Source organism: Macrotis lagotis, chromosome 1 (genome assembly GCF_037893015.1).
Source record: "Macrotis lagotis isolate mMagLag1 chromosome 1, bilby.v1.9.chrom.fasta, whole genome shotgun sequence".
Taxonomy (NCBI): Eukaryota; Metazoa; Chordata; class Mammalia; order Peramelemorphia; family Peramelidae; genus Macrotis; species Macrotis lagotis.
In genome coordinates, this window is record NC_133658.1 from 218965634 (window position 1) to 219109812 (window position 144179).

Consider the following 144179-nt stretch of genomic DNA (forward strand, 5'->3'; position numbering starts at 1 on the left):
GTCAAGTATATCATATTGATCATCACACAATGTTGCTGTTAATGGTTTTTTTTTTTGCTGCTGACTTCACTCAGCATCAGTACCTTTAAGTCTTACCAGTTATTTCTGAAATTCATCTGCTTACGGTTCCTTAGAGAACAATTGTATTCCATCACATTTATGTACCACAACTTGTTCAGGCTTTCACTAACTGGTAGGCATCACCTCAATTTCTAATTCTTTGCTACCATAAAAAAGAGCTGCCATAAATATATTTTGTACACATCGGTCCTTTCCCCTTTTTTTATCATCTCTTTGGGATACAGACCTAGTAATACTATCACTGTATCAAAGATATACAGTTTTATAACCCTTTAAACATAATTCCAAATTGCTCTCCAGAATGGTACATTAATGTTCCACAGAGTTTCCCCACATCCCCCTAATATTTTTCAGTTTCCTTTTCTGTCATATTAGCCAATTCAATAGGTGAATTGGTACCCATGAGTTGTTTTAATCTAGACTTCTCTAATCAATAGTGATTTAAAGCTTTTTTATAAGAAAAATGACTTATAGTTTTAATTTCTTCATCTGAAAACTGTCTGTTCATATCCTTTGACTATATACAAGTTGGGGAATGACTTATATTCTTATAAACATGACTCAATTCTCTATGTATTTTAGAAATGAAACACTTTTATCAGAAACAGTTGCTGTAAAAATTGTTTCCCATCTTTCTGCTTTCCTTATAATCTTGGTTGCATTGTTTTTGTTTATACAAATCTTTTTAATTTAATGTAATCAAAATTATTTACTTTGCATTTCATAATGTTCTCTATCTTTTGGTCATAAGTTCTTCTCTTCTCCATAGATCTGAGAGATAAACTATTCCTTTTTCTCCTAGTTGGTTTATGGTATCATCCTTTAGGTCTAAATCATCTACCCATTTCTACCTTATCTTAGTATAGGGTGACTGAAACAATTTGTCAGATTTCATGGAGAGTAATTGTCCTGGGCCTGCAACTTTGGTGTCCTCATCATGGTGGTCTAGTCAATCATATGTTACCATGTGGTCTTGGGTCTTATCACCTATTTTGCTGCTGATCCTGGAAAAGAATCTTTTAGGCATTGTTGAGGTCAAAGGGATATATATTCTTGGAAGGAAGTCTAAGGCAACTGCTTACCTTCTTTGTGAGGCTTGATCAATGCCTCAACAATACATGGTGAACTTGATCCACTAGAAAAAAAAGAAAAATGTTAATTTTAGGACTCTCTGCCCATATCTTACTCTCACTTTTGTTGGCTCAAGTCCAAGTAGAAAGTATCTATAGTTTTTCAAATTAATGCAAATCCAACTCCCTCCAAAATATTTTATGTCTCTTTCTATCTTTGTCCTGTACCCCAGGGCAAAAGATACTTTATCATCCTGGTTTCTTCCTGTTCTTCTATATCCTTTTTTTCACCATGGCTAACCTAAAATCAAGGAAAATGCCTGGAGAGAACAAAATAAGGTTGAAATGGCTCCCTTCAAAACTTCCCTGGATGCTCATATATTTCTGTTATTTCAGTAGAAGTAGGAGAGGCCAGTATGTTGAGATATGCCTATTGGTCAGGCCTAGAGACTATTTCTTTACCAACTCCATATGACAAAGTTAAATGGTGCCCAAGCTCAGAGTTGCTCTTCCTATCACTCTTTGTATTTATTGCTCCAACATAATCTTTTGGTTTATTAAGCCTTTGGGAAAAAAATAAAATCCATCTGCCAAGATCTTAAAGCAGTGCTAATGGAAAGCAATATATAAAGGGTGTAATTGGGGAGAGGGGAACTACTGGACTCTGATGTACTGCATGGCACCAGACTTGCTCAATATGTCCACAGAGATAAATTGCCTTGAATTAAGTCAAGAAAAAAAATTACCTTGTTAAAAGAAGACTGGGGCCTGGGTTTTGGAGCTTCCAGGCATTAAGATAAAAGGGAAATGACCTTACCTCACATTTACTCAAGTAGAGTCCTCTTCCATCCCTTGAGAGATTATGAAAAGCCTCTAGATTGTGTGCATGAGTGTGAGAAGAGAGAGAAAATTAAGAAAAGAATGTCAATGAAATGTTTTAAAATTTCACAGCAGAAGAAATTTAGAAGTGTCCCCTTTCTAGATAAGGAAGCAGGGTAGTTTTCTTACTATCATGTTGAATTTAAACAGTTATATGTAATAAAAGTTTACAGCTTAAAATGCAATCTGTCAATCAATACACAAATATTTATTAAATACTCTCTAAGTTCCAGACACTGTCTGAAGGTACAAAAAAAGAGCAAAACCCTCAAGGAGCTTACATTAGACAAGGAGTCTACTTATTCATAAATAGGAATATACAAAATGCAGATGGAGTAACTGCAATCCTCCTTTTCTTTTGTTCTTTGTATATAACAAACATATTCATGTTGGTTAAGTTCATAATTTAAAAAAAATGGGAGGAATGCCTATGGAAAGGAGAAAAATGGGATACTTCATCCAAAGGAAGAAAGGAGGAGAGAAAGGTAAGTAGAAGAAATTTTAGTGTTTTACATGCTATTGCCATCTTACAAATCTTGATCAAGTATTCTTTTGTTCATTCTTCTTACTATTCCTTTGCTCAAATTGTTCCTGCTTAGAAGTCCTCTTTCTACCTATCCTTTCATGTAAATTCATCCCTTTATCCTTCCAAAGCTTAGCCCAGATGCCCCTCCCCTCCAAAGAACTTTTTCTAACCCACACTCATTTCTCTCTTCTCCAGACTCTTTTTGAAGATTGAGTTGGAGTCACAAAAGATAATAATTGTCTTCTGTTATATTTAGCATACTTGCCAAAATAATAAATAATTATTTCACAGCATTAATCTTGTCTCCACAAACACACTATGAGTTCTCTGTAAATTTTAGATTTTTCTCAGATCCTTAAGAAAGTCTAGTTTAGACCTAGGCTTGTTGTAGAAACTTAATCAATATTGGTTAACTGAAGCCAAAATTGTACACCAAAGTTTTTTTCTCAAGCTTCTCAAGCTTCCTTTGCCAGATACTGCTGATCTTATAATCAGAGACATAGAATTAGAGGGAGACGTCAGAGACCATATAATCCACTTCCTCATCTAACAGATAATAAAATTGAAAGCCAAAGAAATTAAATAACTTTCCTAAGTCTGGAGATAGAATGATTGGCATAGCTGGGATTCAAAGAAGACAATATAACAGAAGAACACTCCAGCTCCTTGGGAAGGTCATTTTTCGTCTCTGAACCTATTTTCTCATCTGAAAAATGACAGTGTACTCATGACTAAGAGAAGAACTCAGTGTCTTGGCAACTCCTTCAGACTTGATTTAAAGTCTATAACAATCTCACTCTTAATCCCTCTTTGAGACTGAACATTTAAGGATGGAGGGGGGCAAAGTAGGTAGTTGCCAAGATGGGGAAGAATTCAGGGGCAATGGGAGAAGGACTGATTGCCAATCTCCCACCTCTGATTGCTAAGGTCTGAAGTTATTTTATTCAAGGATTAAATATTTTATTCGTTCCTTAAAAGGAAGAGAGCAATATTGACTTGAATTCATATTATAATGTAAATGATTGATATTGAGACATAGATTAACATTAGGGGATTTTTGAAGGGGATGAGATGGGAGAGGGTAAAATGAAGAAGAAGGAAGAGGTGCTATGTTAGGGGGAAAAGATGTAGAGATACTGCAGTCACCCGTGACAAAGACAATTGCACCCAACTTCAAATCACTTATGTGACCTTTGGAAAGTCTTTTCCTGATTCTGGCACTCAGTTTCCTTATTTGACTATGAGGGGTCAGACTTAGAATCCTAGGCTCCTCCCAGATCTAAAATCAAGTGATCCTCTGAACTTTACCTTTTTTAAAAACCACTTTGCCTAGAATTGGCTTTGTCCCATCAGCCCTATTTGATTAGAAAAGCAGGTCCTGACTGGTTCTACCTCCCTTCCATAATACCAAGAGATGAGGACCCTGGATATCTTAAGGTCAGTGATGATGATCCCTACAATTGTCTTCTGCCTTGTCAAATTCAATGTGAGAGTTTCCCTGAGGTTTAGCCCTTCCTCTTACCATTACTTACTTGACATGGTTTCAAGCCGGATGAGGAAACAGATCATGTCTGCAAAATATATTTTTCCATCTCCATCTCCATACCTAAAGACCATCAGGTCTAACAGTTCCCTGATAATGGAAGTACCTAGGAATAATTCTGATGACAAAAGAGTTTGTTATTGATTCAAGATGAGAATGAGGTGAAGAGGTCAGGTATGATTGACCTTGGTTCTTTTTGCCTTCTAGTAGTTAACCTGCTTAAATGTGGAACTAGAGCATAGTAACCTTTCCTCACTTTTCCCCTCTTTTAAACCTGCTAGGAATCTCCAGTATCCCTTAATTACATCACAAACACTACCTTACCAGAAGATAAAAGTCTAAGTGCTTTGGAGAACTGACTTTTATGACAAAAAGTATATACATTTATAATAAAATATCAAAATAAAAACAATTCCTTATGGTGATACTCTGTGTTATGCCCTAGACAGCTACCTCCCTTGCCTACCCTAGACCAGCTTCAGTTCAAGTTGCCATTTGTATTTCTGGTAAAACCTCAGTAGTAACTAATAAATCTTGCTTTTGAATTTAAAGCTTTTCCTTCCATTTACATGTCCTCTTCTATTTTCTGCCTCCTTCTATGTATCAGACAGATTTCACTCAATTTCATTTAGCTCCAAACCCCTCCTAAAAAGGATCCATCAGTTTTCCAGGGGATATTACACTCTGGCCAGATGCTGAGATGGAAGCATCTTTAATGTGAGTTCCCTTTCCAGGCGCTTATCAATCAGACAGAGCTATTTTCTCACAATTAGAGATGCCTGGGGGAGAAAAGTCAATTAAGAAAAACATGCCAACACATGAGAAAACTGCCTGGTACAAAGAACATCTGAGCCCTGGAAGCCAGTAGAGGTCAGCAGAATGAAGGAACTTAGTGCAATATTATCCTTCCTGAAGCCATCCAGCTTTGCTGGGTTAATCTTGCTGGGAATAGTTGAGTATTTCCAAGAGGACAAGAACAACCCCATCATACATGATGAGAGGGGAAGCAAAGGTTGTAATCTGTACATTTGGAGTATACCCATATCAATAAGATCACAGACCCATCCTCACCTTGGATCATTACAGATGAAAGTAATTTGAGGGATATTTTGTTTCTGATCTAACTTGTTATACAATATATGTTTTAGTAATCCCAAAGAGCTCAGAGAGGCCGTATGGTATAGTGGATGGAGAACTAGCCTTGGATTTGAGATTTGCCATTGACACATAATTGCTATAAATAATAATCATTTTAATAACTGATATTTAAGCAGTTTAAAGTGCTTTAAAATATGCAAATATCACTTAAAAAAAGAAATTGTGCACTTCACCTCAAATGAGTTTCAAAGCAATGCCATGTGAGATAGGCACAGTGAACATTATTATACCCATTTTATAGATGAGGAAACTGATACTCATAGAGGTGAAGTAATTAAACAAAACCATTTTGTACCTGATTTTTGTATCACTTTCCATAGATCTGAATGCATGAGAAATCCAGAGCCATTTTTCTCTACTTTCTGGAAAATGTCCTTATATGAGAAAAGAATTAATTCATTCATTAAACAAAGCAACAGAGAGATACCAACATAAAAAGATCACTGTGCTAATCCCTGGGAGATAAACACAATTTATATAAGACATGGATCTGCATCTCAAGACCTTTCCTCATAAGGTATTTATTTAGGCTGGAGCAAGTATTATTTATCCTCATTTTAAAGACAAAATTGGGGAACATTAAAGAAGCATTCCAGTCCAGAATCATTCAGCAAATGCTAGAACTAAAATTTGAAACTGATTCTGGATCTTGCTAGGCTGCTCTATTGATAGAGCAATGGTGTTCAGGCAGAGCAGAATTCAAATCTAGCCTCAGATATTTGCCATCTATGTCACCCTAGGCAGGTTATTTAATATCTGTCTGCCTCAGCTTCTTCATCTATAAAATGGGCATAATAATATTATCTACTTTTTCAGTGTTGTTTGTGAATATAAATATTTGTAAAATATTTATGTTTTGTATACCATTAAACTGCTATCTCAACATAACAGTAATTATTAATAATAATATGCTACTTCTCTAAGAACTGAAAAGTCAATGAGATTCTAAGTTCCTTATCTTTAAAATTATACTCTAGATAAGAGAAGGCATTGGGTAATCCATTTTACTGATTACAAGATAGAATTTAATTTTTTCAACAGGTTAGCTCCTTGATGTCAAGGATTGTTTTGTTATTTTTGTATACTCAATATTCAGCACAAGAGCTGGCACATAGTAAATGTGTGCACTTAATAAATGCTTGGTGATATCCATGAAGTTTGTTTTTGTCATACTGCAATGAGACCCACCTACTGAAAACAGACAAGGCAGAGCCATGGAATCAAAAAAATGAAGGAGAGTAAACAATCCACTTATACTTGCCATGGCTGAGCTACTATTACATATACAACAGCCTTGGTATTCTCTATTTATTTCCATACCTCTCCTGTTGCTGTTTATTGCCTTCCCCTAATTCTCTCACAATGGTTTGACTTATTTTGGGTCACTAATGTTCTAACTGGATCTGCTTCTTTCCAATCTGTTTATCAAGGATTGAATATCTCTTTCCCTGGAATCCAGAAACACCTATGAAGGATTACTGCTCCTAGGCAAAATACCAAGTAGCCAGGTTGTGGGATTGAATGCATCTGTGGGGAGATGCTGGTTGTAATGATTTATGGGGGACCAAAATAGAAACATGGAAACTTTTCATAGATACATGGAAAAACTGACTTTTGCTCAACTCATGGTATTTGCTTTATCTTAAATAATAAAGGAAAATTTCTCAATTCAACAAACATTTATAATAATAATGATGATGGCATTTATATAGAACTTTAAAGTTAGCAAAGTGTCTTATTTGCCTTATTTGGATCTTTACAACAACCCTGTGAAGTAGGTATTATTACCACCCCATTTTACAAATGAAGAAATGGTGATTTGAATTGCCTGGGGTCACACAGACATTGAATGGCTAAGGCAGGATTTGAACATGTCACCATATATAACCTAACTTTCTAATTTTAGAGAGATTGGGAAATTGAAACTCTTATAGAAGGGATGTAACTTGCCCAAGGTCACATAACTTGATCAATTTAGATCAACAAACATTTCTTAAGCACTTACATTATTCTAGGTTCTAGGGATATAAATACAAACACTATAGGATCCATACCTTTATGGAACTTTTATTAGACCATTTTAGTGACGAGACTGTGACTAAGGCATAGATTTCTTTACTTCTTCATCCAGCTCTTTTTTCTACTGTCCTGAATAGAATTGAACTTAATAAGAAGTTAGGTCCTTACCTGACACCAAATAAGCTTCTTCCACAGCTGCTCAAATTGTTTTAGATCAAGACGTCCATTGACCTTAACCTATGCCAGAAGAGGAGTTAAGGTCAATTCTCTCCAGTTTGCTAATGAGCAGGGAGACTGATCATAGTCTTTCCATCAGTGGGACTATGCTTCAGTCACAAGCCAAATAACTAACAACAATCAAACAATCCAGATCATCATGAATCAGTTAAATTTCAGTTGGACTGAATGTCTACTTCCTAAAATAAACCTGGCGTAGAGAAATATAAGAGAAATACAAGAACTAGGGATTTGGCTGATGGAGAAAGTCCCAGAGTCTTCAGCAGATGAAAAAAGACCAATAGATTGTCTTCCATGATTTGGGAAGTTTTTTTTTTTGATGACTATCAGTAATATTTATTAAACACATTAGAACTGAGATGGAGAAACATTTATCCACTCTGATTTTTTTTGTATTGATAAAGCCTGAGATAGAAAGCATTTTCCAAAAGCCTTGCATAAATATAAGCTACTATCTACTTAATAAACTTTATTTGATGATTTCCTCAGCTACCTTCATACATCCTTCTGAACTATGCCTACAGATGAACACTCATTTTTACAATTTTTTTCACTTTTAAAGGTTTAGTTGCACTTTTACATCCATTTGACTTTCCCAAAATTTCAGGAAATACCACATCTCTTCCTTCAAGGATCTTTTTTACCTGCTAAGCAGCTTGAGCAGTGAAAGAAAAAGGAACCAGTAAATGCTCCAGCTGGGCATGAATGAGACTGAAGTCCCAGATCAGCTTGGATCTGGATAATGAGATCATTATCATCCCTTCCTGTTTCACCAATGCAGCTGCTTCTTAAGACAGCCATGATTCTCTCATGGCAATCCTGGTGGTAAAAAAAAGGTCATGGTCATACATGTTCCACTTGACTAGGCAAAATCGAGTCTTTCTTATGTAGTTAGGGAGGTCATTGAGAGGTCATTTCAGAGTTTCAAAGCAAGAAGTGTTTTTTTCTATGTTTACTCACTCTCTGCTAGTGCCTTTATCAAATAAAACATTTCATATTTGATGATCAGAATGGGTCACATTATCCAATAGTCTGGACAGCAACCTGTGGGTGAAATAAGCCATCTCAGAGAGAAATTTGAGAGATGAGGACTGGTGAAAAAGATTGGCAGTTTTTTGCATATTTCCAGCATTCACAGATTTTTTTCTAAAGCTGCCTGCCTGCCCTCTAGAGGTAGTGGGCTTGCTTCTGGCCATTTTTATTCATTTGTCAGAGATCTGTAATGTCCTAGTCATGTGGCAGAACCATTCCAAGCCACAGCAGAAGTATTGGGAGAGACAGAAGACTGATTTATGTTTTCATCAAAAAGCCCTCTTGTTCTACAATGACCAGCAATGCATTTCCAATGGAGTCTTATTAACAGTTGGAGGGTGGTTCGATCTATCTCACTTGAAAAGGTACAGTCAAATGAACAGGAGCGCACATCCATGCACACACACACACACACACACACACACACACACACACACAAAGGATGAACAGCTTCTAGGGCAGATACCAAGGAAATTTTGCAGAGGAGCTGGTTTCCACTTTGTTTCCCCTCCCCCCCTTCCCCTTCTGTTTCTCTGTCTCTGTCTCTGCCCCTGTTCTCTCTCTCTCTCTCTCTCTCTCTCTGTTGATCTGAAAGGTAGAGGGGATACTGAATAGGAAATTTGTTGAGCAATGATTGAACTTTTCTCAGGATAAAAGGAGTAAAAGAATGCTGGCCAAGGAAGGTTCAGGAAGGCAGCTTCTCTTTTTCACTTATGTAAATATACTTTCAGTAAAGGCCCCAATATACAGTGGAAAAAGTGACTCAGGTCACAGGACCCAAGTTCAAGTCCTACCCCAAACACTTGCTATGTGATTTTGGGAGTCTCTTTACCTCTATGGGTCTTTCTTTTCCTCATCTGTAAACTATAGCTTTAGACTAAGGTCTCTGATGTCCCCTTCTACCTAAAAGTAGACAATTTTTTTGAGTTAATCTAAAAGCTTAGTGTGATGTCAATGTATTATATCCCTCAGGGATCTTTACATTTTAAGCCCTATATGTAGTTATAGAATATAATAATAATTATATATTACATATTATAATTATATAATATTATATATAATATATACTATATAATATTATATATTATAATAATTCCTCATCCACTGTATGACAAATTTCAGACCTTTGTTCTTTTGTTTTCAGCTGACTCCTATACCCACCTATGTAAATCTATATTTCTACTCCTATCTGCTCCAACTGCTGAAGAAGCATCTGCATTATAATGTCCCTCTCCCTTCAGCTCATGGCTATTAGATCTAAAGCTGGAAGGGAATTCAGAGACTGCCTGATTCAAAGATCTCATTTTAAAGGTGAGGAAATTGAGACCCAGGAAAGTCAAATGACTTCTAGAACATGCAGGTGGTATATTGAAAGCAGCATTTGGAACCCAAATTCTCTAAAAGCAGACACAGGGTAATTTTCACTTCATTTATTGTGCTTTCAATTCAGTATGTTTAAAATCAATCATTATTTTTACCTCTACAACTAACTTCAGCTCCTTACTCTCAATAGTTGGGGATAAACTCAACATATTAGGTCCTAGAGAGCCTTGGAGGACTAAATAGTGGCAATTCATTCTTCATATGAGTCCTTAGGCTACTGAATATGGAGATATGGAATTAGCCCTGAATTTCTCACACCCAGCTCCTTTGGGGATCTCAAAATGGTATACTTAGACATATATGATAGAAATAGCTTTAGAGTGAGGTTAAATGATAGAAAAAAAGAGATGGCACAAAGGATACATCCATCAGAGCTAAAATACTCCGGCACTCATCAAAGGTGAACTTTCTCTGTTTATCTGAGGAAAGGAAAAGGACAAAATGGTGAGAAAATAGGAAGGAATGGTAATATTTGCCAGGGTATAGTAGGTGATGTTCCAACCAGGCAAATGTATCTTACTTTTAAGGAATTCTTTGTTGAGCAGATTTTGTAGCTGGGAAGCATTAATATCGGGGTCCTAAGGCAAAAAAAGAGAAAAGAGTTGGAATAATAATATCAATGATTATTAAAAATAGCATCTGTCTTACACCTAGCACCTGACTTGCTATAGAAGAGCCCAGTATTTATTCCAAGGAACTAATTCACATGGAACATAGAATTCTCAAGACCTAAACTAAGCCTCATTTCCATCAAACAGTCTTTTCTAGCCATAGGAATTACAGTTTCCTGCGAACCTTTGTTTTCAAAGTACTTACTAGATCTAGTATTGGTTCGGCACTTAATACTATCTTTTATTATTATACCTCTTTTGACTTTTAGTTCATCATTTAAATTTTAAGCAATAAACATTTTAAAACATCTCTTCTGTGCCAAGTACTTGCTGAATTCTGAAGATTTAAAGACAAATTTAAAAATGTCCCTGACCTCAAAGAATTTGCATTCTTCTGGAGTGGTAAGAAGTGTACAAATGAGTAAAATACATTAATTTTAAGAGGAAAGGAGTTTAAAACAAGAGCTCAGGGAGGGGATACACCATAAAGGAGCCATATCCTATATTGTTTTGTAGTTTCCATAGTATTTAGTGCAGTGCTAGAATACATTAAAAACATCTTGATGATTACTCTAGCTTTTCCATTCTAGAAATTAGAAAATTCAAGGCCTTAAAAAAGGACAAAAGCTAACTCTGAATGTGTCTCTCTCAGACCACTCACTGTTCTATCCCTTAGCAAAGAACAATGATCTATGAAATCATGAAAGCCAGTGTTATCCTGCCCTGACTCACCTAGCAACTAGAAAGGAAAAGGGAACAAACCCAAGAGGAGAATACCAGCACCCAAATCCTGATTAATCTATGGCTATCCCTTTTCAGGGAGACTTGAATTATTATTAAAGGGAACTAGAATTGGTCTCTAGTAAATTTGTGTCAGATTGTTTTCTTGTTGCTTGTCTATCTTGCCTTTGGCATGTTGCTTCTTACTCTTGGGGTACAAAAGTAAAGAATGTCATACAGATCTCTGACACTGTGTGAGTTTAGGCATATCATTTAAGCTCATTGGGACTCAGTTTCTTTGATTGTAAAATGAGGAGGCCATGAACTAGCTGTCCTTGAGGATCCCTCTCTTTGTCTATCTTCCTTTTTTCCTTAAGTGCCAAGCATGCCTGTTAGCTACCTTAGCAACAGAACTAGTAGTATTAAACTTAATTAGTCAGGACCTTGGACAGATAAAATCAAGGTATGGTCTTTTCTGGGCTCCAAAAGCCATGAAATGGAAGACAGGCATGTTGCTGGCTGTTATTAGACAAATTGAAATTGTGGAACCTTTTGGCAGATTCATTTGTTCATTTACATTAATTTAGTCCCAGGTTACCCTCCAGGGCACAGGCCTTTCTCAAATACATTTTGACATCCCTGAGGGACTTCCTTGATATAGGCATCTCTCTGTGTGTTTCTCTTTGTACCCTGGCCCTTGAAAAGGTAATCAGAGAAGCTTAGCATTTTCCTTTCTCTGGACATTTGCATATTATAACTATGCTTGATACCTCCCTAATGGTTGGAAGGGGGATCAGTCTTTTGGTATAGGTGATAAACTTGAGGCATCTAGGCTTTATTTCTGAGAATGTAACTGTCTGCCTCAAAGGGCTTTGTTTCTGAGGTATCGAAATGTGACATACCCTTGTACCCACTCCTTCCACCTTGTCAAAAACAATTTTCAGGAAAGTATCTGAGATTTGTACTTTAGTGTAACCTTTTGTCAGTGTGTTATCTCCCCCAGGAGTCTGTATTCCAACACCTTTAAATATCTAATGAAAGATTTTGTCCTCTTCAAGGAAATTCAGTTATACATTTTCTAGGTTTTAATTATAACCTGTTCCATATGAATCCTTAATCTTTATTTCTAATCATATTGCTTTCTGAGCTTCTGTTTCACATCTCTAACTGATTACTAAGCATTTGTATTTGAACATCCCAATCTCACCTTATATCTAACATGGGTAAAACTAACTTCATTATCTTTCCCCACAAACAAACTGCCCATCCTGATTTCTTTGTGTTGACCAATGCATTGAATACATCTTTTGTGGAGAATATATAAAGATCACAAAAGATGACAATGTTTTTCAATTTTGATCGATGATAGACTCATCCTTACCAGTGAGGGAATGCATTCATTGAAATATTATTATTATTCAGTCATTTTTCAGTCATGTCTGGCTTTTCATGATTGGGTGTTTTATTGGCAAATATACCCTAGGGCTTTGCTATTTCCTTCTCTAGCTCATCAGATGAGGAACTGAGGCAAAAAAAGTTAAATGACTTGCCTATGTTCACACACAGTTAGAAAGTGTCTGAGACCAGATCGGAACTCAGGAAGACAAGTCTTCCTGACTCCAGATCCCTATACTACCCCTGCATCATCTAACTGCCCCAGTTTGAAAGCTTACTATCAGTCTTCTTGGCTAAATGAATTAAAACCATTCTCAATTCATCATTATTTGTATCCTTCAACAAAAATTTAGTCAAAACAACTATGTTTTTTCTTTTTAGTATCTGTCTTACTTTCCTTCCTTTCTATTCCAATTACTCTCTTTTTATCTGAATGCCAGACAACCAAAATCTCACAATCCCTGTTTTCCTCTGCTCCAATTCATCCAACCTATCACAATGAAATCAATGTTCCCAAAATATCACTTTGCATATATTATGGCAAAAATTTTCAATGAATTCTCATTGATTTCAGAATAAAATTCATTTAAAATTTGACATTCAAGGCTCTTCATAATCTGACCATTCTCTACCTACATTTCCAATGTTATCTCCAACTGCCCTTAATTTAATTGGCTCTCTCACGAACTATTTACTCTTCCAAATAGGACTTAGTCATTATTCTCTGAATATGACATCCACATTTCTTCATTCTGGGTAGATTCCCACTGACCATTTTCTATGCTTTTAAAATTCTTAACTGATCTCTATACAGAGTAGGTATCTGACAAATATTTTCCACTTCATATTGTACCCTTGAAGTCCCATCTTCTCTATGAAATGTCTCACTTCCAACAGAAATATTCATTGTGTCTGCCACTCACTGAACAATTAACAGATTTTGTTTTGTTAGCTTTCTTCATATGTCTATCTTATCTTCTCAACCAAATAAACAGGCTCCTTGAGTCAGGAATATTGTGCCTGTTCCCAGCAACCAACATTTAAAAATTATGATGATGAATAAAGGACACCACCACATCTTCTCAATACCACAAATGCTCAATCTTGGTCCAGAAACTGAATTACATTCAAATGAATTCTATAAATAATTTCTATTACTATTTCCAAGGCATCTTCTATAAGATAGGGACTCTGGTAGATTAAGAAGAAAGACAAAGAGACTGGAGTGGTTTGCCATTTCCTTTTTTTGTATATAGAAAGGCAAAAACAAAACAATTCCTGACTTCAAAGAGATTGTAGAAATATATATATATATGCATATATATATACATATAAATATGTAAACAAAAAGTAAAAGCAACTCAATAAAAAGTAATTTTAAGAGGAAGAGAATGTTATTGCATGGAAGGATCCAGAGAGACTTTCTGTAGGAAATGGTGAACTGTGTTTTGATAGAAGCTAGGTGAACCATGAGGCAGATGTGAGGAGGGAGTGATTCTAACCATGATGGACCACTTGTGATAAGGTTAGGGGTAGAGAAGGGATAGGGTATTATAAATGTGAAATTCCTACAAATCAATCTATATGGAATGAAAGGACAAGAAGTGGAGTAGTATGAACCAAAAAGATCAGGTAAGAGTGCTTTCAATGTCTGATTAAGGTAGTTATTTCTTATTTGAGAGGCAATGGGAGATCATGGAGTACACTTAAAAATATTAAGGTGCATTACTTAGGGTACATTACTGTGTGTAGCAGAACCCTAGGGTGCCACAATAAACACTTGATGGGATGACATGAGATATTTAAAATCTTCCATTTAACTACTTAATAAATGGAAACTATTTCTTTAGTCTAGGAGTACTGTGAAAAAAAATCACTGCAACACTAAGGGCACTGTGAACTGAGAAAGTCTCGGAACTTTGTCCTAAGTATTTTAAAGTTCAGACTTTTCATTGGAATTAGTATTCTTTCCCCTTACTTAGACTTAGTAAGTTTCTATTAGACTCTGATTATATGATGGAGCTGTATGAGATTGACACAGTTATTTGGAGTAAGTTAGAGGCTTAGAATAGGCATCTTTTAGGAGGTGGAATTAAAATGTGCTAGGCTGTGCAAAGCAACATAAAAGAAGCCATTTCAGGGAAACCAGGGCAGATAATTCTTCTGCTTAGAAAGTTATTGATTTCAATACCATGTCTGTTGTTTTAGCAAAGGTACAGGAACATTCCCTGAAGGGTAGAGAAAATTAGCTGTCCTGTTCACATGCTTAACTGAATAAAACATACCAGTCTCTTATCAAATGGAAGTTCTACTAGGATATGGGATAGAAGCACCTAAGAAATGAGTGAGATTTAAATACCTTATGATCCCTAAATACTCAGGAATGGGAGGCAGTGTGGAATAGGGGACAAAACCCTGGGGCTTGGAGTAAAACAAACAAACAATCAAATTAGCATACAAAGACCCAGGTTCAAATTGTGTTTGAGAGATTTATTAGTTCAATGACTCTGGACAAGTCACTTAAACTCATTTTTGGTTTCTATACCTGTAAAATAGGGATAAAAGTATTTACCTCACAAGAGTATTGTGAAGGTCAAATGAAATAGTGAGTCTAAAATACTTTATTATATAAATGTAGACTTATCTATAAACAGTGTATTGGCCAGGTATAAGCATGGGCTTTGTGTAATAGGTTAAAAATAAAGGATATCTGGCCTTCATTCAAATATGGTTATTGTTGTTCTCATTCTTAGCCTAATCAACATATACCATTGGATCATAAAGTAAGGAAGAAACATATATACATATATATGTGTATATTATTTTGCTATGATTTTTTGTTCACTTGTGTCCAACTCTTCATGACCCTGTGAACTGTATTGTCTATGGAGTTTTCTTTACAAAGATACTGGAGTGATTTGCCATTTCCTTCTTCAGTGGGTTAAGGAAACAGAAGTTAAATGACTTGCTCAGGATCACACAGCTAGTAAGTGTCTGAGGCCAAATTTGAACTGACAATCTATCCACTGTGCAACCTAGCTGCCTCTATATACATGTACATACCTATACACACACACACACACACACACACACATATATATATATTCAAGAAGAAACATGTGTGTATAAAGTAATTTCAAGAAGGAGAGAATGATAGGGAGTCATCTGGATAGTTAGGGAGAACATTCTATAGTTAAAAGGAATCTCAGAGGTACTTTGCATGTCCATCCCATTTTTAAAGGTCCAGAGAGATTAAGTGATATACCCCCAAATCACAAAGATAAAACTAACTCCAGGAACAAGACACCCTCCAACTGTGATATACTGCAGCCCCAAACTGGTGAATTATATGATCAAATGAGTCATAATAAGCATTTACATTTCTCTAGCATTTTCTATAGCATTATACAAAGCCTTTTCCTTCACAATAACCCTGTGGGTTATGCAAGAATTATTATCTCCATGTTACAGATTAGGAAATCGAGTCTTAGAAAGACTTGTCCAAGGATGCACAACTAGTAAATGACAAAGGTCAGGAGTGAGTACAAGATTTCTGATTTTTAGTTCAATTCTTGCTTTCTAGCCCGCACAACATATTATTTTTTTAAAAGAACAACAGGGAAAGCTATTAACGTGTATGCACAACTACATGAACACATGCTTCAGTTTAAGCCCTTATGTAAATTATGGGCAGTAATTAGAGAAGATTCCCTTAACAGCTGCTAGAGTGGATCTCCCTTGACTCACACCCCACCCCCATCACATAGTGGAAGGGAGAAAGCAGCTTTTCTGTCTGGTTGAACACAGATGTTCTCATCAGTTTCCTGCTGGGGCAAACCCTGCCTTGCAACAGGCCTGTACACCCCATGAAAGTTCCATTATTCACCATAGGGGAGGGTCTGAGAACAGGGAGATAGGGGAAGGTTGTCATGAAAGTTCAGGTGAACCCTTGGGAAGAGAATCTACTTTAAATGAATTTGTTCTCTATGCTCTAATTGTCTAGTGTTAAGTTTGAAAGAAATATATGGCAGCACTGAGGGAGGGGTCATGGGATATTGTGCAATTAAATCAAGAGGTATAAGATTATTCCTGTGGAGGTAGGTGAAAATGACATGTTAGAAAGAAGTTCATCATTAATACTTAGAAGGTATGCATTAGCTCTGTATTAGGTTTTATAAGATATATCATGAAATGGTGTTTAAAGTTACCTGTCCTTTAAAACAAAGGATCATGGTAAACTAGTAGGGTTCTACCTCAACTAATTCAATCAATGAATCAGATGTGATAAAATTTAAATACATAAAGATAATATGTACCCTTTGATCTCTATTTTACTGGATCAAGAAAGGAAGCAATTTGACTGGTTGAGAGAATCAGTCAAAATTATGGGGACCATGTATAAAATAGCAGTCTGGTCACCAAAGAATCAGTCCCAAAAGGGTCCAGTAGAATGATGGAAGATTTCAACTTTGGAACTGAGAATTCCAGTTGAAGACAAACCCTTGAAGGGGAACTCCTCTTTTTGTAGTGAGGCAGGCAGAGTTCCTCCCTATCTATCATTTTTCCTTATCTTTTTCTTTAATAGGAAAGAATGCATTTAGTCTGTAGAAGGAAGAGGCATGTCAAGTACAAATACAGATAAAGAAAGATGCAGAAAAATAGTTGTGGCTACCTGAGGGAGGAAGTAACTTCAAAGCATATGATCCCTTGTTCTGATAAAGATCACTAGCTTTGGACTCAAGAAGGACTTAGAGTAACTAGGCAATTTGAGTTTATTCTCTAGCCATACATATTCTATACATACACACATACATACCTCACTACCATTATACTTTAAGTTTAAGACAGTCTTCCTGTGAATTCTTTTTGTTTTTGTGGGATAGGAGATGAAGTATTTGGGGAAGAAATGCTTTGTAATAGCTGTTTTTACAAGGTGGTAACCTTAGCAATATAAAAGTTTTGGTGGATAATCAATGGAAAGCACACTGGTTGGGGCTCAGGAATGGTGGTACTAGGAAGCTCAACTCCTTAGGATCACAAGGGAAAGTATTAAATAAGCCACCTACTGGGCACTCAGATCACCAATGATAGTAGAGTTGAGGAAATGTTCCTTGGTGGGATACTACAATGGGATGATAACTGGAAGAAATATTTAGAGTTATTCCATTCCAACTTCTTACTATTTATAAGCAAAGAAACCAAGGAGCAGAAATTTAAAATGATTTGTCCAAGGTTCCAAGAAGAATCTTCCTTCAGGAAGCCTTCCTGATTCATACATTCAGATATGATTTCTACTCACAGAGGAGGACCTTGTTTATCCTTTTCTTATGGAACATTTTGCCTTGCATTATGATCATTTGCATACTTGCCATATTATCTTCATACCCTCTTGTTAAACTTGTTAAACTGTGAATTCTTTGAAGACAGTGGCTGCACTTTATTCAATTTCTCATTCTCTCTTATGCACAACCCTGTATGTTTTACATAATTTGTGCCTATAAATAATGATTTAATTGAAGCACACTTCAATAATGACTGTAAAGGAAAGCGGATCATGAGTACTAGTTCTGTTGTTTTCAGTAATTCAAAATCTGACTACAGGGTTCAGCAAACCTAAACCTGATGGGAGTTGAACTTATTGGGAGGAAGAAGAGGGACATTATTGTTCTTGGGAATGCCTAATATCATCTTAGTCATCTGACTTGAATTTCTAACAAACATTAAAAAGCAAGATATACTATTTTATCTACTTACGGAACACTGGATTTTATTTTCACTGTTAATTCTCTTTGCTTTCCTGTGGGATCAGACTCTGAAGACTTGCTCTTAGTTCCTTACTCTTAACCTCCCACCTTTAGAGTCAAGCTCATGTTGGGTTTGAGCACAGTAGAACTTAGTTTCCCCCAGCAGTCTGCTGGCCAATTATCTATGACTGTTTACATCATTTGCACCTTTTCATATTGATATTATTACTAACTGGAAAGGTCTATCACATGGGACCCTTGGCAGTGATTTTTCTCTCAACTAAGTCAAGGAGTGCTTTATAACAGTTTATTAAACCATTAAGAGCATCTCCTCTGAACGAATGCAACTTGGCGAGCAGAGTAGGAATCAATTACTCAAACACTGAGTGATGAAGGTACTTTCCAAAGCCAGCCAGCTTGAACTGGAAATGTTTCCAATCAAGGGGAAAAAGATTTCAAGGGTTACTGTTAATTGCTTGTTTTTTTAAAGTAATTATCCCATCCTATACCAAGTCATCCATTCAATTCCAGGGGAAACCTACTGATGAGATGCCATTTCTCTGCAGCATTTGGCAGCCAGATCAATGTTGGAAAAGAGTCTCTTGAGGGAGGATTATAAAACTATGCTGCCAAAGTTATATTTTTTTCTTTAAGCACTGATAGGAGTCCAAGAGATTTCTTTTCTGTGACGTTCCCCCGGTTGTCATTTAGTGGAACTTTGAATTCAAGATACTATACCTGTTGGGCATATCTGTTGAAAATGTTCTCATGATTCTGGAATTCTGGAAGATTCTCCTAGTTGAATGAATGAAAAAATTTTTTATTATATACTTACTATGTGCTGGGTTAAGTGCTGGTGCTTATGTAAAGGGATACCAACACAAAGAGAGACAGTCCCTACTCTCAAGTAGCTTATATGCTTTAAGAAAAAAAACTGGGGAATTAGGATCATAGATTAAGAGATGGAAGGGATCTTAGAAATAGTTTTGTTTAATCCTCTAATTGTTCAGTTGAGAAAACTGAGGCCTGGAGGTGTTAAATGACTTGTTCAAATAGCACGGGTTGTAAGCAATAGAACCTGAATTGGAAGTCTGGTCCCTTCGACTTTGAGTATGTGCACTTTTCCTACAGTCCCAAATGAACTTTCACTGTGCATAAATAAAAACCCATGCATGGTTCTGAGTCAGAAGTCTTGCCTGGCAGTTTACTTTCTTATCCATTGCTACTGATGTTCCTCAGTATTGTGCATCAATATCATGACAGCATTCTTGCTTGGGTTCTGGTTAGTGGGTGATACTCTTGAGATTTCCCAGTTACCCATGGAGCAAAACAAGGCTGTGTCGTTGCTCCCATGCTTTTTAGTACAATGTTCTTAGCCATATTATCAAAACCTTCAATGAGGTTGACTTCATCATCAAGGTCAGCTATTACACTGTTGGTAAATTCTTCAATTTGAAAAGGCTGCAAACCAAGATCAAAGTGGAGGGAGTATTGGTACATGATTTTCTAACTGCACATGATTGTGCATTCAATGCAGCCTCTGAACCTGAGATGCAACAAGGTATTGATCAATTCTCTGCTGCTTGTGCTAACATTGGCCTAACAATTAACATCAAGAAAACACAGGTACTGTATGACCCAGTACCACACCATTTGTATGTGTTTTGAATACTGTGGAATAAGTTCACTTACCTTGGCAATATACTTTCCAGGTAGGTATACATTGATAATGAGGTTGACACTTACATTACCAAAGCTAACTCAGTGTTTAGAAGGCTCCAAAGAAAGTATGGGAGAGAAGAGGTATGTGACTACCAGACTGAAGGCTGAAGGTCTACAGACCTTCATTGCCTATATGCCTGTGAAACGTGGACAGTCTATCAGCACCATGCTAGGAAACTAAATTGCTTCCATTTAAATTGTCTTAGGAAGATTCTGAAGATCACCTGGTAGGAGAAGATACCAGATATTGAGGTCCTTTTACAAGCTAAACTGCCAAGCATTCAAATATCACTACAGAGAGCACACCTACAAAGGGCTGGTCATATTGTTCAAATGTCAAACATTCTTGCCCCAAACACTATTTTGTAGAGAACAAACAGGGCAAGACTTTAAAGGAAGTCAGAAGAAGTGATACAGGGGCATTTCTCACTTAAGAATTTCAGGATTGATTGTGCAGCAAAGGAGACAATGTCACAGAACTTCCCAGCATGGCATGCCCTCATTAGAGAGGGTGTGCAGAATTGAAGCAGCTCAAAGATGCCTAAATCTAGTGTACCCACCACAGGCCTTCACATGGACTATTTGTGCTCATCCTGTGGTAAAGCATTTTGAGCTCATATTGATCTCATCAGGCACAGTTGGACACACTGTATCTTATCTCTAACATAGTGATTTTACTTTGATCTTCTTTGATAAAGAAGAACAAGAACCATAACCAACCAACCAACCAACCAACCAATCAACTAACCAACCAACCAACAATCTACTGTTACAGATAGGGAAACTGAGATTCAGGGAAGAAAAAGGACTAGTTTTAGGCTATAAAGGTTTATGATTGAATCTCATCCTTGCTCCACTCTTGCCAACCATCTATTCCAAGGTTCTGTCATCCATCTCCTCTTTGTTTTCTTCTTTCCTTTCATACTCTCACTTGTTCTCATGCCCTCACTATCTCTTCTATTAAGATGACTGAATAGTGTATCCAAAATGGAGACTATTATCTTTCCCTCAAACCCACTTATCTTTATTATGTTACTATTTCAAAACCTTGATGTCACTTTTTAACTTTTCTTGATTTCCCACTCCTCACATCTAATGAGTAGCCAAGTTCTATCAATTCTTCTATCATAGGACCTCTCACATTTCTCTTTTCCTTTATTTCTATGACTACATGGGAATGCATGTAGGGTATTCTTCCTCTATTCCTCTGCCTGACAATTATTCTGCAAGCATCAATGTAATCATATTAGTCCTCTGTTCAAAAATATTTCACCTGTTATTACCTTCCAAATAAATTTCAAACTTCTTTGTCTGGCATGCAAAGCCCACTAAATTTTGTGACATCCTAACTTTCCAGCCTTATCTACTGCTATTTTTCTCTAACTACACTTTGCTCCAGCCAATTTGGGCTATTCCTCATACTTGTTCTATGCTTTTCCACCTCCATTCTTTTCCTCATAATATTCCTTCTTTCTCTCTCTATTTCAATTGCTTCCCTTTCCCTACTTTATGAAGTATTAGCTTTCCTTTAAGGCACAGAATAAATGCCACCTTCTGTACAAAGCCTTCTTCCTGCTCCACCTCACCCTACTTAGCTCTTATATAATATTTTATGTTCTTCTCCTTAATGCACTTATTATATTTTTGTGCACAAAACTTATTTTATATACATATCATTTTTAAATTTCCTTTACTACTTTAAACTCCCTGAAGGCAGGAATTATGGTCTTATTTCTACTTTTTAATCTCCCTCAAGATCTTGCACAGTGCTCTGTAGATAGCAGATGTTTAATAAATGGTGGTTGAATTAAACTGAATCAGATGCCATCAGTAGCTCATTGTAGCCTCTCAAATTATCATAGGTAGCAGTAAGGAGATTGAAGGAAAATAAACATAAGCTTCTGGAAATCAAAGTGATGTCCAGTGATCTCTTAACTCTGGCCCCACTGCCTACTTACCTTGAGATTCATGAACTTGAAACTTTCCTGTAGATTACTGGAAAATAAGTAAGAGAATAAGTATTCAATTTATTTTATATTAATGGCACATATCTATTTGTTTATTTTCAGTCAATCATACTTGAACTGAGCTCAAAGAGGCTTGGTACTGTTCTTCTCTAGACAACTACCCATGCCTACATGAGGCCAATCAGACCCATGTTTTTATGCTCTTTTCTTATCATAGAAGTCAAGTCCAATCCCCATTTTGCATTTGAAGAAACGGATAGAAAGACTAAGTGACACTAATAACTGGCATTTATAAGGCACTTTAAGTTTGTAAAACATTTTGTAAATATATTTCATTTGCAAATGCTAATCTCACAACAATCCTAGGAGAAAGGTGCTGTTATTTCCTTCCATTTTATAGATGAGAAAGATAGAGGTTCAGTGACCTGAACATATTCACACAACTAGAAAGTATCTGATGCTGGATTTGAACTCAAGTCTTGCTGTCTCCAAGTTGTCCTATAGTTTCCTCTTACATGTCTATGTTAACACAGCTTATTAATGTTTAGTTGAGATTTGAACCAAGGTCTGTCTGACCATAGCACATATTGAAATGTATGAACTGAAGTATCAAAGGTAAAGCAGTTAAAGGAAAATGATATAGGAAAAGAAGCCTGGTTTCTTATGTGTTTTTTATGCCTTATTTAGTGGTTTCTAATGATAAGGTATCAGGCTCTAGAAGAGCTCCTTCCTTTCTCTAGTCCCCCTAATCCAGGGACATGGAATCATGGGAAATTTCTCGGTCTGTTGGGTAGCATGGTTTGTTGTAAGGAAGACATAAATTCAAATCCCAACTCTATCACTTATTAATGATCTGAACATGGGCAATTCTTTGTGTCCTTAGTTCCCGCCTGGCATATAAAAGAACTTAATAGAACCATAGGACCATCAATTTAAAGATGTAAGGGATTTTTCTAGGTCCCAGTTTCTTCTATAAAATGAAGATATTAGATAGTCTCTGAGTTCTCTTCTAGCTTTAGATATATAATCCTATGTATGACTAGATTTTTGATTCTTACCCCATTCTGCCCTTTATGTTACATCATTTATGTTTTTTGCTATTTGCAGGAGATGCAGTGTGGTATAATTGACAGAGAGTTTGCCTTGAGTTAAAAAGGCTTGATTTTGCCTCAGATACCTACCAGCTGGTGATCCCCAAATAAGTCACTTGACCTCTCTGGGTCTTAGTTCCTTCATCTGTAAGACCAGGGATTGGATTTGATGGCTCCTAAAGTCCCTTCCAATTTGAACTCTCTGGTCGTATGAATATTCAGAATCTACTCCCCCATTGACCCATGATAGAACAAAATAACTTCACCTGTTGGCAGTCTGATGTTTCAGGAAGATTTGAAGGAAGATCTTCAATTGTCTGTGAATTGTGGGAACCACTACATAGGTGCCAGGAACTAGGTGGAAACTTTCTGTGTAATTCCATCTGGACATAACATTCTTGCCCTTGATAGGACTTGTAAATTCAAAATATATGGGATTCAGTGGGTTGTGGAGATCATGGAACTGAAGAAAAAAAGGACAAGAGTGAGAACAGACCATCTTCTCTATTCAGGAGACAGTTTTAAGATGTCCCTAGAAGCACCTATGATTCATCAGGGAAAAATAACCATGTCTGAGCAAGCACTGATGATTGAAACAGCCATGAAGTAAGCCAGCTTAGACAATTATTTACTAAAGATAGAACAAATGAACTTAAAGGAAATGTCACCAGAAAACAACTTTGGAGTTTCAATAAATGAATTTCCCATAGCCACTTCCTTTGTACCATCACATCTGCTTTTCAATTGATTTGCTTTCATTCCATCTGCTAATTTTTTGTAATCTACTTACTATTTCCAATGAATGTATTATGTGGAGATACATAATCTCTTCCACCCCACTGGAATAATCTTAGTTTTTAAAAAAAATTAATTTCATGTTCAACTTAAATACAAACAAATAAAAAGAGCATTTCCATCTACACAACACAAAGTAAAAATATGACCCAGTATAAAACTATAAATTTCTATTTCACACTATTTAATTTCTTTGAAAAACAAAGTAATAAATATTACACATTTTTTCAATGTGCTTTTATCTACTTCCTTTTAAGTTTCATTTTGTTCTCTGTTCAGTACTTTTTTGTTTTTTGCTTTTTGGTAAGGCAATGGGATTAAGTGACATATCCAAAGTCACAGAGATAGTAAATATCAAGTGTCTAAGGCAGCATTTGAATTCAGGTTACATATCTACTGTGCTGCCTAGCTAGCCCATGTTGTGTATTTTTTATTTTCTTCTTTCTCTCTCCCCACCTTGCCCCAGAGGAGGTTATCATTAGATACTCTCTCTCTCTCTCTCTCTCTCTCTCTCTCTCTCTCTATATATATATATATATATATATATATGTATATATATATACATATATAATCATGTGTGTCTATATTTTATATATATATATATATAAATATAAAACTATGCTGCATTTATTTCTATTTATCAGTTCTTTCTCTAGATGTAAAGAGCAACTTCCTTTATAGGTCCTTTATAGTTGATTTGAATATTTACAATACTCATAATTACTTAGCCATTCAAAGTTGTTATTAGAACAATATTGCTGCTATAGTGTACAAGGTTCTGCTAGTTCTGTTCATTTCATTTCACTCTTCATTACTTTCTGAAAATCTTTTCATATTTTTCTAAAATCAGTCAGTTCACCTTTTCTTCTAGCACAGTAATATTCCATAATGTTTTTCCTTATCTTTCATCTCTTTGAATCCTCAATGCCATTCATATTGAAGCCTTTGAGTTCTCCTCCTTCCAGCCTCATTTTGTATCTATTTTTGTCCTTGAGATACAATAGAATGTAGTGAATAGACCAACTGGACTCCAAGTCAGGAAGCCTTTGGTTCAACTCTTCTTTCTGACACAGACACTGGCTGTGTGTCCCTAGGGAAAGTATTTATGTTTCTCAGGCAAATTATTACTATTTCCCTTATACATGCTTTGGATAGACTAGTTATACAGTATTGAAGACTTGAGTTCAAATCCTACTTCTGATATTTACTTGTTATACAATCATCACTTTACCATTCTGATCCTCAGTTTTCTTATCTGCAAAATGGGCATAGGTAATTTATAGCAGTGTCCACATAAAATTGTGAGATTCACATGAAATATTGTCTATAAAGCACTTTGCTAAATTAAAAGTACTAGGTAAGCATCAGAAATTACCATAAAATCATATATTTCACAGTTGAAAAAAATCTTCATCAGCCATCAAGTCAAATATACACCCTAAAAGGGATCTCCATTTTAATATACTAAGTAAGTGATTATTCAACTTTTGCTTAAAAATATCACATGAGTGAGAGTAAGACAGTGTGCTCTATTTTTGAATAGATATAATTTTTCAGAAGTTTTTTCTGGCATCAGGCCTAAATTTTCTCGTTGTAACTCCTTCCCATTACTTTTTTCTTTTTCTTTTTTCTTTTTGCAAGGCAATAGGGTTAAGTGGCTTGCCCAAGGCCACACAGCTAGGTGATTATTAAATGCCTGAGGCCAGATTTGAACTCGGGTACTCCTGACTCCAGGGCTGGTGCTTTATTCACTGTGTCACCTAACTGCCTCCCCCTTCCCATTACTCTTAGTGGATATAGTGTAATTTGTTGTTTCATTTAAGGGAAAGTGTTTAGTATCTGTTGCTCTCAGTTTCTATGATTTTATGAAATTTCATAAATTAAAGACCCGAGTTTCATCTATTTATCTCTCCTGGAGCTTATGGGAGGTAGTGCTCTGTTATCCAGGTCAGGTGAACCCTTTGGAAGACAGGCTTTGACATGGGTTGCTTTAACTTCTCATCATCTAGGACTCTGTATCTCTCCTTCAGCCTCCTAGGGCCATGACAGAATTCCTATGCCTTGAAGAATGAATGGGTCCTGATGGTTCTGCTTTTATTTCAATATTTTCTAAGAGATAAAACAATAAATATAATGCATCAGCTATTATTGGGATGACACACACATATTACAAAATAAAAACCCTTTACTAAACAAATTTCCCCCCAGACAGGCTGGGTACTGAGATTCCATTTAAAATGGTTACACAGCGTGACATAGTTATTTATGAGTTCTGCCTTTGGGAGAAAACAGTGAGAAAGAAACCAGGCACTGTTCAGTGGTCAGGGGTGACAGGGCCAGGCTGCTGGGCTTAGCTCTTAGTTCTGCAACATTGAATTTCCCTCTAAGTCATGCATTTGGGGGGTCCATTGAAGGGCACCCATATATGTATTCAATCAAAGGTGTTCTGGTTGGCATCAGTAGATTCTTGTCTGTTTTGTATCCAGGTTATATTACTTTCTTGGCCACTGCTGGCAAAGTTAATAATGGTAATTGTTATGTTTCAAAGAGCATTGCCTTCTCCCAGTATTGCCTAAATGACTGGAAGGTTAACATTGTTACTCTCTATGTCTCCTCTCTCTCTCTCTCTCTCTCTCTCTCTCTCTCTCTCTCTCCCTCTCTTTCTGATTTAGTCTTTTTTCCTGTGCCTATTTATCTCCTCTCTTTGTCTCTCTGATTCTCTCTGTGTCTCTCCCTAGATGAAGGTGCATTCTAAATTTCTATTAGGAAATTTTTCCTATTTTGGGAAACATACTACCTTGGAGTATTTTCCCTTTTAGGAATTGTTTATTTGTTTGCTCTTTTTTTTTTTGAGATAACTGGGATAGACATCTCCTTATACTGGCATCAACTCCTCCCAGTTCAGAATTTTAATCTCCATATTCAACATTCTATGACCCAGACCTGTGTCTTCACATAGGGTTTCCCATAACTAGAATATACTTTCACTTCTATGTCTTAGAATTCTTAACTTCCCTTCCTTTAAGGTTTAGCCCAGGTTAGCTTTTGTCTCCTTCATCAAATTATATTGTATTCACTCCTCTGTTTAAATGGTCTTCCTAGTTCAATAGAATGGATGCTCTTTTAAAGTGCACTTTAAAAAAAAATTCTGTGGTTGTTACTCAGGAGTCTAACATACCTTGAATCTAGTAATTGCTTATTGTTTGTCCTTTATTCTTGAAGAAGACCTTAACATCAGGGAGGTGTGCCACAACAAGCACATGGATTGGATTTGAGTGAGGGGGTGCTGTGCAAATTCACCAGCCTCACTTTCTGCTCCAGAGCCATCTGGGTCCAGTGGTCAGATATGAATCAGGATGACTGGAGATGGCCCTGGATGTGAGGCAATCAGAGTTAAGTAACTTGCCCAAGGTCACACAGTGGTGAGTGTCTTAGGTTAGATTTGAACTCAGGTCCTTCTGACTTCAGAACCAGTGCTCTATACAATGAATCACCTAGCTTGCCTAGTAAGTATTTGCTGAGGTTGAGGAAACCTTCAACCCATATCCATTTTTTTTTTACTTCAAATCGTAAAATGGGGGTAGAAACCTGGCCTACTTCCATGCTAGCTGATTGCTTTAAGGATAAATGAGACAACAGAGGAAACTATCAACTTTGGGAAGGAAGGTACATATGAGGAGTTTTACGGTGGACCTCATCTAAGAGTTTCAGGCGTTCAGTCAACAAGGGTTTTCGTAAGGTTAACTTGGGTTCTATTTTTAATTATTATAATTATTTTTAGTTCAACCCTGTGATTTCATCAGTGCAATAAACTCTCTGTTAAGGAAAGTTCCCCTATTATTGCAAATCAACCATGAATACAGAACCAGGGCATGGAAAGATTAAATGATTTTTCCCAAAGCCAGAATGTATTAAAGATGGGACATGAACCCATGCCCAGTGTGGCTTATGGTATGCTAGCTCTAGAAACAGAGGTCCTGAATTAAAATCTAATCTCTACTTTTTTTATTTCTGCTGGTCACGGGCAAGTTAATTAACTTTTCTGAAACTCTTATTTCCTCATCTGTAAAATGAAGGGATTGGAGGAACCAGTTGGACTCAATGTCTTTTCAAGTTGTCTAACTACAGTCTACTAACTATACTGGGTTTTTTTGATTTGTTTGTAAAGTCTCTTTATCTTTCCCAGGTTAGTGTACAGTGGCCTAATAGGACTAATCATACTACTGATCAGTATAGGACTTCTGTTTGTGACCTGGGCTGGTTTGTTCAGCCTGGTGGCTCCCTCTTCTTCAGAATTCACCATATTGAGGTTAGACAGTGTGGAAACCAGTCAACTTAGCCTACAGCTCAGAACTCCCAAGGTCAAGCAAGGTGCTAACTTCAGTTTCACTGGGAGCAAGGATTATAGGCATTTATCAAAGTACCCATAGGTTAAGGGTTTATTTGTATAGATTTTTAGAAGGTCTGTGAAACTGGATGAAAAAAAAGTTAGCTATTTATTTTAAAATAATTGACTTCCTTTATAATTCTATTATTTTGTACATGCATGGGCATTGTCACATATGATATGCTTAATAAATTTTTATTGACTAATATTTTGAAGAATCCAAAGATTTTATGGCCCAGATGAGTTCATGACAAAAGGTTAAGGACTCTTACACAAAGTCTAGCTATCTCTTATTTCAATTTTTTCAAGTATTATAATTTCTTCACTGTGAACAAGTGCTTTCTCAAAGCAGATAACACTGCCTCTCTCTTTTAACATATAGATTCCCAGAATTATTATGGGCATAAAATACATTATCCTGCAGTCTTCCTAATGATATTCTCTCAAGTTAAGTTAATTTTCAGCTAACTAGCACCCACATGTGAAGTTTTGTCAGTTTAGTATTTCTCAATTTGGTATACTGGTTTAATCTTGGGGAATCAAGGAATCTTATGAAGGGGGGGGAGCCTAAGGCAAGAAGAAGCTTTTGGCTGATAGACTAGTCAGATTTAACTTTACCCTATTCACAGGGTGAGAGGGCAGCAGGTGAGGCAGAGCTGATAAAGTACTTTCAGTGATCCTTGACTGGTTAGGGTATATAAGGGGAAGTCCCTGGAACTCTTTAATGAGAAATTGCAGACAGAAACCTCATTCAATATGTATATATATATATATATATATATATAATATATATATATATATATGTATATATATGTGTATATGTATATGTATATGTATATGTATATGTATATGTATATGTATATGTATATGTATATGTATATGTATATGTATATGTATATATGTATGTATGTATAAACAATTTTTAGAAGTTCCGGGACTTAATTTTTATGTGCAAATCAACATCAGACTTCATCTTGTTGTCCATATCTATATCTCAAGTGCCCTGTGCATGTAATATCAGATTCTAATCTGGTCCATGGTGAAAAATGCTGGAGGTAGGAAGAGCACCTCTGTATCTTACCTTATGAACTTAGACAAGCAATTTGGTCTTTCTAGGCCTCACTTTTATCATCTGTAAAATGAGAGATGAACTTCCAAGTTCCTTCTGGTTCTAAATCTCTGTTCCTGAAATCCTAGGATAACTTAGGTGCATATTACCCACTAGGTGGCAACATTGTGTTTACAAAAGGGAAAAAAATGATTTATTTTTCTCCTCATGGGGTGTTAGGAGTTCGAAGGTAGACATGGAAACTAAGGGAAAAAAGATTGTAATTATGCAACCAACGATCCTTTAAAACACACACACACACACACACACACACACACACACACACACACCCCTCCCTTACCCTTTTCAGAAATAAAGTTCCAAACCATAGAATGGGAATTGGAAGACCTTTGGACTTCTAAGGTATGACTTGTTAACTCTGATATAGGATAAGATGTCTTATGGCAGAAATTTTTAACCTTTTGGGAGTCATGGTCACTTTAGCAGTTTGGTGAAATCTAGAGACCTTTTTGCAGACAATTTTAAAAAAAATTCATAAAATAAAATTTAGAGACATAAAGGAAATACTGAAATAAAGTTATTTAAATATTTTAAAACAAGTTCAGAGACCCCAAGTTAAGAACTTCTTTTTTATGGGCACCAGAGTCAGAAGAGATGGAATATGTAACTAGTTAGGGCTGAAAAATAGAGAAAAGTCAGTCAAGCTACCAGACCAAGCATTAGATTGGTGATACCATACCATACAGTAGGTCTGTTTCCACACAGAAAAACTGAGAGGTCATACCTGGTGTTCAATCTAAAGAAGAAAAGAAAGAAAAACAGGTTTTAGTTTCAGTGTAGGTTCTTTTGTTTGTAGACTTCAAAGATCAGAGTCCCTAGGTTCTTTCATTTTTTTCCCTGATTTCCCAACCTGCCAATCTTATAGACCTTTGTTTTGAGTACTGAAATGGCAGAATGTCATAGGATTATACAATGTAGATAAGAAAGGATTTTACAGATAATCTCATCTAACCTCCTCAATTTATAGATGAGGAAACTGTAGACTAGGTGCTTCTCACCCTCTAAAATTAATTGCAAATCTTAAGAAACAACCTTCCCTAAAATTTAAATATACTTTCAAGCTCTTTAATTTAAGAGAAGTCATTTGACTAGTCCTCGGTCACAATGTACAATAGGTAGCTTAGGCTAGGATTTGAAATCAGGGCTTCTGATTACCTATGCAGTTTTGTGTTTTTCTAATCTCTTTGAGTATAACCATATATACACGAGTGGACCAATCTCTCTCCTATTCCCAAATCTGTTTGTAGACATCAGAGAATTAGAAAAGCTTGTAGTTTAGACAGAGATTTACAGCCCTATTCTCTCTCTACTCTGCATTCTTATGTTTAGTGATTTTACTTTGAGCATCCTCTAAAATACCCTGGCTTCCCAGGTCATTAGCCACTTCATTTCCCATGACTTGTATTTTCATTCCACCCCAGTCACACACAGAGATGGTTATAACCTTTGGCTTTGCCACTCTCCATGACTGTACAACTCTAACTCTGTGATAGATAACTGAAATTAATTTCTTTGACAATATCCTGTCACTTGACTCAGTCATCACTCATTATTGGGAATGTACTTTCTTCCATTCCTCTTTCCCTCTTCACAATTCCTCTTCACATTCCCAGAGCTGGTCTGGGAAGGCCAGTCAGTAGGAAGGTCCATTATTTTTGAGAGCTCTTTGTCCCTTCAACTTTTACTTTAATTAGAATCACCCAGAAAGCTTTCTGGTTGCTTAATTACTCACATAGCATGCATGAATTGGGTGTCATTATTTACATTTCTTCCATACTTGTCCATTTAGTACTTGTCCAAACTTTCCCTTTTCTCTTCTTAGTTTTTTTTTTTTTTGCAAGGCAAATGGGGTTAAGTGGCTTGCCCAAGGCCACACAGCTAGGTAATTATTAAGTGTCTGAGACTGGATTTGAACTCAGGTACTCCTGACTCCAAGGCCGGTGCTTTAAACACTGTGCCACCTAGCTGCCCCCGAAACTTTCCCTTTTTTCCTCAAGTCTTTAATATCATCCTCAATCTCAGTTTAAGACTGTCTCACATTTTACTTAGAAAATAGAGATTTTTCTGGCATGTTTCCCTCTCTCTTTTTTTCTCTACCTCAAAATGCATTGAACTCATTCCCTATTCTTTTTGTCTAGTCTCTGATGAGGAAAATACTTAGGCTCTTGATTCATCATTGGCTCTTCCACAAGTTTGCCTTCACAGTCATCCTTAATCTCCATCTCAGTTATACCCTTTTCTATTTTTCTGATTCATACTTCAATGTTCCATCCTTTTAAAAAAGCATAAATCTTCATTTGACCATACTATCCTCTAAAGATATCATTTAGGCAACTGGATAGTAGAGTGGATAGGGGTCTGAACATGAAATCATGAAGATGAATTGCCATCTAGTCACTTACTAGCAGTATGGCCCTAGGCAAGTCCCTCAGCTGCTGCCTGCTTCAGTTTCCACAACCATAAAACTGGATGATAACACCTAAAACTTGAAGATATATTATAGCAGATGGCAATGGAAAAATATAGTCAAATGGTGGTGATATTCAAGAGTAAAGAAATTATAAGAATTGAGTTATCTTTGGTTGTTATTGATGTTGGATCATTTCAGTCATTCTTACCCTTTGTGACTCATTTGGTGTTTTGTTTTTGTTTTTTGTTTTGTTTCATTTTGTTTTGTTTTTGGCAGATGCTTGAGTAGTTTGCCACTTCCTTCTCCACTTCATTTTATAGATGAAGAAACTGAGACAAATAAGGTAAGTGATTTGCTCAGGACAGTGTCTGAGGCCACATTTGGACTCAGGAAGATGATTCTTCCTTATGCTACCCGTGTGTCCACATACAATCACTTAAAGAAAAACAAAAGACTACTTTGAAGGACCAGAGTGAAGGCATGAATAGCATACAGGAAACTGAGATCTGTTTTGTATTCTGATGGAAAGAATTGAATGAGATAAAATTCATGTAACATAGCCCTTAATTGGCTATAGAAGTCACCTTCACATGCACAACATGGAGAGTCATGGCTAATTACATAAAAAAGAAAATGGGTATGTAAATGAATTACAAGTTCAATGTATGTCAACAATGTGACAAGTCAGAAAAAAACATAGGCAACTTTTAAGGTCTCCAGAGGCATCATTATCAACAGTGAGCAAGATCCTCATTTCTGTTGTACTCTTCTTTGATCAGAATATATTAAAAGTATTGTGTTTAGTTCTAGACACTACATTTTAGGATGGACATTCATTAACTGGATAGTGAGATATGATAAGAATGATAAGGGGACTTGGGACCATGTTTCTCTTTTTTCAGAGAATAGATAAATAGATTAAATCATAACTCTTCTCTGGGTTTTAATTTTCACTTCTGTAAAAATGAGAGGAGGGGGAGGATAGACTAGATGAATTCTAAGATAAGTTCTAGCTTTAGAGCTAGAATCTTCAAATCCTTTGGTCTGAGGATTGGAAGATTAGAAGACTCAAGAATGACACGATAGCTATCTTTTCTATGGATTTTAGTTTTCTTTGTGACACAAGGGTGTTAGGGATGTGACTTCCTAGAGATTAGAAGCAGAATTCCTGAGCAGTGTATTTTCTGGAGGGAGATCACCTATATGACATCTGCTTATAGACTCATTCAGTCCTTTAGGCCTTTTGTTTTTTCTTTGGGGTGTCTGCTACCCAATATACAGAGAATTTCATTAGAGTCAGAACCTAACTACTATCTGGTCTTTCCATTTACCATGACCTGGACATGAGCCCTCCTCTATGATTCATTTCTCTCATTAGAATTTGAGCTTTTTGACCAGAAGGACTGGCTCTATTTCCTATGTGTCCCTAGTGTTTACTGCAATTTTTAAGCACATCATAAACAACAAATAATACTTTTCCATTTCATTCTACATACTATCTAAGGTCTCTCCCGGCTCTCACATTCTATGATTCTATGAATCTTTGTTCAGGAATTCAGATAATGTTCAGAAAGAAAAATCAGAGCCACAGGATTTGAAGTCTGTTAAGTTACATTTGTTTTTGTGCCTATGCAATGGAACAGTGAAATGCCTGAAAAATATGAGCCATGAATATAACATATCCCCATTTATACCTTGTATACTTCAAAAAGTGGCATCATCTGTCCATTCTGGTGAGGCTGGATGTTGATGGAGATGACTGCATTGATACCTTCCACAGGCTCTGTTACAGAGAAAAAGTACTGAAGTGCATTTCCGAGAGCATCTAGACAGAAGAGAAAAGTGTATACAGTCAGCTCTTGACCTTCCTAACCCCTACTCCTGCTCACTGGACCAGTGAGCTCATTGTGCAGGAGTGTATACTGCAGTAGATTAATCATTTCGTCTACTGTGTCCATGTATGGGTATGTACACATAGGCAGGCAACATTCAGAATCTGGTGAGTAATGAACCTGAAGCAGCTAGTTCCCCCGATAGAGACAATGGGAAATAGGTGTTGTACTTGTGGCTGATATTAGCATTTTACTAAAATGTAATCACAAGAAAATTGAAATGGGCAAAAATTGAGTGAATACTAATGTGAATGCTTGGAATAGTGGGGATAAAGATAAAGAAGTATTTCCAGCAGGAAAGAGATATATTAATTAGAGAGGCAACATGATTCAGCATTAACATTGATGAATTTGAGATCAGAGGACCTTGATCCAAATTCTAGCCCTCTAGAATTGCTAGAGTCACCTTGGGTAAGTTACAAACCTAACTGGATCTCAGTTTTCTAATTGGCAAAAAGAGGGGATTGAGTTAGATGGCCTCAGACATGCCTTCTGCCTATAAATCTGTCCTATAATAGGAATCTGGAAGTCTGTGTTACTACTCAGACCCTAGGAATGAAGTTCCAAGGCAATCCCAGAATAGAATAGCCTCAGGAGAGCCTTCTCACATGTTGCCTTCTATGGCTATGTATTAACTTTTGTTCTTTATTAATTGGTTGGTATTCTAGCTCACCAATCAGGTTCCTGTAAGTTATATTAATGTCATATTCTGACATGTTATTATGATTGGTTTTTGTTTTTTCAGATGACAGGATCCCAAGAACTAGGTGGCATAGTGGATGGAGAACTTGACTTTAAGTCAGGGAGACTTGAATTCAAATTTGGCCTTAGAGATACTACCTCTGTGACTTTGATGATAAAATTTTCCCTTGATGCTAAATTGGGGATAATTACATCTATCTTCAAGGATTATGGTTATGATAATATTTATAAAGACTGGCAAAAAAGCAGGTTCTATCTAAATACTAACATTATAATTATTAGCTAAAATTTTGAAGGTCCAGATTCCAAAATAGAGGGGGAGAGCTTGCTTTGAGAGAGACACTATCTCTGAGTAAAACTTAGGTATTGCTGCCAATATTTTTTGTTTTCAATTGCTGTTTCCCAACTTTTCATGCCAGCAAAGATTTTTGTCATTTTAGTCATTTTTCTTGAAGTCAATAAATAGTCAATTTATATAGCCTCTAACTCTTCCAACTCTCAGTCTAGTCAAATACTTACCAGAGCTATTATCTTGCATAATGTTTCCTTGAACTTTGTATGGAGTTTGGGACCATGTTCCATTGTTCAGGTCTTCCTCATTCATTACCATTGGATATTGATAGCAAACAAACATGATGGTAAATAACTTCTGGAAATCTTTAAAGGACATCCTGTGAAAAAGAAATATATAATATATATATATATATATATATATATATATAATAAGCATCTGAATGATAGTTGATAAATTAGTTATGTCACCTTGGGCAAGTAATTTACCACTTGAAAAATAACAATGGAGCACTGGATATCATTACTGGAAATACCATAAGGCTGGGAAGAGTCTCTGAAAGGATATGGGTTGGCAGTCAGGATGTTGATGATTTAGTTATTCTTAGGTGACCAATAAAATCACTCTAGGGTCCTGGAAATGGAGTGAAGATATTTTCCATAGCCACTGTAAGTGATCTTAGGCTGGACTTTGTCTTCTAGATGTAAATATTTATCCTGGCAGTTTGGACATCTTTTTCATGAATTTTAGTTTTCTCATTTGTGACACAAGGATGTTAGGGATGTGACCTCTTAGAGATAGAAGCAGAATTCCTGAGCAGTGCACTTTCTGGAGGGAGATCACCCCTCCAGACATCTCCTTATAGATTCATTCAATCCTCTGGGCCTTTTGCATTTTCTTGGGGTGTTTGTTATCCAATATGCAGAGAACTTTATTAGAGTCAGAACCTAATTACTATCTGTTCTTTCCATTTACCATGACCTGGACACGAGCCCTTCTCTATGATTCATCTCTCTCATAAGAATTTGAGCTTTTTGACCAGAAGGACTGTCTCTATTTCCTATCTATTATTCCACTGAATGATGGATTTGGAATCAGAAAAAGAAGCCATTCAAATTCTGGCATGGACACTTATTGGCCTCATGAATTTAAGTGATATACTCAACCTCTCTCACTTATCCCATTTTCTATTCTGTAAAATGGGATTAATAATTAGCACTGACTTCATAGTTTTTTATGAACATAAATTAGTTACTTAACTTCTCTCATATTTAGGTTCTTAATATGGAAATGAGTATTATAATATATAGATATATACAATAAATATATATAATATAATAACAGTAGGAAAAAACCCAAGGTTGTTAGGAAGATAAAATGAGATGTCTTTGCAGACCTTGAAGAGTTATATAAACACCAACTCTTATTATTATTGCCCTTCCTTGATAGAATGTAATCAGATGGAAGCAGTCTTCTTGGTTCTGGTGCTCTAAGAAGAGGTGTGCTTCTAGATGTTACAGCTCAGTGTGATCAGCTGAACCCCTGAGGGTCATAAGGAGATTCAGCAGGACAGAGCACTGTTGAGAACTGTCATCATGTTGAAAATCAAATTTTCTGGGGACATTCATAAATTGAAGTGCGTCAAAGAGCAAGTCAATCAGCTCCCTGAGAAGTTCTTGAAATCATGCAAAAGTTGGAGGAAATAAGCATATTTAACCCTGAAGAAGTCTTTGAGTAAAGACAGAAATTTCTGAATATTAAAGGGTTAGTATATGAAAGAAGAATTTGTTTTATGTAATTCCAGGAAAGATTCAAATCAGTGATTGGAAGATACAAGGAGAAAGCAAAAAAGGAGAACTTTTTTTTTTCACAAGTAGAACTCTGCACAATGCAACGTTTTGGGGTTTTTTTTTTTTGCAAGGCAATGGGATTAAGTGGCTTGCCCAAGGCCACACAGCTAGGTAATTATTAAGTATCTGAGGCTGGATTTGAACTCAGGTACTCCTGACTCCAGGGCTGGTGCTCTATCCACTGCATCACCTAGCTGCCCCATAATTTTGTTTTTTGTTTTTAAATGTTATAGATGTGTGGAAGTAGATAGGGCAACTGACTTTAAATCAGGGAGACCAGGATTGAAATCCCTCCTGAGATACTGACAATGTGGCCCTAGTATGTCATTTAAGCTCTTATCTGCCTCAGTTTTTTCATCTGGCTATTGCTATAGATAGAATTTGTAAAGCACTTTTAAAGTTTTCTTATCAACAGAATGAGGGAGTTAGATTAGGTCCTTTTCAGCTCTAAATTAATAATATTTAGAATCTTTTATTTTTGCTTTCTCACTTTTGACACTGTTGATTCACTGTTGTTTGAGTTTAATTTGGCAGCCTTTTTATGGGCTGAATTCATGGGTATGCTGCTTTGGGAAGGTGTTTTGAGTCTTCTTTAGTATCTTAGCAGTTTCATAATGAAGGTAAACAAATATTTGATGAATTCAGTGTTGTAGAACATTCATCAGTCTTTACTATTGCTTGATGAAGTGAGGTTTGCTTAATCCAAAAGTAATTCTGTAAGTTTTTGACCTGTATTCTGATGTCTTTAAACTTTCTTCCTCTTCTTTGGTAAAGAAATGTTAATTTTTCTATAGCTGCCTTAGGTTGATGGGGTCTTGTGTTCTTTTGATATTTGTTATGATAATTTTTAAATTTTATAATTACTTTTCAAAAAATTGCTTCATTTTTAATTTATAGAATATAACAAGAATTTCCATAACATGTTACAATAAAATAGATAATTGCATATGAAAACTTTATCATATATTAAATTTTATAATTCCGAAGTACACATTAAAACTGTGGTCCAGGAATATGTCATTTTTTCATCACTAATTCTTCAGTGTCCAGAATAGTATCTTTTATGCAGTCCAATTTTAATTGATTGCTATTGGATGTCATAAACAGAGTGCCAAGCTCGCTGTGGACATTGGCTGTGTGCCCAATTGGACTGGGAGCCTATTTCTGAACCAACTTGAGAGATATTGAAACTTGACAGAACATATCACTTTCAGATCCCACAGTGGGTGGAACAAAAAACAGAATTAACAAAGCTCATCATTGGTCCTTCACTCAAGCTTAGGAATGGAGGGAAGAGGGTTTAAACTCAAGATAAATTTTCAAAAAGTATTGAGTAAAAGAGAAAAATACCAAAACTCTCCATCTTCTTTCTTCCTATAAAGTCTGATCCTCTCTGACCTTTGGACTTTCTCCCATTCTAAGGATCTGAGAGAGAGAGAGAGAGAGAGAATAAGTGAATTATAGCTCAAATTCATAAAGCACTTTATGGTTTGCAAAACATGTTATACACATATTAGCTCATTTGAACCTTGTAATAATTTTTTTGGAGCTAGGAATATTATTATCACCATTTAATAAATGAGAACTTAGAGAGGTTAAATGACTTTTTCTGGATTACACAGTTAGCAGTGTCACAGGTGGGATTCAAACCAGATCTTCCTGATTCCAAGACCAAATATTCTTTTCATTATACCACATTTACCAGTTGTTCATTTTTACTCAGCATTTTATAGGGCCAGGGAGAAGTATCTTTCTTTAATAGATGAGAAAATCTGGCCACAGAAGGGTGAATTGTCTTGCTTGAGATAAATTGTCTTGGCATACTTCAAATTTGGCAGAGGGCATGCAACCTTAGTCTCTCTTTCCCATTTCCCAATGTTATTCAATTAACCATGTCCAAGTTGAAAAAGCTGAAATAATAACCTCTTGATTTACTAACTGCAACAATAACTTATTGTGAATTGATCAAACCATTCTAGTATACAATTTGAAGTTATGGGAGAAAAGTCGCTAAATGGTTCATATCCTGTGACATAGCAACTCTGCCAATGCATATGTTTTCTATGGAAATCAAGACAGAAAAGAAGTATTCTAGACCAATAGAGTTGTAGGAGATTTTGTGTATGTGTTTGGGCATGTATGTGTGTGTGTGTGTGTGTGTGTGTGTGTGTGTGTGTGTAAAAAACAGAAATAAGGTGATTGGAGAATGGCTAAATAAAGTCTAATAGTTAATATTGGAATATTATTATACTATATGAAATGAGAGAGATGAGAATTTCAAAGACATGTTGGATGAGTTTCACGAGCACACACTGAGTGGAATAAGCTAAACCAGAAGGAAAATGCTCATGATTATGAAAATCTAACTAAAATCATATTGAGAGGCAATTTTACTCAGATGGGTTGCAATGGGTCTTGGCCCTGGAATAAAAGATGATGAAAGCCATTTCCTCCCAATATCAAGGTGGAGTTTATGGGAACAGAAGGATTCCTATATTATCAGAAGTAGTTGTTCTGGTGGCCAGTTTTGTTTTAGTGCTACTGACATTTTTAGACCTGTAATCCCAACCCTGAATCCATTGTTAATGATACTTTCTGTCCCAGGACATAAGAGCCATTCATATATTTCATAACTAAACTTCCAAAGGCAGAGTTAACAAAAACTTGACATTTTGTTCAATATGTCCCATCACAGTATGAACATAATCTTATTAAATCATTTGATTCAAGTGTCTGTTTCCCAAAGACCATTGGAGTTCCATAATGACATGTAGCTTTACTTTTGCCCTTAAGAGTTTAATTGTGAAAATATGAATATTTGAGAGAGAGAGAGAGAGAGAGAGAGAGAGAGAGAGAGAGAGAGAGAATTTATTTATAATCTGGGGATTAGGATTCTAATCCTACTCTTGGAAAACTCAATAGCAAGAAGTCCTTTGTTCGAATTTGATCATGATACTTACTAGTTATCTCACCCTGGGAAAATCATTTAACCTTGTTTGTCTCAGTTTCCTCATATGTAAAATGAACTGGAGAATGGAATAGCAAACCACTCCAGTATCTCTGCCAAGAAAATCACAAATGGGGTCATGAAGAATCAGGTATGATTGAAAAATTGACTGAACAACCAAGTATTGTACTTACAATGTGCCAGGCTAAGTACTTAACAAATATCATTCTCATTATCTTTTGTTCTGCTCCCAAAGCAGTTCTGCACACATTTATGCCATGAACCAATGGTTACAATGAAATTCATTTTCATAGCATACAGAAGAATGAATGAATGAATGATCTCATACCCAACTGCCACTAGTACCCAGTTGAAATAGGGTGTGGGGGCAGAGAAGGATGTCAGTTCCTCCATATTTCCCATAGTAATCTGTTGTTTTTCCCCATCAGTTTGGCCCCAATGAAGAGTAGTCACATTCTATTGCTTGACCCTTTAGTTTTTTAATATAATTTCTAATTAATTTTCAAATGAGAAAAAAGCATTTCTATACTATGGTACAATAAAAATAGATGATTATACATTAAACTGCAAATCTATCATGTACAACTTACTATTCTTTCCAAATATACAATAAAGTTATCATATACATTTCTTTTTTTTATTCAAATTCCCCTTCCTCTGCTATAAAGATAGCTACCATTAGACATAAATATATATGGTACATATATATTTTTTCATATATATATGTAAAATTATTCAACATATTCTTCTATTCATCAGTTCTTTCTCTGGATACAAATGGTTGGAACTGAGTTTGCATGATCCTTTAATTTTAATCTTTCCCTGAGGCTTTGGAGGTGAGGATACTGTTTTCTGTTACAAAACAATTCTCTGTTGTTGCCTGTGTTGCTACCATCAGACAGCACAAATGCTAGCCCTACTCTCTCCTCCTTTTTTAGAATCTTATCTTTTCCTGCACTCTTGGATCCTTTCCTAAAGTCATACAACATTCCTTGGCACAAGAGATGAATGAATATTCCAAATTTCAACCCTCTCCTTCTTTCCCTTCCCCCCAGAGGTATTATAATTCTAATGGAGGGCATGGGTATTGCAAAACAACTGCAGTATATCAAACAAAAAGCATCAATAAACCTTATAAAGAAAATAGCTGTGTGTAATTGGATTAGGGAATGAATTGAGAAAGCCCATTCAGGTATAGATTTGATTATGTGGGCACCAAGGTTCATTCTAAATCTGAAGATCTGTGCTTCTGTAATTCTCTTTACTACCTCTTTCTTTGCTTTGCTCCCCATGCTTGATGACTTTGACATTGTGATTCCTTCAAACCTGCATGGAAGCAGAGGGGTCAGAGGCTAGAGTCATAGAATACCAAAATGCTTTAAATAATCAGTACTTTAGGGCATTGGTCCCATTTTACAGACAGTGAAACAGACACTAGGGAGATGGAAATGATTTGCCTGATGGTCATTCAGAAAGGTGTAGTGATGGGAGCTAAATCTGGTTTCCTAGTTGAATGCTTTTCATGTTTTCTCCAGAACTATATATGTTAGCCCCCTAGTGATCTATAGCAAGGAAATAAAAATCTCCAGAGTCATAAATTTTCTTCTTCGACCAGCTTTAATTTGGTCAAGGAACCTTCTCCTGAAAGGTGAATGGAAGATACAAAGTATTGCACAGGGTTCTAAGTTCTTTATCAGGGTATGACTGGCTTTGGCGCTGGTCACCCACTGAGTCTGAAGAACTTTGTCATTTCTTCACTTGGGGGGGGGGGATGATCATCTCTTGATTTTTCTGCAATATGCTTGATTTTAAAATAGAAATTTTATAATTAAGGGATAATTGCATTTTCTACAGCAAGCAAGGGGGGAAAAAGAGTGTTAAGTCAATAAGGCATTGATTTAAGTAAGCTTATTTCTAAATGGGTGCAACTATGATGTCAATTAGGCCTGAAATTAGAGAACCCAACCCTTTATTTCCCTCCAAATTGAGAGGAAATACAATACCTGAACACCAGCAGAAACTTAAAGATGTTAGGGTCTCCTGCAACTTCTATCCAGCCTTTATTATCAGAGAACTTCTGAAGTCCAATGCTGTAATGTATACTAATAACAGAGGACCAATACACAACTGCCAGGTTAATGTTACTAAAATGTTGATTTGAACACAACACTCCACTTCCTCTCATGCCTGTACATCAAAAACAATTGAATAAACTATCTTGTCATCTCCTACTGCCTCTCGGATAAAGTCTACAATGCTTTGCCTGGCAATTGAAGCCCTCCTGATTTTGGACCCTGATCAGGATTTTGAGTTGGAGGACCTGCTTTCATACTCCAGCTCTGTCACTGCCTTTGTGACACTGGGCTATTACCTTTACCATCCTGAGTCTCAGTTGCCTAATCTTTAAGATGGAGAAGTGGGTTGAAAATGATGATCTCAAAGGTCTCTTCCATTTCTAGATTTATGACCCAATGACAATAACATATAAAATCAGAGGGATGCAGATATTCACCTGTCCTTGTTGACTGTGGACATAGAATAAGAAACATCTGAATTTCACATCAGTACTTAGTCACTTAGCTGTGTGATCTTGACAAATCATTTAATATCTCTGGGTTTCCTTATCTGTAAAATGGGAATAATAATTCTATTTACTTCCTAGAGTTGTTGTGAAGATAAAATGAAATAAGGAATGTAAAAGGTTTTGCAAACCTTCAAGTGCTATATAAATGTTAATTATAAGCTATTTATTATTATTATTATTGTGTTCATTAGTAGTGCCTTATAGTAAAGGCAAAGATGGCTAGGACCACCTCCCCTGCTTGTCAGTCAAATGGTTCCTTCTGAGAATCACATTTCCCCATCACCCTACACACTACTGAGCTTATTTACTCCATCTCTTTCCCTTCCCAAACTTTTAAATTTTTAAAAGAGGTCAGTATAATAAAAATTATAATACTATCTAAAATAGCAAACAGTGTCATATTCATATTTACTTTATAGAGCTAAATAAAATAGAGAAAAACATTATTCTTTGGGAATAAATGAACAAGGATCTCAAGGAGAAAAACATAAATTATTTTTCTGTTTTATCTAGTTCTTTTAATCTGGAAAAATTATTTTTTTTGTAATTTTTTTTGTTCATTTCACTTAGATTGTCAGATTTATTGGCACATAGTTGGACAAAATAGTTCTGAATTATGATTTTAATTTTTTCTTCATTGGTGGTGATTTCACCTTTTTTATTTTTTGATGCTGGCAATTTATCTTTCTTCTTTTTTTTAAATCAAATTAACCAAAGTTTTATCTAATTTATTATCTTTCCCCATAAAACCAGCTCTTAGCTTTGTTTATTAGTTTAATAGTTTTCTAACTTTCAATTTTTATTAATCTCTCCTTTAATTTTCTAATTTGTTATTTAATTAAGGATTTTTATTTTGTTCTTTTACTAGATTTATTAGTTGCATATTTAATTTGTTGATCTCTTTTTCTATTTTATTCATGTAAGCATTTAGAGATAAAAAAATTTCCCCTAAGAAGTGCTTTGGCTGCATTCCATAAATTTTGGCATGTTGTCTCATTATTGTCATTCTCTTTAATAACATTTTGTTTGACCTACTCAATTTTTAGGTTAGATTCTTTAGTTTCCAATTAGTTTTAGTCTTTTCAATATAGTTTTTAGTTCCACAACTCTTTATTATGTGTAATTTTTTTGCATCATGATCTGAAAAGGATGTATTTAATATTTCTGCCTTTCGGCGTCTGATTGTGAGGTTTTTATGCCCTAATACATGGTCAATTTGGGTAGGTTCATGTACCTTTCAAAAAAAAAGGTATATTCCTTTTTCATTTGACTAATTTTTCTTTTAAAGGAGTTGTTTCCTTATGTCAATTTTTGAACTTCCTTTCCAATCTATTGATTCTTTTTTCATAATTCTCCTGCATAACTCTCATTTCTTTTCCCAATTTTTCTTCTACCTTCCTGTTCTGAGTTTGTGTTTTGACCTTATCTGTCACCATAGTACTTTTCTATGGTCCAGACTCTTCTGTTTCTTACTCTTTTTAAAGCCTATTTCATAAGTTGCTTCTGGGCATAGGAAGCATGTTCCCAGACTTCTTGTGCTGGTGGGCTGGGGGATGGTCACTGGTATTCCATACTGGTGCCCTAGGGGCTTGTGGCTTGCCCGTTGTGCCAGGCTGAGTCATGGCTGTTTTGATAGAGTTCCAGGTCTCACATTTTTCCCTTTGTGTTGTGTTATTCCTGTTGTGCCACTAGCCCGAGGAGCCAGGACTGAGGGGCCTTGGTTGCTGACCTGAGATGGACTCAGAGCCCCTTCTGGCTTGCCTGGATATTGTCTGTGCTGAGCTGTGCTTTTTAACTCAAGTGAGACAGACCTTTCCTGAAATCCTTCTATGTTGTCTTAAATTCAAAAATTGTTTCACTCTGTCTTTTTGTGGGTTGTGTCACTCCAGTCTGCATTTAGAGCCTTGAGTTGATGTTGTTTCTGAGAGAAGCTAGAAAGTACTCTGGCAACTTCCTGTCTTCTCGCCATCATTTTGGCTCCCTCAAACTATATTTTAAATAAGTAATCATTAAAACAATTTGGAATTGGTTAAAATAGAAATATTGATAATAGGAACAGATTAAGTAATCAAGACTCCAAAGCAATCAAAGAAGATTCTCAAAGACACAAATTAATAGAGCAAGGACACTGTTCATAGGATCAGAGTTAATAAAAACTTCGGCAATCATATGATATCACAAACTGAAGTTAGGTTCAAGTGGATGTGACTACAATGTTAAAAGTTAAATCATTTTTAAAAATCAGAGGGAAAATACTATATAATAACTCAATATTTAAATAGAACCTACTGATCTTTACAAATATCATTTCATTTGATCCTCACCACAATCATAGGATATAGATGCTATTACTATCCAGATTTTACAGATTTGGAAATTGAGATAGAGGTTAAGTGACTTGTCCAAGGTCACACAACTAAGTGAATATTACATGTCAAGAGGTATGATTTGAACTCAGGTCTTCCTGACTCCAGGGTCAGTGCTCTATCCACCTAATGACTTTTAAACTTTGGTTTTTCTAGCTCCTGGTCCAGCTCTCTATCCACTGCACCACTGAGTTGCATATTACAATATGCCCATAGAAATGTAAGGATCAGACATATTGATTGAGGGGAAATTCTTAAACTAAGGGTAAAACTGATTATAAAACTTTAAAAGAAAATTTTGATTACACCAATTCAAAAGCCTTCTAATTGAGAAAAATGTCATATAGCTATAATATGAAATGGTATTGATTGGGGAAAAACTTTGCATTGATTGACTCTGACAAAGAGTTGATATCCAAGATTTACTGGGGATTTAAGTAAATATAGGAGACTAAGAGTTACTTCCCAAATAGATAAGTAGCCAAAGAACATAAATAGGTAATTTTCAAAAGAGGATTCACTATCAAAAACCAAATAAAAGAATGCTATGAATAGCAGAATAAAAAAGAAATGCAAATAAAACAGCTCTGAGGTTTCACTTCACAAGTTGGAAAAAAATGACAGTTACAAAAACTGGTATATGTTGAATGGGAATACTGATTTACTACTGGTGGAACTGTGAATTGGTCCAACTGTTCTGGAAACCAATGTGGAACTATACTCGGAAAGTCATTAAACTGTAATATGCCCACTGACCCAGTAATATCACTACTGGGCACATTTCAATCCAAAATGAATCAATTCATGAATCAGAATAAAAATACAGAATATACATTTTTGCATATATATATGTATATATACATACATGTATATACCCCTAGTTATGCATATATTTGTATAAATGTGTTTATATTTGTATATATTGTATATATTTGTATATAGCTATGTGTATATATATATATATATATATATATATATATATATATATATATACTCCTTTTTCTCTTTGCATATATATGTATATATCTCTATATATGGGTATATGGGTAGATGACATAGATCGATAAACATATAAATATGTATATTTCTTTTGGCTCTATACTGGGGATAACTGAAATTATTTTCCCCATATAGTTTCTTCTGAACCTCACTTAGTTCTTAATTTATGGGGTTACTCTCTTGTTTGTCCCACAGCACCTCAGGTGAGAGTGAAAGTATAGACCCCCTTCAAGATGCCTTCTTTGATATACACTCAGCCAATGGAAGCTGTGGGCTCATTGTAACATAGAGAGATTACACCTATTCTGTAGAGCCCCCCCAAAATAGAATTAAAACTAATGGGTGGAATTTACATGAAAGATTTTGTAAATGTAAGTATAATCCCTGTCCCAGAGTCCACTAAAGTGGGTCTCTCTCCTCATCTGTGGAGATGAAGGCTTGACCTATATGAGGGGTGGGCCAGAGCTGATGAGAGACAGAGAGCTTCAGTTCTTGGAGTCCACCCTCTGAGACTGTTAAAATTTCAAAGTTTCTTTGGGTATCAAGTTAGCTTCCAGTTTTGAGAAAGAAGATAGATGAGGTCAACCCCACTGTTGGCTCCTAAAGGAAAAGAACATAAAAGGAACTGGTAGTCTCCATCATGTCCCCATTCTTAATTTGCTGCCCTAGAGACTTCAGGAATTTTCCTTTGGGTGAGATCTAGTACCTCTCTCTTGACTGAATTATTTCATCACATTGGGGAGAGCTTCTTCACTCTGTATTGTCTGGTATGTATTCTTTTTTGTTTGTCTTCTCTTATTTCTGCTTTACTATTCATTTGGATAGATGGGTTTCTTTGCTATTCTCTGTCTTCCTTATTGAATTTATATTTGGTGGGAAAGGTGTTAGGCTTTGGAATTTGGAACCTGAGGTCCTTCTCTCCCCTAAAAATGTCAAAGCAATTAGAAGTTAGATGAAATCTAATCATGTGCCCTAGTCTAACAATATTTAAGGGAGCAGAAATATTTCTAGCCTGGCACCCCCTCACTCTGAAGAGAGTAGTATGACTTTCAGTGTCAATCTCCTGCTTCCCCTCCTGGCAGGAATTGAAGTCTGGTTTGGAGAATGATTAAGGGAAAAGTGACTAGAGATGTTTATTCTCTCTCTTTTAACCACACAATAGCAGGTCCATCTTCACATGTGGGGTTTTCTTTCTACGGAATGAAAAACATTCTAACAGACTTGCAGGAAAATAGAATGGAAAACTTCATAAGATGGAGGACTCTTTGAAACTGATGGTGTGGGGTGGCTGGTGGCACAGTGGATAGAGCACTAGCCCGGAGTCAGGAGTACCTGAGTTCAAATCCGGCCTCAGGCACTTAATAATTACCTAGCTGTGTGAACTTGGGCAAGCCACTTAACCCCATTGCCTTGCAAAAAAAATTATTTGAAAATGATAGTGTTTTGAGTAAAGCCTAGATGATCACCTTTCAGTGTATTGTGGAGAACAGTCATCCATTGGGGGTAGATGGCTACTCAACTTTCTTCTGGGTCTTAAAATTTTAGACCTCCTTAGAACTACTCTACCAGGTTGTTGTACTTTCTTATTGCACTTTAATAATTTTATGGCAGTCACCTTCAAAAGAATAAGCTTTTGATGACAAGACCATGATATTCATCTTTGGATCCTCAGAACTTCACATACACATATTGATTCTATCATATATACTCCACAATTACAGTCTCATTATTTTTAGCTGAGTTACAGGAGAATCTTTGAGGAAACACTTTCCCAAAAAGTCTTGGCAATAGACAACTAGTGAAGAAGAAAAGTTTAAATGGGAGATGGACATGTAAGCCACCTTGGAATGCTTGTTAGCTTAGGAAAAAGAAGCCCAAAGTACATTTTGCCAGTCCATTTAAAGAATCACAGAATTTTAAGGATAAATAGAACTTCAGAGGTTATCTAATCCATTTTGTAACTGGAAAAGAGCCCTCCTGCAGTGTAATGAAAGAAGTATCAAGCTTTTGCTTGAAGATCTCCAAGGAGGAGGAAACCACCACCTCCCAAGAAATTCAATTCTACTTTTGGATAACTTTAAAAATTAGGATTTTTCTCTTCAATATCAAGTCTAAATTTGCTTCTTTGGAACTTCCTGCCCATTGGAATTAGATTAATTGCTCTTCCTCATAGTAGCTCTTAAAATATTTAAAGACAGTTGTCATATCTCTTTCTTTTCATTCCCAATTCTAGGATAAGGAATGAACTATTTTATGAATATGGAAACTGAGGGTACAGAGTGGTTAGGTAATGTGCCAAATTCCCAGGTAGATTTTCATAGAACATAAACTCAAGAAATGTGACTATTCTTCACCCTCCTCTGGATACTCTTCACCTTATCAAAGCCCTTCCTAAAAATGTGGTTCCCAGAACTGCAAGTGGTATGCATGCCTGATCAGGGTGGAGTGTAGCAGGAATATAAATGATTCCTAGAAACTTTTCACTTCTTAATATAGCTCAAGAGAGGATTAACTAAATTCAGAAGGGCAGGACTGACTACTCAGTTTCTTTTGGGTCATAAATTCCCTTGATTGTTATCTACAGGGACCCCTAAAGGCACCAGACCTTCTTTTGATTGATAATTACCTATGGAATTCTTGTATTATTTCCTTTCCTATGGGACAATATTCTCATGCCAAAGTGGTAAACAGAAAGAAAAAGGGACACAGGCACACAAACAGAGAAGAGAAAACAAGAAAGAAGACTAGAGGGAAGAGAGGGATAAAAAGAAAAGAGAAAGAAAAGGAGGATAGATGGAAAAGATGAGTGAGAAAGTAGTGAAAATAAAGGAAAGAGAGAAAAATGACAGGATAGATGAAAGGTAAGAAAAAACAGAAAAACCTAAGAGAGAGCATATGTGTGACACATTCACATTTACACACATGAAGCTATATAGCTAGAGGGAAGCTATGACAGTTGTGACCTGGGACATGCTTGAGAAAATTTGAAAGGGTAATCTTTATTTAGAAAGAGAAAAAAGATGTTTTAGAAAAAAAGAATATCTAAAAAACCATGGTTTTATCATCAATGGTAGAAGCAGGGATTTTTTTTAATCTCATACTTATCACTCCAACTTCCTAGCCATTCTTTATAGCCCCAGGGGTTCCACAATCGGATGAGTTCTTCCCGGCCAGTGTCCAAAATAATCTATGAGAAAAGAATAAAGAAGGTAAAAGAGGAATAGTTAGCAGAAAGATGGGGAATATACCTCCAAGGATTAATTTAACTCCTGACTTCATTTGGCTACTGGCAAACCTTTTTTTTTTTTAATGAAGCAAGGTGTGTGTGGGGGAAATCAATATTTCTCTGCTGTGTTGTACTGAAATGAGGCAGAAGAAAAATTGTGCTCTCCCTCATCTCTTTTCTCTGCTTAACTGAATTTACAGGGAGCTCTCCCTTGGCAGGTTTCAACTTTCTGATTTAGTACAATTGGTCTTATGGACCTGAAGAATATAGAGATTTAATAGCATTGGATTGCAGCTATGGATTCAATGGGCTAGAACTTTAAGAAGTCAGAGCCTCACCTAAGCAATTCTATCAGAATCTGCAAACTAAGCATGTCAAATTCTCCCTCTTTCTGAACCAATGATAGATTGGAACTCATTTTCTGTATTCAGATTACTATGGTCAAGATGGGGGAGAGGAGAAGCAGAAGATCTGCTGGAGTCCAGTATTTCCAGATCTCTTCTCAGCCCAACTCCTGATTTCAAAAATGGGAATGTTCATTCTGATCAGGTTCACAGAATCTCAGTTATCTCTGCAGTCAATTAGTACAACTCATATGTGAGTATTTGAATAGCAATTTTCTCTACAGTACATCTGATATGTAATCACCTATTCTTTTCTTGCATAACTCTACTGATGGGGACCTCTAAGAGTACCAGGGATGGTGCAGCCAATAGAAATCAGTCAACTAACAATCAATTATTAGAGGTCTGCTATAGTTCAGGCATTATGACATGCACTAGGGAATATAAATACAAAGAATTAAACAATACCTGCTCTCAGGAAACTTACATTCTAGTAAGATATTTAACTTGAAATCATGGTTCTTCAATTGGACTAGATGACCTGAAAGATCCATTCTAGTTCAACATCTATGATGCTATAGTCTTATTTGATCCCTTGCTTTCAAGACAGGAACTTTCTGTGCTCACTTTTATTCTTTAATCAGGAAACCAATGAAGGAACCTGAATCACTTTCTCTCTTCCCTCAGGACCATATTCTCTAAACACTTGACAATTTGGTTCTTTCAAATTTTTAATTAGTCCTTGGGGTAGTAGGCCAGTGTAAATATTTGCTGTTGCCTAATATAGTATGCGAATGCACAATCTTTAGAAAATGTTCACTATTACCTTTCCTAGTTTTGTCCCATACTGCAGTTTGGTAAGTGTGCTTCTGGGAAATTAGCAATGAATGGGTCAGGTCCTCTTGCTCACTTCAGATCATGTGAAGTTGTTATCTATTTGCTGTGGGCTTTTTGTGGGGTGATGAAAACTTTTAATTGGCTGCTAAACGTGAACTTAGTGTGCATATGGGAGGATTTAGTAAATAAGCTCTTGTCTTCTTTTCTTATGGTTTATGAGGAGGAAAAATTGCTATGTCTGTATGTGAAGAGAAAGGCAGTAGTTTTGATTGACTTGTCTCCCCAGTCAGCCCTCATGGGTTTGTGAACACATGATTCATGCACTCTTGGTGTTCTTTTTTTTTCATGATATTAGGCAAATGAATATTTCAAGATGGGGAATGCTCAGGCATAGTGATATTGAGAAGGACATCAGAGTCATTTAAATCACAACTAATAGACTTCCGGCCAAGATGGCAGAGAGAAGACAGGCAGTTTTAAAGTCACCTGATCTCTTCCCCATCTATCACATGAAACAAACCTCTTAAAAGAAATCCAAACAAGGAAACCCAGAAAGAAAAGCCAGGAGAGGAACATCTGCCTCAGGATTTGTCTCCTGCAGCAGCCTTGGCTGAGTACCTGCCAGTGAGTCTGGGCTCCGAGGGAGGATCAGCCTGGGATTAGCCAGATTAACAGTGTAATTGGAACCAGGAGTCTGAGGGCCCGAGAGCCAGACCTGCTGGATCAGCGGTGGGGCTGGACGAAAGGGGCTTGGGTCCACGGGGAAGCAGAGGTGCTGGTGTTGGTGCTGTCCCCCTGGAGCTTGGGGAAGGGGCTGCGGGGAGAGGTCTGGTGCAGGAGAGCTGCGGACACCATCGCTGGGCTGGCTCCACACGTCTGAGAAACTCTGAGTCCACGCCTCCATTGCACTGATGCCTCCTCCAAAACAAACAATTGCAAACTAATTCTGCCTCAGGCCCAGGTGTGTGAGCAAAAGAACAAGCCCAGCTGAGGAATGACCTCAGGCCAGGGTAAAGCCCACCATTGACTGAAGGCAAAAGAATTCAATAGCTCCAATTCCTTCCCTCAAGCAAAGGGAGAAGGCCTCTCAACTAAGGTCACAGACACTCCAGAGAAAGCAACCAGCACCTCCTACTGGCCAGCCAGAGAAACTGCACTCAGTAAAGCCTTTGGTGATCCCAAGGCCAGGTGAACCAGCCCCTCCCCCCCAACTCAAGGTCTTAGCATAATGAAGAAGGGTCAGCGGAAAGGTGGATCCATAGAAAAATTCCTGGAAGGGAAAGACCCCAACTCAGAGAGACCTGGAACCTCTGAGGAGAATACAATCTGGTCTCCAGCACAGAAAGACTTCCTTAAAGAAATAAGGAAGGAGCTTAAAAATTTGGGAGAGACAATTAATACCTTGCAACAAGAAAACAAAACCTTAGAAAGTACAATTGGACAAATACAAAAGGAGAATAAATCTCTCGGATCCTCAAATGAGCAAATGCAAAAAAGAAATTAATTCTCTCAAAACCTCAATTGGTCAAATGGAAAGCTCTTTCAAAAGTAGAATTGACCAATTGGAAAAGGAGTTGCAAAAGGTTAATGAAGAAAACTCCTTCCCCCCAAAAAGAATGGAGTCCACAGAAACTAATGACTCCATGAGACAGCAAGAGTCAGTTAAACAAAATCAAAAAATAGAAAAAATAGAAGCAAATGTAAAATACCTCATCAACAAAACCACTGACCTCAAGAATAGATCGAGCAGAGGCAACCTGAAAATTATAGGACTTCCTGAAAACAGTGAAGAGAAAAAAAGCCTGGACTTAATATTACAGGATCTAGTAATGGAAAACTGCCCTGATATCATGGAATCGGAGGGCAAAGCAGTTATTGAAAGAGTACATTGATCCCCACCATAAAAAAGATCCTAAAATGAAAACACCAAGGAATGTTGTGGCCAAACTCCAGAACTATCAGATAAAAGAGAAAATCCTGCAAGTAGCCAGAAGGAAACAATTTAAATATCAAGGAGCCACAGTAAGGATCACGCAGGACCTGGCTGCATCAACTTTAAGGGATCAAAGGGCCTGGAACGAGATATTTCGAAGAGCACGGGAGCTTGGAATGCAGCCAAGAATCTACTTTCCTGCAAAGCTGAGCCTTCTCTTCCAGGGAAAAAGATGAACATTTAACGAAATGGAAGAATTCCAAAAATTTCTGATGAAAAGACCAGAGCTAAACAGAAAATTTGGACATCAAATAGGAGGTTCAAGAGGCACATGAAAAGGTAAAAAAAGGGGGGCTACTAAAAGGAAAAAAATGCAATCCAGTAAGTTGAAACTGGCTATATCCCAGCATGGGGCGGGGTAGAGAATCTCATAAATCCTGAGAAATGTAACTCTAACAGACAGAATTTACCTAGCCAGAAATGATGGACATCCATGACCTATCCATGAGACTGATATCTAATGGGATGTAACTGGCTTTAACCCCACTTGGGAGAAAGACTTTAATAACTCTCAGGAATTTTGACTCTATTCAATAGAATATACTGAACTAGAAAGGACAGACACTCAGAATTTTCTATGACTTAGATAGAATAATCTAAAAAATTGCACTACCTCCCTAAAAAGGAGGACAGGAAAGAGATGGGAGGAGGGAGGGGATTGAATGGGACAAATCTCATTACACTAAGAGGTACAAAAATCCTATGGTAATAGAGGGGAAGAAGGGAGCAGAGGCGAAACACCTGAATCTTCTTCTCATAAGACTTGGCTTAAAGTCAACCTACACATACTCAGTTAACTTATAAAACATCTAACCTTTCAAGTATTAAAAGGGGAAAAGGGGAGGGGGGGACGGAGAAAGGGAAGGAGAGTGGGGGAAATAACAAAAGGAAGGGAGGGAAAAAGGGAAAGGGGAAAGAATGGGGAGGGTGTGATATAGGAGGACAAACACACTGAAGGGGGTGGTATTCAAAAACAAAATACTGGGGAATATGGATAAAAGGGGGAGGGAAAGGGGGAAAAATACAAACAGAGGGAAGATAACACAGAGGGCAATAAAGAATTAGTAATCATAACCTTGAATGTGAATGGGATGAACTCTCCCTTAAAACGTAAACAGATAGCAGAGTGGAATAAAAACCAGAATCCTACAATATGCTGCTTACAAGAAACTTATTTAAAGCAGAGAGTTACATATATAGAGTACAGGTAAAAGGTTGGAGCAAAATATGTTTTGCTTCAGCTGAAGTGAAAAAAAGCAGGGGTAGCAATCCTTATCTCAGACAAAGCAGCAGCAAAAATAGATAGCTTTAAAAGAGATAAGGAAGGAAACTTTATCCTCCTAAAAGGTACCATAGACAATAAAGTCATTTCAATATTGAATATATATGCACCCAGTAGGACAGCACCCAAATTCTTATAGGAGAAGCTGAAAGAATTGCAGGAAGACATAGGCAGCAAAACTCTATTAGTGGGAGACCTCAACCTCCCACTATCAGATCTAGATAAATCAAATCATAAAACAAACAAGAAAGAAATTAGGGAGGTAAATAGATTGTTAGAAAAATTAGATATGGTAGACTTATGGAGGAAACTGAATGGGGATAGAAAGGAATATACCTTTTTCTCTGCAGTACATGGAACTTATACAAAAATTGACCATGTACTAGGACACAAAAACCTAATGATCAACTACAGAAAGGCAGAAATAGTTAATACATCTTTCTCAGATCACAATGCAATAAAAGTCATATGCAATACTGGGCCAAGGAGATATAGACCCAGAACAAATTGGAAACTGAATAACGTCATTTTAAAAAATGAGTGGACCAAAAAACAAATTATAGAAAGAATTAACCATTTTATCCTAGATAATTATAATAATGAAACAACATACCAAAACCTATGGGATTCATTCAAAGCAACTCTCAGGGGATATATTATAGCTCTAAATGCTTATATGAGTAAATTGGAGAAAGAGGAAATCAATGAACTAAACATGCAACTAAAAATATTAGAGAAAGAACAAATCAAAAATCCCCAATTAAGTACCAAATTAGAAATTCTAAAAATTAAAGGAGAAATTAATAAAATTGAAAGCAAAAAATCTATTGAATTAATAAATAAAACCAAAAGTTGGTATTATGAAAAAACCAATAAAATTGATAAACCCCTGGTCAATTTGATTAAAAAAAAGAAAGAAGAAAACCAAATTGCTAGTATCATAAATGAAAAAGGTGAACTCACCACCAATGAGGAGGAAATTAAAGTAATAATTCGAAATTATTTTGCCCAACTCTATGCCAATAAATTTGATAATCTAAGTGAAATGGATGAATATTTACAAAAATATCAGTTGCCCAGGTTAAATGAAGAAGAGATTAAATACCTGAACAACCCTATCTCAGAAAAAGAAATTCAACAAGCCATTACTGAACTCCCTAAAATAAATCTCCAGGGCCTGATGGATTCACAAGGTAATTCTACCAAACATTTAAGGAACAATTGGTTCCAATCCTATATAAAATCTTTGGAAAAATAGGGAAAGATGGAACTCTGCCTAACTCTTTCTATGAAACCAATATGGTACTGTTACCTAAACCAGGAAGAGTTAAAACAGAGAAAGAAAATTATAGACCTATCTCCCTCATGAATATAGATGCAAAAATCCTAAATAAAATCTTAGCAAAACAATTACAACAAGTCATCACTAGGATAATACATTATGATCAAGTGGGATTTATTCCAGGAATGCAGGGTTGGTTCAATATTAGGAAAATTATAAGTATACTTAATTATATCAACAACAAAGCTATCAGAAATCATATGATCATATCAATAGATGCTTAAAAAGCTTTTGGCAAAATACAGCATCCATTCCTATTAAAAACACTAGAGAGTGTAGGAATAAATGAATTGTTCCTTAAAATAATTAGCAGTATCTATCTGAAACCATCAACAAGCATTATATTCAATGGGGAGAGTCTAGAGGCATTCCCAATAAGATCAGGGGTGAAACAAGGGTGCCCATTATCACCACTACTATTCAATATTGTATTAGAAATGTTAGCATCAGCAATTAGAGAAGAAAAATAAATTAAAGGAATTAGAATTGGGAAGGAAGAGACAAAACTCTCACTCTTTGCAGATGACATGATGGTCTACTTAGAGAATCCTAAGAAATCATCTAAAAAACTACTGGAAACAATTAGCAATTTTAGCAAAGTTGTGGGTTATAAAATAAACCCTCATAAATCCTCAACTTTTCTATATATGTCTAGCAAGAAACAGCAGGAAGAGCTAGAAAGAGAAATCCCATTCAAAGTAACCTCAGACAATATAAAATATTTGGGAGTCTATTTACCCAGACAGACTCAGAATCTTTTTGAAAACAATTATAAAACACTTCTCACACAAATTAAATCAGATTTAAATAACTGGGCAAATATCAACTGCTCATGGATAGGTAGAGCTAATATAATAAAAATGACAGTTCTACCAAAACTAAACTATCTGTTTAGTGCCCTACCAATCAAAATCCAAAAAAATTACTTTAATGAGTTAGAAAAAATTGTAAGTAAATTCATATGGAGAAATAAAAAGTCAAGAATTGCCAGGAGCTTAATGAAAAAAAATTGCAAACGAAGGTGGCTTAGCACTACCTGATCTAAAATTATATTATAAAGCATCAGTCATCAAAACTTTTTGGTATTGGCTAAGAAATAGAGTGGTGGACCAGTGGAATAGACTAGGTGTAAAAGCAGGAAAGGATTATAGTAACCTGCTCTTTGATAAACCCAAAGAGTCAGGCCATTGGGATAAAAACTCCCTCTTTGATAAAAACTGCTGGGATAATTGGAAGTTAGTATGGAAGAAACTTAGATTAGACCAACACCTCATACCCTGTACCAAGATAAGATCCAAATGGTTACAGGACATAGACATAAAAAACAATACTATAAGCAAATTAGAAGATCAAGGACTAGTCTACCTGTCAGATCTATGGAAAGGGGAAGAGTTTATGACTAAGGAAGAGTTGGAGAAAATCACTAAAAACCAATTAGATGATTTCGATTACATTAAATTAAAAAGCTTTTGCACAGATAAAACCAATGTAATCAAGATCAAAAGAAAAGTAGTAAATTGGGAAACAATCTTTACAACTAATGATTCTGACAAAGGACTCATTTCTAAAATATACAGAGAACTGAGTCATATTTTTAAAACAAAAAGCCATTCCCCAATTGACAAATGGTAAAAGGATATGCAAAGGCAATTTACAGATGAAGAGATCAAAGCCATCCATAGCCATATGAAAAAATGCTCTAAATGATTAATTATTAGAGAAATGCAAATTAAAGCTTCTCTGAGGTACCACCTCACACCTCTCAGATTGGCCAGTATGATCAGGAAGGATAATGATCATTGTGGGAAGGGATGTGGGAAATCTGGGACACTATTATACTGTTGGTGGAGCTGTGAACTCATCCAACCCTTCTGGAGAGCTATTTGGAACTATGCCCAAAGGGCAACAAAAATGTGCATACCCTTTGACCCAGCAATACCACTACTGGGTCTATACCCTGAAGAGATGATGAAAAAGGGTAAAAACATTACTTGTACAAAAATATTTATAGCAGCCCTGTTTGTGGTAGCAAAGAGTTGGAAATCCAGTAAATGTTCTTCAATTGGGGAATGGCTTAGCAAACTGTGGTATATGTATGTCATGGAACACTATTGTTCTATTAGAAACCAGGAGGGACGGGATTTCAGGGTAACCTGGAGGGATTTGCATGAACTGATGCTCAGTGAGATGAGCAGAACCAGAAAAACACTGTGCACCCTAACAGCAACATGGGAGTGATGTTCAACCTTGAAGGACTTGCTCATTCCATCAGTGTAGCAATTGGGAACAATTTTGGGCTGTCTGCAAAGGAGAGTACCATCTGTATCCAGATAAGGAGCTGTAGAGTTTGAACAAAGTACAAGGACTATTCCCTTTAATTTGGAAAAAAAACCCCAGATATCTTATTGTCTGATCTTGTTACCTCTGAGAATTCTGTTATCTTTAAGGATATGATTTCTCTCTCATCACAGCCAATTTGGATCAAGGTACAACATGGAAACAAAGTAAAGACTGACAGATTGCTATCTGTGGGGTGGGGGTGGGGGGGAGGGAAGGAAGATTGGGAGAAAATTGTAAAACTCAAATAATATCTTTAATAAAAATTTAAAAAAATCACAACTAATAATCAGGTTTCAGGACCAATGGGAGTTAGGCTATTGAGTTGGTTCAGGTCTCCTCATGATCCCATTTTGGGGTTTTCTTGGCAAAGATAAATTAAATATATTATCACTCTATTATCTTATGTGATTGCCTTCTCTAGCTCACTTTACAGATAAGGAAACTGAGGCAAATAGGGCTAAGTGACTTGTTCTAAGTCATAACTAGAATCTGAGGCTAGATTTGAACTAAGAAAGTTGAGTCTTCTTGATGCCAGGTCTGGCATCCTATTTGCTGTGCCACCAAATGCCACAAATGGAAGTCAGAGTTGAGTTCAATGAAGAGAATGAGCCACAGTCTGGGAGAGCAACCTACTGGACCCACATCAGTAATGAGCCAACCCATTTGAGCAAGGGATTAATTAATCATTGGCCATGCCATGCTGACATATCAGCAAGTCAAGATATTTATTAAGTATTACTAATAACAGGCATTGTGCACACTGAGAAATAACAAATATAAGCAAAAAGTGCCTAAGGAACTTACATTCTAATGAAAGAAGACAATACATAATAGGCAGCTTAAAAGATTGGAGAAATTTATATCCACATGGGGCTTATAAGACAAAGTTTAGACAGTTAAGAATAGAGTTGGGGGGTGGCTAGGTGGTACAGTGGATAGAGCACCAGCCTTGGAGTCAGGAATACCTGGGTTCAAATCTGATCTCAGACACTTAATATTTACCTAGCTGTGTGGCCTTGGGCAAGCCACTTAACCCCATTGCCTTGAAAAAAAAAATCTAAAAGAAAAGAATAGAGTTGGGAAAAGAGGAGGGGATGGCTGTGTTGGGTACTTCTAGGAGGAATTCACCAATAAGAGGATGATGAGAGGGCAGAGAGATCTTCTAAGATAATAAGGCAGCTAAAGAATGAGGGTGAAATCCAAAGAGACAGAAGATGAGCTGGAAGAATGAAGAAGGGGAAATGCTTGGACACTCTTTATCATAAGGGAGAAGCAAACTTGGTGAGGATCCTATGAAGGTAGAAAGGAGCTGCTGAGTCAGGATGTTGCCCCAACTTTAGGTTGGGATCAATGTATTGTTGCAACTATTTTAAGGTCCCTAAGGACCAAATGTAGAGGAGAAAATGTGCCTCCAGTTTGTAGGGTGTGATTGTATTTCTAACCAGTTATACCTCCTCAGGAAAATTCCTTTATCAAAACTAGTTGATGTTAATTAATATCCAGATGCTAGCTGCTTTAGAAAGTTATTGGTAAGTAAATGTTAATTTATTGCAATAGTCTTCTTTGCAGCTTTTAACTTGCTGGGCATTTCATAGCCCAACTATTGATATTATCAAAAATATCATGAGGATAACTGCCATTAATTTTTCAGCCTGCAGACCAGGCTGTTCCAAGTATCTCTTTAATGGTTCTAGAGAGTTCTCTTGCCAAGGATTAATGCCTCATCTGGCAAACAATGTTGATAATCTCATCAAAAATTATATTTCCACTTGGTTAATATTTTTCTTCTTTCTATCCCTAGGAGTTTTCATTAGAGCTTTGATGATCCAAGGCTGAAGCAGAAGACACAATCTTAATCTGGGCCAGTCTGTTCTGAATCATAAGTTTCACTGTGATCCTTAGCCATGCCAATCACTAGTTGCCTTGACAATGTCTTCACCAGTCTTTTTGGGATACAAACTCAGTGGACTAATTTTTAAGGTCAGACATGATGTGGCATCAACTTCACAACCAGTATACCGTAAAAGCATGACTTAATTTCATTAAGGTAAAATTTGAGTAGCCTAGATGTTGCAGGGTGGCTACAAGTATTGGTTTAACCAAGCTTTGGGATTACCAAAGGAAGTAGCACATTTACCATCATGAGCTGAAAGCCAAAAACATGTTGTATAAATTTTGCTAAATTTTTTCCCTTTTTCTTACTTGTAATCCTCTTCTCAATTTTATTCCTAAATGTCTTTGGGATGACTTAGATTAGTATAGATATTTTTTGACAAGATTTCTTTATGGAAAGGCAAGAATCATTGAGTCAATTAGTCACCTCCACCCTACCACTATGCCCCACTTAAAGTGACTAATAAGCATACTCTAGCCCTGATACTTTTATCAGATGAAAATATCTTTATTCAATCAATTAATAAATCAATCAAATCAATCAAAGTTCTCAATAAAAAGAATCATATCCTCTAGAAACAAGTCTGAGAGAGGTCAGTGAGAGTGGAAGCTGGAAGAGTATTCTTAGGACTTGTGCTACATTTGGACTGGTTTTACTTGCCATTGATTTTCTCTGCATTATTTGGGCAATGCTATTTAGAATCATCTATCATTCTTTTTAAGACTTTGTAGGCAAGTTTATACCATTAACCTAGCATTGTCTTTGGCATCCATTGGGAACAAACATCTATTAAATTCCTACTGTATGTTTTATACTTTAAAAGTATTATCTCATTTGATTTATCAAATGTTTTCTGACTATTTCTGGACTCTTTTGATCTCTGTGTAGTATCTTACACTGACTTAATTTCTGAATGAAAGGATTATAGTTGATGTTGATATCATATACCTTTACATCTCTGTTAAAAATTACATGGATGCAACATAAATATAAAGGTATATATAAAATTAACATAGTTCTTAAAAATAAAGTAAAATAAATAAGAGAGCTTATGATTTTATGTATACTTCAGATTTTTTATTTATTCATTGAATTTCTTTTGTTGATACCAAATTTATAATTTAAATTATTTTGAATAAAAAAGGGATAAGAAGATGTATTTCTTATTGATTCAATATATTGGAAAAGGTAAACCTGTGAGTTAGAAACCATAATTATATATATATATATATCTGAGTGGTATAGTGGAAAGACCTACATGAATTCTAGTGAAATACTAACCAGATTTCCTCAGAATATAACTTACTGCTAAGGAATGGCCTGGGCACTGGGAGGAAGAAAAACCAATGATTAGAATTAGTATGAAAACACTAAATGAACCTTCCAGTTACCTGTTTGTTCCAAGTCAGTGTGTTTCTATGGTTGGTGAATAAGAAAGAAAGTCAATTTCATTTATCATTCTATTCAGGAATTGTGGAGAAGGTAAGAAGGACTGGGGAACGAACAGACAAAAAACATTTCTGAGAGAGCATAATTCTTGAATGTATTGGTTAGGGCCTTTTTTTTTAAAACATTAGACCTACTCAAGAGTTAGGGCCTCAGCTTCTCAGGGGGATTGTTCTGGGGTTCTTAGAAGTTGTTAGACTTTTTTAAGCTTTCTGTGGTGATATTCTTTGTCAGAGAGAATTGGATTATTCAAAGTCTATGGTTTGTTAAGGCAGTTAACTGGTCCAATCCTTTCATTTTTAAATTTTTTTTTAAAGTTTTTATTTATTTAAGGCAATGGGATTAAGTGGCTCACTGAAAGTCACAAACCTAGGCAATTATTAAGTGTCTGAGGCCAGATATGAACTCAGGTCCTCCTGACTCCAGGGCCAGTTCTCTGTCCACTGTGCTATATAGCTGCCCCCTACTCCTTTAATTTTTACAGATGAAGGAATTGAGGTCCAAAGAGATGAAATGATTTGCCCAAAGACACAGGGGTAATAAGAGTTAGAAATGGAATTTCTATCTAGGTCTCTCTAATTCTAAACCCTGCTGATTGTACTATACTTTTTTTTTTTAGTTTTTGCAAGGTAATAGGGGTTAAGTGGCTTGCCCAAGGCCACACAGTTAGGTAATTATTAAGTGTCTGAGGCCAGATTTGAACTCAGGTACTCCTGACTCCAGAGCCGGTGTTCTATCCACTGTGCCACCTAGCTGCCCCGATTGTACCATATTTTAATTCACCTGAGCATTAGGAAACTATTTTCAGGGCCAAGAAAATGTTTTTATCAGTTCAACACAATGGAAAAGGTCAGCCTGTGAGGTAGAGAACATAGTGAGATGTCACTTAGTATAGTGGAAAGACCTACATTAGACTGTTCGCTCCTTGAGGGCAGGAACTAACTTTTGTCTTTTTTTGAATCTTCAGCCCTTAGAATGGTTGTTGTTATTGTTGAGTCATATCAGTCATGAGCAACACTTTAAGACCCCATTTAGAGTTTTCTTGGCAAAGACACCGGAATGGTTTGCCAGTTCTCCAGCTTCTTCTATAGGTGAGGATATGAAGCAAACAGGGCTAAGTGACTTACCCTGGTTCTCTCTTTCTCTCTCTCTTTTTTTTGGTTTTTGCAAGGCAATGGGGTTAAGTGACTTGCCCAAGGCCACACAGCTAGATAATTATTAAGTGTCTGAGGCTGGATTTGAACTCAGGTACTCCTGACTCCAGGGCTGGTGCTCTATCCACTGTGCCCCCTAGCTGCCCTTGCCCAGGTTCTCACAGCTAGTATCTGAGGCTGAATTTGAACTCAGGAAAATGAACCTTCCTGACTTCAGGCCCAGTACTCTATTCACTATACCACCAAGCTACCTTGGCACATACTTAATAAATATTTATTGATTGAAAGCTAAGAAACCTGTTTTCTAGTTATAAATCTGCCACTAATTAGCTATGAGATTTTGGGAACCTTTTAAACATAGTTTCCTCATTTATAAAAAAGAAATAATGGACCCAAATAATCTTTAAGATTTATAACTTAAAGTTTGACTAATCTATGGTTTTCTGAGTTCTTAATGAAATCATCCTCAAATACTTATTTATGTTGTGTTGAAAATATTCTTATCTCTACATGGGGTCTCTGTGACTTTCTAACTTTTTAAGCTGGAAAGGAATATTTTACCCTGTACTTTAAGGCAGTGTCTCCCCTTGCCCCTAAGAAAAATAGATAGGCTCTATTTTCTTTCCTTTGCAAGCAATATAGGCTTTTGGTTTCCCAAGATGGTAGCCCCTTCAAGAAGGGACATGGTGAAAGTAAGTGACATATAGCTAATGGATTTATTTTAATGTCCATATCAAGGTCCTGGGAGAGAGTATTTAAGTATTGGCTTTGTTCTCTCCTCTAGGAAGTAGTAGCATCTTTCATTATTCAGGTGGCAATTGGGCTTAATGTTGATAAGTGACATGTCAAAATGGCCAAATTGTATGCATTTTTTTTCTCCAATTTGATAGTCAGGGCCAGGGATGGAAGGTATTTGACTTCTTAAAACTACTCTGGAAGAATCCTTGACTTTCTTTAAAGCTCATTTCAAGCATCTCTAGCTGCATGGGCTGCTTCTTCATTCTTCTTACCCCGACCAATCCTCAAGAATTATTTATAGTTAGGTTTTTTTGAAAGGCTGTGGGGTTAAGCGGCTTGCCCAAGGTCACACAGCTAGGTAATTATCAAGTGTCTGAGGCTGGATTTGAACTCAGGTTCTCTTGACTCCAGGGCCAGTGCTCTATCCACTGCACCATGTAGATGCCCCTCTTCTATTTAGTTGTTAATCTGTTGCCTATTATGCATATACATATATATACATATATATCCTCCGTTAGGATGGAAGCTTCTAGAAAGTAAACATTCTTTCCATTTTGTCTGTGATCCTAGGGTTCAGCACAGTGCCTGAGACATATAAAATCAGTAATAATGCTTGAGGATTGATTGTTAATTGCTTGATAAATATAAAAGACACTGGCTAGCCAGAATATTAAGAAATTGAGGCCTGGAGAAGGAAAGCATTATAAAAACAAGCCAGAGGTAGTCTTTGAAACCCGTTCTTCTTCCAGACTCCTACGATAATTTTTGTTTTCTGAGCCTGTTTTCTAGTGTGCCCCATGGCATTTGTGAGGACAACTCCCCTCCCTAAACCTTGGTTAATTCAACTACCAGAAGGAGAAGAAAAGAGACATCTCTTACCTCTGCACTTCCTGTAACTGTATAGGCATGATTATTCACTAGGCCCAAATTGTCTAAGTTGTTTGAAGCCTTTGAGAGAAAAAAGTAAGACAAAGGAGTTACTCTTAGAACTGATTTGGTATACAGTAACAAAAATAAGGACAATGTCTCAAAAGTCTTAGTGGAGTTTAAGCATTTGTATATTTGTTGGAAGAATAATTTTCTTTGATTAACAATAGAACTGAACAGAACTGTGCATATTCTTGGAACCTCTTTTTTAAATTAAAGGAAAATTTTAAAAAATATATACAAAATGATGATGATGATGATGATGATGATGATGATAATGATAAAGATGATACAATGGTGATTAGATATCCCTGTCTCTCCAAGCTGAAAATGCAGTGACAGGTTGAAATCCATTATTAATGAATACAAGAACTTCAACCTGCTTGTTTTCTGATTTGGACCATTCTGATGTAACCTGAGTGGTTTAGCCACTGTGGCTCAGAACAACTGTGTTTAAGAGATCTCTCATTTTCAGCCTTCATGGGAGCAGGGATTACAGGCATACATCACCACACCCAGCATAAATAAACATTATATAATGCAAATAGGTATAAAAGAGAAGCACAAAATGCTATGTTAGTCTAGAAAAGGGAGAGATAATCTCTGGACAAATGAGGGGTAGAGTAGGAAAGGCTTTGTGGAGGATGTGGCATCTGAGCTGTGCTTCAGGACATGGTGAGGATATAAACAGGGCCACCCAGATTCTAGTCTTACTAGTTACTATTGAAAGGGGTTAGAGGAAGGAAGAGAAAACTTTATAGAAACATGATATAGTGTGAGTAAAAGCAGAAGTAGGCAAGCATTAGACAAGATTCAATAAATCACAGAATTTCACAACACAGAGATAGTTCAGAGGGCATCTAATCCAACCCATACTGGGGGAAAAACCCACCACCACATCCTACCTAGTAAATGGTCATTCAATTTTCTCTTGCAGACTTCCAACCTGAGGGTATCCCATTACTTCTAATTTTTTGGGAGATTTTCCCCCTGACATTCAGCCTAAATTTATATCTTGCAAGTTCTGCCCATTGCATCTAGTTATGTGCTTTAGGATTAAACAGTTTGTATTTAATCCCTCTTCTTTTAAGTACTTTGAAAATAACTAATGTTCCTGCTGAGTTTGCTTCCTTCAAATTAAATATTGCCTCATTTCCTCATAGGATCATTGCATTTCAAGCATTGTCCTAGCCATTCTCAAAGTGTAATTGGGACTGTTGGATATTTCTAAGGATCAATGAGAGCAAAATTATTTTCATAATAATACTATGAAATTTAAAATTGTAATATGGTATAATCCATGTAAATGAAAACTCTTTGGTATGGTCCTCAATAATTTTTAAGAGTGTCAAGGGGTCCTCAGACCAAAAAGTTTAAGAACCAGTGATCTGAGAAAAATGCATGGACAACCTAAACTAATTCCCTACACAGAAATATTCTTAGGGTAGGTAAGAATAATTCATTCAGTTATTCTAACTTGATTGCAGTTTTCCCTGAAGAACATTTATGTCTCTTTCCTCAAATCTTATTCTCATAAAGCAATTATCTTATCTACTCAGAGTAAGTGACCTATGTAGACAATAGGTGCTGATTCTATCACTATAGATACTATAGATTAATAAATTGACAATCTAGTTTATCATTAAGAATCTTGTTGAATCTGATTAGCAAAAGTACTTCCCCACAGCTTGGTCTCTGGGGAACTGATGAAACTGAGTTTTTGAGTAAAAATTCTAGGTCCATTCTCTGAACTCCAGATGATCCCTCAAAGAGTAGTCCAGTCTGGCTGGAACTTAGAGGGCATAAGGAGAAGGAGTGGGAGATAAGGCTACAAATCTAGTGTGTGGCCAGAGAATAAAGGACTTTGAATGCCAAGGTAATATCTTTTATTTCATTTGATGGGTAGCCTTAATATGTTAAGAGCAATGCATTAATAAATTAGCTGCCAATACTGTGTAGTGGCAATGACTGAAGTGACAAACAACTATAACTATGGCACCAGTTAGAGGGTTGTCATCATTATTTTTTTGGACTGGATCTGAGATTGCCTTGGGGGAATCTGGTTAGTAGGATAATAGAACTAGGGCTGGAAAGAAGGTCCAAGGTCATCTAAGCCCACTGTCCCATTTTATAGATGAACAGTGTCCAGAGTTTTTAAAGTAGTTAAGGGGCAGAGGTCAGGTTTGAACTTAGGTTCTATGACTTAAAAAATCAGTATTCATTTCATTATGTCATACTATGAAGGTGTGAGGGAAAAATAAAAGCCTTTTACAGTCTAGTACTTTGATTTTTAGCAAGTCAGGTCAACAGAACTCAGTATAACAGTTGGATAATATGGCACAGCCTCAACTGGTACTCACGTGTGCAATCCCACATGTTATTAGTGAACCAGATTGCTCAGCCACTTTCAAATTGTGGAACAGATTGGGAGAGACTTCTTTAAGATTGATTTTTGTGACCATCCATCCTGTCAATTCCACCAGTGAGTCGGCCATGATGCCATAATGCAACTGGGAGTAGGAGCCATGGAATCTGTCAATGGGAAATCGGAATTAGCCTCATCAGGTACTCATAATTCAGAAAAGAAATTTAATGAATTGACTATTATTAACATTATTTCTCTGAGAGGAAGCATAGCATAGTTAATAGAAAACTGGACTCAGAGTCAGGAAGACCTAGATTCTATTTCAATTTCTGACACGGGATTATGACCCTGGGCAAAATATTTAACTTCAAGTCAACTTTCTAAGGCTACAATTTACAGGGAAAACAGTGATCTATATTGGTAGGGAGAAGTTTCCTTACGTTCCTATACCTATGAAATAGCAAGTCTGAGTCAAAAAAAATGTTATTCTTCAAGCAAATACTTGTCCTATGTGTTATTAAGTAAAGCTCACAAATTATCATGCTATGAAGATTTAAATTCTATAAATTCAAATTAACAAATTCTTATTGAATATTTATTGTGTGCAGGATTAAATTTATATTCTACTAGGTGATACGAACACAGATTGGAGTATGCAAAGCAAATTTCAAAAGGAAAAGACGACTTACTAACAATTGGTGTATAGGAGTATCTTGTAGGAGATAAACTTTCAAGGAAGCTGAATACACACACACATACATATATATATATATATATATATATATATATATATATATATATATATATATATATATATACACATAAATATTTTTAAACCAAGGAAATAAGAAAGAAGTTCATTCCAGACATAGGGGATTACCTTTACAAAGACACAGAAGTAGGAAAAAGAATAACATGTTTACTCAGAAGGTCATGTGAACTTGGAAGTAGAGAGCATGAAATATAACATACATTGGCAAAGTAAATGAGAGCCAGTTTGTGGAGAACTATAAATACTTGGCTACATGTTACCTTAGAAATAATAGGAAATCATTACAGATTTTTGAGTAGGGGAATAATATAGTTAGATAAATTTTGGGGGAATATCAATTTGATAATTTGTGTGAATGATGATGATGATGATGATGATGATGTCCTTTGCTCTTGAAGAAGATCATGACATCAGGGAGGTGATGCCATGACAAGCACATGAATCGAATTTGAGTGAACGGGTGCTGTGCTGAGTAACCAGCCTTGCTTTCTCCTCCAGAGCCATTGGGGTCCAGTGGTCAGATATGGATTAGGATGATTGGAGATGGCCCCCTAGAGGTGAGGCAATCGGGGTTAAATGACTGGCCCAAAGTCATACAGTTAGTAAGCATCAAGTGTTTGAGATCAAATTCAAACTCCTGTGCCATTTCTCTGCCTAATTTGTGTGGAAAACAGATTGGAGAGGGGCTATATTTAAATATATCAGGCAAGAGGTGATGAAGATGTGAGGGGGGAGGGTTGGAGATTGTGTGAATACAGGTAAGGAGATGGATGTGATCTGTTGTGCAGGTTAAATCAGCAACACTTGGCCAATGATGGGATATGAAGGCTTATGGAAAGAAAAGATCATTCCAAATTCCATAATTTATAGATCTATCTATCTATTCATCTATCTATCCAAGTGATTATAAGAAAGATACCATTCCCCTCGAAAAAACATTAGAAATATTTGGAAGAGGACAGGGCTTAAGGAAACTACTTTGAACTCTGTTTTAGAAAAGTTGGGTTTGAGATGTATTTGGGATGTCTTGGGGGAGATGTCTAGCAGGCAGTTCAGGAGGCTGTAAATGTTAATTTGGAAATCACCTACTTTAGCATGATCACTGATGAAATCAGGGGATAGAGTATAGAAAGAAAAGACTCAAGACAGATCTTTGGGAGGGTATCCATATTTAGTAGGAAAGAGAAGGATGATTATAGAACAAAGGAGTTTGAGCAGGAATAGCCAGAAAGGTAGAAGAATTGGTCAAGAACAATGCTGTAGAAGGCATGAGAGCAGGGAGCAGAACCTAAATGAATTTGTTGTGAAATTTTGGGCCAACAATTTCATCTCTTTGGATCTCAGTTTCCATATCCATAAAAGACAGGATTAGATTAACTGAGCTTTCTGAAGCCTTGGCATGGTTGGTCATCATCTCTTTAATACCTTCTCCTCTCTAGGTTTTTGTGACACTATTCTGTCCACCTTTTCCTTGTATTTATCTGATGAACTTTTCTCAGATGGATATTCAGCTAAGTTCACTAATTTTTGAACTCACCCGAAATTATGACCTGACTCCACTTCTCTAACTATAGTATTTCATTTGGCGGTCTCATCAGATCCCATGGATTCAATTATAATTGTTATGAAGACAATTTATAGATCTATCTATCTATCTATCTATCTATCTATCTGTCTGTCTTTTTATTCATTTATCCATGTTTCTTTGAACTATATTTTCATTTTTACCAATTGCCTTTTGGACATCTTGAAATGGGTATCTTATAGACATTTCAAACTCAATATGTCCAAAATAGAACTCATTATCCACCAAAATCCTCCTTTTACCTAGATTCTTTATTACTACTTAGAATACCACCATCTTCCTAGTCACTCAGGTACAACCTCAGTTTCATCCTCCTAGGAAGGAATGGAGATGGAATTGGGAGTGGAAGTGGATCATCAAGTTCCCTAAGAAAAGAAGTTTAAGTTGGAAACAGAATGGTTCAAAGTTTCCATTTGGATCAAGCAGGGTTGATTCATTAGTAGTCACTGCATTTCCAGTTTAGAATGAGAAAAAGAGATCCCTCATCACTGAATAAATAAGCAAATAAATGAACAAATAAACAACTGGATGTTTGAAATAATAAGCAAACAAATAATTAAAAAGTCATTTCAGAGCCTCACAAGTGAGTTTGGGGTCTGATAAAGAAGTCTCTTACCAGCTCAATATTGTGATATTATACAATGTGGCAGAAGGTTAAAGTGCTAGATCTGGAGATAAGAAGTATTGGCTACATGTACTGACTTTGACACTTATTAGCTCTGTGACTATGGAAAAATAGGGTAATAAGTGAATTTTAAAGATAGAAAAATCATTACATGAACTAGTGGGCAAGGAAACTCAGTCCCTCTGATGCCTCAGGTCATCTGTAGCTAACACAAAGCCAGAAAACACACCCTTTTCAATGCCTGATGCCTGCCTGCCCTTCCCTAAAGTGTCCTAGCAACTACAGATTTGCTTAAGGATTAATGAGGTCTGGCATATTCCAAATGGTCCAAGAAAATATAGAGAAGGGGAGGACTGGAAGGTCCAGGAAGTTCTTACTTGGCATAAGCCTTCTCAAGCAGACAGGGCCAAAATTCATTGGTCCCTCCACGAGGATAGACAAACAGGTAACTTCTATTGATTGATTTCACTGGGAGTCGGTCGTCCACCACCACATCCACCCACTGTCCACATTGCCAAAACTGAAAGAGAAAAGAGCAAATTCACAATCAGCATGATCCCACTATATACTGTTAATAAGAGAATTGTAAAGCCTTTAGTACAATGGTACACTGTAAGCACTGTGTAAATGTTAGTTACCACTTCCACCACTACCACCATTACTCTACCACTGCTCCCACTACTATCACCACTACTACTACCACCACTACTACTACCACAACTACCCCCTTTGCCACCAGCACCACTACTATCATCACTATGGCAGTTTCAGTACTACTACTACTACTACAACAACTACTGCTATTTCAACATTGTTTGCTAGCTGTGTATGACTTTGGCCAGGTCCTGCCACCTCTCCAAGCCCAGGTCAATATACTTCCACCAGCAGTTTGTTTTAGTATGCCAATGAACTAAGAATGGCTTACCTGTAGGTCAAATCTGGTCTATTGGCTGTTTTTTTATGACTTCCATTCTTCCCCACCCAAATTATTTGCTTTTTTTATTTTAGGTTTTTTCCCCAAGGCAAACAGGGTTAAGTGGCTTGCCCAAAGCCACACAGCTAGATAATTATTAAGTGTCTGAGATTGGATTTGAACCCAGGTACTCCTGACTCCCGGGCCGGTGCTTTATCCACTGCACCACCTAGCCCCCCCCCCCTTTTTTAGGTTCCAAATTATTTGTTTTTAACATTCTTTAAAAAGGTTTTTTTTGTTCTTAATTCTTTTCCTTTCTCTAACCCCTTCTCCATCCATTGAGAAGGGAAGCAATATTATATCAATTATACATACAATGTATTTCCATATTAACCAGGTTGCAATTTTTTAAAAAGCAAGCAAAACAAAGTAAAAAAATATATATTTCAATTTCTGCCCCAGAGTTCATCAGTTCTCTCTCTGGAGGTAAATAACAAATTTCATCAAGAATCTTTCAGAATCATATTGGATCATTGTATCTAGTGGAGGAGACAAGTCTTTCACAGTTGATCATTATTATAATATTGCTACCACTGTGTTATAATCTTCTGGTTATGCTCATCTCACTTTCCATCAATTCATAGAGACTCTCAAGTTTTTCTGAAGTCACCTCCTTCCTCATTTCTCATAGCACAATAATAATCCATCACACTTGTATGCCACAACTTGCTCGGTCATTCTCCAATTGATGGACATTCCCCCAATTTCCAATTCTTTAACCACCACAAAAAATAACATATAAATATCTTTGTACACATAGGTCTTTCCCTCTTTCTTTGATCTCTTTGGGATATTAGCAGTGGTATTGCTGGATCAAAGAGTATGAAAATTTTAGAGCCACTTTCTTGGCATAGATCCAAATTGTTCTCTAGAATGAATAGATCTGTTCACAACTCTACTAATGGTGGATTAGTGTCCCTACTTTTCCACATCCCTTCCAGTACTTATCATTTTCCTTTTGGTTATCTTGGCTAATCTAATAGGTGTGAGGTAGTCCCTCAGAACTGTTTTAATTTGAATTTTTAGCCATTCATAATTTAGAACATTTTTATATGACTATAGATAGCTTTGATTTCTTCTAAAAAACTTCCTGCTCATATCTTTTAACTATTTATTAGTTGGTTCATATTTTCATAAAATCAGTTCCCTATATAATGGAGAAATGAGGCCTTTATCAGAGAAACTCACTGGAAAAAAATCTTTTCCAATTTCTTGGTTTCCTCCAAATTTGTTTGTGTAAAACTTTTAAAAAAATCTTATACAATCAAAAGTATCCATTATACTTCCTATAATCCTTTTTATCTCTTGTTTGGTCATAATTTTTCCCCTCATCCACAGATCTGAAAAATCTATGTAAAATTTTCCATGCTCTTTTAATTTGCATTTATTAAGTTTTCACCCTGTGCCAGTTGTTATGTTAGCCACCAGGAATATAAAGGAAGGAGGCAAACAGTTCTTTTCTTCAAGGAGACATGTACATATATATTGTAACTTCAATATTCAGATTTTCTCTGAAGTCCCTTCTGGGATCCATCAGTTCTAGTGAACTTCTGAAAATCATAATTCAGGAACAGTGTGAATTTCCAGTCCAATTCTCCCCCTTAACCCTAAAATACACATACAGGAGGGAGAACCCAGATCTCTGAACTGAGGACAAAATTCAGAGCTTCAGTTTTGGAGAGTACAGAGTCATCATAATGGCAGTGAGGAGGGAGAAAGAAAAATCCCATATGCATTTTGTGTTGAGCATTCAAAGACCAAAATCTATTACAGACTTGGTTCCTAATGTCAGAGCCTCTTCTTATTAACGGAGAAAACCCCACCTCTAATGTATATAGCGGGAATGTCCAAAAGCTACTGAAAGAACAGCAAAGATTTAACTCCTCTTTTCCTTTCCTTTGCTTGCAGCTGGTGGGCATATTCTACAAGATTTTTGTATTTCTTTAAACTGTTTTAATAACCTATTTTGTTCCATACTGGTCACAAATGATGTGATTCACATCTGTTTATTATTTGCCACAGGGGATTGCAATGGAGAAAGTCAGCGAATAGTGGAATATACAGAATTAAAGAAAACAGTGCTATGTTAGGTGATTTTTTTTTAGTTTCTTTTTTTACTTAAGGGCTGAGTTGAAAGAGCGAATATTTTGGGTTTGATTTTATAAGTCATATAAGTTTTTCCCATACCTAGGTTGGGACACCAACATTTCTCAATTATGTCTGGGCCAAGTACCTTCCCTTCCCTTCCAGACCCTCACTCCCAACTCTTTTCAGTTTCCTTTTGTGTGTTGTCTTCCCCTATTTGATTGTAAGTTCCTTCAGGGCAGGATGTTGTCTTTTTTTAAAATTTAGTTTACCTTGCAATTTGTAGACTCTGAGATATAGTGGGTGTTTACTAACTAACTAATACCAGTTCCTAAATAAGAGAAAAAGACACATCATATGACTAAGAACCCTTTATCCCTTGGTTACAGAGTCACAAATAAACAAGTTTAAGATGCCATACACCACTAGTATTTCATTGAAGCTTCATTGGAGGAAAGTCAGAGTAGAACAGTGGACCAAAGGAAAGTCAAGCAAATTGGGCTACTCAATGAGAACAGAAAGGTGTCAGGAGGTTGGGAATTGTGACCATACTTAGCAACTGTATGAAATTCAGAAATGGAAAGGGAAAAGGGAAAAGGGAAAAGAAGAGGATAAATGTTGTTGCTTTCAAGTTTTCCTCATAGTCAAAGCCGTTCCTTTAAAAAATGGTGTTTGAGCTGAGCCTTGAAAGAATATCATAGATCTCAGGAAATAAGAACAGACTATTAATTGGAGTGAGGAAGAAGTTTTAGGACAATTAGATTGGGCTAATGTATAAAGTAAGTACATGATTTAGAATCAAGAGGACTTGAGTTTGAATTCTGCTTCAGATCCTTTCTAGTTGTGATTCTTGGCAAATCATTTAACCTCTTTTATTCTGTTTTCTCTTCTGAAAAACAGAGTAGTAATAATAATAGCACTTTACTTAGAAGGATCAAAGGAGATAATATAAATAAAGCATTTTACAAACCTTAAAGTCTAGACAAATGTTAACTATTATTGACATTACTACTCATATATACTTTAAAGTAATATAAAAAAGTGAGTGGTTAGGAACAGCAATATGATATAGTAGATAGAGTGTCCAGCCTGTAATGAGGAAAGAAGACTTGAGTTCAAATCTGCCTTCAGACACTTATCAGCTATGTGATAATAGACAAATCACCCAATCTCTATTTTCATTTATTTTTTTCAGATTATTCAAATCTTTTTTTTTTTTTTTTAGATTTTTCAAGGCAATGGGGTTAAGCAGCTTGCCCAAGGCCACACAGCTAGGTAATTATTAAGTGTCTGAGGTCGGATTTGAACCCAGATACTCCTGACTCCAAGGCCTGTGCTTTGTCCACTGTGCTACCTAGCTGCCCCTTTGGGAGCCTTTCCCTGGAATCTTTTTTTTTTTTTTTTTTTTTTTTTAGGTTTTTGCAAGGCGATGGGTGCCACCTAGCCTCCCCTTATTATTCAACAGTCTTGTTGTAAACATAAACATTATCTCACCCCCCACAAAAATAGAGAAACTTCAAGTAAAATAAAGTAAAAGAGAAAAAATAAAGGAAAAAGGTGTGCTTTTGTCTGTATTCAGATACCATCAGCTGTGTCTTTGGGATGGATCACATTCTTTATCATAAATCCATCAAAGAAATTGTTTCAATTTTTTCCCCCATCCTTGCAATTGTTAGTTGTATTTCCCTCCATCCTATTCCTCCCCATCCCATTTATTCTATTTTTCTCACTCCCTTCACTCTGTTCCTCCTTAAAAGTATGTTGTATCTGACTACCCTCTCCCATGATCTCCTCTCTCTTCTATCACCTATATCCCCCCAATCCCCTTTCTCCCATCCCTTTCCTCTCCCTTTTCACTTTGAGTGTATGATAGATTTCTATATCTAATTGTATATATGTTATTTCCTCTCTGAACCATTTCTGATCAGTTCACTCATTCCCCCTCATTCCCCCTTTCACCCCATTGCAAAAGCTTTCCTCACCTCTTTTATGTGAAATAACTTAGCCCATTCTACCTCTCCTTTTCCTTTCTCCCAGTACATTCCTTTTTTGACCATTAATTCCATTTTTATATATTCCTCCTAACTGTTCTAAAAATGAGAAGATTCATAGGAGTTATCAGTATTATCTTCCCTTGCAGGAATGTAAGCAGTTCAATATTATTAAATCCATCTTAATTTACCCTTCCTGTCCCCTCTTTATGCTGCACCAGAGTCCTGTTTTTGAAGATCAAATTTTCTGTTCAGCCCTGGTCATTTCAACAGGAAAGTTTGAAAGTACCTTATTTCATTGAAAGTCCATCTTTTCCCCTGAAAAAGTATATTCCAAGCCTACGAGCCCTTAATGTAGATGTTGCTAAATCCTGTCTAATCCTGATTGTAGCTTCATGATATTTGAATTTTTCTTTCTGGCTGCTTATAATATTTTCTCTTTGACATGAGAATTCTGGAATTTTCCTATAATATTCCTGGGAGATTTTATTTTGGGATCTCTTTCAGGAGGTGATCAGCGGATTCCCTCAATTTCTATTTTACCTTTTGCTTCTAGGATATCATGACAATTTTTGTGAAGAATTTCTTAAAACTGAAGTCTAAGCTTTTTTTTAGTCATAACTTCCAGGCAGCCCAATAAATTTAATAAACATCTCTTCTATAATTGTTTTCCAGGTCAGTTTTTCCAATGAGATATTTCACATTTTCTCCTAAGTTTTCATTCTTTTGGTTTAGTTTTATTATTTCTTGATTTCTCACAGAGTCATCAGCTTCCCTTAGCTCCATTCTACATTTTAAGGACTTATTTTCTTCAGAGAGCATTTGTGTCTCCTTTTCCATCAAGCCAATTCTGCTTTTTAAGGCATTCTTCACCTTATTGACCTTTTGGATTTTTTTTTTCCATTTGACCCAAACTGGTTTTTCAGATGTTGTTTTCTTCAATATTTTTTTGAATCTCCTTCACCAAGCTGCTGATTTGATTTTCATGATTTTCCTACATTGCTCTCATTCCTCTTTCCAATTTTCCCTCTATCTCTCTTACTTGATTTTCAGAAAAAAAAATTTTTGAGCTCTTCCATAGCCTGAGACCAATTCATTTTTTTCTTGGAGACTTTGGAAATAGAAACTTTGTCTTTCTTATCTTCTGAGTGTGTATTTTGATCCTCCAGGGAGCCAAAGTCATTGCCTATGGTCAAATTTCTTTTTTCTTTTGTTGTTTGCTCATTTCCCCAGTCTATGTCTTGATTTTTAACTCTTTGTTAATGTGGAGCTGTATTTCCAGGGTGGAGAATGTATTTTCCCAAGATTTTGAGGGTTTTTGCATCTGTTTTCAGGAATGTCCCCCCAGGGATTTGCAAGTTCTCAATTCCTTCAAGGTCTTATGAGAGGCTCTGATTGCTCTCCTAGTCTGTGTTCTGGCCTGTGGATGACCACAAACATGTCCCTCAGCTCCAGGATTGTGAGGTGGATCCCTGCTCTGTTATGGCAGCAAAGCTTTTTTTTCCTGAGACTGCAGCCTGGATCTGAGCATAGGCAATGTGTCAAAGTCCTGACTTCTGGCCAAGATGGCAGAGAAAAGACAGACACTGTGTTAAGTGCTCCTCTTTCCCCTCAAAAACAACATGAAAGAAACCTCTTAACAGAAATTTGATAGACAAAACGGAGAAAGAGAAACTAGGAGAAGAACACTGACCAAGAAGGTCTGTCTCAGGGGACCATGAGTGAACCTGGAGACAAGAGCAAAATGTCAACATGGGGACAGCAGCTGGGGGACGCCAGGGGGCCAGCCTCAGTGGTAGAGACTTTGGCGAGATCAAATTTTAGCTGCAGTCTTTGGCTGGGGAAGAGGAGCTACCAGAGGGTGAGTTTCAGCACAGAGAGTTTCAGAGCATGCCTGGAGATAATCAGCTGGGCTGTGGACTGAGCTCCAAACTTTCAGCAGAGCCCTTTTCCCAGAACAAATAATAAACAACCCATGACCCCCTCAGGCTAAGGTGTAGGCAACAGAATTCACTCAATGGAAAGAGATTAACTCCCTCCCCCAGGATTTAGCACATAATTCAAGGTCAACTCAGACCCTGAGAAAGTGACCAGCACCCCCTAGTGGCTGGCTCCTGAAATTACTAAGCCAAGTGAACAAAGCCTCTAGGATCTTCAAAAGCAAACCTCTGAGAGCTGGCCCCCCACCCTCAAGACAAGATCCTAGAAATATGAAGAAAGGCCAGAGGAAAGGGGACTCATGGAGAAATATTTAGAAGAAATAGATTCTAACTCAGGGAGATCTAGCACTTCTGAGAATACGAATTGAACTCCAGCCCAGAAAGACTTCCTTGAAGAAATCAGGAAGAAGTTTAAAAATCAATTAAGGGGAGGCTAGGTGGCACAGTGGATAGAGCACTGGCCTTGGAGCCAGGAGTACCTGAGTACAAATCTGGCCCCAGACACTTAATAATTGCCTAGCTGTGTGGCTTTGGGCAAGCCACTTAACCCCATTTGCCTCGAAAAATCTAAAGAAAATCAATTGGAAAAATTGGGAAAAGAAACTCAACAGAAAATTGACACCTTGCAATAAGAAAACAAATCCTTTGAAAATACAATTGGACAAATACAAAATGATTCTCTCAAAACTATACTTGGGCAAATGAAAAACTCCTTCAAAAATAGAATTGACCAACTGGAAAAGGAGTTGCAAAAGGTAAATGAAGAAAATTCTTCTCTAAAAAAAAGAATGGAATCAGTGGAAACTAATGACTTCATGAGACAAAAAGATTGTGTTAAACAAAACCAAAAGATCAAAAAATTAGAAGAAAATGTAAAATACCTCATCAGCAAAATCACTGACCTCGAGAATAGATCAAGAAGGGACAAACTGAGAATTGTAGGCCTTCTTAAAAACACTGAAGAGCAGGACAGCTAGGTGGTGCAGTGGATAGAGCACAGGCCCTGAAGTCAGGAGTACCTGAGTTCAAATCCAGCCTCAGACACTTAATAATAATTACCTAGCTGTGTGACCTTGGGCAAGCCACTTAACCCCATTTGCCTTGCAAAAAAAAACTAACCCCCCCCCAAAAAAAAACACTGAAGAGAAAAAAGCCTGGACTTAATATTACAGGATTTAGTGATGGAAAATTGCCCTCATATCATGGAATTAGAGGACAAAATAATTATTGAAAGAATACATTGATCCCCTCTGGAAAGAGATCCTAAAATGAAAACCCCAAGGGATGTTGTAGCCAAATTCCAGAACTATCAGATCAAAGAAAAATCCTGCAAGCAGCCAGAAAGAAAAAAATTTCAATACTAAAGAGCCACAGTAAGGATTATGCAGGACTTGACCACATCAACATTAAGGGATTGAAGGGCCTGGAATCAGATATTCTGAAGAGCAAGGGAGCTTGTAATGCAGTCAAGAATCCACTATTTGGTAAAGTTGAACCTTCTCTTCCAGGGGAAAAAGATGGACATTTAATGAACTGGGAGACTTCCAATATTTCCTGATGAAAAGACCTGAGCTAAATTGGACATCAAACAGGAGGCTCAAGAGATACATGAAGGTAAAAAAAAGGGTTAAGAATGTAACAGAGTCCTTCCCCAGGGATAGCAGAGAGACTGCTGTATTCTCCCCAAACCCCCTTACTGTTCCATCAGTGACCTGTATACTTTGGAAGCAGTTGCTACAGGTGGTTCCCTGCCAGGTGGCTCCCAGGCCTGCTCATTGTTTCTGTGGCTGTGGCTGCCTGTGCTGGACTGAGCTCCATGCTCTGTAGGGCAGGTTTTCTCACTGACCCTCCAAGTTGTCCTTTGCAATCCGTGGACTGAGAGGTCTGGTGCTGCCACAGACACAGGTGCCCCCAGGGACCCAGGTGCCCCATGGACTGTTTCAGGATGGCTTAAATCAGTTTGCTCCGGTATTCTCCTGAGACCCTTTCTAACCCTGGTGTTACAGACTCTTCCCATGGATCTTCCAAGTTGTCTTGGGCTGGAAAAATTGTTTCGCTCAGTCTTTCTGTAGGTTCTGTCACTCTAGAATTTGATTAGAGTCATTATTGAAAGGCATTTGGAGTGGTTTGAGGGAGAGGTTCTGGGATCTCCTGTCTTCACTCTGCCATCTTGGTTCTGCCCTCACCTAATTTCTTCATCTATAAAATGGGGATAATAATAAAACTCTTTCATAGAGTTTTGTGAAGATCAAATGAAATAATAATTGAAAATTGCTTAGCACTGTCTGGCCTATAGTAAGCACTATGTAATAGTTAACTATTATTGTTGTTTTGATCATGATAGTATAGATATAAAATGATTTCACATTCATTTGCTCATTTAGGATTACATAGCATATATGAGCTTAAAGGGATCTTTTAGATCACCTGGCCAAATATCTTTAGGCCACAGATGAGAAAGCTGAAATCCAGTGAGTAGAAATGACTTGTCTAAGGTCACATAAAATAAAATAACAAAGCTTGTATTAATTTTATTTGACTTCTATGCATAATTTCTGGATATATTATCTCATCCCATTCCATTACCTAAAGAGTTTTCTTAACAAAGAGAAACAACTGAAGATGGTCCTAGATGTGAGGCAATCAGGGTTAAATGACTTGCCCAAGGTCACACAGATAGTAAGTACAAAGTATCTGAGACCAGATTTGAATTCCTATCCTTCTGACTCCAAGGTGAGTACTTTTTCCACTGAACCACCTAGCAACTTCTCTTCATCTATAAAATGGCCTGGAAAAAGAAATGACAAACCACTCTAGCATCTATTTCTTTTTGCCTCATTCTGCATCATTTAATACAAATCTTTCCTTTTTTTTCTTAGAATATCTCTTTATCCTATCTTACATGTGGTGACATTCCATTATATCATTTCCCAATTGATAGACATGCTCTTTGTTTACAGTTTCTTGCAAAAATGAAATTTGAACTGTGTTTCTCTGACTTCAGGCCAAGTGCTTTATCCTTCAGACTTTGGGTCTGGTATCATGGAAAGAGAATTTAGAGAACCTGGGTTCAAAATCCACCTCTAATGTGAATTCTCTGGGTGATACTGGGCAAGTCACTTTCCTCATTCCAGACCTCAGTTTTTTCATTTGTAAATTGAACAAGTTGCTCTAGTTTGTCTCTTAGTTAGATTTGATGATCTGAGTCCCAGGGTGAATGGGCTCAGATGCATTAAGTGCGAGGGCATGCGAACAAAGAAAATTGATGGGGAATGGAGAGTTATTAGCAGTCATCTATTTATAAATGAAGTGGAACCCTCAATAGGACTATCTGGACGACTGGAGGTCACAGATGTTCTCCCTTCAGATCAAACTGAGGAACCTCTCTGAGAACACAGAAGGAGAGGTAAGGACATCAGCACAGACAGCATAAAGAAGATGTTTTCACAGTGATTAGTAAAGCGATGTAGTGTGGCATCATTCTAGCTCCAAGACGTGTCTGAGGCACTTTTCTAAAAGTAAGTAATCTATCTGGAGAAGAGGGCTCCAAATGGGGACTGGGTTGGACAGCAAGAAAAGTAACATTACTACTATGACTGTAAGGTCATAGGAAATAACAAAGATGTTATCATGCATCCTAGGAGACTGTATGGTTTGAAGGGAAGTACATTGTGCAGTGAACCCTCTCTCTCTAAATCATAGTCAGGAGGCTTGAATTCAAACCCTAACTCTTCTACTACCTAGCTGTGTGATCTTGCAGAAATATTATCTTCTATAAAAGGTCTTAGATATTTCATCTTTAACATTCAGAGGTAAGACATCAAGATCCCTTCCACCAAAGTTCTAATGAACTCTTCACCCTTAATAATCAATCAACATTTTTAGTGCCCACTATGTACTAGACACTAAGATACAAATAACTCAACAAGCTAGTAAGTAGTTTTTAAGTACTTTCAATGTGCCAGGATAGTGTGCTTCCCATGGATATGGATCATGAGATTGTTCCCTTAGGGACATGAAAGATGCTCCAATCTAAATACCCATTTCACAAATAAGGAAACTGAATCTCAGAGAGGGGGAAATTTCTTCACAGGACCATTGTATTTCAGAATTAGAAGGAACCCATGAAGTTATCTAGTCTACTTCATCCTAGGTCCTATCCTTGTGTCCTTAATACTTGACTTGTAAGGTAAAATGCTTAATAAATCCTAGCTGAGTAACTGACTACTACATACCTGACATAGATTCATCAAGATTTGTCCATCCAGTCTTTGTCTAAAGAACTTCAAAGAAAGAACACCTATTACCTTCTAAAGATTGAAAGGGATAGTGGTAGGATTCCAAACTTAGGTCTTCCTGATGCCCAAGTTAAACTCTCAATCCACTGTCACCTAGCTGTCAGCCATGCCATATTATGGATACTATTAAACTCCTAGTATTTTTCAATGACCTTCCTGTAAGAAAAGAAAAAAAATATGTATATACCTTGAAATGGAAAATCCCGGCATATCCTTGTGTGAAGTTTTGGTTTGTTGGCACAATCTTTGCCAGAAGTTCCAGTTTGTTGGTCAAAGAGCCCAGTGCTGCTAGAAACCAGCAGTCACCTGTCAAAAGATAAAGAAAAATTACTTGCACAATATAATCCCAAAGGTTAGAAGTGCTCAGAAGTCAGCAACTCCAACTTGAATTCTTCCAAGAATTCCCTTGATAACATCCCCAAGAAATGGTCATTCAACTTCTCTCAGAGAACTCCCAGAGATGATGAAGACTTCATCATTTCTTAAAGACCCCATTCCTTTCCTGAACAGTTCCATTTACCAGCAAGTCTTTTCTCAATCTGATCCAAATGAAGCAATGCTATGTCATAGGAACTCTGCACCACAAATTTTTCATTTTCTTTCTCTCACAATTATAGGAATTAAAATTAGGAAGGACTTTAGAGATTATTTCATCCAATTCTCTCAGTTTAAATAAAAGGAAATGGAGGTTCAGAAGGTTGATTGAGCTTTCCACATCTACATAGTTTGTACATAGCAGGACCAGAATTGATACTGAGGTGTTTTGACTGCAAATTCAGTGCTCTCCTAGTGGACTACTCTTACACCACACTGACTCTCTCAACACATAATACTATATTTTTTCTCTGATTGAGATGATTCTCTGATGAATTTTGGAATATATTTTTATTGTTTATATCTAGGAGAAACAGACAAGGGGCTGATGGTTGAGAAGATTCCTCCAAAAGGGGTCAGAGGGTCAAATCATTTCCAGATAGTAGACATATTTGTCATGCCCAAAGAACCTCAATTTGCTGCATTATCTTAAAAGGCAGATGAACCTTTGGTGGTGTCAGTCAAATAGTCAATCAATAAATTTAAGTGCCTACTCTTTTGTGAATTTCATATCCATATAAAATATAAAGAAATATTCTCTTCTGTTAGTGGAAAGTTCTTAAGGTTGGTATTTTGTGACACTGATCCTTACTTCACAAAACTGCTTTAATTCCATGGGCACTAGCTTCCCTGACACTTCACTTTCTATAGGACTTCTCATTTGGTTCTTTTCCTGGGTCTGTTTTTCCTAAAGATCAATTTTTCTTTTAATACATTTTTATTGATGTCTTTTGTTCCTACATGGCCTAAATCCCCAGTTTACAAATTTTTCTTAACATCTAGCTATGCAAATGATCTAGGATTTTGGCACTATAAAGGAACTACTAGTGTGTGAACTTCTTCCAAAAACTTTTTAAAAATTAATTTTTAATGAACAAAACCTATTTTCTCTTCCTTTTGATAACTCCTGTCTGAAAAAAAAATAAAAAGGAAATTCTTGTAACAAATATGCATAGTCAAGTGAAAGATAGTCTTATATTTGATATATTCAAAAATATAGTCACATTGAACTCTACCCTGATCAGAGTATATCTGAAATTTTGTGCTCAGTCTAGATGTCTCAATTATGATGAATATTGATATGCTGGTAAATATTAAGAGGAAGGCAATTAGGGTGGTAAAGATTCCATGAAAATAAGTTGAGAAAATTGAAGATGTCTATTTAAGAGGAGAGAAGACTGAAGAAGAGCATATCTTTTAAGTATCAGAAGTTATGTGAAAAAGAGATTCAATGATTAGTGGTAAAAATAGCAAAGAGGTTTTTTACATTTACTATCATGTGTTTTGGGGCTCTTTGATGTCAGGAAATCTTTCCAGATGATGGGTACTATCAAAAAATGAAGCTCTGGGGGACACAGAGAAAGACCCTGCCCTCATGGACATTTGAGTGGAGGAAGACAATGTATAAATAACTGAGCACATAGAAGATATATAGAGTAGATGGAAGGCAACCTTAAGGGAAAAGCATTAGCACCTGGGATGGTGGGAAAATACCTCCTGAAAAATTAAATGAAAGCAGAACCTCGAAGGAATCCAAGGAAGAAACAAAGAGGAGAACAGGACCATCCCGAACATGGCAACCAGAGCAAAGGTCCAGAGAGGAGAGGCCCATTGTTGCATTCAAGGTCTAACAAGAAGGTCAATGTAGCTGGATCATGCAGTGTGAAGGACAGTAAAGTTTAAGAAGGCTAGAAAGGTAAGAATGGGCCAGGTTGGGAAGAGGTTTAGAATTGAAAGTCAATCATTAAAGCTGGACAGGGAGGTAGGTTTTGACCTAAGTTATTTCAAGTCTCTTCTGACAACTATATCTTTGATCCTTTGCTGGTTGGGATGCTCTAGTCATCCCACCAATGAAGGGAAACCCCACCAATTCATCCTCAAGGACAGATCTAGGCTATGACTTCAAGATTCCCTACTTGGAAAGGAAAATGCCATGATCTTACCTGCTTCTCCTTGATGAATATCAAATTTGCTTATGCCATCCAGAATAAAGTGAGGGGATTCGGTCCCTGATAGTTCCTTAGAAAGAAAATAAAAGCCATCATTATGAATCTTCTCCTACCATTATGACCTGGTGAGATGTTTTTGAGGATCTGAGGTTATTCTTAATTAGATTTTTAAAACCTCAATTGAGAACTTTTAGTTTAATTCTGAGATTTTGCCTTTAATAAATCACCATTAAACATTTATTAAGTGCCTACTATGTGCAAAGCAATGGGCTAAGGATGGGGTTACAGAAAGAACTCTAACAAATGTCAGTTAGTTAGCAGCAATTACTGAGCAATTACTAGAAGCTTGTGGTTAAGTAATATTCAGAAACACAAAGACTCTTCATGTTTATGTAGTAGCTTATGAACAAAAGTATTACTTTTATAGATAAAAATTGAGCAAATATAATTCAAACTAAATGACATTTAGTAGTAAAAATTTATGAAAATTAATAGGAATAAGACAAATTCAATAAGTAATTATCAAAATCTACTATGAATGAAACACTGTGAAAGTTACTAGGTATATAAACATGAAGAATTACACTAATCCCTGCCATGTTGCCTTCTCTCATTAGTTAACTTCTTCTAACACTTTCATTTTTGGGAAGAGCTCTAGCTGACCAGCCTTCATGCTCGTCTTGGTTCTGCTGATCATATTCATGACTGATGTCATGCTAGCTTCCCTCCTCTCAATTCCTTTTCAGCTATCTTCCAGTGTAGTCTTCCTTGATTAGTATGTAAGCTCATTGAAGGCAGCATTTATGTTTATTTTTTTCTGAATCTATATTCTCAGTGCTTTGCACAGTTTCTGGAATATAATAATCACCCAAGAAATGCTTATTGCTTTGCCTGCTTTCAAGAACCTTATGATCTAAAAGAAGAGGAGATTTCAGAAAGATAAAGATTTTACATTTAAAATGCTTGTATAATCCAGGATTCAAAGACCATTTACATGAATTCTCCTCACTGGTAGAGATTAGCTGTACAATGTTTACTGCTTATGAGGGGAATGGAGTTGGCATGAATTTGGGTTAGGAGATATCCTTGGCTTCTGACTTCTAGGTTCAAGAAGGAAGACACATGGTTCCAGACTCTCTTTAGGAGAAGATCCCTGAAGGGAAAAAGATTCTGGAATGAAGTCAGCAGATAGAATGATTATATCACTGTCCAAGTTTACAACACTAGAGATTTGGGGGGGGGGGCACTTCTCCTGGTGTGAGATCTTAGACTCTCTCTCAGTTGACTTAAACTATCTCATTCCAAGTAAGATAGTTAATTTACTTTATATATTGTCTGGTATATCCGCATCTGTATACTTTCTCTTATTTCTGTTTGCTTTCACCTTGAATAAATCAGTTTATTTGTTCTTTACTACATGTGATCTTTCTGGATCTGGTATTTGATGACAAGTTAAACCTCAGCTGTATAGCTTTGGTGTGTTCCTTCTCTGTTTAGAGAAAAAAAAAATCAGAATTGCAACTTGAATCTAAAAATTATACCCCACCCCCACCCCCCATGCTAAAAACATCTGGTGGACAGATAGATATGATTTTAGTCTAATATTTCCTCTTTGAGAAGAGAAGAGTGGTCAATGACCAGCACCAGTTTCTTGTTTTCCCCTCTCAGCAGGAATCAATCTTCCTTTAAGAAGAGTGGGTTCAGGGTACTATTACCAATGTGTTTTGATTCTCAAGGAATATTTGTTAAATTTTCATTGTGAGTATTTACATTTTAAAAATCAGCAAATGCTATAAATCTGACCCCCATTTGTTCTTTTACTGATTGTCTAATAAAATGTTAATAATACAGATTAGACTGAAAAGTATATACTATAAAGAACCAGCCCTAGAATCAGGAGAAACTAAGTTCAAATCTGATCTTGGACACTTATTAGCTATGTGATCCTTGACAAGTCATTTAAACCCAATTCCCTTCACACACACACACACACACACAACATCAACACACACGTACACATATACCCCACATATTTTTTGGTAAGATAGTTGTTAAACATTTATCAGGACACCTTTGGATGACTGGGGGGAGGCTCTAGGCATCTTGCTTAATAATTTCATTTAAGCCATATCTAGATAGACCTATGTGAACACAAAACTTTCATAGGCAACAAGATACAGTTGCTCCTTTACACTGGCCTAGAAGGTCTCTCACTCCTAAATCAAATGTCATTATTCTAATAAATGTGCAAATGAACACCAAATTATTCCTCAGTTAATGATCCCTTAGTGTAGATTGATTCAGAAGTATTTTCTCTGTAAATTAAAATGGTCTATCTAGGGACATTTTCTGACATAGAAATTGTAATTCCTCTTATGTGATCCAGTCAGAATACTTCTTTCCATAATTGAATTCAATTAAATTAGACAAACATTTATTAAGTTCCTACCATAAACTATCAGTGTTCTAGGTTCTGGGAATACAAAGCCAAAACCAAAACCATTCCTATCTTCATGGAGCTTACATGCTACTAACCTTAAAGTGTTTCAGTCAAATTGCCTCAAAAGAGGGAATGGCATTTTCAAAGGACTGAGACTACTGTCCCAATTTTCTTAAAAAGAGAAGAAAATGGAATTTGAACTCTACAGATCAGGGATCTTGACTGTTATTCCTAGCAAAAGTTAAATCTGCATTATTAAAGAGGAAGATTATTGACTATCTAGAGAGTGCAATGGTGATTGCAATCATATTAAGCTAACTCTGTTTCTTTCTTTGACAGTGTTGCTAGACTCATAGAATAGCAACCTGCTATAAATATGGCCTACCAAGGTTTTAGCAAATCTTTCATGGTATTCTTTGATGAAGATATGTCAGCTTAGATGATAATATTAGATGAATTCAGAACAGATCAAATGCTGAGATACAAAGCATAATCATTAATGGTCGCTCGCCAACATGCTAGGAGGTTTCCAGTGGACTGGTCCTGTACTGTTTAACATTTTTATCAGTAACTCAGATAAAGGCTTAGGCAGCATCCTTAACATATTTTCAGGTAATGTAATCTTGGGACAGATAACTAACTCACTATATTCCAGGGGTAGCAGCCAATAAATCTTGACAGGCTAGAACATTGGTCTGAATATTATGAGATGAAATTTTATAGTGATAAACAGAGCTTTATATTTGAATTCCAAAACATCAATCCCACAATTACAAGACAGCAGGGCTTTGACTATAAAACAGTTTTCCCTGTGAAGATCTGGAGGTTACAATGGACTTCAACTTCATGTGAATCAACACTGTGATATGGCAGACAAAAATGTTCTAAAAATCTTGGATTGTGATAAGAGATATTTGTTGTTATTTAGTCTTTCAGTGGTATCCAACTCTTTATGAACCCTTGAACTCTCTGTGGGGTTTTCTTAGCATTGATATTGCAGTGGTTTGCCATTTCCCTCTCAAGTGGATTATGTTTTGTCAGAACTTTTTACTGTAATCTGTCCACCTTGGATTATCCTTCATGAGCCTAGCTCATAGTTCATGGAGCTATGCAAGCCCCTCCATCATGACAAGGTAGTGGTTCAGGAAGGAAAGAGAGGTATAGCTTCTGTGAATAAGGAAAATGATAATCTTATTGTACTTTACCCTGATCTGACCCCATCTACAATGTTGTATTCAGTTCTGAGCACCATATTTTGGGAAAGACATGATAAACATGAAAATGCCCAGAGAAAGGTGACCCATTTCATGAAAGACTTTGGATCCATGACATATATTTAGCTTTAGGAACTAGAGATGTTTAGTTTGAAGATGAGAGATTCAGAGGTACCTATCTTCAAATATTGGGAAGACCTGTTAGGTGGAAAGGGGATTAGACTCGGTCTGCTTGGCTGCAGAGGATAGAACTGGGAGCACTGGGTGTAAGGTACAAAAACACAAATTTAGGTCTGAGATCAGGAAAAAAAAATTGCTCAATGATTAGATTTATCTTAAAGTGAATGAAATACCTCAAGAGGTAGTGGGTTCCTTCTCATTGCAGTTCTTCAAATAAAAATTGACCAACCATATATGAGTATGTAAGAGAAGATTCTCATAGACTCACTGAAATCTGCTCCAGCTCTGATATTCCTTGAGTCTATGAAAAAGTGTGAAGAACAAGTCTATCCAAGTTAATTCAATTTAACAGACATTTACTAAGAACTTCTATGTATAAGGTGCAGTGTGAGGCACTGGAGATGCCAGGACAAAAATACAAATCTTTTCCCTCACAGAACTTATATTCCAATGAGAGATTCATGTATATGTAGAAGAGAGATGCAATGTTGACAACTATGGGTATTAGGAAGGAACTCCTATAAGAGGTGATATCTTAGTGGTTCTTGTAAGGGTGCTGAAAGTCCCACAAAAAAGTGAGGAGAAAATGTATTCTAGAAATGAGTGGCCACTTGTGCAAAGACATGGAGACTTTCATAGAATGCACAGTGAACAACTAGTGGGTCAGTTTTCCTAGAAGAGAGAATATATGAAGGAGAGTGAGAAGTGGGAGCCAAATTGTGGAAGGATTTAAATGATTCATGTATTTTAACCTATAGCAAACAGGAGTCATGGAAATGAGAGAAATTTGAAAGAGGGAAGAGTTTGGGGAGAAAGATGATGAGTTCTGTTTGGTATGTTGAATTTAAGATATTTATGGTACATCCAATTCAAGATGTTCAAGGGGCAGGTGGAGATGTGTATGTATGTGTGTTTATTTTACAAATACACCACTGTACATGCATTTCCTGTTAGAAAAGTTCTATGAAGGTAGACAAAATGGTTTTTTATCTTGATATGCTCAGTACTTAGAATTGTACCTTATTATATAGGAAGATATTAATAATTTCTTGTTAAATTGAATTAATTTGAATAGTCATGACCTTCAGATTTTATAGAATCATGGAATGTCAGAGCCATAGGGGACCTCAGTTGTCATTTAATTATATTATCTATTTATACATATTATGCATATATGTATAGATAAACATCTATATGTATTAATATATACTACACATTTTCTATCCATCCATCTATCTATCTATCTAATCTATCTGAGAATCATTTACACAGAGTTTTTAATTGAACCTATTAGAGCTATTGGAATCATAGAACAAAATGATATTAAACCAACAAGAGTAAGGGGTAGGACTTTTAATTCCTGAGACATATGCAAAAGGAGCATAATTACTTCTTCCCATCCTTAAATCTTTTTATTCAGTCCTCAACTTTTTTTCTCTTCTCTGATTGCTACTTTCCCCTGACTACTTTCTCTATTTCTTTTTTTCCACCCTCCCTATCATCATAACCATATAGTTACCATGACTATTTGCTCATAGATTTTCTGAGACAGCCTTGATTTTCACTGTTTTGCTCTATCAATTATCAAAATTATCTTGAGTTGGATCAGATGTTAAATTTTCACTTTGGAAAATATACTCACTATGCCTATGGTTCCCTCAAAAGGGTGGAGGAGGAAGGACTTAGGCAAAGAAAATATTAGATTCTGCTTTTTTGTAGTTTTAGCTATTGTCAACCTGACTCATATTGTAGTGGACTATAATATTACCTGACTTTTGTAGAACACGTTTAGATTTGTGAATTAGATAAGGTTTGTTTAAGTTTCCATTTGTGAACTCATTTGAACCATGCAGCATTGGGCTACTCTACTTTTCCTTCCAATTCTGAACCAGGCAGTACAGGACTAATGCTCCTTTCCTAGGGTAAGCCTACAAGTATATGAGGAATACATAGGATCAGTAAGATAAAGGATTTAGAACTGGAAAGGACTTTAAATATCATTGAGTCCAACTCTTTCCTCCCCTCACCCCTTTTTATAGATGGGGACACTGAGGCTCGAAAAAGTTAAGTGATTTGTCCCATTAGATTGTGAGTTCCTTGAGAGCAGGGTTTTTCTTTTGCCTTTTTTTGTATACTTATTGCTCAGCACTATGATTGGTAAATAGGGAGAGTAGTGGCATGGAGTCTAGAAGTCCTGAGTTCAAATGTGGCCTTAGAGCTGTGTGACCCTGTGTTGTGTTCCTGTTGGCTAGCTTATTCTTTACTCAGACAAAAGGTAATAGGCCGGAGACATAGATGGAAAGTTCTCAGTTTATTCAACTCCAAGCAAGCACTTAAATACTCCCTTTCACTCCCAATTCTGAGGCATTTTCTAATTACAAGTCAAACAATGCTGCAGTGCTTGCTTGTGGACAACAGATGTTAAAAGTTTACAACCCTCAGCAGTCTCTTACAACTCTGGGCAAGTCACTTAACCCTGTTTGCCTCATTTTCCGCATCTGTAAAAATCAGCTGGAGAAGGAAATGGCAAATCACTCCAGGATCTTTGTCAAGAAAATCCCAGATGGGATCACCGAGTCAGACATGACTGAAACAACTCAACAACAGCAAAGGCACTTAACTAGATATTTATTGATTGTCTTGCCCAAGATCACACACGCAGACAGTAAGTGATATTCAAACCTAAGAGCTCTGGCTCTAAATTCTATGCCCTTTGTACCATATTGTCTCTTTAATAAGGTAGATACTATTCTCTATAGCCCAGTTATTTCTTTATTCAAAGACAAGTTCATTTTTTTGCACAGGACTGATCTATTAAATTCCACACTGCTCAGGTGGAATATCACATCTAGTTATGTGTATAGTGTGGCCACAGGAGGTGGCAAAAAGTGGAAGCAATGAGCAGCAGAAGCAGAGATGAAGCTTAGGCCTGACAAAGAGAATCTTTGTAACATCTAAGCTGTCTAGCAGTGGAATGGGTGACATGAATTTGCCTTTCTTTATAAATTTTTAAAGGCTGCAAGACCTCTCAGACAAATCTTGAGAGTACATGATAGAGGGAATTTTTCTTCAACCATTTGTTGACCTTTGAGGTCCTTTTTAACTCTGAGATTCCATAATTCTCTGACTTTTATTGTTTTCTTCCATTGGTCTCCTGGCTGGATTGGAAATCAACCAAAATTCCCTTTTCATGCTTTACTCTGTGAGTTTGATAAGAGAAGCTAGGGATTGGGAGAGGTAAAAGGGATATCACTCATCAAGAACTTTTTCCTTTTCGTCCCTTCCCCCCACCCCCAGCAATTCTAACAGCTATACAATCAATACTTCAAAAGATCTTTTTGTTTTTATTCCTGTTCATTCATTTCTCCAGTGACCTCTTTTCTGATTCCATTTATATTGAGAATGACAAGATTAATATGATTCAGGATAGTATGTGCATTCCTGGGTCAATGGACATTAGAGACCCAAGAGCTAAGTAAACTTTTATGGAGCCTAAAATTTGCATGAGTTTTAGCATCTTTTATCTCCTTTCCTATCTCTCTGTTACTGTCATTACAAATGCCAAAGGGTGATGTTCAGGATGGACTATTTCATGTATTTCATGGGTTTCTATATTTCACCCTGTGGAGAGCCTGCTGGACATATTCATTTCAGGTGACAAATCTTTCTTTGCTTAACTAGGATTTTCTTCAGAATCTATTATTACAACCATTATAGAAACTTTTTTAACTAGGGAGAACCTGTTGGAGCTCATACTCAGCTTGTATAACCTTTGAGCTCTCATGGACACTGCCAAGTCATAATAGGCAACAGAGGAGGTATTTATGGGGCATCATTATTAGAAATAGACATTTAAAAATCATTTAAAAATATTTTATCATAACGTTTTCTTTGAAGAGTAGGGTTCTATTCCTGCAAAGAATTTTGGGTACTACTAAACTGCATTTGACTGGGGATCAGGAAGGGTTCATCTTTGTGAGTTCAAATCTAGTCTCAGATGTTAGCTATATGACCTGGGCAAGTCACAACCCTGTTTGCTCCAATTCCTCATCTGTAAAAGGAGCCGGAGAATGAAATGATAAACTACTCTGGTATCTTTTTCATGAAAAGCCTCAATGGGGTCACAAAGAGTCAGACATGCTAGATAAGACTAACAACAAATACTAATCCATATTGCTCTTCCAAAATAAGCCTCTTAAAGTAAACATATCCTATGTCCTGAAATCTTTCACTATGATTAACTTTATCAATTATGTCTTTCTGTAAAGTGAATGGAGTTCACCTTCAAGTTTCTCCTCTCTTAACCCTACCTCACTAGTATTAATTAGAGGCAGGTAGGTGATGCAGAAGGTCTGAGTGGTAGGCCTAGAGTCAGGGAGACCTCAGTTACTTACTGGTTTTGTGACCCTAGACAAGTCACTTAACCACTCTCTACCTCAGTTTCTTCAACTATAAAATAGGGTTATTAGTAGCACCTCCATGCCAGCATCGTTGTGATGTTCAAATGAGATATTTGTTAAGTGCTTAGCACATAGCAAACTCTTTATAAATGCTTGTTCCCTTCCCCATAGACCTCAAAAAACCCAGAGCCAGGCTCCCCAGAATTAACTCTCCACCCGGGAAGTTGCCCTTAGTAGCTTCTATGTGGATCACTCTTTCTCTCATGACACTTGCTATTTTCTATTGGAATAACTTTCCATAACTTGGTAATTATTCCTGTGCATTTTTTTCTCAAGCTGAAAGAAAATTCCCCAGAGAGGTGGACTGAAGAGCAGCAAAGCTGGAGTTGCAGTTTTATAAAACCTTGTCAACCCTTAGTAAACAACTCTGTGTTTTCCAAGCCAGACAGAGAGAAACAAAGGAGCACCCCTATGTAAACAGACAGTCCCCAGTGCCCAGGAGCAATCATCTCATTAAGGCCTTCTGGGGGCTTTTAGAACTCTCTCTCCAAGGAAATGTCTCTCACCTGATGGTTGGCCCGGGGGGGGCGGGGCGGTGGTCAGAGAAAAAGAGAGAGACAGATGGAGAGAAACAGAGAGACACACACACAGATAAAGAGACAAAAATAGAGTCAGAGAGATAGACAGAAAGAGAGAGACACAGAGACAGACAGAGAAGCAAAGAGATAGTCAGAAACAGAGAGAAAGAGAGACAGGACAGAAACAAAGAGAGAGAGAGACAGAGACAGAGAGTCAGAGAGAGCGAGTGTGTCTAAACTCCTAGTCTGATCCTCCCCATTCATGAGGTTGACAACTTCTTATAGCTCTGGGAACCTGTAATGTGTCAGATATTAGCTAATGTATGGGCATAAAAATCCAGCATTCAAAGACGCCCTAGGGAATTATCAAGTCCACCCCATTGACTATGGGCATGATAGACACCTAACCCATCTATGCATCACCAGTGCTAACTACCTATATCAGAGACCAGATTCAAATGCCATCTTAGAAATCCCCTAAGTGGGTAAATAAGATTAACCTCAGTATTATTATCTATAAAAGAGGGATAATAATCAGAACCATAAGAAGAAATGTGGCATAGTGGATAGAAAACATTCCTTAAAGTCAGCAAGACCTGTGCTCAAATTCCATCTCTGATACCTATGAACTGTGTGACTCTGGACAAATTATTTAACCTGCCAGTGGCTCTAGGCAATTCTGAACTGAATTTCAGAACAGTTGCTGGTTTTCATTGATAGAGAGCTACAGTTTCCATTTTAATATAATCTTAAGTCCTGCCTTCTATATCCCCTTCTCCTCCACTCCCCAAATCGGCGCTTCTTCCTCTTCTGGTCCAGACTCATCTTCCATTGAATGCCATTCAGATTTGTGCCAGGTGTAATTTATGGTGTTTGCCTACCCCAGGTTCAATTATTCTTAGTTATGGCTCTGATAAAAAAAGTTGTCTCTATTAATATTAGTGCTAAAAGTAGAACAATAGCAATTCTTGGCATATCATATCATTGTTCATTACCTCTGGTTGTTATTAATAACAACATACATGATAATAAAACTCACAAAACTGTGTGGTTATCAAATGAGATGATGTATGCAAAATGCTTTGTGGACTATAAGGTTTCATACAAATGTGAACTTAATTTAAAGTATTTCTACAGCTGTTGTTGATATTTGTCATTCATTCTCAAAGAAGGCCTAACATCAGGGAGGTGATTCCATGACAAGCACATGAAGTGGATTTGAGTAAGGAAGTGCTGTGCTAAGTTACCAGCCTCACTTTCTCCTCCGGAGCCATCTGGGTCCAGTGGCCACATTTGAATCAGGACAACTGGAAATGGCTCTGTAGGTGAGGCAATCAGGATTAAGTGACTTGCCCAAGGTTACAAGCTAGTAAGTGTCAAATGTCTGAGGTCAAATTCAAACCCACATCCTCCTGACTCCAGGGCTGGTGCTTTGTTCACTTCATCATCTTGCTGCCTTAAGGTATAGAGATGGGAGCATTCTGTCTTAGGGAGAGAGAACATGGTAGCTGCTTTCTGTTGACTTAGCCAAATTACCTTTACAGTTATTAGCTGTAGCAATAAGGGAAACGGTAGGCTTCTTTTTATTGAATAAATTGGAAAATTAGGTTTATACAAGTTTAATAAGTTACCTAATACCTTATATTTATAATTTTATATTCACATATTCTTGAATGAATGCATTTTAAAAAAATTTATTAAGAATTTAATATATACTAGGCAGTGTTCTAAGTGTTAGGCATTAAAAAAAAAAAGAAAGAAGGCCTTTGTTCTCAAGGCCCAAACATTCTAATAGGGGAAGATAGCACATACAGGGAAATAGTGGCCAATGAAAGGAGTTATCTTTTGAGGAGTCCTGAGAATGGTGAAGTGATGATGTACAAGACCAGAAATTGATGTGACCTTTTAAGATTGTTAATGCTAATGTTAACTTGATTATTATACCTAGAATTAAAGATAGAGATGTAGAATCAGCAGATGGTTGGTATATATCCACAAATACACACACCTGGTCCCATAGTAGATACTAAGTGAATGCTTACCGACTTAATGACTCCCACAAAACTGAACTTCTTTTGATGTGGTTTCCAATTCCTTTAGTATCTTGACTCTTTTTCTTTGGGCATGTTATAATTTATCAGTTTCATTCCTAAAAACTGGTGCTCAGAACTTAACATAATGCTCAAAACACAATTTATTAATTTCATTCTAATTAACAACTACAATAATAAGAATGTATTGCTATAGCTTAGAGGAGGGGTCATCTGAAAGTAGGACTATGTCAGTGAGGATTATGTTGATTTGGGCTGGTGATCCTAAATTTGTTATTGAAGAAATTGTTACTCCCAATCCACTTCTCTTTTCACTGTACCTCACTGCCTCTTACTAGTTGCATCTTAGTAGTGCTCAATTCCTAATAACATAACTAGTCTTGAGGATCTTTGGCTCTAAAGTGCCAAAGTTACATGTCAAAATGACATTGTCAAGGAGCAGCTAGGTGGCACAGTGGGTAGAGTGCCAGCCCTAGAGTCAGGGTGACCTATGTTCAAATCTGACCTCAAGACACTTACTGGTTGTGTGATTCTGGGAAGTCACTTAATCCCAATTGCCTGTCCCACCAAAAAAATAAAAAAAAATTGCATTGCCAAATACACCATGGCAAGGTTTATGCCAGGAAGGTAGGATTAGTTTTATCATAAGGAAAATTATAATGAAGCAAACCATGTTGAAAAGATTTTTGATTAAAATTCAACACTCATTTCTAGCTAATATTCTAGAAATCATAGGAATAAGAATCTTTCCTTATCCTAGTAAATAGTATTAATCTAAACTTAAGATCAAATACTGAGAAAAGAAAGAGGTCTTTACAATAAAATAAAGGGTAAAGCAGATTATCGCCATTACTGTTTAGTATAGTCCTAGAAATACTTGCAAGAGTAATACAACAAGAGAAAGAAATAGAGGGAATAAGCATAGGTAAAGAAGAAATGGAATTATAGCTTTTTGGTAATGATATGATGATGAACTTAGAGAAAACTAGAGCAGACACTAAGAAATTAATTGCAATAATTAAAATTTCAGCAAAGTTGTAGGCTATAAGATCAATCCATACAAATCATTAGGATTTCTATAAATAAGCAATAAAACTCAGCAGAAAGAATTAGAAAGAGAAATTTCATTCTAAATAACTATAAAATATTTGGGAATGAAGATTCAGTTAAGGACTAGTTGAATCTAATGATAAAATATTGATAAAATACAGATAGATCTAAAACACTGGAGAAACATTAATTGCTAATATAAATTTTCAAGCTAGTATAAAAAATGATAATGCTATCTAAATTAATTTAGTCAATTTTGCATCAATCACATTCCCAAAAATGTTTTATAGCCCAAGAAAAGTAATAATAAATTTCATATGAAGGAATAAAAGGTTAAGAATTTCAAGGGTATTAACTCTCAGCCTGTATTAGAAGGTAGTAATAATTTAAAAAAAATTGGTGAAAGAGACAGACAGATACACACACACACGGGGAGAGAGAGAGAGAGAGAGAGAGAGAGAGAGAGAGAGAGAGAGAAAGAGAGAGAGAGAGAGAAGATGAATAGATTGTGTGTAAAATATAGACACAAACACTTACAATATAGTGTTTGAAGAACTCAAAGTCCCTAGTTACTGGGGGGACTTGATATTTGGGATAAATGTGACTCCCAAACCATTGAACAACACTGCCTCCTTCTCTCTCCAATCTTAGTAGTGCCCCATTCCAAATGAACATCTTTGACTTTAGAGCCCAGATTTAAAACAGGTTTGTACTAAACTTAACAACTTGGTACTGGAGGAAGTTACATGTCAAGATAACATTACCAAGGAGCAAATAGATGGGGTCAAGAGAACCTGAGTTCACATTTGACCTCAGAATTGGACAGTTTCTACTTTTTATTTAAGGCACTTTGTGGGGGAGGGAGAAGTAATTTCCATTTCCCTTCTTTTCTATTACTCAAAATCCTTCTGTCAACTGTAGCTCCATAATGGTAGGTGTTGGTTCCTTGGTTGCACCATAATCTCCCAGGAACCCTTTACAACTTTGGAACCATTTTCCTGATTTTGTTATTAAGAACCAGGAATCCCACTGTTGTTCAATTGTTCTACTTTCTTTTTTGCTTTGTACCAGTCCAATGATTCAAGGTTAGTTGTTGCTAATTAACTAAAGTTGTTAATTTTATTGCTAGCTTTGATCAGTTAGAAGTTATTTATCAGAAGACATAATTAATGAAATGTATGTGTATACAAAGAAGAGATAAAAGAAAGTTCAGAAGGGGTCACAGATAAACAGACCTAAGTTTTAAAATTTTATTGATATCATTTGTTTTTATAGTAGTCATTTCTGGATATATTTTCCATTCCCATCTCACCCTCCCTTCCCCAAAGAAAGTCAAGTTGTGAGAGAAAAATAAGAAACAGCCATTTTGGATACAATATAATGTTTTCAAATAGAATGCATCTTAGAGGTCATCTAGTCTAAACCCTTTCATTTTACAAAGGAAGAAACTGAGGTACAGAAAGATAAAATACTCAGAATTGCAAAGAGATGGGAATTGGCAAGGCAGTATTTGAAATTAAGAACTGGGACTCCAAGTTCATTATTCTAAGTTCAACTTTCATACCATAGTACCTCCTGTCTATAGAACCAGAACTCAGGCAGGTATGATGGTACACCTTGGTGGAACCTTGGTCATTTCAGTCATGACCCTCATTTGAGATTTTCTTGGCAGATATACTGGAGTGGTTTGCCATTTTCTTCTCCAGTTAAATTGCAGATGAAGAAATTGGGGCAAACTGGATTAAGTGACTGATCCAGGAATTTGCAGTGAAGAAGATCTGGACCTGGGTAGGGGGAGATCAGATCTCCCTTCAGATACTATCTGTGGGACCCTGATCAACACTCTTAGCATCTCTGGGTCTAAAAAGTATCTGAGGTCAGATTTGAACTCAGGAAGATCAGACTTCCTGAATCCCAGCCTTGTGCTCTATCCACTTTACCACCTAACTTTCTCTAAAGGAAGGGCTAATTCAAATGGTCCCCAGAATTTGCTAGGCAAACCTAGTCCCAGTTCTATTCCACTTATGCATTCCACTACTATTGCCCTGTAGCTTTTTGCTTCTCTATGAAGAGGAAAGAGGTTCATTTCATTATTTGTTCACAAGGACCACAACTGGTATTAAAAATAGAGGTCAGTTTCTGTTCAGAGTTCTGTTCATTGCTGTAGGCATTATGCATATTATTTCTGTGGTCATGCTTATTTTGCCCTGCATTAGTTTCTACCAGTCTTTCCATGTTTTTCTTTATTTTTTTGTAATTTAACTTCCTGATGGTATGTTCTAATGGAATATATTCATATGCCATAACTTGCTTAGCGATTCTGTAGTCAATATTTTCTTTATAATTCTTTGATGCTTGAATATTTTAATATCTATTGGTCATCCTCTCGCCTCTTTTGTTCACCTCCTAAGGGATTGCTGGGCCAAAGGTTATAAACTTTTGGTGTATAATTCCAAATAGTTTTCTGAAAATGATTAGAACAAGGAGCAGCTAGATGGAGCAGTGGATAGAGCACCAGCCCTGGAGTCAGGAGGATCTGAGTTCAAATTACCTGTGTGACCTTGGGTGAGTTGCTTAACCCTATTACCTTGCACCCCCCCCCCCCCAAATGGTTAGAACAATTCACATCTCTATCAATTGTATATTAGTAAGATTTTCCAACACTGACTGCCTTCTTTTCTGATTTGTAGGATGTGAACTGAAACCTAAGAGCTAATTTATTTTGCATATATATTCCACAACAACAACAAAATTCCTTAAACAAAATTATGCTCACCTAATCTCATCTAAAATTTTCCTATTAGATATTTTCCTATTAGAGTGCAACTTTGAAACATCTCTTCTCAGTGACCAACAGTGCTTACCCAGTATATATAATACTTTTTTTCTGATCTGTTAGTTAATTTTGAATAAAGTAAAAACATTTAGTATACTCAATTCATAATTCTAATAAAAGTGCAATTACATTCACTTCACACAGATATGTCAAAGATATTTTCCATACCTAATGCTTTTCTTTTTTATTATATAAGTATTTTATGTTTTTTAATTATATACAATAATAGTTTCTATTTATCATTTTTGGTAAGATTTTGAATTTTGCAATTTTTCACTACCCTCTCTTCCCTCCCCCTACCCAGAAGGCAATTTGATAATCCTTACATTGTTTCCATGCTATGCATTTATCAAAATTGAATGTGTTGAGAGAAAAAAAATATCTTTGAGGATGAAATAAAATAGCAAAATTATGTAGTTCATAAAACAACTTTTTTTAAAAAAAATTGAAGGTAATAATCTTTGGTCTTTGTTTAAAGTCCACAGCTCTTTCTCTGGATACAGATGGTATTCTCCATCACAGATCCCCTAAAATTATCCCTGATTATTGTAATGATGGAATGAGCAAGTCCATTAAGGTTGATATCACCCTGTACAGTGTTCTTCTGGTTCTACTCATCTTGCTCAGCATCAGTTCATGCATATCTTTCCAGGCTTTTCTGTAATCCCTCCTGGTTTCTAATAGAACAATAGTGTTCCATAACATACATATACCACAATTTGTTCAGCCATTCCCCAATTAATTTCCAGTTCTTTGCCACCACAAACAAAGCTGCTTATGAATATTTTTGAACAAGTGATGTTTTTACCCTTTTTCATGATCTCTTCAGGGTGTGGACCCAATAGTGGTATTGATGGATCAAAGCATATACACATTTTTATTGCCCTTTGCGCATAATTCTACATTGTTCTCCAGAAAAGCTGGATCAGTTCACAGCTCCCCAACAATGTATGTGTCCCAGGTTTCCTCACATGCCTTCCAAAATTGATTATTGTCTTTTCTGTGTGAGTTGATACCTCAGAGATGCCTTAATTTGTGATTCTCTGCTCAGTAATAATTTAGAGCAATTTTTCATATGACCCTGGAAAGCTTTGTAGCTAAAAGTTTTCAAGAGACTTTTTATGTTTTGACTATATATATGTATATGTGTGTATATATATATATATATATATATATATATATATATATATATATATATATATATATATATATATATATATATATATATATATATAATGTTTTTGCAAGGCAAACGGGGTTAAGTGGCTTACCCAAGGCCACACAGCTAGGCAATTATTAAGTGTCTGAGACCATATTTGAACCCAGGTACTCCTGACTCCAGGGCCGGTGCTTTATCTACTACGCCACCTAGCTGCCCCCAGTTTTGACTATATTTTGAGAACTTTTTCTAGAAGCTCAATTTGTTTTTTTTATGTTAAGATCATGAACAAAGTAATTTTGGTTTAGTTTAATTAATAAATGATGATCTGAGGTGCAAAAGGTGACTTCAGATAGTCGCCTATTTGTGCCTTCTACCCTGACATGCAGAGCTTTATCATTATGGTTTAAACCAAAGACTCTTATTTATCCAAATTCCTAGTTTCTGGTTGTTTTGGGATAGGTAGTTCTTTATGATATAAAAGAAGTCTTATGGTTGATGGTAGATTTGGATAGTTTTTTAAAATTTTTTAAATTCCTTGTTATTTGTTAAATTTGTTAAATAAAAAAAATGGATCATCTATTGAACAATATTTTTTTTTATTCTTTACAAATCAGAGAAATTACAAAAAAAAATGTGACAAGATGTATTTATCCAACCAGTTGGCATTTAACACTACTTGGGCTGAGTATAGCTCAAGTAAGAGGTCTCAACTCATACAATGCATCCATTTTACAAACGAAATAGAAGTTTTCGTAAATTGGTAATGGTTTATTTCTGGTATTTAAAAGTTAGCTTACAAGATACATAATTTTTTTTTCAGATGATTGACACATTTAAAAGGCAGCCTGAGAATTTAAGTATTGCATACCAAGATTTACAAGGTATAAAACCCTTGAGAAAATAGGATTAGAAATAAAAATGGTGTCCCAAATGACAGAATCCTGCTCCATATCCAGAGTTTTACCCTCTGATTGATCACACATGAATATATTTCAAACTCTCCTGCCACATAGTATGTAAGTAAGGCTTTCAAAAAATAATTCAAGAACTAACCAACTCTTACTTTATATAATTTATTTCCTCTTTATTTTCCCTCCCTTGGTTGACCAAATCATGCTTTATCTTTACCCTTATGTGGCAAAATATTTCTCAGAATTACTGAGCTAGTCAATAAGGGTAGTTGCTAAAAAATTTGCATTTACATTTTAAAAACCACATCCAAAATACATCTAAAATATCAAAAATAACATTTTCATTCAGGTACTGATAGTTGATGACTGATGATCTAATTCCTTTTCCCTATGAAAGACTTTTTAGATACTAGAAGACAATATGATAGCTGAGTGAAATCTGTAGTAACTATAAAGATATCAGTTTTATCATCCACACAAGAAAAAGGAAGTAACTAAAGATGCTAATTTCACAAAATATGATATGGAATTGGGTGGGGGAAGCCATTGAGATAATCAACTATTATAATTATCTTATACAGGTTTTACAGGTGGACAACAATTCATGGAAGACTTTAAGAAACAGTTGGCGATTAAACTGAGTCCTGAAGAACATGTTCTTTTAAATACTGCTGCCCACTTCATCTGTTTCTGAGGATTCATTTCCCTTATTTCATATATATTCATTTCCCACTATTGGACCAACCCAAAATGTAGGATACCCACCTTGAAACTCTTCATTGGCTTAGGGATTACATTATAACTTGTTTTACGATAATCCAGTCCACAATTTGCAAGGCCAGATTTGTCCCTGAAAGGGTTCTCTGACAGATTCCTAGCAGAATCACCAGTCACATCATATCCTGGGGCTTAGGAGTGGTAGCCACCTGTGCAAGCACAGGTAACTGGTTCTACATAATCATCTATATTACTGAACACTGCAATCGAAAAGCCTTCCAAGATAGAATATCAGCAGGTTGAAGGAGCAGAGAAACAGTGTAAACAAAGGCTTGGATTGGAAAGAGTGATGCCTCTTCAGAGGATATTGAGTAATTCAATTGGGCTAGACAGTACATGCTGGGGAGTAATAGCAATAGATAGAAGCTACTGATTGCAAAGTCATGGAATTTGGTTGACACAGACAGCAACCTGGATTGGAGAAGATCAAATCTCCCTTCAGACACTGTCTGTGTGACCCTGAGCAAGACTCTTAGCATCTCTGGTTCTGAGATTCCTAATAAAATAAGAGAGTTGAACTCAGTCACCTCTATACACCTTTCTATCTCTAAATCTATGTTGCTATTTTCTATGATATGATTTTTTTCAGATCTTGCAAACACTTGGCTGCTGGTCTAACCCAGTGATCAAGTCCTTACTCTTAGATGAGGTTCTGGAGGCTGAGATTCTGGTGCTAGCTAGGGTTCTAGTGGTAAAGGTCCTATTCTATGGCCTCTCAATGAGTCTGGAGTACTGAGGTTTGTTGAACTTTCTCACTCTTTCCAGTAAGCAAAATCTCCTAAACTAGTTTCCAGGTAATGGTATGCCATTGTTGATATATTCATTCTCTTGTCAAAGAAACTTCTGGGGTGAGTCCTGGTGACAAAAATATCCTTAAATGGTTACAAAGGATTGAGATCAGTATGGATGCAAGTTAGGAAATAACTCTATTTTCAATGATTCAAATTTTGCCTTAAGCAGCTAACCCTTAAAAATTGATAGTCTCCTTGTGATGCAAGTCATCTGATCTCAAGATGATCAGAACTATAAGTAACTAATGGGAAGAGTATAGAGGTGTAAGCAGACTGATCCACATTACTGACTATGACATCAGCACAAATGATGGAAGAACTATAGATACTCTTTTCATTGAAGATGGCTAAGCCTGGTACCATTGATACATATTCCCCTTTAACTCTTTTCAGTAGAGAATAGAAATAAGCAGAGTTTTTGTTTTTAATGGCAATATTATGTCTTTAAACATTTAAAGAAAAAGAAATGATGTAAGAGACATAATTAAGAACATTCATTCCTGGAAAACAAACTTTAGATCATCTAACAAGAGTGAGGAACAGCATTTGGGCTGAGAGTTTCATTGGTACCTTGAGACATTCAAAGAATTCCAGGAAATTCTTCAACAATTTGGGTGGGTCTTTCTTGAGGCAGAATGTATGGAAAGGAAATGCACAGCATGACAAGGCATGTTTGGGATGTGATTGATTTTATCAGTGGGAGTGCCTACTTCTATGAGATCATTGGCCCATTTAAGATTGGGAGAATACATAAAGGAAAGGTAACTAAGGGTGGTGATGGAGGAAATGAATGAAGGTAAAAGGAATGGAGAGAGGAGAATAGACAAAGGGAAAATTAATAGAACATATTAACTAGCTGAGAATAGAAACTGAGGGAGAAGGGGGAGTTATATATATTGTTTGTCTATGGGCTGAAATAGATATCCCTATTTTAATTCCCCTTCTACTCATTGTAGCAATTAGACTACATCTATGGATCCATGAATTAAGCAATTAACATAAAGCTCAGCTTTTCTTAGCTCTGGTTAAGTTCCTTTCTTTGGGCTACACTTCCTCATCTACCATGCACTATGATTTTATATACATACATATATAATATATATATATATGCATGTATATAAAATAGATAATTATGAATGTCTTTCCAGATATCAGGTGCATTGTAAACCTGTGTGCTTCTTACCCTGAACAAGACAATAGATACTGAGAGATAGGATTAGCAGTTGATGTCCTGGATTTATACTGATTTATTTCACCACTAGTACCCTGGCTAGCACCAGAATCTCAGCCTCCAGAACCTTGTCTAAGAGTGAGGACTTCTGGGGTGGGCCAGGAGCCAAGTGTTTGCAACATCTGAAAAAAAATCATATCATAGAAAATAGCATCATAGATTTAGAGATAGAAAGGTGTATAGAGGTGATCGAGTTCAACTCTCTCATTTTACTAGGAATCTCAGATTTATTTGATTATTATGTTCCATTTTGGGAACCTGAAAACTGAAACTAAGGATAGCCATGAGCTCTGGACAGATAGGTCTTCTTTTTTACATTTTGTTGCCAGAGCAGAGGACTTAGACCTTCTTGCTGTATAGTTCCTATGAACTTATATCCTGGATTTCACACCTACTTAGCAAACAAAAGTCAACCCAACATACAAACCACAAAATAGATGTGTATGAAAAACAAGATACCTGACTCAGATCTATTTAATCATATGACTATTGTTACAGATTTTGTATGCTTTTCTGCTGTCATGTAAAAGAGTTCTGAATTTGGAGTCAGGAAGCTTGAGTTCAAAATACAGCTCCCCAAATTATTATATGTGTGACTCTGGGCATGCCACTTTAATTCTTGTCTGTAAAATACAGCTAAAATATTTGCATTATGTATCTCACAAGGTTATTGTGAGGGATATAGCTTTAATAAAGCATTACATACATAGGAGTTATCATTCAATTAAACAATTTTAATTCAGTAGCACAGGATCTGGCACATAGTAGATGATTAATAAGTTCTTTGTAATTGATTAATTCATAAAATACAATCAGAGAATACAACACAATCAGCTGCCAGCACATTGTATTTTCTGATTTTGGGTGATCTCTGTGAGATCTTTTGTCTTCTTTCCACTTTATGTTATGAAAGGAGGAAGTGATCACATTCACCATTGCAGCTACATACTCATCCAGAAGCATGATACAATAGAAAGAGTACTGATTTTAGAGTATAAAGCCCTTGGTTCAAACCTGTCTCTGACAATTCACTATATGAACTCAAACTAGTCACTTAGTCCACCTGAGTCTCAGCTTCCTTATTTGTAATCAGGACGGTGGATCTAGATGAACTCTGCCCTGCCTTCCAGCTTTAGAACTATGATTTTATGATCTAGCTATTCATTAGGAGTGACATAAGAGCATTTTGATAAAGATTAAGAGTACCAGGATGGTCTAGGGTTCCATCTAGTAAGCTAAATAGTGTAATAATCTAAGCCTTTGTCTATCTCTTCCTTCTTGTTCTATCCTTGACTTTCTTTTCAGAATCTTAGAGTTGGAAAATAGCTTAGAGATGATTTCATTTCATTTCCATCCTATAAAAGAATCCCGTTTACAATATTCCCAAGAAGCTGTCATTCAGTTTCTGATTAAACATTTCTAGTGATGGGAACCTAAAAAGGCAACCTGTGGCATTCCCAAGATATCACCAATTGTTAGAAAATGTTCCTCTATGGAGCACTGAAGCAAGCCTTCTTGAAAATAAGGAAGAACATTCTTCTTCATTATAGAAAACAAACTGAATTGAAATGATTGTTGTGGGAGACTGAGGTTGGGGTGTGGACTGGGAGCTTAGTGCTTTTATTATGTGAGGAGTGTCTCCAGTGTGTCAAATCTCCCTTCATCTTGCTTTGAGGCTGGTGTAAAGCAAAGTCTGACTCAGCCTAGATTCAGTACAATAAGAAACCACAGAAGCTAATGCTTTACTCTGGAATAGTTAAATGGTGCAGTGAATAGAGTACCAAACCTCAAATCAGAAAGACTTGAGTTCAAGTCCAATTCAGATATTTCCTAGCTGTATCATCCTGAACAAGTCACTTATCTTCTATCATTTTCAATTTCCTCTTTGGGAAAATGGGCATAATAGTAGCACTTAAGCTCTCAGAGCCGTTATGAGGATCATATGAGATACTATTTGTAGAATATTGTATAATGTTGTTATTTCACATCACTGCTGTTTATTTACTTTCTGTTCCAGTCAAATTAGGCACCTTGTTATTCCCCAGGCTCAACATTCTATTACTCACGTTCATCATGGAACAGGTTGGAGCCCATTTCTAGAATTCTGTAGCTATTTCCCTTCATCTTTTGAAATCCCTTGATCTCTTGAAGGCTCAACTAATAATTCTCCCTCTCATAGAAAGCCTTTCCTATCTTCCTAGTCTTAGTACTATTGTCACCTCAAATTACCATGCAGATATTTATCTGTTTACAATTTTATGCCCTCAGATGCTACTCCTCATATGGAGGGGACTGGATAGTGAGAGTTATAATGACATGGAGAGACTGATGTAACTGGTTCCAGACTGGTCACCACATGGTTCTTTAATTGTAGACAACCTCTGCCTCCCCTTGGTGGTATACCTTGGTCTCTCTCTATTCTTGATTTTATGGGTTTGCTTGATGGCATCCAATGAGACACATGCTGTTAACGGAGAGGCCATGTATTCTCTCCCTCTGTGGCCAGCATAAGGTCAATGGATATGAACTTCTGACTTTTGCCTTTCCATTTTTAATTTATTTTTTTTTGGCAAGGCAATGGGGTTAAAGCGACTTTCCCAAGGTCATACAGCTAGGTAATCATTAGGTGTCTGAGGTTGGATTTCAACTCAGGTCCTCCTGACTCCTGGGCCGGTGCTCTATCCACTGTGCCATCTAGGTCTCCATTTTAAATTTTTAGATGAAGGATATTAATCTGGAGGTTGTGACTGTGTGAGTTTCAAAATATTAAGAGTGAGACCCTGGAAATCCAAGCATTCAATCCAAGAATTCAAATATACAGGAATCTGGCAGTTGAGTTCATTTAACATTTTGCATGTTTGGGATGTGAGGACCTTATGGAAGACTCAACAGATAGAAGGACATTAATGGAAGACTCAACAGATAGAAAGATTATATTTCTTTATGCATTTGGCAGGACCAAGTCTATTAAGGAATTGCTAAATTCCTGAGCCCATTCTCCCCAAAGATGAAGGTGGTATAGGAGAAAGTGGTCCTCAAAATGTTGTGGGAAATGTTTGTACTTTTATTATTGTTCTATCTTCAAAGTTAATATCCCTTTAAAAAAACTAATTGGCAATTAAGTAGTTAATGGAACTGGCATTAGCCATTCACTAGCACTTAACAGTAAAAGGAGCACAGTTAGTGGAATTTGAGCCAATTGCATCAAAGGAGAGATTTGCCACCCTCTGAGAATAATTCTAGAACCCTGAGGGAAAGATATAGGTGACTAGTTCTGAGATTGTGGGTCAGGACATGCTCACTCTAAACTAAGTACTTTGAGGGAGGGGCTATTTTTAAGCTGTATTTATACCCTACAGCCTAGTACATTGAACTTGTTCATAACCTCTAGTGATTAACATACAATAAACACTTAAATGCTTGTTTATTTGACTTGCTGAGGAGGAGGTTAATGCATATTTTTTAGATTAGATTTTATTGGTGATCAATCAACCTTTTCATGTTGATCTTTTGATGATAGTCATTCCTGGACAGCATAGTATAGTGGAAAGATGGCTGGACCTGTAATCAGCAGAAATTTGGATTGGAGTGCCACCTTGGGCACTAAGACAATGAGCAAATCATTTAAATTTTCTTAGCTTTATTTTTCACATCTCCACATCTGTGTATCTACCTAACAGGGTCATTACAGAACCTTACAAATCTCAAAACATTATATGATTCTGTTATTTTTATTATTATTGTACTGATTTCCTGCCAAGGCTTACCCTCTGCAGAATCTTAGAGCCATCTCTCAGGATATTAGGAAGTATTCCACTAGAAATTTTCTAGAGGCTATAGGTTTCATGGTCAGAATCTCAAAAGAATACAGACCCTGGAGACAAAGGACCTGGGTCTAATCTTACCTCTAGCACTTAGTACCTATGTGACCTTGGACCAGTGCCTTAACTTCTCTTGGCTTTAACTTCCTTATCTGTGAAGTGAAAAGATGGCATCTAGCATCCATTTAATCTCTAATATGTTTTTGAAGCAATCAAGGTTAAGTGACTTCCCAGAGTCACAGTTAGTAAGCATGTAAGTCCAGATTAGAATTCAAGTCATTCTGACACCAGGATTGATGTTCTATCCACTGTGTCACCTTGCTGTCCTAGTTTATTTTTAAATTTTTTTGGAGGTAAGTGACTTGACCATGATCATACAGATGGTAAATCTCTCTAAGCTTGTGATCCTAAGCATAGGGACATCAGCAGGTGGTGTAGCTATTGAGGAATATGAAAGTAAGATTTTAAATTTATATTAGATCTGTGAAGTATTAATGGGACATTACAGTGGAATGTCTTGGATCCTCATGTGGGTATGGAAAAGAACATTTGGCACATGCCCCTGGCCGAGGTCTTTCTTCTCTCTTGGCCTCTATTTGCTTATCTATAAAGAAGAAGGATTGTATACTCTCAAAGATCCTTCTAAATTTTCTGTTGTTTATTACAGTAGCAAAAACAATCAAGGAAGCAAGCATGAAATCAAAATAAGAAGCATCACAAAAGAGAATGTAAGAACCACCTCTGATATAAAGCCTTCACATTTTCTCAGCAGTGAGTGTAGGAACTATTAGGAGAGGTTCAAAATATATTCTTTTGTGAAAAAGAATACTAATTGACACTTTTTTTTGTTTTGTTTTTAGGTTTTTGTAAGGAAAACGGGGTTAAGTGGCTTGCCCAAGGCCACACAGCTAGGTAACTATTAAGTGTCTGAAACCGGATTTGAATCAAGGTACTCCTGACTCCAGGGCTGGTGCTTTATCCACTACACCACCTAGCCACCCCTAATTGACACTTTTTAAAAGGACAAACAGAAGCATGACAGAAGCTCCAAAAAAAGGATTTCAGTTGCTGGGCAAAGAACAGAAGAAGCTTGTGATGGAAGGAGAAATGGGAATAGCTTGCTTTTTGATGCCCAGCCTGCCTTGGATCCTTGAGCTGTCTTAAGAGAAGAATTTGGTCTTTGTAATCAATTTCTCCACCCATAATATGAAGAATACATTTAGGGCTATTCCAAGGTTTACTTGGGTACTGAGTGACTCTATAACCTTGCCAAAATCTTCAGTGCTATAAATATAAGCCTCTTTGGCTCAGCACCAGGGTGAGAAAAGAGAAAAAAAAAAAAGACAAGTTCCAAAATAATTTTGAGGTCTGAAAATAACAAGGGGAACTATAGCTACATAACTATATCTATTTGTCTATACACCCATATAAATACATGCATTTCTATGTGTGGAAAATATGTTTCTATATGTATGTATTTATAGATACCATTTATGTATATATATTAGAGAGAAACAGAAAATCCTACTCTTAATACAATTTAAACTTTTAATAGTTAAAATTTTATTAAGACTATTAGAACACACACACACACACACACACACACACTCTCTTCTCCATATAAAATGGAGATGTTCTCAGTGTCAGCTTTTCCCTAAGGAAGCATATTCATGGAAATCTTTGTTGTGGATCTACTGTTACTATATTATTGAGCCACAAAAGCCAAATCAGAGTGATCCTCATTATTCATGATTTGTCTTAAAATAGAAAAGATCTTAGCTCTCTGGATAAAAAGAGTGAAGGGGGTTGGTTGTTTCAGATCTTTGACTTGAAAGCTCAATTCCTCCCCTCCCCTTTTCAGGAGAGAGGAAACTGCAGTTTAATTATAGAGTACATACTTTGGTTTTGCACATAACCCAAGTTGCCCATCTAGTTAGACACATCTCTCTTTGCAAAGGACAACAGTATTACCAATTTTGTAACCTTTTCTCTTAAATCCCTCAAGAGAATTAGTCAATAAACATTTTTAAAGTGACTACTATATACTAAATTCTGTATGAGGTCATCTTGGACCCAGGAAAGCAAGTTTCTAGTCACATAATCTCAGAGTTGGAAGAGATCTTATGGACATTGTGGTATTCAGCACAGAGAACCTTGAATTTAGAGTTGGAGAACTCAGGTCTGACATTTAGCTTTGAGATTGCCTGTGAGACCCTAGTCAGGTCATTTAACCTTTCTTTGCCTCACTTTCCCCTTTTGTTAAAAAGGACTTTTTGAAAGATTAGTCCCCTTTCAGTTCTAAATCTATGATTTTATGGTATAAGAGGAACCACTGTCACATACCTAATAGGTCTTTTAGCCTTCATATAAAGGCCTATACTGAGAGGAAACCTAGTATCTCCAAAGTATACTATTCTCCTTTTGGACAGCTTTAGTGATTGGAAAACTTTCCCATATATCCAGCTTCAATCTGTCTTATTGCAATTTCTGCTCACTACTACTAGTTCTGAATACTGTGACTTAACAGAACAAGTCTAATTCCTCTTGTATGCAAGGACCCTTAAGATCTTTGAAGTAAATTATTATGTTTCTCCAAATCATTTCTTCTCTAGGCTGAACACCCCAGTTCCTTCAACTCATTATCATGACTCTTTTCCATCCTCTTTACCCTTCTTTGTGCTTTCTTGATAAATTTTTTTCAATAAGATTCAAACTTACCTTTGGTCTCCTCCACTCAAGGCTTGGAATATTTCTTTCACTCAGGAGTCTCTGCCCTATGGTACTGTCATTGGCTGGGAAGGTGTCATCTTCAAATAATCTGCCGCTCCTTAAACAGTGATTCCTCAAGGAGGTAAAGTCCTGGTTTTTGAAAGATACAGTGCTATCCATGGTGCTGTAATATCTTGACCTCTTCTCATTAAGGAACATGGCTTTCTTTGGTAAGAAAGAAAAAATTTTGGTGAGAGTGAGTCACCTATCCTTCCAAGGTTTTTCTGGTTTATTCCATGTATATAAAAATTCTCATATAGCACTATTCTCATCTTTCAAAGAGGACATTGTGAACCCAGGCCCAGAGCACATTGGGACACTGAAGATACTTTTACAAGGCTAGGCTGAATCCCCAAATTCTTTTGCCCAGAGATTTCACACTTTTCTCAATTAGAATTTCTTCCTTTTTTCTTCCCCTAATCTCTCAATCAAAGGAATGCTGACTTTGGATGAATGTCTGGATTCAAGGTTTCCAGAAGAGAAATAGAACTTTGACCCTAATGGCAAGGGGTTCTCATCAGCTGAACTAATCAGTTTTAAGGGAGTAAGATTCATTCAATTAGTCATTCAACAAACATTTACCAGGCACTTACTTTGTTCAAAGAATGATTCTAGACCTTTTATGTACAAAGATTAGTAAGAGATGGGTCCAACTTTCAGAGAAATTACAATTTAAGGTATGTGTATTGATCATTATGATGCAAAAAAGAACATAATAATACATATTATGTAATATAATAATAAAAAATTTATGAATAAAGGTCCTGAAAAGTTCAGAGAGGGAGTTTTGTTTTGAAAGTAATCAGGGAAGACTTCTAGAAGAACCAGAATTTGTGCTGTTTAGGTCTTAAGGGATAGATAAGATTTCAATAGATTTACTAAGTATGGAGTTAAGATAGGGAAGGAATATAGGTACAGAGAACGAATGAGAAAAAGCATAGAGGAAAGAATTTAGTTTTGGGAATTATAGTTTACATTAATCTGCAAAGATAAATTGTCCTGAGATTGTGGAGGACCTTGAAGGGCAGGTTAAGGAGTTTGGATTTTATTTGGTAAACAATGGAGAGGCATTAAAAAATTCTGAATATGATCAGAATTGTGCTGTAGGAAAATTTATCTAATAGTGTTAAACAGGATTGGAGGAAGAAGAAATTACATTCAGGAGTCCAGCTAGGAGATGATTCCATTAGATAAAGAAGAGGTACTAACAGCTTAAACCAAAGTAATGGTCCTGGGAAGGGAAAGGAGGTGAATGGTAGGACAGATATCGCAAAGATAGACTCTGTAGGATTTTCTTGCAGGATGTAATGTATGAGGAAAAAAGGAGGAGGCAACATTCTCCAGCAACTGCTACTCTGTGATGTTAGAAAAGTTGGGAAAGACAGAGACAAACACTCCTGTCAGGAATACTAGTGAGAAGGGCAGAACAGAAGGCTTTGCTCTGTTGTCCATAATCCATTTGTACCTATCCAGTCCCAGCTTTGCTATCTTTCTGTACCACACAGAGAGCTGTCAGGGAACATGCTAATTCCTCATTCTCTCAGGATGACTTCTGAAAGATTCCAGCACCACACGTTAAATATGCAGTAGGAGAAGCCAATGTTTTTTCCCTTTGCCTTTTTAGTTTTACTTTCTCTGTTTTTGTAAGAAAAAAAAAGTGAAGAGTATGTGACCAAGGCCTGTGGAAGCCAGATAGCCTATAAGGAAAGACCTTAAAAAGAAGGCATGCATTCTATTTCATACTGAATTCCTAAAAGCCACTGTGGATTTGTAGCAGCTTTATTTATATTCCATGGCATGGTATGATGTTGTGAAAGAGAACTAGAGCTGGAGTCAAAAACATGAAAGTTAAAATTCCATCTTGGATTCTTTATTGTCTGTATGACCTTGGGTAAGTCACTTTACTTATTGAGTCCCAGTTTCTTCTCTACAAAATGGGAATAATGATATAGGAACTATCTAGTTTACAGGGTTGTTAAAAGGTTCAAATGTGATAATGTATGGGAATAATTTTACAAATGTTCAAGTACTCCATAAAAGTCCACTCTTCTTATATGAGAAGTATGGCCTTGATAGTTGTCTTCAGAACCAGGTCAGTTCAGACAAGTAAAGATAGTCTGCTCTGGTTTAAATTGGTTTTGATTTGTTTGAACAAGTTTAGACTAATATGAACTGGTTCAGAGATCAGTTTGAACAGACTTTGACTGGTTTGACAAGTCTTAATTGGTTATAACCAATTCTGACTGACTTCAACTGGAGTTGACCAATTTGAACTGGTTTAAACTGTCTTTTTTAATTGCATTTAAGGTATTGCATCAACTTAAAGTGCTTTTTTTTTACAGTTTTAAACACATTGCTCTCATTGATGTGGGCAATTTTAGGAAACTGAATACCATCAGAGAAGAGGAAATTCTAAAATCTGGCTAGAACTTATTTCTAATAGGATTATAGGGATAAGAATGAAAGCAGGAAGTAAACTAGACCAGGAATTGATGCTTCTCTGAGTTCCAACAAAATTTATTTCCACACTCAGCTTTCAGTTAGTCAGTGAGCACTTGCTAAATTTCTACTGGATAATTTAGCAATTGAAAGATTAGGTATTCACCTTATAATTGTGTGACCTTTCCTTTCAAAGTAGAAATACTTTTGGAATTCTGATTAACAAAATGGAAACATGCTTAAGCAGACCTAGGAACAATTAAATACCAATTCAGTTTCTAAATTGATCTTTTGTAGTGGCCAAAAGACCCTCCCCACAAGTCACTAAGTAGGTATCAATTAATCTCAATTAAAGGTACAGGGTTGTCTATGACTGGGATCACAGAGCCAAGCTACTTTATGGCAGATTCTATCTCTGTCTGACATCTTAGACAAGTGATTGCTGTTACCCCCCCCCCCCAAAAAAAAAATTACCTTGATTTTTTACTTGGAGGGGTAACATTATTTGAGACTACATCCTAGGACCTCTTATTTAGGCCCAGTCATAGATGAGGCAAATATCAGGTTGTGGAAACCTGAGGCTTTTCACTGGACTTCTTAGAACTAGAGATGTCTGGAACCAGTCAGTTTGCAGTAGCCCTCATTTCATGGATGCCTCAGCTGTCCAGGTAGGGGCTATGCCCAAATGGCCATAGATAGAGCTCTCAGTTCTATTCCAGGTAATAGACACCATAGGATAAAGCTAAGGCACCAAGACATTCATAAGGAAAATTCAGCACCTGGACACCTGGCTCTTTCCTCACTCCCCTGCATCTACCAGGATGATAACGCTACTTAGAAAGTGCTGATTTCACCCCAGCCCTCCAGGTTCAGTTACCCTTGTCAACTTTATTCTCTTCCCCAGCTTCCCTTCACACACTAGCAATCCCAATTGGTCAATTAGAGTCCCTGGACTCCTCCAGCCTCTGATTTTCAGCTCTTCAGTTCACATTCTCACTTATCCCCTACATCTCCTCACTTGCTCAGGACCCTGCCAGGTCCTCCTACTGGCATGTATATTCCTTTCTACTCTGGCCAAAATCCTAGACTCAGTCATCACTTGTCCATTGCCACTCAATTTTCATCTCTCTCTGGCAGACCTGGCTGACTGTGGAACTTGTAGCTTTGGGTAGAGGGATTCTTCTGTCTACATAATCCTTGCTCCCATGAATTTGTCCAATTCAGTTTGCCAACCAATCACCACCCCCCTAGTTCAGAAATATTGGTATTTATGAAGGATAAAAATGTTGGGAGTGTGGTCTTGTTTTTGGATTAGAGAATGTGTGAATGAATTCACAAAAGACTTGACTCTGGCCCAAAATTATTTAGGAACAAAAAAGGTTTATTATGTATGTGATTAGTAGAAGCTAAGGGAGAGAGAAATAAAGGCAAGTAAAGGCAATAATGGCAATTTGGAAGTGAATAGCAGCAGCAGCAGCAGCTACCATCAAAGAATTAGTAGCAAAAAGAGGGAGAGGAGCATAAAGAAGGAAAATAAGAGACAGTTTGCAACTGGGTTGATAACAGCAGCCTATAGGTAATGTACTGCAATTGAACTGATCCTAGGGGATGTGCTGGTAAGGGAAAAGATCAGGGTTTATAAAGTGGAGGAGGGAAGATGTATGTGCTGGAAAAAGAGTAAGGGAAGAGTTAGGGTAAGAGGTGGTCATTGACTCTAACTCAGTGGGTTTACATCTCAGTTTCCCTTTCTTTGGGACAGTTTGGGGAACGAGTTAGGTACTTATATCCCAATACCCCTTCTAGTGGGATAAACCTGATGGGTGGTCCACAATAGGAACAATTTATCTAGAAAACAATGGGATGGACATCAGATGCCCATAGGGCAAGGCCAGCACTGAAGAAAATAATATTAGTATAACATGGTTCTCTAACATTTCCTTTATTTCAGCATCTTATAGCATAACTTGACAAAGTATCTATTCCATATTTTAAAAAGTTACAGAAAGTGATTTCTGAGTATCACAGGCATCAGCAAATCCTCTGTTCCCCCATGGGACCCTCCTTATGAGCCTTCTATGTAGCCCCTCCAACAGTTCCTGAACTCTAAGGAGTTGAAGGAATGACTGAGACTCTGGAATAAGGAAAGAGTGGTAATATTACCTTTTCTAGCACTCAGAGTTCAGTATTCCTAGCTTTAGGCAATTCTATAATATTCTTAGATGGAGAAAATGCTAACTTGTATTGATAGTTTCCTTACTTTGTAGTTCTTCATATCAATGAAATCACAAGCCTAGTCAAGTCCCTAATATATATGGTGCTGTCTCCTTGAGTACGATAGGAAAAGAGAGTACAGGCAAAGAAGGCACAGTCCTCACAGGAACACTGAGAGAATAGGCTAAAAGAATTTTTTCAAATCAGTAGCAAATACTTCTTATTGATGAACTATTCAGACTAATAACAAGTCCAAGGTGGGAAATTAGAATTTATGGTGTATAATTGGGAGTTTTCTTCAAACTTTCTTACTTGAAAATCTAATACCCTCTTTAACTTTGTATCCATATCTATAAAACGAATTTGATTTTTGTCTTTAAATCACAAGATGAACCTCTGGATGCTCTGATGACCTTAGTCTTTCCAATTGATGTAGCAGTTGCAACAACTACATTCTTGGGATCTAGGGATCAAGAGAATTCCAAGCTATCAATTGTTTGGGCATGTGTTCACATAGGAGCCAAGGAGAGAATGCAAGACACAAATGGTGGCATCTTCTATAAGATCGATGTAGAGTAGATTAAATGAATATGAATAATGAATGAAATAAATGAAAATGACTAATAAATGATTAATGAACACATAAATGAATGAATGAATAAATGAAATTATATACCTTTATATTTCCCTAGCCAATTCAGGAGCATAAAAGATTTTACCTGGAAACAAGGCAAAAGGTAATTCTTTTCATGAAATCATGATGAATTGACTATGAATTTCTTTGATCTAATTTCAATTGAGTCCTTACTGCAGCAAGGCAATCATTCTTTTATCCCTTCCTTATTGATTCTCTAACATTCTTCCTACAGAGGTTCTTCCAAATGCCCTCTTCTCTAGTCAGATCTCCCAAACTCTTCCCTCTTCCTTTCTTATAGACTTAGATTTTATTGAGAAAACAAAGATCATTTTCTCTTTGACCTCTATCTCTTAAAAACTCTTAAAGTTATCTCTCACTTAAAGTTATCACTCCAATCTCTGATAAAGAGAAGGGCCTTCTCTTTGCAAAGTCCAACCCCTCTATATGCACACTTGATAGTTTATCTTCCTATTTCCTCCTAGAAATTGCTTCCTCAATTATTGTCCCCACCAATCTTTCATTTCTTCCTTTTTAATGGTTCCTTCCCCGCTGTCTAAAAACACACCTAAGTTTCTCCAGTTCCTCAAACAATAACAAACCACAATAAAAACAATAGCAAAAACTCTTTATCTTGACCCTATAATCACAGACTCCTAAAAAACAATACCTTCTTTGTCTCCATTTAATCTCTGCACACTCATTTCTTAATCTCTTGTAATCTGACTTTCAACTTTATTTCTCATCTGAAATGTTCTCTCCAAATTTGCCCAGTCTTTAAATTTTTTAAAATATATTTTGTTTTAAAATCATCTTCCTTTCTAAACACAACCTTTTTTCTTCTTGTCTTGAAGCTCTACTTTTTAACAAGAAATAACAAAGGAAAAAAGTAACAGTTCAGAAAAACTCATCAATTCAGCCACTGAATCTGACTGCAATGTTTTAACCTATATTTCTCCAACTCAATAAAGAAAGAAATAAGCTGTATTTTGTTATATCTTATTTAGACCAAACTTGGTTATTATAATTGTACAATTTTCTGATTTTTTAATTGTTTTCATTTATACTGTTCAGTATTATGCTTATTGTTTTCCCGGTTTAAGATACCTGATTTTGTGTCAATTCATATAAATCTTTTCATCCTTCTCTGAATTCTTCATAGTCACTGTTCTTTTGCTATAATATTCCATTACTTTCTGCAAAATAATATTCCATTTGATTTTCATGTGCATTTCTATTAAATCTGGCACACCAATGTTTAACCCCCTTTATTTCCATTTCTTTGCTTCTAGGAAAAAAAGTGTAGCTAGGAATATTTTGTTGTATATGGGATCATTATTTCTGTCTGTGTCCTCTTTGAGATAACTTAGCAGTGGCTTCTCTAGGTCAAAGGATGTGAATAATTTAATTAATTTCTTTGCATAATTTCAAATTGCCATTTGAAATATTTAAACAAATTCATAGCTCCACCAATGAAGCTAGGGTGTCTGTCTTTCCACAGTGCTTCCAATAATCTCCTTTTTAATTCTTTTCAATGATACTGTAATTGTCAAATAACATTCTTTTTCTTAATCCACATTCTTCTTAAATTCTTTGCAGAATTTGACAATGTTGATCAACTTCTCCTGATAATTCACTTCTTAGGTCTGTGACAGTGTTCTCTCATGGAGCTCCTCCTACCTGCCTCACAATACCTGTCTTTTTTGCTTTATCAGCTTTCCTTTATCAGCTCCATCTGTGGATGTATCTGCAAATTCATCCTGAGTCCTTTTTTTATATCTATCTATCTATCTATCTATCTATCTATCTATCTATCTATCTATCTATCTTTCTATCTATATGTTGTGACATCATTAATTCCTATGAGCTTAGTTATAATCTCTGTGAAAATGACTTCCAAATCAATTCTCCCATCATCTTTTTCTTGTGCTCTAGTTCTGAATCACAATCTTTGGGATATGAACTGGATGACTCATAAGTATTTTAAAAACAAAATGTACAAAGTACAATTATCATCTTTCAGTGATCTTGTTTCAACTTTCAAGTCATTCTCATTTTTTTCTCTTTGCCTCACTTCAGATATCTAGTCAAATAGACAAATCTTGCAGATTCCATCTTCACATTTCCTGTTCTCTTCTATCTAGTTACATGCCTGCTATCATAATAATAGCTAGCATTTATGTAGTAGGGTTTTCAAAAAGCTTTTCAAATATTATCCTTATAATATTGTTCTCATAATCACCCTGAGAAGCAGATATTACTATTATTCCCATTTTATAGATGAGACAAAGAGAGGAAAAGTAACTTGATAAGAGTTATACTGATAATAAGTGTCCGAGAATAGATTTGAACTCAAGTTTTACCTAATCCAACCCAATATACTACTCACTGCACTATCTAATGGTCCTAGTTCAGGCTGTTATTACCTGTTACTCAGACATTTGCCAATGCTTACTAAAATTTGTCTGCCTCCCTTCAGTCTCTCTCCCTCTCTAATCTACACTCTTTACAACTGGCAATGTAATATTTCTAAAATACCTAACTATATTGCTCCCCTGTTCAAAGGGAAAGGAACAATTATTTATTTAGCACTTATTATGTCAGAGACTGTGCTAAGTGCTTTGCATCTTTCATTTGATCTTTATACCAATTCTGGAGAAAGATACTATTATTATTTTACATTTGAGAAAACTGAGGCAGAACAGTTTGTTACTTGTCCAGGGTAACATTGGTAGTAAGTTTCTTAGATTGGATTTGAACTGAGGTCTCCTGACTCTAAACCTAATTCTCTAGTCACTGGGCTACTGGTTGCCTAATTTAACTCTACTGTATTTCTTGTGCTTCTAGTATAAAATACAGATTCCTCTGTTTGTCATTTGAAACCATCCATAACTTGACTACTGTCTTTTTATCCAACTTATTTATTACTCTCATTCACACAGTATATGGTCCAGCCACACTGACCTTCTCCTGTCATTATGACTTGGCATAGACTATCTTCCATGTGCCGAATTCCTCCCTTTTTTCTCTTCAAATCCCCAGGTTCCTTCAAAGCCATCTCCCATATCAGTTCTTTCCTGATCTCCCACTTTTGTACCTGCTAATACTTCACTCATTCCAAATCACCTTATAGTTATTTTGTATATTCATATATACATACACTGCATTTCCCTTTATAGAATGTGTGTTGAGTACACAGATTGTTTATTTTTGTCTCTGTATCTCCAAGGCCTAATGCAGTGCCTGTCAGATTGTGGGCTTTAAATAAATGATTAAATAAATGCTTAAATGATTAATTCTCCCTTACTCTCCTTCTTCCCCCCCCAAAAGCACTTATATGAATCAGAATGAATTTATTAAGCATTTATTAAGTATTTACTGTGTACAAATTACTGTGCTAAGCAATGGGTATTCAAAGACAAAAATAATCTAAAGTAAGGCAGTTCCTGCTCCTAAGGAGTTCACATTATAATGGGGGAAGATTACACAGTTTTCAGTGGTTTTCAGATGGAAAAAAATCTCATTTAGGGCGCAGCTGCAAAACAGATGGTAATACCTTTTCTGTAATGTCATATCCATTATATAAAATGATATCAGTTTCTGTTGTTGAAATATTTTTGGTGACAAGTTCTTCTTTGGGTCTTCAATTGCAGTGGTTGAAGCACCTGGAGGAGCAGTTGCCAGGCTGTATCTTCTTTCCACAATGATAACTGAAAGCAATGGGTTGAAAGCATTGATATTTTTCCATGACTTTTGGATTCAGCCATCAACATCCATCAACATCATGGAGGAGATTGTGGTCAAGGTAGTATTAGTGGTTTGACTTGCTTGGTGCAAGTTAAGGTATTTCCATTGCTACCTCAGCTATCCTGGCTTGGCTTCTATTTATGATGTCTTTGGTGGAAATGGCTAGACCTCCTTTTTGTTTTTTTATAGGAGTTGCTTCCCTGGAGGTTGACTGTGAGGGCTGAGTTGGAAGCATGTATGGTGGTCAGAGAGGTGCTACCATTCCCAGAACACCTATGCCTATGTGCCTTTGGTGGCATCTGGTTAGCAGTTGTTGCTGCATGTGAGGAAGATGATGGAGCCCCTTCTTCACAATGAATTCTCCCTTCAATGATGACCATGGAGGTTAGGCTGGAAGCAGGTTTGGTGGTGTGGATGGCCACTTGGACTTAGGATCCCTGACTGTTTCCTTCAAGGACTGAGGGAAAATGGCGATCAAGGCATAGTTTTTGATTTGTTACCTCCACATGCAACTACCTTCTCTCTCTTTGTCAGGGTGCCCTGCTGCCTTAATTAGACTTGCTTGCTTGTCCTATCACTGGCAGTTAGCTGGTGGTTGATGGGGATGGCCGGCATTTCCTCCACAGATGATAATTGTGAAAACTAAACTGAAAGCAGTGCTAGTGATCTAGGTAATGCCTACTCATTTAATTAGTTTGCATTTGTATATCAATTTAAGATTCACAAAGTTCTTTACATATGCTACCTTACTTGAGTTAAAAAGAATAGGACTGTTTTATTTCATCCCAAAGAGAAGAACTAGGACTACTCTGAGGAGATGACTGAGATTCAGATTTGGCTCATTGAACACACACACACACACACACACACAAACTGTTTAACAATTAAAGCTGCTGAAACATGAAACATGCTCCCTTTAAAGTGATCAATGAGTTTCAACTAATTGAAATGTTCCAAAGAAGACTAGATGAACATCTGACAAGGATTATTGTAAAAGGACAACTATCATAAAGCTACTGGGACTTTGGCTCATGATGTCAATATTCAGTGACCATATTTCCACACCAGAAGGGCATGTCCTTCCAATGACAGTTACTTCTGCATCTTGCCTTAAGGTCCTCTACCATCTTCTGCCAACCTGGATTCCATTACCAAGCTGACCCTTCTCTTGATATGTTTGCATCCAAAATGTTGCACCCCACCACCAGTACTACCACAAATTTATTCTCTACTATTTTTGCCCCAGATGAAAACTCCATAATTAGAACTCTGGATAGGTGCTAAAGTTCCTTCTAAATTTAACTTTCTATAACTATATGTTTCTGCATAGGATTCAAAATGTTTAATGGTTCTAGCACTTTATTTTCAGAACCAGAATTCACTGGGATCTCTTTAAGTCAAGATTTAAATCTGCAACTATGGTTTATCTCTTCCTTAAAAAGAGGTAGTCTAGGGCTGCCAGCACATAACTTTCAGCCCCTAACCTCCCTGCCTGTCAGATGGGTTAGGTCTATCATATATCATAATAAAAAGAAGAGGGTTTCTCTTATCTTGTCTTCTTTTCTCTTCACTCCTTTTCTCTCATTTCTTCTCTCCTCGCCTCTCTTTTTCTCTCTCCTCTCCTTTTCTTTCTCCTATTCTTTATGTCCAATGAAAAGCAAGGGGAAAAAAAGCTATACCACTCCCAGCTCCAGAGAAATATTCATCGTTCTCTCTTGACTGGTGTTTTTCAGTACAATGGAAATAAATCTGATGTAATGTAGTGGAACACAACAAGGGGATGGTTTTCCCCTTAACAAATACTCATTTGAAATGGTGCCCGAGCTCTGTTCAAGGAGTGATCTGTTTCCCACAACAGTGTTCCAGCAAAACCGATTACTAATTCTACAACTCAAATTAAAACTAACAGAGCTTGAAGGCTTGGGCTGACACACACTCAGGGTTGACAGGGAACAAGAAAGGACAGGGTATTGGGGAGGGGGAAATGCACACCAGCATGTGTATGTGTGTGTATGTGTGTGTGTGTGGTGTGTGTGTGTGTGTGTGTGTGTGTGTGTGTGTGTGTGTGTTTAATTACATTGTTTAACACATCGGGAATAATATAGCCACCAGAGTGGAGAAAATGAAGTCACTTAACTGCTCTCTGGTGGAAAAGCTCTCCAGGAGCTTGTTGCCTTGGACTGCAGGAAGCCCCATATACTCTCCCACTGGGAGAAAGGGGCCATGGGGAGGAAGAATGTGCATAATTGAAGTGGAAAGGCCTGGGTTCAACTTTTGCATAGTCTTGCAAAAATCTTTTCACCATATCTGGGATCTAGTTTTCTCATCCCTAAAAATTGAGGTTAACTCTATTAAAAATAAATATGGCAGCACTTTTTGTTGTCAAGAAAAAATAGAAACAAAGTAAAGACAGGTTTCTTTAAGAACTATTAAACACATCATGGAGCAAGAATATGATGGAATATTCTTGTACTCGAAGGAAAAGATAAATATGAAGAATTCAGAGAAATGTGGAAAGACCTGTGTGAATTGATATACTGAAGAAGACAATGCTAGGAGTTTACAAGGCAATGGGGACTTTCCCAGGATCACAAATCTAGTTGTTTATTAAATGTCTTAGGTTGGATTTGAACTCAGGTCCTCCTGACTCCCAGACCTGTGCTCTATCCACTCTGCTACCTAGCTGTCCCTCAACACAACAATGTAAATAGAAACAACAACTGGGAAACTGAACACAGTATAATTTTAACAGTCAAATTGGATATGAAGAAGTGATGAGAAAATTCACCTTCTTCATTTGTATGTGAAATATGATATACCCTGTCAAATTCAGTTGATGTGTTAACTTTGCAAAACTGCTTCCTACAAAGGGGGGGGGAGATATTTGGAAATTAAAGTAACATAAAAGTGAAAATCATCAAAGCAAATTAAATTTTTAAAAGAAATTACCTTTTAACTCTTTTATTAATTTTTTTTAGTTTTCAGTGCTAGAGTAAGAGAAAAGGGGAAAATGTTAACTATGTATATATTGATTGGTAAGTACTTGGAAAGAAATTGTGTTAGAACATCTGAGGATGATCATGTGAGAACTTAAGAGATGTTGATGAAATTCAAATTTAAGGTTTCTAATTCAATCCATTTCAAAGGATTCCCTTAGCAACTCCTTAAATTCTGAAACAAATTCACCATTCTTTATCAAGATTCATGTTTTGCTTGAATCCCCAAACTATTATTTCAAAGAACGACTAGGTCTATAGCTATTAATTGAGATTTCCTAAAAATGATATTAGGAATCTATTAACTAGGGAATAGTTGAACACACTGTAGGATATCCAGTCCATCTGATAGGTGGGTAGGTTTGAACTGAAAATTATGAGCTGACAACCCAGACTACTTGTGTTTTTAAGGAGGAGATGAGTCATAGTGGCAAATGTAAATTTTGACTTAAATCCCTGTGAATTCTGGTTCTGAAAATAAAGTGCTAGGACCATTAATGGGTGCCTTTACTTTTTCCACTCTGGTGGCTAAATTATTCTCAATGTGTAAAACAATGGCTATAAAAAATTCTGAGAAACATGGGAAGATTTATATGAATTGATGCAAAGTGAAGGAAAGAGAACCAGGAGAACAATATACATAATGATTATACTAATGTGAACAGTAAGATCACTAAGATGAAGTCAAACGGTGTATGATTATAGTGATTGATCATGGTCACAGAAAAATATATAATAAATATATGGCACAGAACCTTTGAAGTATAGTGAAAAATGTGCTGGAATTGGAATCGCAGGGGATCAAATTCTAGGTTCTGAAAAAATACCACAATTGCACAAATCACTTCATCTCTTTGGGTCATAGCTTCTTCATTTATAGATGATGGGATTAGAGTAGATAACTTGTGAAGTTTCTTCCAATTTGAAATTTGCTATCCTATAGACAGAAATGGAGGGCTGACAATAAGCACAACATTTAGGAAATGCTGTCATATTGACAGTTTTCCATATGTTGTGATGGTGGATTTTTCTTATCAATTTTTCTTTATTATAAGGGAGGGCTCTGTATGGAGAGGAGTTATATCTAGCAATGACTATGATATAATAACAAAGGGGAATAAATGTGTGTGTGTGTGTGTGTGTGTGTGTGTGTGTGTGTGTGAGAGAGAGAGAGAGAGAGAGAGAGAGAGAGAGAGAGAGAGAGAGAGAGTAAAAGAGAAGAGGGAGAGAAACAGAAAAGAAAAAGGAGAAAGGGAGAGAAGATATATACATTCCTCAATTATGAAGAGACAGAGAGAGATACAGAGCTAGAAGAAAAGATAGAGATAGAGACCGAAGAGTAACAGAAGCAGAGATAGACTGGGCTGGACAAATAAGACAGAAACAGCAGAAATAGAAAGAGGAGGAGAGAGACAGAAGGGGGGGAGAGGTGGAAGAGAGGAATAGAAAGGGGAAGGATGGGGGAGGGGAGAAGAGAGATAGAGGGAGAAGAGAGAGAGAGAGACTCAGTTTTTGCCGGGAAATGGAAATTCAGAGAAGGGAAGTCACTTGTCTGAAACCAAATAAAGTGAGCCAGTTATAGCTCTGGGAATAGAGCCCAGATAGAATATTCCAACCCCTTGTCCGTTCCAGAAGGCAAACCCACAAACAATAAATCCTACCCTTTGCTAAAGAAGTCATCATTTTCTGCTCCAAAGGGAATGGTTTAGGCTTATGTTTCGTATCTTTTGAGAATGGGCCAGTTTTGCTAGTCCTAGTCAGAGGGAAATTTGAAAGAAAATTCTCTCCTTACCTTTGCTTGTAATGAAGCTTCCATACTTGATGCTAAGTAAATAACTACGTAACCTGACTTACAATTGTCTGATAATGACTTCAGATAACTGCCAAGGAGAGAAACTTTCTTGGTGCAAGCACTTATATAGTGTGGGTGCCAATGTTCAATGTTTCACAGGTACAAAATTAGGAGAAATGCTTGTCCTTCCTCTTCTCTCCCTATCTTGCTTCCCCTCCCTTCCTTTCTTTTGTTTTACAACTCTGTCTCACTTAAATTTATTTTTTTATTCTCATTTTGTACAAATTTTTTTTACATTAATAAAATATTCTTGTTTACAAGTAAACAAAATACGCCTCCCCCCATGAATATAGATAGACTTGCTTGGGTGAAAAAAGTAAAGGGGAGAGAAAAAAAATTAAAATTAAAAAAAAATAGTAATAATTGTAGGTATGGCCAGGTGGCGCAATGGACGAAGCACCAGCCCTGGAGCCACGAGCACCTGAGTCCATATCCAGCCTCGTAAACCCAATAATCACCCAGCCATGTGACATGCAAGCCACCCGATCACCACTGCCCTGCAAAAACCAAAAAGAAGGAAAAAAAAGATCCAAAATAAAATAAAATAGTAATAATAGTAGGGGTGGCTGGGTGGCAGACAGATCACTGGCCCTTGAGCCAGGAGCACCTGTGTCCGAATCTGGCCCCAGATACCCAAAGATCACCCTGTTATGTGCCCCCAGGCAGGCCACCCAGCCCCACTTGCCCTGCACCCTCCCCCAAATAATAATAAAAAAAAATGTGCTTCAGTCTTTGTTCCAACACCAACAACTCTATCATGGGTGGATCACATTCTTTATGATAAGTCCATCACAAAAGTTACTTCCATATTTTTCCAATGTTGCCATTGCTGATCGCAACTCCCTCTTTTCTTATTTCTCCACTACCATGTACTATATTTTCTCTCTCCTTTCACTCTGACTCCACTGTAGGGTTGCTGAGTGGCGCAGTAGACAGATCCTTGGTCCTGGGGCCAAGAAGCCCTGAGCCCCCATACCACCCCTTAGGCCCAGAATCCACCTGGCCCCATGACCCTGGGCAGGCCATCCAATCCCAGCCCCTTGCAAGAAGTAAAAAAGAAAATGTGTTATATCTGACCACTGTCCCACCATGGTCCATCCTCTCCTCCTTTATTCACATCCCCACCCCTTCCACCTGCTCCCCCCTCCTTCTTACTCCAGAGGTCTATACCCCATTGGGTATATATGCTGTTTCCTCTCCTAGCCACCTCTGATGAGAGCAAAGGTTCCCTCATTCCCCCTTGCCTCCCCCCTTCCATATCATTGCAATAGCTCATTGTAATAAAAAAAATCTTATTATGTGAAATATCTTGGACTATTCCCCCCTTTCCTTTTTCTTTCTCCCATTCCATTTCCCTTTTCTTCCCTATGGACTCCATTTTTACACCATGTTTTATCTTCGAATTCAGCTTTCTCCTGTGCTTCAACTACAAAAGCTCCCTCTACCTGCTCTATTAACTGAGATGGTTCATATGAATATTGTCAGTATCATTTTTCTATACATGCAGTTCATCCTCATTACATCCCTCATATTTCCCCCCTCTCCTCCAATCTCCATGCTTCACCTGAGTCCTGTATCTGAAGATCAAACCTTCTGTTCGGCTCTGGCCATTCCAAAAGGAACATTTGAAATTCCCCTGGTTCATTGAAAGTCCATCTTTTTCCCTGGAAGAAGACATTCAGCTTTGCTGGGTAGTTCATTCTTGGCTGCATTCTAAGCTCTTTTGCCTTCCGGTATATTATATTCCAAGCCCTACAAGCTTTCAGTGTAGTTGCTGCTAAGTCCTGTGTGATCCCAACTGCAGCTCCACGATATTTGAACTGTGTCCTTCTGGCTGCTTGTAATATTCTCTCTCTGACTTGGGAATTCTGGAACTTGGCTATAATATTCCTGGGGGTTGGTTTTTTGGGATCTCTTTCTCAGGGCGATCAGTGGATTCTCTCCATTTCTATTTTGCCCTCTGCTTCTAGAATATCAGGGCAATTTTCCTGTAGTAATTCTTTGAAAATGATGTCAAGGCTCTTTTCCTGATCATGACTTTCAGGTATTCCAATAATTTTTAAATTATCTTTCCTAAGTCTGTTTTCCATATCAGTTGTTTTTTCAATGAGATATTTCACATTTTCTTCTAATTTTTCATTTTTTTGGTTTTGAAGTATTGATTCCTGATTTCTGGTAAATTCATCAATGTCCCTGAATTCTATTCTTTGTCTGAAGGATTTGTTCTCCTCAGAGAGTTTTCTTATCTCTTTTTCCATCTGGCCAATTTTGCTTTTTAAAGCATTCTTCTCCTCAATAACTTTTTGAACTGTTTTATCCATTTGACCTAAGCTGTTTTTTTAGCATGCTATTTTCTTCAGCATTTTTTGGATTTCCTTGACTAAGCTGCTGACTTCATTTTCATGTTTTTCCTGCATCTTTCTCCTTTCTTTTCCCAGTTTTTCTTCCAACTCCCTCATTTGATTTTCAACATCTTTTTTGAGCTCTGTCATAGCCTGAGCCCAATTCCTGTTTTTCTTGGAGTCTTTAGATGCATGAGCTTGTGCTTCCTCATATTCAGATTGAGTATTTTGATCCTTCTTGGGCTCATCTGCAAAATATTTCTCAATGGTCTTCCTCTTGTTTCTTTGCTTGCTCATTTTCCCAGCCTAAGCCTATTTTTTGGGGTGCTTCCTGAGCTTTTGGGACACTCCCACAAGGGTCTCAGTGTGTGAGGTTCTGTCCTTCCTCTTGGTCTGTGAATGACCATAAGCGCCCCCCTCTGCCATGGGGCCGAGGTGGGACCTGTTGTTCTATGGGGGGGCCTAGACTGGGATCAGGATCTGAATGTGGTCAGAGCCCCAGAGTCCTGTTCCAGGGGCAGAGGACAGAGCTTGGCAGTCTCTCTCTCTTCACTCCCCTCCCTCAGCTCAATGGGCTCATGCCCTAGGGGATCCTGCTTACTGGCTCTGCCTGCTTCTGTTTCCAGATCTGGGCTGCTGAAAGACCAAGCTGCTTGCTGTGTGCCCTGAGGGCTGGGCTCCACATGCTCGCTCTGGCAGAGGTCCCCGGCTGTTCCCCCACTTTGTGCCCGGTGCTCCCCGGGGTGCAATGCAGGACACTCCCCTGCTGCTGTGAGCCCTGGCTCCCAGCGCCCTGGGGCTGCCTCTGGGAGGCTGAAGTTCTTTTGCTTTGGTGGGCTGCCCCTCCGACCCAGGGGGGCAGAGCCTTTCTGCCCTTTTCCAGGTTACCTTGAGTAGAACTGCCTCACTGGGTCCCTCTGTGGGTTCTGTCTCTCGAAATTTCAGTTAGAGTCCTTAGTTTATGAGTTTTTATCAGAGAGCTCCTAAGACTTGATCCCTTCCTGTTGCCATCCCTCCCTTCCTTTCATATGAAAAACTGCTTCAACTTTGACTATATAAACTAATGAAGCTGAGAAGCCTTGGATAATATTTTACCTTGAACTAATGGAGAGTATGACATTTTTGACTATTTAATGATCCTATGAAACAGACTGAGAAGTGATCTTAAAATGAAAAAGAGCTGAATTCAAGTCTTCTGAAACATACTAGCCTAAATAATCCCAGGCAAGTCTAGAAGAACTTTAGGTGCAGGATAGTTGGTTAATCTACATCCAAAAAAGAAGTTTCTTCTTCAGTGACTCTAAACCAAAGAAATAACAGGTCCAATGCAGAAAATAGATTACTATTGGTATTTAATGATCTTGTTGAATGGAGCTTGAATATCATGGTAGATAGAACACTGGACTGGGACTTGGAATCTTGAAGTCCTGGAGTCAAGTCCTATATATGATACTTATTGACCACATGACCCTGGGTTTTATCTCTATAAACTCTGGGCACTTCTTTAAGATTTAACCATGAGTTAGAATGGATTGTAGTCTTTGGTAGCAATTTCTAGATCAATAAAATCACAGATCTATGTCTAAAAGAAAAAAATCCCAATCCTACCAAAACTAGATTAATGAGAAATATTATTACTTTGAATTTACTTTAAAATTATTGTATTTAATTAAAATTATTGCATTTAAAATTTCACAAAACCACGAAACTACATGAGGATCCCCAGGCACATTTATTAATAAGACATTCTTTTGTGAGCCAGAGGATGAAGAATAAGGTCTAAACAGAATCTGAGGATTTTGTGAATCAAGTATGCTTCTCTGCGGGGAAGAAAGACTACCATATCATTATAGCATTTGAAGACATTAAACTTCTAAATTGGCAAGTTTCCATATCCATAAAGTAGGAATCTATTAATTCAATATTCATTTGTTAAATTCCCACTATGTGCTAAGTGTTGTGATAGGTTATAACTACTTTATGAAATAATAGGCATACTGGGATAAAGGAAATCATGATCCCAGAGTCAGAAAAATCTATGTTAAAATCTCTTCTGTGACTTCTACTACTTACATAATTTTAGGTAAGTCATTCAGGTTTCATGACCCTCAGTTTCCTATAAAGTAAAGAGATTAGATAATATAGCCTCAAGGTTCTTTGTAACTCAGAATCTAAGAACCTAGAATTTTCAGTACTTGAGTAAGAAATTATTAATTTCAGGAAATTTAGGAATTCTGGGACTCTAGTGAGTTAAATGAGCCCTGAATTCAAATATGAGAAGAATCAGAATTGTAATGCTGGACCTTAAGAGGTAGGAGAAGTTCAGAGTTTCCTTTTAATCTGGACTTCTTGACTCCCAAAAGTTTAACCAGAATACATGAGAATTGAGTGTTTAAAAAACACTGAGTTTTGCTTGTGGGCTTTAAAAAAATCCCCTAAAATGAAGTTTTATATAAAAATAAAATTGCCATTTTTATACCTCAAGAATTTGTGGTATACTCTTGCTCTGAAGTCATTAATGCATACAATGTTTTCTCTAGAGTAAGAGATGCCTCTCCATTGTCTAGGAAAATCGGAGATGCTTAATGGGTTTCTGGAAGAGGGTAAATCACACTGTGTCACTCCTTCCTCTCTATTTCTAAAACTCTATGTTTCTGAATACATAAAAGAATCTAATCTGGATCTTGTTATTTGTTACAGTCTTGTCCCCATTTGAGGTTTTCTTGGTAAAGATGCTGGAATGGTTTGTCATTTTATTCTCTATCTCCTTTTACAGATGAGGAAACCGAGGCAAATAGGGTTAAGTGACTTGCTGAGGGTCAAAGTGTCTAAGGTTGGATTTGAATTCAGGAAAATGAGTCTTCCTGACTCCAGGTCCAGCACTGTATTCAATATGGCACCATCTGGCTGCCCTTTAGTACCATAATTTAGAAAATTGATTAAATAATTTTAAACATTAAGTACTGTGCTAGAAACTGAGGATACAAGGACAAAAATGAAACACTATCTGCCTTCAAGGAACTTATGTTCCATAGGAAGAAACAACAGCAAGCATTCATTTAACAAACATTTTCTTTATAAGTGATTTATAATTTATAAGCACCTAATGACTATGTCAGACACTGTTAGCATCCATGAGGTCAATTTTGAAAATGATCTAGTATTGCCAGATCAATGTCCGTTCCTGATCTTGTGATCCTTTCTGCTCCCATGAATTGGAAGCTAATATATATTTCGGATCCACTGAGTAGACGTCTGGAGATAATATTATTAGAAAATTTAATCCTGCCCTAATAAATGTTTAGAAAGTAGAGCCTTAAAAAAGAGACCATTCGATTTCATTCAATTTAGTTGTTGAAAAAAAGTCCTTCGGTGCTTTTTCAGCAGAATCAAGAGACTAACCCCAGATCCTTGGCTCTCTTCCCAAAAATAAATTACATTTGACCTATTCCCTGGGCAATTTCTACAAAATATGAAATTATTTAAATTTCACCTTAAATTCTATTGCTGTGTCTTACAAAATGGTCAAGGTTATACCAGAAATGGATATATTTTGGGAATTGTGGATTCTCACATATCACCTTTCACCTTGCAGAGATTTGGATTAATTGTATAAAAACATGGCTGAATCAATTTATAAGAATACAAGTCATTCCTCAATTGAAATATTGTCAAAAGATATGACTAGGTAGTTTTCAGACAAAAAAAATCAAAACTAGTCATATAAAAGTCATAGTCATATAAAAATGCTCTAAATCACTATTGTTTAATGCAAAGTAAAGCAATTCTAAGGGTACCACCTCACACCTATCAGAGTGGCTAATATAACAAAAAAGGAAAATGATCAATGTTGGAGATGTGGGAAAACTGGGATACTAATGCAGTGTTGGTGGAGTTGTGAACTGATGCAATCATTCTGGAGAGCAATTTGGAATTATGCCCAAAGGACAATAAAACTGTTCATACCCTTGGATGCAGCAATACCACTTCTTGATCTGCATCCAAAAACAGATCATAAAAATGGGTAAAAGATTCACATATAGAAAAATATTTATAGTAACTCTTTGGAGTGGCAAAGAATTGAAAATTGAGGGGATGCCTATCAATTGGGAAATGGCTGAATAAGTTGTGATATATGATTATAATGGAATATTACTGTGCTATAAGAAAAGATAAGCAAATTTTCTTTAATGAAACAAATATGATACTTATACCTAAATCAGGAAGAGTAAAACAGAAAAAGAAAATTATAGACCAATTTCATTAATGAATAATGAACACAAAAATTCTAAATAAATACGAGGTAAAATGTTGCATTAATATATTACAAAGATTATAGATTATGATCAAGTGGTATTTATATCAGGGATGATTTAACTTAAGGAAAACTATTAGCAAAATTGATTAAATAATAATAAATGTAAAAAAACATATTGTTATATCAATAGATGAAGGAAAAGCTTTTGATAAAGTTCAACATTCATTTGCTAGAGCAAATTGTATTTGAAATTATTGTCATGAATGGATTTGTCTCATAAATTTATAAAAATCATATATTGAAAACCATTAGCAAACCATTATTTGTAATAGGAATAAACGAAAAATTTTCTCACAGGTATAAAACAGGGATGCTCACTTTAATCAACATTATTCAATATTGCACTGGAATCATTAGTAATAGTATTAGCAATAGAAATAAGGGAAGAAAAAGAAATAGCAAATCAGAATAGGGAATGAGGGAAAATTATTTCTTTTTTCAGCTAATATGATAATATGGAAAATCACAAAGACAGCTAAAAAGTGTAGTTGAAATAACTCATAATTTTTTGCAAAATAGTAGGATATAAAGTAAATCCACACAAATCATCAGTATTTCCATATGACACAAATAAAACTCTGCAAGAAGAGATAGAAACAAATACTCCATTTAAAATAATTCTAGATAGTATACAGTGCCTTGGAGTACACTTGTCAAAACAAACCACAGAGCAAAAGTATTAAACAAAAGTATTAAAAACACTTTTTACATAAAGAAGATCAGATTTAAATAATTGGAGAAATATTAATTATTCCTGGATAGGCAGGGCCAGTATTATCAAAAAATGACAATTTCCCCCAATCTAATTTATATATTCAATGCCATTCTAATTTAAATGACCAAAAAAACTATTTTTTTCTGAATTAGAAAAATAATTTGAAAATGTATTTGGAAAAACAAAAAAGTAAAAACTATCAAAAGAAACAATTAAAAGAAAGGTAAAAGAAAGAGGCTAGCAATACCAGATCTTTAACTATATTATGAAGCAGCGATTATCAAAACTACTTGGCACTGACTAAGAAATAGAAAAATAGATCAGTGGAATAGAGTTGAGATACAATTTACAACAGTAAAGAAAGAATTATCTTATATTTGAGAAGAATAAAGATTGAGATTTTTGAGATTGCTGCTTGATCAAAATTGTGGGAAACTGGAAAGCAGTATGGCAGAAATTGTGCATAGACTAATCAATATCTTTACTATTTATCAAGATAAGATCAAAATGGAAACATGACCTTAATGTAAAGGGAAATTTTACAAAACAAAATTGGAACCTGGAACATAACATTTATCTGACTTATTGATATACAAACAATTTACAAATAAAGAATAGAGAGTCATATTAGGTATAAAATAGATACTTTTGATTGCATTGAATTAAAAAAGTTTATGCAAATGAAAAAATGTAGCCAAGATCAGAAGGAAAACAGAAAATAGGTGGAAATGTTTAATAGACAGTTTATCAGATAAAGGTCTCATTTCTAAAATACACAAAGAATTTTGTCAAATCTATAAGGATATGAGCAGGGAGTTTCCCAATGAAGAAATAAAAACAATTTAAAGTCATAGAAAAGAATCTAAATCATTTTTGATTAGGGAAATACAAATTAAAACAACCTCGAAATGTCATTTTATACCTACTAGTTTGGCTAAAATGATAGAAGGGGAAATGACAGATGTTAGAGGGGATGTGGAAAAATTGGAACATTAAGTCATTGTTGGTAGAATTGGGAAATGATACAGTCATTTTGAAGAGTAGCCTCCAGTCATGCCCAAAGAGTTATCAAATTACCGAACCTCTTAACCCAGCAATATAGCTACTTGGTCAATTTCCAAAGATGACAAAGGAAAACAGAAAATAACCTATATTAAGAGAAGCTCTCTTGATGGCAAAGAACTGGAAATTCTGGGATGTCCATCAATCGGAGAATGACTGAACTAGTTGTAGTATTTAATTGTGATGGACTACTTCTGTGTTGTAAGAAATAATGATCAAGCTCAATGATCTTTACAGCATGAAGAAAGTTTTAAAAAGTGAAAATAGTATGCTTTGCTTTGCATTCAAACTCCATGGTTTTTTCAATGAATATTGATGAAAATGCCCCTCACAAGTCTTTTAGAATAGACCTTGTTCACTGAATTGGTTGAGAGGAGCTAAGTCCCTCATAGTTGATCATCTCACAGTATTACTGTTGATGTGTACAATGTTCTCCCGATTTTATTCACTTCACTCAGCATCAGTTCATGCAAGTATTTCCAAGCTTTTATGAAGTCTGCCCACTCATAATTTGTTATATAACAGTAGTACTCCATACATGCATATACCAGTAGTTGTTCAGTCATTTCCCAATTGATGGGTATCTTCTCGATTTTCAATTCAAAAGAGTTACTATAAATATTTTGTATATGTGGATCTCTTCCCTGTTTTTATGATCTCATTGGGATACAGAACTAAGTAGCAGTATTGCTGTATCAACAGGTATGTATAGTTTTATTGTCCTTTGGGCATAATTCCAAATAGCTCTCCAGAGGATCATTCACAATCCTCCAATAGTGCATTAGTGTTCTACTTTTCCTACATCTTCTCTAACATTGACCGTATTCCTTTTTTTGTCATTTTAGCAGTGCTGATATATATGAGGTGGTACCTCAGAGCTGTTTTAATTTGCATTTTTCTAATCAATAATGATTTAGGAACTCAGTGAGTTTTAGAAAAACATGGAAAAATTTGCATGAACTAATGAAGAGTTAAATAAGCAGAACCAAGAGAATAGTAATAGTAATATTATTCTAAGAATGACTTTGAGCAAGTAAGTTATTTTGACCATTATAAAAACCTAAATTAATTATAAATGACATGAAGAAAGACATTATCTGCATCCATAGAAAGAAAATATAAGTTGATATAGAATATATTTGCATATATAAATATACTTATTTGTGTCTAATGGTAGTCATCTTTAGAGTGGGGAGAGGGAGGGAAGAAAAAAGGAATCTACAAAATAATTTTGTTGTATATTTGAAAAGAATAGAAAGTTGTGCATAATAGACTTGCAATTTCATGTGCAATAATCTATTTTATTCTATAAATTAAAAATAAAATTAATTTCTAAAAATAAGAAGGATGATTTCAGAAAAACCTGGAAAGATTTACACAGACTGATATAAAGTGAACAGAACTAGGAGAATATTATACATTGTAATAGCAATATTTTATGAAGAAGAGTTGTAAATGACTTCAGTATTCTCAGCAATATAATAATCCAAGATAATTCCCAAAGAACTCACAATGAAAAACTGCTATTCACATTCAGAAAAAGAACTGAAGTTGCTTGAATGCAGACTGTTAAGATATCAGATGGCACCCGTTTTACAGAGCTAAGACCCAGCAAGCAAACTGTGCCTTGAGCTTGGCATAACAACAATCTTTTGTGCTCATGTTCTGGATGATCTCACCCTGTGACAAAATCATAGCACTGTTGCATTGCTTTGACTAATACCAGGTGTTCTCTGAACTTGAAAGAAGCACAGGACAAGCTCAGACTAGTACCAAGGACTTGACAACCTGTTATGAATCAAACCTGTCCCATTGTTGCTGGCCTACAGCTCTCTTTGTAACCATAGGTATAAGTATGATGATCTGTCTATACTGAAATGGATGGAACTCCACTTCAGCATATGTCCTTTTTGCAAGCCATTTCCCTCACTTTGAAATTAAAATTCTGTTTGATGCCTGACTCTATGGTTCCTGATGCAGTGAAGATGCTGTGATTGGAAACAAATTTTATGGAAGGAAAAATATTTGTACCTATCTGGGGAAATTCTCTTGTTCAAAGTGACTTCATTCCAGGATTGGAAGTAGCCTTGGATTTTCTACCTTTATTATAACTTCCCCCTTCCAGTTTTCAGCTACCTGATCTTACTAATTGTTTCTGGTGTGGCAGGAGATGACATGTTGAATTTAGAGGTCATGCACAGTGGAATAAGAAGGACCAGTACCTAGCTTGCCCTTTGGAGAATATCTGAGCAAAGTGCTAGACCACTCCCCAAATGCCATCCTTTGACCAACCCATTATAAAGGAGTATTTAAGAAGATTCAGTGTCTCTTTAAATTACAATCATTTGCAAAGTTCTCAGGTGAGATCTCCAGAGCCTTTCAGTACTTAGAGATCTTTAAGATTCTTACAGTTAATTAGATCAGGGTTTGACTTAACCTGGGATTCACTTAACTAAGGGTTAAGTACCCCGGGGAGGGGGGTAAAGTGGGAGAGAGAGAAAAGGTTGCTTCACTTAACAAGTACTCTGTTTGTGGGGGGGGGAGCTAAAATGTGAAAGAAAATAGGCCCGGGGGGAGGAGCACAAATAGTTCAGGAAATGAAAGATACTTGAAAAGGGGATAAGGTAAAAAATGATTATCATTATAATTTGATGAAATTTGAGTCAATGTTGCTTATCAAGCAATCAAGTAAACAATCTGTGATGATATCTTGATAATAATATGAGCTTATCAAGCAATCAAATAATCAAACTGTGATTGATAATATCTAACTAATAATATTAGAGCCATAAATAACAACAAGGGAAAGGAACAAAGATTTAAAATTTTAGAGAGAAAGAAGAGAGAATGTGAATGCTGAGTAAATTCTACTCAATAGATTTAGTCCAATGAGGGAATAAGATACATTTCTACTTGGGTTGAAAAATCTAACTTAATCTACAGGGAAGGGGGGATTGGGAAACAGAAACATAAGGGAAGAATGGACTGATAAAAGGGAAGGGAAGGTATAAGTGAAAATAAACACAAAGTTAAATTTTTATAAGAAAAGTCAAAGGGGAAAAGTAGTAGGGGCAGCTAGGTGGCATAGTGGATAAAGCACTGGCCCTGGAGTCAGGAGTACCTGGGTTCAAATCTGATCTCAGACACTTAATAATTACCTAGCTGTGTGGCCTTGGGAAAGCCACTTAACCCCGTTTGCCTTGCAAAAAAAAAAAACCTAAAAAAAAAGAAAAGTAGTAAAATTTTTCTGAAGGGGAATAAGAGAAAAGGAAAGAGAAAAATATAAATGGAGAAAGTTAGCATGGAGGGAAATACATAATTAGTAATCTTAATTGTAAATGTGAATAGAATGAATTGTCCCATAAAAAGGAAGTAGATAGAAGAATGGATTAAAAATCAGAATCTACAATATATTGTTTACAAGAAACATATTTGAAGCAGAGAGATATATCCAGGGTAAAGGTAAAAGTTTGGAGCAAAATATATTATGCTTCAGCTGAAGTAAAAAAATCTGGGGTAGCAATCCTAATCTCAGACAAAGTAAAAACAAAAATCAATTTCATTAAAAGGGATAAGGAAGGAAACTACATCTGCTTAAAAGGCACCATTGGTAATGAAGCTATACCATTACTAAACATATATGTACCTATATATGTACATATATCTGCACCTAGTAGTATAGCATCCAAATTCTTAGAGGAAAAACTGAGTGAATTACAAGGAGACATAGACAGCAAAACTTTAGTAATGGGAGACCTTAATCTCCCTCTCTTAGAACTAGATAAATCTAACCACAAAATCAACAGGAAGTCAAGAAGGTAAATAAAATCTTAGAAAACTTAGATGTGACAGACCTCTGGGGAAAATTTAATGGGGATAGAAAAGAATATACCTTTTTCTTGGCAGTATATGGCACCTTCACCAAAACTGACCATGTACTAGGGCACAAAATCCTTATAATCAAATGCAGAAAGGCAGAAGTAATAAATACACACTTCTCAGACCATGATGCAATAAAAATTTCATGTAATAAAGAATCAGGGAAAGATAAGCCAAGAACTAATGGAAATTAAATAACTTTATCTTAAATAATGGGTGGATCAAACAGCAAATAATAGGAATAATCAATAATTATATCCAAAAAAATGATAAGAAGACATAATACTGAAGTTTACAGGATGCAGCCAAGGCAGTTTTGAGGGGAAACTTTATATCTCTAAATGCCTATATGAATAAAATAGAGAAACTGGATTGCAATTGAATTGGAAATGCAACTATAAAGCTAGAAAAACAACAAATTAAAGATCCTCAATTAAATTTCAAATGAGAAATTCTGACAATCAAGGGAGAGATTAATAAAACTGAAAGCAAGAAAACCATTGATATTATAAATGAAACTTAGAGTTGGTTTTATGAAAAAGCCAATAAAATCGACAAACCTTTGGTTAATCTGATTTAAAAAAAAGAAAGAAGATAACCAAATAACCAGTATAAAAAATGAAAAGGGTGAACTAACCGCTAATAAGGAAAAAATTAGAGAGATGAGATAATTTGGAGTTTCTTTGCTGAATTTGCTGTATGCCAATAAATTGAATAACTTGAGTGAAATGGATGAGTATTTACAAAAATTCAGACTTCTCAGATTTACAGAAGAGGAAATAAATTACTTAAATAAACTCATTTCAGAAAGGAAATTGAAGAAGCCATCAAGAAAAAGTCTCCAGGTACAGATAGATTTACAAGAGAATTCTATCAAACATTTAAGGACCAATTGATTCCTATTCTGTATAAACTATTTAAAAAATAGGAGAGGAAGGAGTTCTCACAAATTCCTTTTATGACACCAACATGGTTCTGATATCTAAACCAGGAAAAACCAAAACAGACAAAGAAAATTATAGACCAATCTCCCTAATGGATATTGATACAAAAAATCTTAAATAAAATTTTAGCATAGAGACCATAGCAAGTTATTACTAGGATAATGCACCACGATCAGGTTGGATTTATACCAGGCAGGCAGGGATGGTTCAACATTTGGAAAATACTCAGCATAATTAAACATATAAATAGCAAAACTGACAGAAATCATATGATTATCTCAACAGATGCTGCAAAAACCTTTGACAAAAATACATCTATTCCTATTAAAAACACTAGAGTTTAGGAATAAATGGAGTTTTCCTTAAAATAATAATAAATATTATCTATCTAAAACCATCAAGAAACATTATGTATAATGGGAATAAACTTGAAGCATTTCCAATAAAATCAGATGTGAAAACAGGATACCCATTATCACCATTACTAATCAATATAGTATTAGAAATTCTAATAGAAGCAATAAGAGAAGAAAAAGAAATTGAAGGAATCAGAATGATGAAGCAAAGTTTTCACTCTTTGCAGATGATATGATGGTATACCTAAAGAACTCAAGAAAATCATCCAAAAAATTCCTTGAAACAATTAACAAATTCAGCAAAGTAGCAGGATATAAAATAAACCCAGATAAATCATCAGAATTTCTATGTATGAACAGCAAAGCCCAAGAGCAAGAGATAGAAAGAGAAATTATTTAATGTAACTATAGACAACATTAAATACATGGGAATCTATCTCCCAAGACAAACCCAGAAACTGTATGAACATACTTATAAAGCACATATCACTCAAATAAAATCAGATCTAAATAATTGAGAAAATGTTAATTGGATAGGTTGAGCTAATGTAATAAAAATGACAATTTTACCCAAATTAAATTACTTATTCAGAGACTTAACAAACTACTTTACCGAACTAGACAAAACAGTAACAAAATTCATCAAGAGCAACAAGAATAGCAAGGGAACTGATGAAAAAAAAATGTAAAGGAAGGAGGCCTAGCTCTACCAGACCTAAAACTATACTATAAAGCAACAGTTGTCAAAACTGCCTGGTACTGGTTAAGAAATAAAGTAATGGATCAGTGGATTGGGATAGGTTCAAAGGAAACTGCAGTAAATGGCTGCAGCAATCTACTATTTGACAAACCCCAAAACATTAGCTTCTTGGATAAGAACTCACTAATTAACAAAAATTTTTGGGAAACTGGAAAATAGTATGGCTAAATCTAGGCGTAGATCCACATCTCATACCCTTTACCAAAATAAGGTCAAAATGGTACAGGATTTAGACATAAAGAGTGATACCATAGATAAATTAATAGATCAAAAAATACTTCATCTGATCTATGGAAAAGGATAAATTTCTGACCAAATAAGAATTATAAACTACAAAATGAATGATTTTGACTATATTAAATTAAAAAGTTTTTGCACTAATAAAATCAATGCTGCCAAAATTGGAAGGAAAGAAGAAAGCTAGGAAACAGTATTCATAACCAGGAGTTCTGATAAAGGTCTCATTTCCAAAATATATAGAGAATTGCATCAAATTTATAAGGTTACAAGTCATTCCCCAACTGATAAATGGCCAAAGGATATGAGCAGACAATTTTCAAGTGAATAAATTTAACCTATATATAATCATATGAAAAAATGCTCCAAATCACTATTGATTAGAGAAATGAAAATTAAAACAACAATGAAGTATCATCTCACACCTATTAGCCAAGAAGAGAAAAGGGGAAAATGATCAATATTGGAGAGGTTGTGGGCTGGTGGAGTTGTGAATGGATCCAACCTTTCTGGAGAGCAATATGAAACTATGCCCAAAGAGCAATAAAACTATTTATTCCTTTTGACCCAGCAATTCCAATTCTAGGTGTATATATCCAGAACAAATTATAAAAAATGGGAAAAGTCCCATCTGTTCCAAAATATTCATAGCAGCTCTTTTTGTAGTGGCAAAGAATTGGAAATTGAGGTGATGCCCATCAATTGGAGAACAGTTAAACAAGTTATGGTACATGAATACTATGGAATACTATTGTTCTATAAGAAACCATAAATGGTCAGACTCTAGAGAAGCATAGAATGACTTATGGGATCTCATGCTACATGAAAGTAGTAGAACCAAGAGAGTAATGTACACATCAACAACGACATTATGAGATGAACAGCCTTGATGAAAGCAGCTCCTCTTAGCAGTTCAGAGAACTAGAACAACTATATTAGACTGGCTATGGACTATGTTATCCCCATCCAGAGGAAGAAAAATAAAACAAAAGAAAACACACACACACAAGCAACCCTTCTGAATCTAATGAACTTTATACAAATTATCTCTTATGTTTTCTTTCCTTTAATCTTAATTCCTCATGCCGAAAATTACTTACTTGTAAACATATTTATCAAAACATGTATGTAAAATACTAACCTATTGTTCCTTGCTGAGTGGAGGGGTGTGGTGTGAAGGAAGTGTGGAGGGAAATTTTGTAACTTGGAAATATGCATATGGATGAAAATAAATAAATTTATTAATTAAAATAAAAAGAAATACTGCTCCTTCTAGCTTCTTCTTGACTCTATCTTCCACTTTGCAAGGATGGCTTTCTCTCACTCTCTTGCATGAAGTGATTAATATGGAAATGTTTTACATGATTTCATGTATATAACAAAGCAGATTGCTCACTGTCTCAGGAAGGGGTTAGAGGAGGGAGTGAGGGAACGATAGAATTTCAAATTCAAAATTTTAAAAAATGAATGTTAAAAATTGTTTTTATATGTAACTGGAGGAAAAATATTTTTAAAGTGGCTAGACCAGGATTTGATCTCAGACCCTCTGACTTCAAAGGATGTGCTTGTCCCACTATACTGTATACTGGTCATATCGTATCTGTAGCACTATGCTCAGTTCTGAGCACCACACTGTAGAAAAGACGTTGAAAAGTTGGAGTGCATATTTTCTAATCTGATCTTTTAAAATTTGAATTAATACTTCTGATCTATCTATTTTTGATCAGAAATTATTTTCTTAACCTTTAGCTAATAGTTATAAAATGTCAGTGTGCTATGTAAGGCCTATTTCCTAATTTCAAATTTGTCTTGACCTGTGTCAATACTATCTGGTCATCTCAGTGACAGCACCAATAAGTTCCTTACCTGTTAAACAAACCTTAGGATAAGAGACATCTTGGATGAGGAGAGAGAAAATCCTATTGTTATTTATAAATATTTACTCTCCAGCCTGAGATTCTTGTCAATAGGAATTTTAAGGAAATACTACAAAATTTGAGAGAATCATATTGTAAAACCATGTCACCTATGTGAAATCTCTTTGGTTACTTAACTCAGTTTTTATTATTCTTTGTCTTTTCTGTATAAAATGCTCCCCAGAATTTTGTATCAGCAATGGCATTCATAAGGATGCCATCCATCCTGGGGTTTTTGGTAAGACCCTATGGAATAAAATTTCATTTATAAAACTAATTTTGCTATTTCAATTTTAGCTTAAGAAAATTATGTTTAACAGTACAAAGGAGGTCAAGCATAAGAATCTTCATTTAAAGAAATGGGGAAGATTAACAAAGAAAAGATATCTAATGGAGAACATGATAAATGCATTCAAGTGGGAGGTAGCATGATACAGCAGAAAGAGCACTAGCTAGGGAATCAGGAGACTGAGGTTCAAATCCCATATCTAATGTGTACACATTTATTCTTGAGTATAATTTTGCCTCCCTACTTCTCAGTTTTTTTTCATGTTTAAAATGAGGGGTTAGCCTAGGTGGTTTATGTGGTAAGTTCCTTCCAGCTCATTGTTCATTATCCTATAGAAAGCATTTCAAGAAATGGCATGTGGAAAGATGGATTTAATTTACTGTGTCTCACTCCAGAGGAAAGCTCTATAAAAAACAGGGGAGAGTTGAAAAGAGGCATATTTAGCCTTGACGCAAGGAAAAATTTCCCAACAATCAGAACTTAGAAAGCCACTGAAAATCTTTAGGCAAAGGCTGGATGACAATTCTTTATAATTTACTCAAGAAATTACCATCTACTTTTCCAGGAATGCATTGGAGTAGACCAGAACTTCTGATTCCATGGGATCACAAATCCACTAGGCTATAAGATTTTCAGAAAACTTAATATCACATTCTAATCTTTTCCTGAAATACCTTAATTGAAATACAATTTAATATCAGGATTTCTGCCTTGATAGAAAGTCAATAAGAAATTCATCTGTTGAGCAGCACTTTTGTGTGTTTTTTGAATTTATGGCTAAAGATATTGCCTTCTCTATCACTTGGTGTTTTGTGCTTGTTGACTAGTTATGCACTGGTTCTCATTCCTCAGAGAGAAAGGAGGAGGTCATGTATCCAGTAATAGTTACAGTCCAAAGTCACCAGCTTCATTTTCTCGTCTGTAGCCATCTGTGTCCAGTGTCCAGATACAGATCAAGATAACTGGAGCTGTTCCTGTATGCAGTTGGAGACTTTCACCTCTGTAAGCTAGTCTTCAACAACTTTTGTTTTGAGGCAACATTCATTTAGTAATTAAGGCTAGATTAAAAAAAAAAGGAGGCAGAGGAGGTAGGGCTCTTTAATCTAGTTCTCCTTAAAACCCAAGTCCTTACTTGCTTGTCAAGGCATCATATCACTGATACCATGGTCCTATTCAAGAATGAAGGACAAATAGCCATAGTTACTCATATTTCATCATGACTATTGAATCCAAAATCACAACCCTTGACTACATGCAATTTCCAACTACCTAGATACTTCTCTTGTAATCTTGGGATTGGTGTATTCAAAAGTTCTTGGAGTCCATTCTAGATTGGTTAGTGTATTTATAAATAGTCTCTCTCCTATTTACCTCAGCATAAAAACAAACAGCTCCTAATATCCTCAAGTCACCCTGAATCTCCCTGTAATCTGAATAGAGTTATCTGCATATGCTACAGCCATATGTGCAGTTTTATTTCCCAGAGCCATATCTACACTGGGTCCAAAAGTTGGCAGTGGTGTAGAAGAATGTATTCTTGTATCCTTTTTTTTGTGTGTGAGATTTCACTGATTGTTTCTGTGCTATTAATAAATTCTACATTTAGATTAGAGGTGGATATGATGGAAATTTTGTTCCTTGAGATTTCAAAGTGGACTAACATAGTGCTTTTAAATAAAGTTCCACACAATGAATTTCTGCTGAAGTTCTCTTTAAAGATGAATTTATGTGCTTTCTGTAATAAAAACTTGAAGGTTTTGTGGCCCAGTGTGTTTCCCTTTTTACTTTATTTGCCAGAACACTAAGAACTAAATTTATTAACTAAGCATTAAAATCTGCTCATCTTGGGTGTTAGAACAATGCCTGCTATTTTAAAAAAATAGATACTGTTTATCTTTAAACATATATCTAATACTGTAATTTCATCTACATGCTGCCTCAAATCCTTAGAGACAGAGATAAGTTAATAATCTTTAAAAATTTGATGGATAATAGATACTATCTTATATCCAAGAGATGTTTGGTTAACAAAAGAAACTGACTGATAACATAGCAAGAGAGAATAGAGTAATTTCGATCCTGACCTTATGCAGTCTACCCCTTCTGTATGCCAGCTGTATTCATATCTCACCTGCAAATAATTTGAACATATCCTTTTCTTCTCTTCCCTCACCATCCTCCTCATGCCCTTGAGTATCTCAGTTAAGCCACAAAGCTTCTCTTATGAATTACAATACAATGGTAATAAAAGCCTATTGCTTTGCATTAATGGCCCATCTAATTCTTCTGCAATACCCTCCTTTAAGTCCTACCAATGGAATAGCACAAGGCCCACAAATGTATTGGCTACATTATATTTCTTTAAAATGCATAAAAAGCTTTCTGCTTCATTGAATACCTAGCCTAAAGAGGAGCAATCTGCTTTTCTTTCAACATTTTTGTTGCCTGATCTGTTGATTAAGGACAATGTTGCTTTCAAATGATCAGGTCCTAGGTTTGTGATCAAAAATGCAGACTGAGTTGGAATGGTGATGGGACCCTCCCCCTTTGTCGATTCTGGCAATGTTTGGATTAAGTCAGTTTGCTCCTTTCTTATCAGAAACAAAATACACCTTCTCAACTCAATGCTATACATCATTCAATGAGTGAACCATGACCCGTTTTGTGTCAGGGACCTCTTTGGCTGTCTGAGGAAATTTATAGGTCACTTCTCAGAATAGTGCACTTAAGACCATAAAATAATATGCATTGTATTATAAATGAAATCAATTATATTGAAATATTTTTAACAATATATTCAGAAAAAATTTATAGGCTATAAAATAAGAAGTCATAAGGAAACACTGAAGCACCTTACCTGTTTTATGTGCTAGGTGAGTCTGATGAAGACTGCCAGGTATTCACCTACAAAAAAAAATCAAAGAAAGACTGATTTGCCTCTTGGATTCAGTAAAAGATAAGTTGACTAACTTGGTCTCTTAACAGTGTGGAGTTTATGGGCTCTGTGCTGCACCTTTTTATAACCTCTTCTGGAAGGACTGTTTCCTCCTCTGTCCTCCTTATATAACCATAGCAGTGGGGCCTCTCCTTGGTCAAATTCATTGGGTAAACATTGGTTCTGTTTCTTCAGAAAGTCAAGAGGAAGAGCTATCAAATAGCACTCATTCACTCATTCTTTTCCAGATTTCAACTTCCTCAGTCCAAAGATTTCCTGTTGGTGGATTGACCTTATTGAAGGTATTACATTTAGTCCAGTCATTATTCTGCTATAATCTCTACTACCCTAGAACTCTATTGCAAATTTTCAGGGATTCAGAAATAGAAACCCCACATATAATGAAACACAATATTGTCTTATTTCTCCTTCTTGGTGTAGGATAAAATGAAAGGCTTCCAAGAGAAATCATTGCAAAGTAAATACTATCCAGAGACATGATCCTGAGAAAGAAGGAACCAGCACATGCCTAATGAGTGCACAAGTGTCATGGGGACACTTGTCTATAAACACTTCAGGAGAACTGAGTTTTCAGTCTTGGTTCTATAGCAGAGGGGAGAACTGAAAGTTATAGCCATTGGAGGATTCTTAGGGAGTAAGATCATTTCTAGCACAATATGCAGAGGGGTCTCAGCTATAGCTTAGAGGTGAGAAAGGAGCCTAGGGGTTAGGCTTAGGGCAAAGCTCCTTTGGCCAGAGACACCATCCTCAGTACTCCAGGACTAGGGGTGAATATAATAACAAACTATTAAGAATAAAAAAGAATTAAAAATTAGAAAGAACACAATCATAGACAGTCATTGTGGGAATAGAGAAGACAGGGTTCATTTTCAGAGGAAGATACTGAAGCAAAAATAGCCTCTCCTACGCCAAAGAATAATATCAAATGGTAACCCACAAAAAAAAAAAAAGAATTCATAGAAGAGCTCAAAAAAGACTTTAAAAACCAAATAAGAGAATTTTAGGAAAAACTAAAAAAGTAAGAATAATTCAAGAAAAACAGAAGGTTATGAAAAGGAAAGTTAACCAACTGAAAAAGAGATCCAGAATCTTAAGGAAGAAAATGACTCCCTGAAAATTAGAATTGGGAAAGGGGAAGTTAGTGAATTTATTAGAGACCTAGAAATAATGAAACAAAAGACAGAGAATGAAAAAATAAAAGAGAATATGAAACACCTCATAAAAACATCTGAGCTGGAGGACAGATCAAGAAGAGAAACATAAGAATAATCTGTAGATTGAGAATTTTTCTGAATAGCTGAAAAAATTCACATGTAGCCCTGGGATTTAAAAATGTTCAGAATTTATTACAGAAGCCTACAAAGTATACAGATTAAAACCTTTTCTTCTCCTGGAGAAGCAACAAGCACTTTGAAAACAGGAGTAAGTAACAAAAGGCTAGTGGAGGTTTGTTTGAGAGACAGAGAGAGACAATCAGGGAGAGCTGACTGGGCCAAGGCGAGACTGGAACCATGAGGGGAATTTAGGCGAGGTTTTTATAGTCTTGTCCATTCTCTGGGTACTGAAGGGTTGGTCTTTAGACTGCAGGCAATAGGGAAAATCCCTTCCACTCTTACATGAAAAGGTTGGAATTTGGGGGTTGGGAATGAGGAGATGCTACAAATTTTATATTTAACAATGAAACAATAGGAGGCAATTTACATCACAGGAACAGATAACATTTTTACAAAATTTAATAGTATAATAGATTACAAAATCTGTATCCAATTGCAACTCTTCTATATTCATAACTCCTGGCATCAATCTGACTACTTGAAAATGTGATCAAAAAAAGAAACTTGACACAATAATAAAAGAAATAATTAAAGAAAATTATCCTGAACTGTTAAAACAAGAGGGGAAAGTTTTGAAATAAGAAAAAACTCACTGATCACAAACTGAAAGGGATCCTAAGAGGAAGACTGACAGCCAAATTCCAAAACCCTCAGGTTAAGGAGGAAATATTACAACAAGGGGAAAAAAACAATTCAAAATATGACTGAGCCATATTTAGAATTATATAA

General features: G+C 36.3%; 1 protein-coding gene across 1 annotated transcript; it reads right to left on the bottom strand.

Annotated features, from left to right (window-relative positions):
- Positions 1 to 1719: 1719 nt before the first annotated feature.
- Positions 1720 to 119078, bottom strand: CAPN13 (calpain 13). The gene is made up of 21 exons (XM_074235031.1): positions 117304 to 119078; positions 108413 to 108628; positions 82247 to 82322; positions 79897 to 80015; positions 68800 to 68942; positions 65436 to 65607; positions 63028 to 63096; positions 48654 to 48739; positions 37986 to 38060; positions 35013 to 35164; positions 33594 to 33682; positions 30214 to 30225; positions 23445 to 23641; positions 22079 to 22115; positions 19137 to 19193; positions 10449 to 10506; positions 10292 to 10347; positions 7445 to 7513; positions 5553 to 5631; positions 4089 to 4217; positions 1720 to 2024 (listed from the first exon to the last, which is right to left on the bottom strand). The coding sequence occupies exons 2-21, from the start codon at positions 108620 to 108622 to the stop codon at positions 1894 to 1896; spliced, it is 2016 nt and encodes a 671-aa protein (XP_074091132.1). The 5' UTR covers positions 108623 to 108628; positions 117304 to 119078; the 3' UTR covers positions 1720 to 1893.
- Positions 119079 to 144179: the final 25101 nt, after the last annotated feature.

What these genes read in the sequence shown, in the direction of transcription:
- CAPN13 (XM_074235031.1), bottom strand. Translation starts at nt 108,622, where the DNA reads ATGTTCCTTAATGAGAAGAGGTCAAGATATTACAGCACCATGGATAGC. An exon ending in TATTCATCAAGGAGAAGCAG is followed by an intron (nt 80,016 to 82,246) that starts GTAAGATCATGG and finishes ATCTTTTGACAG; the next exon opens with GTGACTGCTGGTTTCTAGCA. An exon ending in AAAGAAGATGGAGAGTTTTG is followed by an intron (nt 35,165 to 37,985) that starts GTATTTTTCTCT and finishes TCTTTTTCACAG; the next exon opens with GATGTCCTTTAAAGATTTCC.